The sequence below is a fragment of the Argiope bruennichi genome, chromosome X2, assembly GCF_947563725.1.
Source record: "Argiope bruennichi chromosome X2, qqArgBrue1.1, whole genome shotgun sequence".
Lineage (NCBI taxonomy): Eukaryota > Metazoa > Arthropoda > Arachnida > Araneae > Araneidae > Argiope > Argiope bruennichi.
This window is the reverse complement of record NC_079163.1, coordinates 58,036,498-58,159,673: the sequence shown is the minus strand read 5'-3', so window position 1 is coordinate 58,159,673 and position 123,176 is coordinate 58,036,498. Positions and strand designations below refer to the sequence as shown.

The following is a 123,176-nucleotide window of genomic DNA, read 5'->3' as shown; positions in this document are numbered from 1 at the left end:
GTAATCTACTTTTTTTTTAGTTACAGTTATTCTAGAGTACAATAAATTTAAATTGCATGTTTTTAAATACATAGTTGAATTATGTTACCGAATGATTTCAAACTTCAACGGCAATGAAATGAAAATCCTTCTTATAATAGCCACAATTATCTGTTACAGACACTTCTTTTGTACGTAAGTAGTTTATTTGAAGTTCTTTTGCTGCTGTTGTTGATGTTTCTTAGTTCGTTTGAGCACCACTCAAATCTTTTATAGACATATATATATATATATATATATATCTTTGTGATTATGTAGAACAGATATGATGTTAGTGTTTCACTTATTAAAGCTTTATTAATTTCTGTTCAAGAAATCCCATTCCAAATGTATCTAATGTATTTTGTGAGAACGAAATGTTCACTTTTATAATGAATCACTGTAATGCATGAAATCAGTACAGGCGATAACGAATATAACACTTTGGTTTTAATTTATTCCCTTGATTTTTAAATACTTCTAAACCACTTAAATGTACATGCATTGATGAGAATTTTCAAGAAAGAAAAAGAGTTCCCGATTGATTAGTCTAAATATACGAGTGTTTAGTAACCAAATAAATCTAAAAGTATGATACATTTCTTTAAATTAATCGGCCTGCAAACTTCATAAATTTTAAATGCGATCGGTTAAAAAATGGAAAGAATTTAGTTATACAACCTAATATATTCGTCTATTTTTCTACAAAACGATTTTCTACAGTGTACAGTTTTAAAATCAGCTTTCCACTGAAAACAATTTCCAGTAAATGAGTAAATCTTCGAACGAACATATGCGCTAGGCTTTTCACTGATTCAATTTTGAAAGATTAATCTTTAACAAATCAAAATTGACAACGTTTAAATGCTTATACGTGGATCAATGGACACAATGTTTAAAACATTAATGGTAATTCAGCATAATATGGGTAATAATATTACCATTAAAATCTTTTTATAATTAGTAATAGCAAAAAATACAAAATTGTACTTCTAGTTATTGGCTTTTTAGTAAATTTTCATTGCTCTAACAAGTAGGAATGTAAGCATTTTGATGCCCTTCGTTTAATAAATTAATCAGTTAAGTACAACATTTCAGTACAATTTCTTAACATAATCAAAATGATATTTATTTATTTTAAGTTAATTTTTATTTTAATACTTTATTAGAATACACCCGATTTTATTTATTTATTTATTATGACTCATGAGTTGCGTGGAGTTTATAAATGCAGTAATAAATAAATAAATGAATCGAATATAGCTAATAGGAGTTTGGCATATTATAGTTGACAAAGTGTTAATATTATTCGAATATTTTTTATTTCATATAATTTATATTTTTACCAATTTATTTGGCAAGTAGGCAAGTAATATCTTTTTAACGGACTAATTTGCAGTCCTTTTAGCCTAGATATCCTGGGCTGCCTGCTGTCCTCTTAGCCCAGCTGTCCTGGGCTACTTCACTGTCTATTTAGTCAAAACTTCCCCAGTGGTTCTAACAGACAGTTAATCAAGTTAGTGGAGCAAAATTACAGCTGGTTTTTTTACTATATAATTTAATACTTTATTAAGCTATCTCCAACAACTCTCTTTATTATTTAGCTATATAAGGAGAATTAATTACTGTCTTCCTAGTAATTCAAGCCACCGATGCGTTTCTGCGCATAGTTGAAAAACTTTTATCTACATAGAAAACGGGTGAGCTCACTACCTAAAATAAATTTGTATGCTGAAAATAGTTAAAAAAATAGATAGCAATATATTGAAATGAAAATATACGAAACGGAGAAACTGTTGGTTTTCAAACAATAGTAATAATAAAACATATCTGTAAGCTCTGTCTCCTACTGAGAGATTAGAACATTCCTGATTTTTTGCCATTTTAGGTTATTGAACTCATGTTTGGAGTGATCTAATATATTTCAAATTAACATTTTCACTAGGTTGTTTCTTTAGATATCGTAAGACTTCAGAATTTAATCATTTGGAATTTCACAGCATACGATAAAACCATGATTAATCCTCACCTTCTAATCACAAAAAATAATGCAGAAGACATAAATCATGTTCTGGTTTAGTACGGCAGAAAAAAACTCTCCCGGTCTTTTATAGTAAACATTATTTTTAAAAAGTTATCTAAATTGATGTACTTACCAAAATATAAAAAAATAATGTTTCCTCTAGGTATTTCTCTATGTTACAGACAGAACAGGCGTCTCATAGCCCCGTATCTGTAACAATTCTGGTCACTGAAAGATTTGATTCTCTTTATTACAAAATAAGTTTATTTACAATCACAGTGCTGACTTCCTGTCTGTTCAAATTTCCGTAATTGACAGTCATAATATATAAGTCATTGCCAAAATAATGATTACTATCTGAATCCATGATCTTAAACAAAGGTATGAACTTTAAATGCAAATGAGACGTCAGATTTATTTTTTGAAGGCGTAAAATACAGTTTTACTTTATTGAAACCCATTGTATGAAACCAATGTTTTCAGACTGTCTCTGGGAGCATATTTATAGAGCTTCGTCAGATTCATAAAAAGAGAAACGCATTCTTTCAAACGATTTTCCTTCCAATAGATATAAAAGCATTATCAATTTCTATATGTGTTCAGTTTTGTATTAATATTCAGAAATTTAATTAATTTATTTTTATTTTTGTAATCTTTGACATTTTATCAGTATCATTCATTCATTAAAGATTGGCGCGAGAATTTTTATATATTATTCCTTTTCAGGTGTTTTTATTTTAAAAATAATTCTTTAATTCTCACTTAACATTTCCCAATAGAGTCCCGATAGAGCTTCCAAGTTTCTGAAATCATTTGTGTTCACCTATTTAATATAACACTAAGAGTTTTATTCATTCAGATGAGGGACAACGATTAATTATATTCACTGAAGAGTATTATTTACTATACTTTCCACTAAAATCACGAAAACTTTATTTCTACAGTTATTTTTCCTCCTTATTATTTAACCATATGTCTTCCTTATTGTTTAACCACATGTTCTCCTTATTGTTCAACCATTGTAAAGTTTCACTGAAAATACATTTTCATTCGTGATATTTTTCCATCTTCAAATAAGGATATGCAGGTAGAAGTACTCTCATGTGTAAATTACGACGCAAAATCTCATAGACCAAAGAATGCGCTTATGTGAGTAATGATGGCAATTAAAATTAATTAAGCAAAATACACGAGAAATAAAAGTCAAATGAAATAATGTTTCTTCCTTTGATGCAAAGGCTCTTCATTATTTGAGCTCATTATGTACTTTGAATACATTTTAAATGGAACTTCGCTTTAAAATAATATAATCTCTCAATCTATCAATAGGTATACATATATTGATTTTAATCCAATTTGCAGTGTAATGCTTTTTGGTGGAATTGATAGAAATGGCGACAGATTTATATTCCACTTACACCGGTATAAAATATTCATATATTACATACATATACACAATGTCTTACTTTCATTTAATTTTCTATCCAACTAAAACCTATTAAAAGATATTCATAAGCATATATAAGAAAATTTTAAATTTGTTAAAAATTTTAAGTAATTTTCCTTTATTTTTTAAAAGAGTATATTTATTTTCAGGCTCAATTTTTTTAGCTTTGATTCTACTCGAATTCCTTCCGTGTTTGTACTTTAATCTTTCAAACAACATCTTATTCGTTTTAATTTCCTAAAAATTGGAGAAAAAAAAAACCCTGACCGATTGCGATTGTTAAAAATCTTACCCATGCATGGAACGATAGTTTTTTCTCAATTTGTTTTAACTATAAGTGTTGAGATCAAACGAGAATACTTCGTCAGATTAAGACGTTTCTTTGACGTTAAATTGTAATAATTTAAATAGTTTCTTAACTTATCTCTCTTAATATATTGTGTATTTAGTTTTATACATCTATATGTATAGGCTCACATTCCAAAATACCATTATGAAAAAACTCTAACCTACATTTGGAGACATTATTCTATACAATGGATATTTTTTAGGTTCAAAATCAAATAATTTTATAGAATTAATTAAAAGAAATTGCTGATTCATTTTTGAGATATGTAATTTATGTAAGGCGAGACCTGGCATTCGAGTTTTGCATAATTTAAACTCTTCTTACATTTTAAGAAAACGTTGAAGCATGGTAAAGATGCACTTTTAAGAGAATTAAGAATTATTAACGCGGAGAGATACACATTTATATAGAAAAATTCTAGAAATCTTATCAATCGCGTAGACTAACAACGCATAATTCAGAAATATAACCAGTATCGTATAGTACACGCAGTATAGTGTTACAAAATTTTAGTGCACCTATCTTTTGTTAGATTATTTCAGCACAATAATGATCTGGATCATATGTCGGAAAATTTCAAAAATTCGATCCAAACCCTTACGAAAAATATAAAAAGCATGGGAGAACTATATTTTTTCAAACAAAAAGAATTTAAATAATGTTATAAAAAGCGATAATATTGATTATAAAATTATATATTAGAAGTAATTTTAAAGAAATAAGTAATAACTTTGCTATCCTTGTTATAATAAGGAAGATTCACAAAAAATTGCTCGCTAGCTCAGAAAGAATGTGGCGCAGTATAGCCAAATCATCTATAGGAGATCATCTACAAAGAGGTTGAGGTTTATTAGCGCAAGAGCCAATAAACATCCACCAACCAAACATCATTATAAAGAATGAGCTTCGATTTTTGGAGCAAATTTTCTTTTTATCTGGTTTGTAAGAGTTTATTATTAATTTAAGGTTCTATTACAAATTGTCATCTGTCATTTGAGCTCTAAAATAATATTTAATGAAATTTGAATTGGGAAATACTTAGTAACATCAATATGTAAACCTACAGGTAATGAATACGAATACTTTGTCATTTTATAATGTAGCGATTAGGAATTGTTTCTGGCGCAAAACGCATTTCACTTGAAAAACAGAAGATTCCAATGGCACTTGCTAAAATGGAATGCACGAAAATAAATAATCACTTTTAATACTGATTTCAAAATTCATAAATGAAGCTGTAATAGTTTTATGATAAATTGTATTAAACTTTTTTCATGATTTTAAGATTACTAGGGAGCTAGAGTTTTGAATTTATGTACAATTGTGTGTTGTAGATGATCATGCATTATTTTTATATTTTCAGAACTTAATTATCAAATAATCGATTAACTTAATTAGATTTTTATTTACTAGCGTATTTGAAAAGAAATTTTAAGATTCCATGATATTGATAATAATGAATAGCAAATTAAAGAATAAAAAGTCAAGTATTAAAAGTATTCTACTTAAAGCACACTAATGAAACTATTTTTTTAAATACTGTTTTAATTTTCAGTTTGATTTCAGAATCCCTTGCGTGTTTCCAAAATGCCGCAGTTTGCCGGCCTTTGCTCTGAATGATCGGATTTATGTATTGTGATATTATAATGTATAAACCAATTGAAAAAAGACAATTTAAATTAAATTAAATTTATACTATCGCTTCGGATTCACATTGTTAGGACATTATTTATCAGACATTTACTCAGTTGAACAAAATTGAATACAAGGTGAATATTACTTTTATACTTTCAAATTTTCATACAAAATTCTAGTCAATATCAATGCTAATGAGAAAATTTTCATTTCCTCTTTTACTAATTCTTGTATTTTTCAGAAAATGACTAACACTAAAATTTATATGTTCTCAGAGGACATAATCAGAATCTAATCTTAATTAGAAAATTATTTACTATGAAGCCTGTAGTATAATTTATTCGCTATAATTATTTACATGCTATATTATCACAGTGTATTTATTTTTGCCTGTGCATTGCAGCTGGATATTGTGTATAAATTGTTGACTATGGCATATAGATGTACATGTCTAAATATTTATATTCCTTGTCTATGATTACATAGCTTATGATAATGTAACTGGTTTCTGCAATGTGTTAAAAAGTAAAATAAATTTTAAATTTCTAAAGTTGCCTTATGGTTTTGATTTCATTCACAAACATTCACCACAATTAATAAAAAAATACATAAAAATAACACCTTTACGATATTTTACGAGATGATCTGTATAAAGATACTCAAATCAGATATATACGATATTTAAAGGGAAGCATGAAAGAGAAAGCCGCAAATCATCTCATTTTGTTAATCCGCAGCTTCACAATGCTACGAAACTTTCCAACATTGTACGCTACATAGTTCGAGGAATCATATGACGGGACTTCAATTTACGAATTTCTAATGCCAAATTTCGATGTTCCGATGGTTATCGGTCTTTTGAATCCGAATCAAAGGAAATCTAAAACATTCATAGCATGACATTCGCTTGTGTGAGCGAAATACGAAACGGCCTGAATCCTTTTGCTGCCTTTAACCAAGTATTTAATCGTTTTTATGTCTCATTTTTTGAAGCAAGACAATATACTGCGGTAGCAACAGTTTCAATTTCTTCTTCTGTCATTAGTTGGCCCGCTCTAATCGTCAAACGTTAGTTCAGGTTTAAATGGATCGAATATTTACCACACCGTCGAGCAAAAACTTTTGTCTCTGCACGAATCATTTGATTCAAACATTGGATCAAGCGTCTGAGTATCTCGACGCATCGTGTAGTGACAACTTGAAGCATTGAATACCGGATTAGCGTCAAAGTTTCACATTTGATATCGGATGATTGTGACCCAGTGGAATCATATAGTACTTACGTGTAAGAGTAAAATGTATTGCACCCATCAACATTTATAATCCAATGCTCGGATTGCAAATGATTCTTGTAAAATTAGAAAAGAATTCATCCACAGCTTGAAATACTACCCCCGACCTTGCTTTATATTTATTGTTGTATACTTCCAATTCTTATATTAGAACTAAAATTTTTTAGTAACTATTATTAATTTTAAAACTTTTTATAAATTATTTAATATCGTTTTCTCTTTATATTAGCATCATTGGTGTTTATTCGTATTGCTGCATTTCGTTTAATTTAAATGCATTAATATTTTCTAATTTGTGCCACATTTTCCCCCTTGAATTATTTCTTTTCATGTAAATTAGCTGATAAATATATACACTTGTGGGTCAGGAAAACATTTTTGCCAAAAAGAACATAATTTACTGTATAGTTTCAGTTTAAAGAAATGTTTTTTATAGTCCAAGCTCTTTATAATTCCGTATTATGAAGCGTTAAATTTAAAAAAGCATTTCTATATAATTATCGTCTTTCACTTCAATTTATTTCTTCATAAATAGTTTCAAGTATTTACCAATTTATTATTTTTAATATATAAAGCAAAAAGAGTGAAGGGTGAAGCGAAAAGATTTTTTTTTTGTTACTATACCGCGGAAAAACTGCAAATTCGTGAGAAATTTAAGGAAGAAAAGAAATTAATAAAAGCAGATGATATGAGGTTTAAAAGGCGCAAAAAGTGATTGCTTTTCATAGTGCTTTTAATTTTAAAACTCTAAAGAAAACAAAATCTTAATATAAATGAACGCCATTATCGTTATAAAGGAATATATATATATATATATATATATATATATATATATATATATATATATAGTATGTATGTTCCACGTCTCCTCCTAAATAAGATAGATATGGGGATAAAAATGGATTAACATTATTCGCAGTCAGAATATTTCAAATGTTTATAACCTCAACCTTTTGATTGTTTTTCTCTTTGCGATTTACTTATTCCGCTTTAAAATTCGTCTTATTATCTAGTATCAAGATAAGTATCATATTTGAAGCATAGGCAAAACAAAACGTTTATTCGCTCACAGGGTCAGCAGTTTTAAGCAAGTTTTCAAAAGTGTAAGGATTTGTTTCAAAGGCTTTAAGGTTTGGGCTCTGTGATGTATTACTTGGTTTTAATATTTAACAACGGCGACATGGACGATTTCAAAGTTTATTTTTCATTTTAGTATCATTTGGGTACATTGTTTACTATTGACATTAATGCCAATAGCAAAATAAAATAAAATATGACAAGTATAAAATATGTGAAAACAATGTGATAGTTAAAAATAAATAGGATTAGGTCTGTAAAATCAGAGTTCTCTCCCAAATACCCATAAATAAAAATTCCAAATAACATTTGTAAGAAGAAAGAGTAAAATGCCACGCAAGAAAATTTAAAACTCTTAAACATGTTTTAATAGCTGGAGAATTTTCAATAATTTTGTAATTTGCTATATTCTTGCCATATGTCTTTTGTTAATAAATGATATTCTAGTTTCGAAGCTTAGTTTTGTTATCTTACCATAAACAAAAAATAAATAAATGAAATTAATATTTTTTAATGCTTAAATAATCTGTTGCTCTGCATATACATCGAATTATTGTTGTCCATTGGCAGTTCAATGAACCATATTATCGTTCAAAGTATTAGCAGACAATTATCGTATTAGCAGCAGGATCGGCTCTATAAATCTCTGAATAATAAGATCTATTACGATGTGTCTCAAACAGCTACCCCCCCCATTATCAGAAAAGGAGCCATTAATAAGAAGTTTAATATGTTGCACTAGAACTCATAGTATATGCCTACTTACTTTTTAGCTTTATACAGTATAAAGAACTTAACCAAACAATCTGTCTCTATAGAAGGTTGCACAGCTATTTAAAAAAATAATCAAGAATAATTGCATGTGCGTTAAGAATGATAATATAAACTAATATTCAATCATTTACATAAATACGTTCCATCTAAGCTTTCCCACAAAATACAAATATTAATTATCTTTTCATTTTGGGTCTTAATTTATTAATGAAGACATTTTCACTGCCCGTATTTAAATCTTTGATCGTTTATATTCCAATTGTTAAAACCAAATGAAATGTTTAACTTATGTATAGCATCTTGCAATTTCGTTAGTTTTAGTACATTCTTTGTATGATAGGAATTTCATTTTTTACCAACCACTATTCGTACAGCCGAAACCTCGTTGTCAGCTTAACACATTTAAACGCGTCTATTGACTATTCTCTGCGTTTAATACAGAGAATAATATTTCAAATTGTCCTAACAAAACAGTTGAGATAACAAGGCTATAGTAATGAATGCGCAAAAGAGGGTCAGTTTTCGTTATAACTAAGTTGACATAAATGTACCTAAATATATACACACACATATATATATAAGCGAAGTGAAATATTTGTAATGAATATATATAGAGATATTTTACTAATAGATAATATTTAAATTTTATGACAAATACTGAATAATGAGTGTGTATTTTGATGACGTTTTTCTTCTATAGAAATGGAGAAAAAAAAGTTATTTTGAAATTAAAACAATCTTAAGTTCCCCCTTTTTTTTACAAAATAATAATAACTAAGAGTATTAATAAGACAAATGAAAAATAACTACATTTAAAAAAAATTATTTGAAAACCAAGATATCTTTATTAAAAGCTTTTTATCACAGGATAACTCTTGATATCAGTAAAAGTGCAGCTGCATAGTCATTTACAATTTTTTAGTTTAATTACATAAACATGATAAGATTTACATGACACTTTCCCCACACATTCAGTAAATGTGAAAAATCATTGAATAAAGAGAAACCAAAGGAAATAATTTAATTAAATAATCTAAATCCAAATGTCAAAACCATTCATTCTGAAATAGAGCTAAAGTAAAATTACAATATAAATCTGAAATCTAAGTAAATAATTAATGCATTTTCACAAATTATGACAAAAATATCTAGAAACTTAAATATATGTCACATACAATTGATAATTTAATAAAGCCATTTCTGAAAATGTGGGGGAGGATTATAAATTAAAGAGAAAAGATTATGATATTATTCAATAAGTTTGATAATTCATACTCCATTTAGGAAGAATCAGACAAATGGATCAATCTGTAAGATGGCATTTATTTGAAGCTTCTTAGCTTTAATCAGTTTTACATTTTGAAGCAAACCAAACAAATTGAAAAACTGGAGAAATAAGCTGAACCACTGTAACTTCTCAGGATTCAATTTTCAATGCTTTCAAGTACACTTTGCAGAATGGGAGGGTTAAAGATAAACTTGCAGCATAATACTGAATGCTGTTTGTACTCCTTATTATATACAAATTACAGACTGTTCTTGAAATGTGCATTCAAATATCAAAATATGTTGATATACAATTGATTTATACAATACAATTATTTCAGTAAGCTACTGAAAAAATATACAGAAGTTAGGCTATTTCAAATTGTTGGAACCACAATAAAAATTTGATTTATCCAAAAATTCTAATTGTAGAAAATTGAGTCTAAAATGAATATAACAAAAATAAACTGACAATTTTTACATGACAAATGATAGCAAAGATTTATTTCTAATATTTAATAAATAATATGAACCAAAGATAAATTACTTTTAATAAACAAAAAGGCAACAATTATAAAAAGTTAGCTTTAAAAATAAGGTATCAAATGAATGCGACTATAAAAAATATGGACAATAAAAGATAAACAATACAAAGCAATTGGAATACAACAATGATACCATAAAACTTTTTAAAAAATTATAATAACTTACAAGTTGAAAAACCTTTCAAAAATTGAGGACATTTTTCTTGTTTTTTTAAATGAAAACATACTTAAAGAAACAGACTTCTTGAATACAAAGTACAGACAAATTCAACAAATAAAATTAATTATTAGATGAATATATCAAACTGATAAATTCTAATAAAAATTTTCAAATTAACATTCTACAGATAATGCAAATCAATTTCTATCTTGTTTTTGTTCCTCAATGTTTTTTTAATGAAATTTGAGAAGTATTAATTTATAATTATGATGAAATAAGTTTTAAACAAATTGACGATGGAAACTTAATTTTTTAATAAAAGAGAGTTAGAAAAGGAAAAACCGTAATTTATGTCCATACTTTCTTTTCAGTTTCCATAACACAGTTAGTTATGGAAATTGAAAAGTTTAGTAATAGTTAGTCAAGCGGTTAGTAATCCTGCTTCTAATTTTTAAAACAAAATAAAAATTTGAAGCTTAAATTTATATAAAGCAATTTATGTATATGAACAGTGTACATTCATAAATCAGATTTTCCAAAACTTCTCCGATTCATAAAATAAATCCAAAACTAAATCATTCAACAACTTTTACACAACAACAAAATTATCATGAAATATAAATGAAAATTAACGTGAATATAAACTATCGATAAAACGAACTTAGCACGTAGAAAACCAACAAAAAGCACAATAAGAAGTATTCTCACTTCACCATCTAGAAATTAAGCAATAAATCTTTGCAACAAATTCAAACACAGTACAATTATAAAGAAACTTGCTCGATACATGAATCCCTAGCGACATCTTAATTCAACCAATCGAAATGAAACACGAGATATAGTAATTTGAAGGCAAGTGCTCGACATTGTGATGAAAAATAGAAATGGAGCTAGCATGGTTACCGGGGGCAAAAAATAGAAACTGTAAAGAATACAACATCCACAACTACAGCATAATCAGGACCTTAAAAATCATAAACAGCAATGGAATATAGGACACATGCAAGAATTAGCATTTTCTTTCAGCACAGAGAAGAAAGACACCAATGCCCTTTGCCACATTCACAATACAGACAGGAAAAGCACTAATCATAAAACACCAACAGCAAATCATTGTTTGAGAAAAAGCATTAAAAAGCAAATTCGAAGATCGTTTTTTCAATTGAGTATTTACATGTACCTATGCAATTACCTTTACAGTGAAACAGTATGGTAAATTAATAACATTTTATTTCTTGAATGAGCAAAGTGCCACGATGCAGAGCGTGCTTTCATCGAAACCATCATATAAATGGAAGTGCCTGTTTCTTGCAAGATGTACATGACACAGAGAAAAAAAAATTGAAGAAAACTAGTTGCATATGTGATAAACTGCAATTCGGACATCCACCCATTCCTGTTGACGTATTCATGGAAATGCATTGCATGGCAACTGCGGATCAAAGAAGAGCGTTCCATATTTTTCATGTTCCCACTGGATTCCAGTGCGGTTGGATATTGTAACCAAGGACAAATAACAGTGTGTGACTTTTGTTCATTCATCATCAAAATGAAGATAACAGCTGACCTCTATAGAGGGTTTAAGCATATTTCACCTTAAATGGCAATATGAATTCCAAAAATGGAATGCTCTGGTTTGTCAAAAATCGGCATGGAATAGCACCAGTATTCTTACACGAAGTCAAAATGACTGTGAGGTATAGCATCATAAGAATATTCATTCTTGGCTCGCACTTCTTTGAAGAGGTGACTTCCATAGGTCAAAAAGCATACTTAATCATCTCCCGGCGACTCGCTCAACGCATTGCTTGTGTTGTTTCTTTGCTTATTTCGAAAGCATTTGTAAACCTTTTCTTTCTGATAATTCATGATCTTCCTGACTGCATATTTAAGCATTCGTTAGTTATATTCTTTAAACGCAAATTGACAAAAACAATTTCCGTCACTTCTGACAGCGTGTAGAAATTAAAAACCTTAACTGTAATGCCCCCAGCACGTAATAATCCGTATCTTTTGTCAGTGTGAATCGCGAAGTGCCTCTAACTAAAGGGAAATGCTCTCCTAAAGGCTAAAATGGTTTTCTTTATTCTTCTTTAATGAGATATTCACATAAAACTGTTTAACATAACAGGAAAAAATAAACAAATTAAAAATGTGTGTGTTTTGTAAATCGAAAATGAAAATAATAATTTGCATATGCTTGTGGAACTGTCTTAAGAATTGTTGATTTTAGACTTAAGATTGTTGATCTAATTTAAGTATATTGAAAAAAAATTCAAATGTTGTTTAATTAATTTTGTTAAATTACAAATAAATAATTGAATAAATTCTACGTCTTATACTCAATTTAAGAATTTTAGTTCAGCAAAAAATAAGCAATAAAAAGCAGTTTTTATTTTTTCATTAAAGAGAAGGTGCTATGTCTGAAGGTGTCTGAACATTTCATTGACTTTCTAAAATCTCCTTTTTTTAAAAAACTATCTGTGAACTTAAAAACGCTACAAAGCAGAAGGATGAAATTTAAAGATGGCCTTAAAACCAAAATTACTTTATTCTACACATTTTTCTTATTTCCTGATCCAAATTCCACTTTCCTTTAATTGATTATTGCTAATCTACACTCTAAAAAATTGCCGCGTCACGAAATCTCATGCTCTAAGCGAAGAGATAAAAATCCCTAACGCTTACGACATAACTTCAAAGATATCTAAGATTCCTTTTACTAAGTCGACAAGTGTCTAAGAAATCCCTATCTTTGTAAAATCATTGAATCGAAAAATTTCTCTCTCTTGCGTTCGCTTTTTCTGAGTACAAATTATGCTCCCCGTGGTAAAATAAATTGAAGTTCCTTCCACAAATTTTTTCCTGTCGGCCACTCATCTGCCAAAATTATGCTACACATTATATATATATATATATATATATATATATATATATATATATATATATATATATATATATATATATATATATATATATATATATATATATATATATATATATATATATAATTTTTGATTATACCAATCAATTGAATAACTATTCATATGCATGTGAGTATGATTAGCATGATACATAAATTTTGATATGTGTTCTTGACATCAAAACTGGAAACCGAAATTGTGGATCCCATTGAGATGGGAAGAGATCCGAAATGTATAATAAATTTGTTTCACCATATAAGGTTAAACACAAAACAAGTCATATCGTGTAAGTATTCGAGAAAGCCATTTTTCTTCATAATAACATATATAAGCAGAAAATTTGTCATATATTAATTACATCAATTGTTTAATAGTTTCGTAATTATGATATCGACAGTAGAAGGAAAATTTTCCGTTAATAAAAATGGAGAAATAGTAACTGGCAGGAAATTTGAAAATTTTAGAAAGGGCAAAAGCACCGTATAACCAAAGTTTTGCATTCTATGTTACAAAAACGAAATATTTTGATCACGATGGGTATCGGCATGTATATGCATGCTTTGAATATACATATTCACCTTTTGAACAATTAAGTCAATTTCACATGAATAAGAAATATAGATAGTTTTTTGAAGAATTTTCATTATAAAAAATAATAATAAAGGAGCGTTCAAAAATAATCCCATTAAAGCACACAATTTAAGTCTTATGGAGTTGAACAAATATGAAGAAAAATTAGTAATTTTAAGAAACTGGAAACTTCAGTGAATCTTCAGAATCAACTGACAATTAACGAAATTGAATTTTATACAATTATCCATTTTAAGCCACTTTTGAAAGTGGATATCATTGCACACATAATATAGCATTTTTTGTTTTATTCCAATTGTTTTAGATTCTGTGTTGTTGATTCTCAAATTTCCTGCAATATTACATGATACATGTTGAGATTCCTGGCGTAACCCTAATCCCATAATGCACGCTGGTGACGCCAGGAAAAAATTTCCCATGATCCCATAGAGTAACGAATGTAAGTTTAGATTTAAGCCTGGGCTTGATGAAGTATGTATGATGGAACCAAAGATGGTTTTGTGCTGTGTAAAGAATTCGTGCATGTAAAATGAAATATATGTAAATATTTTGTATATAATTATCTGTGCCTGTGTCCTCGTCCTACAAATAAAAAAGATGACAAAAATGAGAACTCTCGGATTAATGATTTCGATGTCTATGTGATCTAATTCACCTTGGAATACCTCAATTCTATATCATACAGAAGATCCCGGAATGACAAGGTAAGAAAGAAATTTTTCTTACATTTCGATAAAATTGAATCTGGGGCCTAGAAATCCCCAAAATACAAATACAATTTACATTTATGGAAAAAAAAAATACACCAAATGTAATTTTCTTATTTGTTAAAATGATTAGTTAATTTTTGGTACTAGAAAAAAAAATTATACTGAACAAATTTAATATACAAATTGCAAAAATCTACTTTGTAGCAGTTACATTACTCTTATTTTCTCTTTTGGATACTAGATGGCAATGCCTGATTAGGCCATCCTATAATGCATTGCGAGTGTAATTAGAAATGTGATGATGTACTGTTACGCTGCGCGCGTGAATGTCTTGTCTTGTCTTTGTGCTTGTTTAGTGTGTGAATGTGATTATTAAAAGAAATGTTCCTTAAAACATTCGTCCTGTGGCTTCCTGCACGGATCATAATAATCTACATTCCACCACAACTTTTCATAATTTTAACTAGTTCAAATTTTTCATTTAAGCTATCGAAGATTAATATAGCGTACTGAATTAATGTGGTTTCTCTTTCTAATGGTACTAAGATTATGTATAGAAAAATTGGACTTCTGTTATATTTAAGCACGAGCAGTTTTCAGATGCAAAAATTCTGAAACCTTGAATTTGAAGAGAATTCACAACGTTTATCTCTTTTAATATTAAAAGTGAATATAAAATATAGCAACAAGAGTACCAAATTTTACCCAATTATGTTCTGAAGTGCGCATTTCCGCACTTCAGAATGATTTTAAGATTTTTTTTTAATGAAATATGCAAAAGTAGGAGCTTTTTCAAAAAAAATTTGGAAAATATTACCACACAAAGGTTATTTTTAAAAATACAAAAATCTTTTCAATAACACAATATGAATAAACTGCTACTTCCTAAAAAATATTTTTATGCAAAATTTGCAACAATGTATTTAAATGAAGTAATGATTCAACCTGTTTTCTTTGTTTCTTCAAATACTTAACACCACATTTCATCTCCATTACCAAAAACTAAAATATGAAGACAATGCTTATTATTTATTTCATAATGTCATTGAAATTTCGAAGATTTTCTTAGTTTTAAAGTAATTACAGTTCAATTTAACTTCAGCACTAAAGAAAGAGAGCCTCTTTATATATAATTTTTCCATTTCTTACCACTGCTATTCCATATAACTTGGAAGTATCGTACAAGTTATAGCTCTATTAACTTAACTTTTTACTTGTAATGTAAAGTATTTTTATTGAACCTACAAAGACAACCAATCCAAGATACTAAGCCAATTATGAATTAAATATGGAGGCAAATTATTGACTAAATTTTTTTCTTATGCGATCCGAGGTCAAATTTTAAATGAGACTGCAAATTTCAATACAAGATGCATTGACAGAATAAACAAAATGAGCCGAAGACTTTAAAAAAACAAATTAAATTTGCCGAAGGAACCATTAAAACCACAATAAAAGTTTATAGATTGAATTTAATCGACATTACAGACAATTAATACTCTCGACGAAGAAGATAGTAGATAAAGACAAATAATTAGTCAAATAATACATAAAGCTGGCAAACTTAAAACCATTTATTTTTAAACAAAGCAATGAAACATTATCGCTTCTCTCTATAAATTTTGTGAATGGTACTGAGCATCTCTTATTTTAGATTATTGTAAGAAAATATAATTCATCCAAGCTTTTTAGAAAATTCAACTAAATCCATAATATGGTAATTGAGTTAAAACGAAGGCATTTCTTGTATAAGCCTCACTGTACAAATACTGTTTATTCACTGGTATAAAAAAATACACATTGTAAGAGATCTAATTACAATCAAAACAAAAGTTTTACCATTTCTTTGAGAAAAGCCATCAATACTAAGTAATTCGCCAATGCGTCATTCGCAATATCACTTAATCAAAAACTATAACTAGGAAAAAATAAAATTTTCAGTTTAAAATACTGGCAAAATCTAAAAATAATTCAATCTGTTAATAAATCAAACTTGTTATAGCAAAAAATAGAAAAAATACAAAATAGCACCTTTCACAAAAAAGTGAATTTTGAGGTTCAATAGACAAAAACAAGCTATTCAATATATTTGACCAATAATTTGAGCATTTATGAAATCTAAAGTAGTATTACAAAAAAAGTTATATATATATATATATTAGAAAAATTTTATATTCAGTTATATACAAAACGAGATAGGAAAAATATTTGATTCAACAAAATATATTTTCCAACTAACAAAAAAATATAACTATGAAGATAGATAAAGTTTTATATGTTACCTATTTAAGAAATTGCATTTTCTTAAAAAATTGTTAGTCAGATCAAATGTTGTAAAGCTGATACCAACTGCAATTGGACCTTTAATCCAATTTAAACTCAAGCCTTTGTACAACCCTCTGACAAATCCTTCTGTGATAACAACTTTATTGATAGTGCCTTTAATAGTATTATATTCACCACCAGTCAATGAAGCGGTTTGCATTCTCCTACGAACAATGTCTAAAGGATATGAAGAAGACTGACCAAGCATTCCCGCTATAGCGCCAAATATGAATCGCTCAGTAGGATGGACATCTCTGCCGCCGGTTCGTTCTGTAAAAATGAATTATGATAATACGCTGGGAAGGGGCAATAACTTTTCAGGAAAAAATACGTTGTGATAATCTTAACAATTTTATCTAAATGAATACAAAATACCAACAAAACTAAAGCAAAAATTTAATGCATGAAATTAAAACAACAGATTTACATGAATATACAGGAAATACTGTGTCCACAATGAAAACATACCGATATATGGTTTTTAAGAGATAAGATCACAAGAATTGTATTAGAATTTTTTAATGAAATTTTAGCATGGCTCCTCTCACTATAAAGCACACATAGAAATGTAGTCTAGACTAAATTGTCTAAAGTCGAAGTAAAATTTGCCACTCTAATTTAAAAAAAGCTTTTTTTTCTGTTTTTTACAATTAGCTTTCCACACTTAGCTTTTTTCAGTGATGGTTCAGTCATGCATGGCCGAAGTATGTCACATTTCTGTTTATAGTAGTAGGATCTACGACAGGGGTCATTCAAGTAAAGTTATGTAAGCGCCTATCACATTATCCTTGCCACATCATACACCACCATATCTGTAATGGCCCATTTCTAAGATTATCGTAGTATATGCAGTTCCGAAAGTGTGTCAGAAGTACTGGCACCTTGAATCGGACGGTAGATACAGTAAATAAAATCTGTTTTCATGTTGGAACACTAGATTCCCCCCCCCCCCACTGATCATGACATGTTCATGACACCACAAGTATATCGTGTTATATAGTTGGAAATATTCAACGGAATACATCTAAATGATTTTCGAGCAAATAAAAACCTGGGTAAATTTCGAAAAGATCATATGAGCACATGTGACGGTAATGTCCAACGCTAACGTTTTGTTAAAGAAATAATAAAAGATACCCCCTGATGAAGCGATCAAGGGCAAGTCGGTGAAGATGTACGAAATTTTTAAAACTATAGGCATTTCAAATGACAATGCATAATATTTTGCAAGAATATTTAAGTATCACAAAACTTTCGGCAAGATAGGTGCCGCAATTACTAAATTGAATCAAGTGTTAACGCGAGAAATATTAACAGAACAATTGGAAGCTGCTTCTAAATAAACCAGAAGAATTTTTGCGCCATTTTGAAATCATCACTATAATTAGTACGAGACAAAGAAGCAATGGGTTGTAAACGAAGATTCTACTCCAAAGAAAAAATGTAAAATGCAAATACACTTTGTGTAAAATACTAGCATACAATGATAAATTTGCGAAACGGCTAGCAAATATAGTACACGATAACTTTTTATCTTTAAAGGTAACAAGTCAAAAGCTCTAATATATAACTGAGGTTGAGAAATGTATTAGATAATACTTCTGAAGTACAAAACCAAGCACAGTATTCGCAATACTTACCATTATGCAATCTTTTGAGAGTTTCATAAGTGAAGAAACTAGTTCCTGAGTACATAATAACTCCAAGTAAGGTAGGTACATAACCTCGATACAAAGTAGCACAACCTTCTGTTTTCCAAGTTTTAACGAAGACTTGAAGCAAACTATTATACCTGAAACAAAACGTTTGTAAAAATCATAGAAAGGTTTCACCAAGAATTTATTTCCCATTTATATAGCAATACCATTTGTTAACAATATTTGCACAAGTACAGAATTTGTTACTTGTATTTCATGATTTTGAATCATGTGTAAAATTTATCAAAATGCATGTAAATAGATTTTTTAATTAAATAAAATTTTGGAAAGAAAAATTACTATATTTTATCTGAAAAACAAAAAATAGTCAGTAAAAAATAAAATTTAATTAATTTATTCTATTAATTGATCCACATTGAGATTTAATGACACAAACGCCAGATCTGGTAAAGTTGCAAAACGTATGTGCAATTTCTGATATGGATTATCAACAATTGTAAATTTTCTTTTTAAATTCACAATAAACTGTAATGGAAATTACCAAACAAATAAAAATTTATTTTTCAGTTTTTAAGTCAATGGTACATTTAGTTACTAACTAAATTTACAAGAGTAGAAACGAATTTGTAAACTTATATCGGTTTCCTTGTAAAGGTCTGAAATAAAATGTTACGAAATCGTGTTCATAGAAATAATGAAATAATACATGTTGCGTATTGAGAAAATGCTGTAAAAATTAAGCCCTTTTAAGCATCTTAGCCCCACCCTAAAAAAAAGTTTTTTTTTTTTTTTTTTTTTGTATATGATGTATATGTAAACCGCATATTTTCTAAGCATAAGATGATTTCTGTTTTAAAATAATGCATAGTTTTTATTGAAAAATTAGAAAAAATAATTAATTTTAAATTAGTATTCTTCAAACTTTAAGATTTGTTTCTGTATATTAAAATATTTATTTCTGAATACGAAAAACCTAGCTGTTGAGTTGAACACCCGTATACATAGCTGTGTTAAAGACTCCTTTAATATGTCTATCGATGAATAATTACATTCATTTACCCAGGGGACGATTTTGTCGAAAATTCGGTAGTATGTAACGGCGGTTTTAATATTTTTTTAATAAAGAAGAGACACATGCATTTCGGTGAGTGATCTTCAATTTTCTAGTCAGCACGCCAGAACTGTAACTGGGTTACATAGTGTTAAAGGTTTTCGATTATTTATTTATTTATGTTGCATTAAGTGAGATTGGTCGTATCGTCTTTGAAAAATCGCTAAACGACAATTTTTACTCAAAGGAATGCCATTAACATAGATAATGCTGAAAGTGGGGGAGAGAAAAATCCCCTGAACGCAGCCAAGAAGCATTGATTAAGGAGAGAAAATTGTATGCTGAGCTCGCACTTGGAAATTACGAGAAAATAAGCATAAGCATAAAATTTTGATTAGTTATGCCGAGTTTGCCGAATTTGAAGAGTAAGCCATCATGGCAACGTTTATCAAAGGCTTCGGCTATGTACAGAAAACGTGCACCTTTTACGACTTCATAAAGTTATCATGAATCAGTTCTGTAACACAAAGTAACACGCAATATGTCGACGGAATTTTGTTATATACGAATCGTTCAGATATAATGATATAACTGTCGCTGAAAAATTTATTCATGTGTTGCAGAAACATGTATTAGTACAGCTTGCTCAAGCAATTAAGTAGAGAGATAGGTTAATAATTTTGATGTCAAATCAGAATTTCATTTTGAAAAAAATGTAATTTTTATGAACAATAAATCCATGAGCATCTGATATTTTTTATTATTAATAAGCAAAGTAAAAAATATTGCCTTAATAGAAGCTACTCATGTGAGGAGTATATAATAAAACTAGATTTTCCAGCCTCTGCATTCAAAATGAAGCAAAAAAAAAAAAAAAGACTTTATAATGGACTTGTTATAAACATACTCATTAGGGCACATTTTCATTCCCTGAATTGTCCCATTTATCAGAAGAAAAAAAAAACTATTAGTGTTTTGAAACAGCTAATAGTTTATTTAGAATTTTTATAAACTAGATTGAATATGAATTGGGAATAAATTTTCTTACAAGTGCTAAGTGCAGAAATCATAATCAATAAAAACTTTGCTGTAATTAAAGGTGGTATAGACAGAATAACGAAATATTAATCGGATATTTTGACTGCTTCTCGAGAGTGGATTAATTTCGTGTCAAGTTCTAATTACAGAACAACAGAGAAAGAACCATACACAGTATTTTTTTGGCGGTAGAGGGCGTGGGTATTTCATTAATAAAAACTTAGAAATGTGCCTGAAAAGGAATTCGTTTCCAGAGATACAGCTCTGCACTACAAAATGGTTCAGTTTGATTAGTTCTTATAGTCTCAAAGATAAAATTGATTTAATATGTCATTTTATTGTTGCATAGTAGTTGGCACTAATTAATCATTAATTCCAATAACGATATTTTTAATGATTGTGACTGAATCACAAAGATTTCTGTAAAAACTAATCCCCTCAAAATCTTCAACACAATATTTGAAATAAATAGAATTCAAAATCAAGAAGCAGCTTAAATTTTATAAAGTGCGTTTCAAAAGTATATGGGCATGCGATTTTTTGAAGTAACCGTTGAAAGAATAAAGCAATGATCACGAAAAAAAATAATTAGCATATGGAATCATAAAATACGTATATTACAATACAGAAATATTATACTTGTATCACAGATTGTGTGTAAAAAAATAAAATTCAAAATATGATGTCCCAAAAATATATGTACAATGAAAAAAAAAATCGCTTTTACTTCTTCTGTGCCTTAAAATTTGCATATTCAGCGGTCTATACATCTAACGTAACAACTTCGGAGTATAAAATCGCAACTCGTTCTTCAATTCTCGAGTAGTTGAAAAATGTTTCGCACCGTTCAATTCTCTGCTGCTGATATAGCTAAAATTTGGCTTTCAAAAGCTCAAAATGTTAAAGTTTCTGATATTGCTAAACAAATAAAGATCTGGAATTTATGAAATTTTGTCGAAAGATGCAAATTCTATCGTAAAAAAAAAAAAAAAAAACGCTCAGGAAGATCAAGAAAAACATCCCAGCGACAAGACAGAGATTTTGCGCGCAGTTTCAACCCAGAAGTCTATTCGTGAAATCACGAGGACTTCAGCGTTTCCAATTTTAAGATCTACTGTTCATCGTCGCATACAGTCAAGCAAATTTCATAGATATCGCAGAATGCGTTGGACACCTATGCTGAAATTGCACCACAGAAAAGTATGCGTCCTTTGGGCTAAAAAGTACATGCATTGGAAGGATGAATAGTTAAATGTTTTCTTCAGTGACGAAAAAAAAAAAAAAAAAAAAAAAAAATTAATTTAGATGGCCCTGATGGCTGGGCATACTACTGGCATGATTTACGACGAGAACCTCGTGAGTTCTTTAGTCGACAATAAGGAAGGGGCTCTCTCATGGTGTGGGGCGCGTTCTGCTTCAACGGAACAACCGATATTGCTCTTCTTGATGGTCGACAGACCTCTGGAGATTATCAAAATGTCCTCAAAAGCAATCTATTTCCAAATGGAAATATCCTAGGAGTTAAAAATTGGAAATTCCAACAGGATAATGCGTCGATTCATACCTCGCACTCAACAACAGCTTGGTTTACTCAGAATCAAGTGACTGTTATAGACTGGCCAGCTATTAGCCCAAACCTGAATCCCATGGAAAACCTTTGGGGAGTACTTGCACGGGATGTGTATGCTCATGGTCGTCAGCTCTCGATTATTCAGGAATTAAAGCAACAAGTAGAGCAGAGTTGGTTCTCTTTAGAGCCGCACTTTCTTCAAAATTTAGTTCGAAGCATGCCTGATAAGATTTTCAATTTAATTAAAAGCAATGGATCCAAAATTTGAATATAAAATATTTGAAAAGTCCATATATTTTTGGGGCAGCCAATTTTTATTTTTATTTTTTTACACATATTCTATAAAAACTATACTGTATTTCTTTGTTGTAATAAACTTATATTATGATTATAGATGCTTATTATTTTTTTCATGATAATTGCTTCATTTTTTGAACTGTTACTTCAAAAAATCACCTGTCCATATACTTTTGAGACGCGCTTTATTTAAAGCCGCTAACTATAATTTAATAATTAAAATTTTATGTTAAATATTTTTTTAAAAAATATGCTTTTGAAATGGGATTTTACTTTCTGAAATTTTGTATTCTTCCAATTTTTTAAAAGCATAATTATCTTTTGCATTTTAATAAAAAAAATTCTACATTTTGGTTTATGAGAAATATTTTGTTCTTTAAATCTCAGTTTCTGGCATTAAATTTGATACTTTTCTATTTGTAAAATTCCTAAAAAGTATGCCGTGACATAAGAATTTGTTTTGAGAATGGCTTTTGGATTTTCATTTACAAAACACACATGAAGCATTGCTAAGCAAATGTCTTTTCCTGTGTTTAATATTGGATATGGAAAAAAAAATCCATATAGGTACAAAGAAAATTTCATAAACATGGGAAATGAAGAAACCATTGACACTATAAGCTACTGTATATAACATTTATGTAAATGTCCATAAACACAAACAGCGTATATAAACTTAAAACTACAGCTGGCTCACCCACCAAATTAATTAGTTTCAGTTTGTTTCAACCAATTTTAATTTAATTATTGAATTTTTATCTTTAGTATGTTGAAAACATTATCAAGTACAAAAAGCAATTAATCTGAAAGTAAGAGAAAATAAATAAATAAAAATAAAACAGGTAGAAAAATTCTATTACCATTCGAAGTAAATTTTATTGCATAAACAAAATGAAAATGTACAGAATGTTTTACAGTTAATGAAGACAATGATTTAGGCCATTACATTTAGTAATTAAAAACAATTAGACAGAATGGCCTTTTAAAAACATAACATTTTATTAGTTATCTATTGTTTTAGCCATGCATAAATTAAATTTAATTACTATAATGGTGAATTATTAAACTAATTATAAATTCTAAATTTAAGCGAATTATAAAACACAATTGAATTAAAAATTAATTGCTGCAGATGTTTTCACCCTGAGATTGAGATTAAGCAAAATTACTATTCTATGAGATATGCAGTTAAGTAAATCTGGGAAAGGAAGGGAAAAAAAGGTCAATACAAGCAGTTAATCATTCATTTATATATATAAAAAATACATTGTATGCTAATTATAATTCTCAAATATAAATTATCGTATATTTATAATTAACACACAAAAGACAAAACAAGTAACATTCATTAGCTGTAAAGCATTTAAAAAAAGATCTAAGCCTGAACGAATATAAAGATTTTTCAGACATTAAAATCATACATAGATATAATGACTAATACACTAATTGCATTTATTAGAAAATTGTAATCTATATATCTAATTTAGTTGTATCGCTTAATGAATAGTGTAAATCAACAGCTAAAGATAAACTAATAAAATGAGAAAAAATATTCTCTTATTTTGAAATGCATTGTTAAAAATATCTATAGCCTTAGAATTACATGTATACTTATGAAATTTCATTCGAAAAATCTAGTCAGAAATTAAAATTTCCCTATGCTTAAAATTATTGAAAGCGACGAAATGTTAATATTCACAGGCTATAAAATTACTTACCTTTTCATAGCTTAAAAGTAAAGTAAAATTCTTGATTAAATATTTTACATGAGATATAATGATCATTTTAAAAATACAAAAAACAAATGATTTAAAGATAGGATGCTTAAATGAAATAGGTTTGACTTGAATGTCATCAAAGAAAAGTACTGTTGCAAATCATACTCAGAAATATATTTAAAAATTTACTAAATGTAGGGAAAAAATTGCCAAATAACAGAATATATCGTTGAAAGGGCGAATTTTTAAAAAAAGTAAAATTTAATTTTGTCCAATAACATTTTCAGAATACATATTACAGTCACTGAAAATTCATTTCTTTTTGCTTAATTAAAACTCTTATCAAAAGCTTTGAAAAAATCTCTCTCGTAAGCATATTCCCACCCTCCAAATCATATTTATTCAAAGTCGGACAGTTTAGGCTGCAATATGTAAACGGACAGCACACACTAAAAGTGTGTCTCTACTGTCTTAAGTGTCAGTAGAGATAAGTGTACAATGCACGGACGTCTCTATAATTTAAATGGCAGTATAAGGACATTTAAAAAAATTCCATAAAATCGTTTCAAAAGTTTTTAATGAATTTTTGCTAAACTTGCTCAGGATATTTTTGATTCGTTAATACTTTAGCCATTTAAAAATAGCTTAAATAAGAAATATTAACAGTTGTTTCTGTGAAAAATTTGATAGCCAGGAAAATATAGGGCAAATATGCATTACCCTGATGTCATCACGGACATAAATTAAGAACTAAAATGACGATGTAAAAGCAGTCATGTACTATAGTAACCAAATGGATAGTGCTCCTAATATTCCCCATACGGATCAAACGTCAGTCATTGATATGCAAATTTTGAAGAGAAAAGTTTAACTATAAATGAGTCATTTATACGGTTTATTGGAGAAAGACTGGCAAAAATTCCATTGGAAAGATTAAGTGAGCTTGATTTAGATGTTGTAGAAGAATGAATTGTAGAGGACAGGCATACTGCAATGGTTGCAACATGAAAAGGAAATATAAAGGTGTACAAATTAGAATAATTGCTCTAAACTTTCATGCAATTTTCCTGCTTTGCCTATTGCATTCTTTTAATTTATTAATTTAAGATTCTACTTCCACTTTGATATTGCAAAGTTTATATTGCTTATTTTCTGCATCTACAAAAATATGGGAAATTTTACAAAAAAATTTAAATATTACTTTTAAAATATTATACGACACTCATTGGGAAGCCAAAATAGATTAAACTATTTCAAGCAAAAACAATTGTTCTTGCTTGATTTGATTTAATTTGGTCGATAAAATTAAAACTGAAATCCAAAATTCAACACAATTTCAGATGAAACAAAAGAGACAGCACACAATTTGAATATTTCAGAACATTTTCCTGAAAAGCGAATTCGAAAAAGAATATATATATATATATATTCCGAAACAGCTGAAGATGAAGTTAGAGAAAACCCGATAGAGGATAGATGTCATTTTTAGCACTGCAATTTATACTGCTATTGTACAGATAGAAAATAGATTTAAGAGTATTTCAAATAAATCACTGATTTAAAAAAAAAAAAAACTTTAGGAGAACAGGAATTAGAAATATGTTCCAAAAACTTTGTAAAGTTTTATAATAGCGATGTAAATGTAAACCTAATCCGAGAAATTGGTTTGCTATGGGTTTCGATTTCGAATAAAAGGGATATAACTGACAAACAAGACCTACTGCAGTACTAAATAATTATTAAATGAATACTAACAATTACTATAATGAATGATTTCTATATACATTAACTGTGTTAAAACTTTTCTTTACGTTTCCAGTTATTATGGCAAGTGCTGAGCACTCTTTCAGCAAATTAAAATTAATAAAGAATTTCCTTAGGTCATTCATGTGCGCATAACGCTTAAATGTACTTGCTATACTAAACACCGAAAAAGAAAATGCAAAAAAAAATTCTAATTCTTCTGAAGTAATTAATAGCAAAAATAAAATCATGCATTAAATAAACATGCAATAGTAATATACAGTCGCTACAAGCCGAACTCGTACACCACAGGAAAAAAACTTGCTCTGCCAGAATATTTGAGCTAAAATGAATGAGAAAAAAATGCGAAAAGGTTTTTTAACAGTGAATTTATTGTACAGCTAGAAATAAAACCAAATAGTGCCAATTCATAAATTATAATTAAAAATTTAGACATAAAAGTAAAATTTGTGCAAAAAGAGTCCGCAAGTCAAACTCGGACATCTCACAACTAAGCAACAAATAATGGCAATGCTGGGTAAAAATTATTACCACCTTTATGGTAAATGTTATAATTGTTCAGGGGAATTTCTCACTTGCGTTATTTTCATTTATTGTGGAAGTAAATATTAATTTAATTAAAATATCAAGGCAAAGGGGTTAAACGAACATCGAGTTAAGAAAATTGTTTATAAAGCAAAGAAGTTGGAAAGTCTTTGCAAGAAATATCAGAGATTGTCCACAGAAGTCATTCAACGGTTTATGACATCATAAAACGCCCAAAACCAATAATCAGGCAGGAAATACGCCTAAGACAACCCCCAATAAGATTTACAAACAAGCAGATGAGCAATATCTAATCAGAAAAGTAAAAGCAAATCCGCTCCTGAAGTGCACCAAAGTTATCTATTATTGCTGTAAAAGAATTAGGAAATAAAGTTAGGCCATCAACAATAAGAAATGTGCTCCATAAGGCAAATTTCAATGGAAGTAAAGCCAGACAAAAGCCTTTCATAAGTAATCGAAATCAGACTAAGACTTAAATACGCAAAATAAAGACTCAAATTTGCAAGGAAAGTGCAAACAAGGATTTTCCTTATTGGAAAAAATGTCTTATTTACTAGTGAGAGCAAATTCTACATTTTTGGTTCCGATAGCACGCCTTACGTCTGGAGAAAATCAAACGAAGAATATCGCACAAAAAATTTAAAAGCAACTGTGAAGCATGGTGGTGGATCAGTAATGGTCTGGAGCTCGTTTTCAGTTGCTGGCCCAGGAACCGTGCATTTTATTGAAGAAAGTATGGATCAGAATGTGTACTTCGACATTCTAAACAATGTGTGCTAAAACTTACTCTTGGCAACGTCCGTGATTTTACCAACATAATGATCCGAAATATAAAGCTTATGGAGTGCGTTCTGATTTCTATGTAACTGTCTTCATGTCACGGACGTTCCACCCCAAAATTCTATCGAAAATTTATTGGAATACCTTAAGAAGAAAGTCGGGGAACACGTATTTCCTGTAAAGATGGACTGAAAAGCGTATTGTTGTAGGAATGAGAAAATATTGAACCTAATTTTTGTGGAAAAATTGGTGCAATCTATGCTTAATTGTCTTAAAATGGTTATAAATAACAAGGACTTGCATACAAAATAATAATTCACTTGAAATATTAACTAGTTTTTAAAATCTTCTTATCCGTCCGAGTTCGGCCTGTGCATTATTTTCAATTTTGCTTTGTTTTTTGCCATAGTTTCTGGTTAAAATGACTTAATTCATAATTTTTGTTATTTGCTTTTATAATTGCAATAAATATACTATTGAAAATTCATTTAACTATGTTTCTTATCATTTTAAGTTTACAAATTTTGGCAGTATTAGTATCATTTCTTTGATGTCCGAGTGTGGCTTGGAGCGACTGTATATTCACAATTATATATATATTGCTTTATCAAAAATTTTGGGCCGAAAATGTTTTTTTTTTTTTTTTTTTTTTTTTTTTTGCACCCAGGCCTCGTTATAAAGAAGGCCGGATCTGGTCCTTGGCCCTGATTTAGGCAGATCTTTGAAATAATTTCATATAAATTACATTTTGATTTGTCAGACATAGCGTTTTAAAATATAATTTCAAATATTTTCTCACATTTTAGCAATATTTTTATTAATATTAATTGCCTGTATGGTTGTACATTATGCGTTCATCATACTTAGTTTCATTAATCTGCTTGAATAATTAAGATACATTTATAGATTCCTAGATATTATTAGTTCAAAAATGTTTCATACAGAATTATTTAAGTTGAATTTCTATTCCTGGCGGCATTAAGTTTCGAGAGGAGTGGATATGAAGACTGCAGTTTAAAAATAGAAGAGAGGGTGTTGTTTTAGCATTTGCCGAAACGCCATTTCATGTTAGTACTTCTGTATGTATGTAATAGGTTGATATGTAAATATCCTCTGTCTGTTTCTGCCTTTTCAGTTATCAAATGACACTTCATAAATCTTTGATACTAGTTATTTGCGAGAGTATTCTCTCTATTATCTGAACATTTACGGACTGTTTCGCTTTTACGCTGGGTATCAAGCGACCATGACAATCGGTTAGATGTAAGTCCCTCAGTCGCACAATGTTAAGGAAAAGGTTCAACATAATGATGAATTTCATTGTGTATTTGCAGAAAAAGTTTTCATTTTCTAACGGCTATTCATTATATATCGATTAGATCATTTCTAGCCAGTGCTACATGCACATTCGGAAATCACTTGGGCGAGGCTAGCGAAATATTAATGGAATTTCTTAGGCAAGTCTATCACAAACGGTTATCACTATCTAGAGCTTTCAATATATTTACAATCATCTGCGCTACGTCAGGTTCGGATTTGCAATTGCAGTGAAAAGATTTTAGCAATCTTTCTATCATTTTTAAATGGGGTTTATGTTGAATTGCACAATATAACAGGAACGTTGTCTGCTAACATCAGATGCATCTAGTGTGGAATAAACATCACTCTAAAGAACCTGGTTATCTTTCTATCCTGCAAAATGTGTTGTTTCACAAGTTCAGAACACTTATAAATTAATTCATTTTGATAATCGGTAGAGATATAAATCACTTGAATTCATCTAAGTCTCCTCTTCGAGTATCACTTTAACTTCTAACATGCATTCTTTTGAAACGGAACTTGGATGGAAATAACTTCATCAGTCTATAAAAAATAAATTCCATTCTTCTTGTTTCCCATGCATTATAAACAAGCATGCACAGTAAGCCCATACACATCAAGAAATAAAATGAAATAAATAGTTTATTTTATAACATTGCGTAAACGTAATTAAGGAAGTACCCTTTCAATACATGCCTCTATAAGGATTTCAATCGCCTTTACAGAAGGTAGGTAGGCATCTTTCTCATTCTTGCAAAGCTATATTACATTGTTTGTGAGTATTTCTGCTCTTATATTCTGGTATGCTGCTAAACATTTCTCGCCATTTTCAAATAAATGACCATCTCTCTGACTTGGATATTGCAACATAGATGATTCAAAATTATTTAGCAAGGAAAGTAATATAATGATTGTACTGTATTGCATAAAAAAGTATTATGAGGGCGACCTCGCTGCTGCAACTATGTAAATTATGTAATAATAATAATAAATTGACAACATATTGCGATATCTAATCCCATTTATGGAACATGTAATGTTTCCCATGGGCGTTTATTCCTTAAATAAATAAATATAGTCTTTTTTAAAAAATTATCGGTAAACCACATCACAATGTCACTTTTCCTGCATGCAATGGTGAACATCATTTAGATTCTCTTTCGCCTAAATCAGACAACTGTTTATGTTCTCTTGTTAGTTTTAATAACTATACGCTTCGTCACTCCACATAATTTACAGGAAAAGAGTCATCTATATTCATTAGTGTAATAAATTGTAATGCGAACGTTAGGCGAATTTCTAGATTCGCTGCCGCACTCTCCGAGTCTTGAATGGATAGTAGTGGAATATTTATGCATCTTTTTTCTCACCATGGTAAACGGCATGTCGAATTCATTTGCAATAACTAACAAATTTACATTCCCACAAGGCATCTGATTTGATAAATCTGCAAGGCCAGTAACAATATGTAGCATTAGAATTGTTCCACTTGTTTTCATTCACTGCCAGGTAATATACCGGTCTTTCTGCTACTTCAAATCTTTTAATCATTTTGTGAAAGCAGCGATCAGACATTAGTCCCTGATTAACATTTTTTTTGTCACCTGAATTCTCGAACATTTCCGACAGCGTTGTTATTTTGATAAAATAATTGTACTAAAAGAACTTTCACTTTTAAAGTTAACATTTTTAGCATAGCGCAGTATTGATGCTGTTCAGCAGCAATAAATATGTTCAGTATTAAACGAATCAGAAGTACGTTTACATGAAGCATACATAAGAGTTTCAAAGTTGTGACATCACTGCTGCTACATAGTTCGTTAAAGATTTGAATAAGGGAAATATTTTTTTCAGTATCTTTAGCGTAACTAAAAAACTAAAATGAACTAGATAATTTTGTTTCGGTAATGAAAGACAATTCGGAAAAATCGCCTTAGATATTGACACAGCGTCACTTATTTTCGAAAATATAACTCCTCTTTTTATCTGTTTTCATAAAGTTATCACTCATTTTACATGTTAGTGAAATTATGTTTCATTGGGAGCTACAAAAACGACTCTAGAGATTTCTAAATAGACAAACATTAATTATAAAAAACACTTGGTTTCGAAAACCTTTAATATCTCATATGAAGCTCATTTCGAAACATACTATAGGCATGTTAAATACTTACCTCAAAATTTAACAGCACATTCAACATTTCACTATGATATCCCCCCCCCCATCTTTTTTTTTATTAGTATTTATTTACACACGTGAAACACATTATTTTCAGCACAAGCTTAACTTAATGGCTCGTAATGTAAAATTTGTAATATAAGTATTTATAGATCTACGGTCGAGGTGTTTTAGCAGTTACTGGTTTCAAATATCAATATATTTTAATAAATCATTGTTCATTTTAATTCTAGATGCAAACAAAAACTATAAATTAGCGAAATTAGAATAAAATCTTACATTTCTTTATGAGTAACAGCCATACGAGCTCGAGCCAGATCCAAAGGATAAGTACAAGTTGTTGAAACTACACCAGCCAAAGAGCCAGCAATGAAAGACTTTCCAGGATTGGCTTTCCTATGAAAACAGAAATAATTAATAATACATGAGACAAATATTTTATAGCTGAAAAATGAGTACACAATAATCACATATATTCAGTCCTGGTTTGGAAAAACAAATAAATAAATAACTTATAAAGATTCCTACCGATTTTTTAAGAATCATTCTCTTTATATTCAAAAGAAAGTAATATGTTAATTTCACAGAATTAATGGAACTAAATCATATTTGATAGAAACATAACATTCTCAGGACTTCTGGATAATGAAGGTTCAATATAAAATATAATAAATGTTCATACAATAATAAATGGAAATGATAATAAAGAATCAGTAGTAAATAAAACATTTATATATTTATAAATCATTTTTAACTTGAAAATTTCAGACAATTAAAAAAATAATCCAGCCAGTCAGATAAAATACATGAGAAAATACATATAAAAAAATTTCAGTTCACAATAACATTTTGTAACAAATTAGTTAAAGAAACTGTAGGTAGTTTGATAAAACTAACAAAATATATATCAAGTGTGTATAACTGCATTGATTATTTATTATGACATTTGCAAAATTTCTACTTAAAATAAAATTAATATTATCCTCTAATTAAGTATGCACTCATTTCTGAGTAAATTTAACAAGGAACTAACTATACCTCTCTTCGAAAGTTTGAACATGCAAAACACGCTTCCACTCTTCATGAGCAGCAAACTGTATAGATGCATAAGGAATTATGCGAGCCATTGTAGCAGAATTTCCTCTCCATAAGCTTAATAAACCGGTTGTTCGATAACTGTGTACTACAAACTGAAGAGCCTTTTTCAAAGAATAACGCTTGTTTGAAACTATAAAAATTTGAAAAAGGGAGAGAGAGAGAGAAAAAAAAGAAAGAGTTACAGTGCAGTATATGAGTTTACAAAATATCATATTTAACATAAAACATACGCCATTAAAACGTAATCGAATAAATTACTTAGAATAAAAAAATTCACTTGATATCAAATTTTGATTGATATTTCACCTGCCTTCTTTCTCTAAAGTCACTGATAATCTCTAAAATTTCAATCATTAAGTATATCAATCAACCATTAAAACTAGATTTCTGAATTGATAAGTAGAAAAGATTATAAAAAAAGAGATCTTTTATTTAGAGGACATAGTTTAAATATTTCTAAATTACATTTTGCGTAAGGATGTTTAGATTAATCAATCAGACAAAAAAAATATTAACAAATTAAATATTCTAGAACACGACATTTTTCAACGAAATATTAGATGGTTAACAAAACCTTTTTCAGTTTTTTTTTTAAATCTTAAAACAATAAAAGATATTATGAACAATGTCAAAATGCAAAAATGGGTTAAGTTAATAAATCCAAATTATGAAATAAAGCCTCATGAAAACGCTAGTCATATAATAAAAAACGCTATCAATGGTTTTTTTTTAAAAAAATTATAAGCACAAGATAGATTCCATTGAATCAGCAACAAAGAGAATAATATATTTTAAAAAAATCATTAACAAGTAATCGATCCAAAGTTACGTCTTTTATCTTACTTCAAATTAAATCTAATAATATAAAAAAAAAAAATTGCTTAGAAAATAAACAAATGGTAATGAATTTTCAGAACAAATAGTTGAAATCTTGAAATTTAGAACATTCTTCAAATCAGGATAGAATAGTAATGTAGAAGTTGCGACGTCTAATTTAAAATAAAAAAGAATGATTAATTTAGCCATTTTTTTTCACTGCCTAAAAGAATTAGAAATAATTCACGAGTTTCTGATAGAAAACTTATAAAATATTAACATTAAACCAAATACGCAAAAGTAAATCACCCCCCCCCCCAAAAAAAAAAATTCTAAACTAATCTAACATAATTATAATTAATTATATAATATTCATTATGTGGCAAATACATAGTGTGCCATAAATTCATGCAAACTTCAAAAAAATCATAATTAAAAAAGTAAAGCTCGATAAAAATTGCGGTTTGCAGGAATATGTTCATAAAATTTTTAAATTTTCACTCCATTAAAAATGATTAAAAAAATAACGATAGATAGGCGCTCACACATCAAACTGAGACGGTTTATGCAAATCAGGAGAAATATAATGCAAACGGCTGCAAATGGATCTGTCATTCGATACCAGTGGCACGCTATCATTACCGAATCGAGCATTAGTGATTAACTTTTTTTATAAGAACAGTGAATCCGTGACTAAAGCATTAAAAAAGTTCCGCACAGTGAAAGGAACCAAGACGATTAAAAGCCCTATTTCAAGGAATGGGACACTAATTTAATACGCCGTTTTGAAGAAATGGGGAGTTAGAAGGATCATCCACGATTCCCACACATTCTGCACGGAATCTTGAAACTGCATCTGTACAAGATACAGGCACTTCACCAATTATTGCCAGCAAATTCCGATGAAAGACAAGCCTTTGCAAATGAGCGCAAGCACAAATGGAACGTGACCGACAGTAGTTGCTGAACATAATGTAGAGAGATGAAACCAATTTTTAATTGCATGTTGTTGTCAATATACAAAACAATCGCATCTGGGCGTCATCAAACCTTCGTGAGTACATGACCAAACCACTACATTCTCCGGGTATGACAGTTTGGTGTGGTTTCCCCACGGCCTTCATTCTGGGTCCTTTATTTTTTGAAGAGAGTTGTCCTGTATCAGGTTCGAAACCTATTCCGTCTCAGCTGAAAACTATCTTATGCTTTTGCGAGACAACATAGTGGCTGCTTTAGGGTAAAGACGTGTGTTACCTGCCATCACTTTCATGCAGGATAGTGCCTCGTATCACATTGCTCGTTCCATCAAGACTTTCCTCCTAGACACATTTTCTGAGGATCGAGTGATAAACAGAGGATTCAAAATTAAGTGGTCCCCATGTTCGCCAGACCTTACTCCAACAGACTTCTGGTTGTGAGAATAACTAAAGTGTTGTGTCTACCGGGGCTCTCCAGCCATTGTAGTGGAATTGAAAGATACCATTCAACGGGTCGTCGGTGGCATCAATGCCCACGTGATACACTCAACTGTAATAGGCATAGTTACGAAACTCACTTGCTTAATATCTTGTGGTCGGTCATATAGAATATCTTGTGCTTTAAAATAAAATGCGCTATGCTAGTTACTGTGCTCTGTTTTTCCGATTTGCATAAACCATTTCAATTTAACATATGAGAGCCATCCATCAGTCATTTTTTGAAATGACCGATAGATGGCGTCCCACGTTATTTTTTTAATGGGAAAAAAATCGAAAGGCTCTCTGAACATATTTCGCCAAGCTGCAATCTTTTTCGAGCATTACTTATTTTTAGTTTGATTTTTTTGAAGTTTGCATGAATTTATGGAGCTCTCTGTATCAAGTAGCAAGAAGAAGAAGGGGGGGAAAATCCATCCTTTTTTTTATTATTATTAATCTGCTATTGTTCTAAGTAGAAAATACCATTTTCAAAAACTATGAGTTTCTTTCAATAAAGCACATACACTTACATATATATGTGGGAAAAATTACATCTCTTAATAATACATGCAGCAAGTGATTGGATAATGAGCACTTCCATGAAATGTTTTATGCCCATATTACGAACAAATCAACATTAAGAAATGAATAATTTTGCTATTAAAAATCCTTCGAGAAAATGCGAGAATTTCTGAAAATCTCACTTGGAATAACACCCAAATCAGAATGATCTCAATCCTGGCAATATTTATAACGGTAGCATTATTAGTAACTTCCGATAAATTCTGAAGAGACAAAACTGTGTCTCACAAATAAGAGAGGGAGGGAGAGAAACCGTAACAAGTGGAAATGCAAGACTGCACAAGTATGAACCATTACATATAGATAAATGTAGTAGCTCAGTGAGAAATTAAGTAATAATTTATTTCGGTAGAGAGATATCTCCAAATAAATCCAATTCTCTTTAAATTCTATGGCATACGGTTGATGGGTGAGCAGTTAATTAAATTAAAATACATCTTAGAATGATTTATGTTTATAAGCTGATAAATCGCAGTAATTGTTGTTTTCACATCTATTCTTCATAAATTCCGATTATTCCATTATCATTGTTGAAAACAGCATGTCATTTTAAGCAACAAAGTTTTATCAATATAACAGTGATTTCATAATGCCTTATAAAAACCTGGTTTACGATTACAATAAAGCTGGCAGAAAAGTTCTTTCAAGCTTCTTTATATCTGGAGTGAAGTTTAAAGTAGATTCAAAATGTTCATGTGGATACGAAAGAAATTTCAATAACTCCATTTTCTTCTTATAAAACACAAATACATTTTAACATATATAAGCTTACAGAAAATATACATATCTACCATCAAATAAAGAAAAAAAGGCAATACAAAAATTAGTGCCTTTAAACTGTTTACATTTTATAGATGGGAATGATGAAAAAGAATTTTTCAATTCTCTGTAATTCTTATATATATATGCCTCGATTTATATATTGTGTCTATTTATATCTAGTGTCTATCACTAAAGAGATATCTGGGCATGGAAATACTTAAAAACAGTTTTGCAGTGGTTGGATTAGAGAACTGCAGAAACATTGTGAAATGAGTGACAAAAAGAATCTTATTTAAGAATTTTTATGTTTTACTAAACGCTAAGTATTTTAGACCAATAGCTTCGCCAACGTTTCTAAGGTAGGAAGAATTTTCTTGATATTTATCAAGTTGTTCAACCCGAATTTTTTAGAGAAAATCAAATTAGATTCATGACAAAGCAATTGATTCTGAACGGAAGTTACTACAGGTAGTGTCTTCAACATTTCCATATTAGTTATGTTTAGTTAACACATGATTTAAAGAGGAGTTTGAAAAAAAAATAAAAAATAAACAGCTTCAAAGGATTAACAGAATAGAGGATAATAAATCACCGTTCACTTTCTCTGAGTTTCTTGAAGTATGCACAGCATGTACTATATATTTAACGATGAAGCTACAGTCACAGGATACAGTTCTAAAAATCAAAATCATTACAAAATTACTGGCAAAGCAGTTTGGGATTGAAAAGGCACAGCAGTTCAGGTATGTTCTGAGATAAGACTAATCGAGTACATAAAATTAATCTTGATATAATAATTAACAAATTTGCATTCTTAACAATAAGAATACAGAGAATTTTATAATCCAAGATAAAGTATATTCAAATAATTTAATAGTAAACATTTTACTTTAATTACACTGCATATATCTCATGTTATACTCTGTATGACATCTAACAATTTCGGATATCATATTTTCTTTAACAGCACATTTTACAGCATTTTTTTTATTTGATTAAAGTGATAAGGAAACTTAAACTTGTAAGAAAATAATTAACCATAATTATAAAAATAGAGGTTAAAGTTGGGATGATTAATAAAGAGGGTGGGGGGAGATAATATTATATATTAGCCCAAGTGTTACCTTTATTTTGAATTTACCTGCATGTGAATTAGCATTTAATAGATAACCCGTATGATACTATGATACTGCATTGTTCAAAAATAAAGTAGAATTTCCAAAATTAATTCATTTACTGATATACTGAAAAGTTATCTTAAATCACGATAAATGCTTATAAACATCTATAAGAATAATACAAATAAAATCAAAGCAGCGTTGGAAAATACTATGATAGTCTTCTCAAAAACAGTTTATTACCTTTAATATTAAAATTCTGGAAGAAAAGTTCTCCATTCCAGAATTATTTTTTGGAGTGAAAATATAACTATTTTTGAATGATGACGATGTAAAAAAAAAAAAACCTTTATTGATATATTGAAAGAATCTGAGCAAATTCTAATAGCAAAAATTTCTATAACTAATGTTGATTTACTTTTTCTTCTTCTTTTGGTATGGTTCAATACAAACAGCATAGCAGTGTAAATTTAGAAAAAGCTTCAAAACTTTTTTTTATTTATTGAAAATGCTAAATCCAGTTCAATAAGCATATTTTATTATTTTCTTCTCATTACATAATCTCGCAATTTAATTTTTTTCTTAAATCTTTACATAATCTCATAATTCAATTTTTTCTTAACTCTTTACATAAACAATACTTTCTATTTTAATCCTTTTTTTTTAGCTGTATTAGGACTGACTGAAGTTCAATTTGTTTCCAGTTCCTAAAATTAGATTTAAATATTACCACAGTACTTCATTAAATGCAAAAATAAATAACATAATTGATGCCAGTTTACTAAAATACAGGGTGGTTATAATTAAATTTCCCCTATAAACAACATCCTACAACGCAAACGAGTGAACAGATTGCAACGAAATTCGGTATACAGACTAGACACGAGATGCACTCAAGGAATTTCAATAATAATAATAATTTAGTTCCAAAATTTCCCACCAGAGGGCGCCTTTTCCGGTGAAAAAATTAAATTTAACACAATAAACGACCAAAACGGAATACAGAAACAATATCAACATTTATTGACTAGTTTCGGATCACCTTGTCATTGAACCACATTAAGTAAAGGTAAGGAAAAAATAACAGTACACTGTTTGAGGGAAGAAAAAAAAAAAAAAAAAACAGTTCAGTTTGCAGAAACAAGAACAGAGAAGGACGAAATTGCGCAAGATAAGCAGTTGTTGCTCATGTCCAGGACGATGTAGGGAAAGGTGCTCCATGCGACCATCCTCATTCTCCTGCAAAATTTCAAGTCAATGGACAGTGTGTTCAACAGCTGATCGTAATTAATCAGTTGTGATATTTCGCACATGAAGCGTTATGGAGTTTCCAACTTTTCCCGGTTTTTCATTTAATTACTCGTAATGCTTGTTCTGGATTGTTAATATTGTTTCTGTATTCCGTTTTGGGTCGTTTATTGCGTTAAATTTAATGCTTTTTTCCGGAAAAAGCGCCCTCTGGTGAACATTCTTGTACTAATTTTTTTTTTCGAAATTCCGTGAGCGTATCTCATTATAGTTTATATACCAAATTTCGTTGCAATCCGTCCACTCGTTTGCGTTGTGGGAAGCTGTATATAAGGAAAGTTTAATTATAACCAACCTGTACTTCCTTTTTATATAAAAACAAAATAGAATGAATGCAACAGAGTAAAGGGAATATAATACAAATACAGAGAGTATTTACACATTTTTTCAATGATTTCGATAAACAATTTTAAAACAGCAAATATTTTCGAATAAAAATCTTCGGCAAAAACTTATTATCTGAAATGAGAAATATTGTCTACTTTTAAATTTATTTTTTCTTTCAAAATATCACACATAAACAAGTCTGTAGATTAAATTATATATTTTTGAGCTTTCTGAAGATAAATATACGAATTTCATAATTCAAAAACATTATGAAATGCATGGTTTTGAAATTTTTAAGTGCAAAATAAGCAACATTATTAAACAGAAAGGGAAAAACCGTCGATAATCACATCCACATGGAAAGAAGCCTCCAAACGAATATCAGACAAAGTTACTACAAAACATTTTGAAAATAAAATCGCTAGTAATACGAAATCCGTCGACGCTGAAATCAACTGCAAAGTCTTTAAATAGAATGGGGGAAAAAACTATAATCCATTCAGCGTACTACAGCAAGTTTTATGGCCGATCTTTATAGAAGAAATTCCGCTGCTTTATCCCAATAATTTTAAAGAGTAAAACTTCATCAAGACAAGCCACAAGTCAAACTTCGAATGTATCATTGCATTTCAGAAAAAAAAATAGGTATGCATATATACCTTTTCAACATTTTTCAGCGAAGTCCCCTGATGTTTCACCTGCGAACCATTGTGCCTTTGGTCTTTTAAAAAGAGCTCTAAGTGCAAACCCGCCACGACTGACAGATTCTGGAAAGTAGTGGAAGAGGAATAGAAATCAATATGGAAACTATATGAAAAAACCCTTCTATTGTAGAAAATACTATGCAAACTTAAGGCCCAGATATATCAAAAGCTATCAGATTTAACATTTAAAAAATAGGCTTTAGATTTTAAATAATAATTAAATGACCTCGAAATCATACTAAAAATGTGTAAATATCCTTTGTATTATTGAAATTTTTAATGGTCAATTAGAAAATTCAACAGTTGTTTTATAAATTTATTAACAAACCGTGCAATTTATTGTTACAGTTTGATAACCTATATAAATAAATCAGTCTTCACAAAACCACTACATGAATATAAAGCATATTAAAAAAATATTTCTTCTAGAATAATCCTTTAAACATGTCCCAACTCAATGAACTCAGCATTGATAATTAATCTAACTGAATTGTTTTAATAAAACATTTTACCGAAATGTCTTTGATTGTTATATAAAATTCCTGCAAGTAATTAAATATGTATAACTGCTTTAAATAAAAAAGATAACGGCTATAGTAAAATTCATGTGGAATTTGATGAAACAGCTTATTATTTTTTAATATTTACATATAAAGTGATAACTAATATTCGAGCATTAATTATTTTTGAAAGTGCCAATTTTTATTTGCAAATATGCATATATGAGACTGAAAAAATTTTAAATCAAAAATAGTTATTTCCCTCTTTTCAAACGCTATTTGAAATACTGTTATTTATAATGCCTATATTAAACAGAGTATAAAAAGATCTATTAATTTTCATTACTTTGAAAATTAATTTTAGTTCTGTCAAGAGGAGCAATAGTCGTTTTGGCTAAAGCACCGGCTGCTGCTCCAGCAATGAAAGATGAAAGTACAGCTTTGGCACGAATACTCTAAAAAGAAAAAAAAAGTGAATTACATTACTAAATATATTACTGTACATGTTCACATTTTTATCACGAAAACTTAATATTCTATTTCAAGCATTGGATATACAAGATGTTCGAAAAGGTCATGTACACCTTTTACTTATAGACCCACTAAGCCATAAACACTTTTTTGCATAAGCGACTGTTAAGGTATTGTTCGTGGTAGGATGGAGATCACAAAGTAAGACAATTTCAAATGAGGATTTTATAAAGAAAAAATGTATTCCCATTATAGTGTGTAACTATAATGGGAATAACAGACATGTCACAGGTTTGGAAGAAAAAAAAATGTTGAACTTCACAATACAATGAACTGTGCCACATAAACACATTTTTTTTTTTCCAAAGGCAAATAAAAGGATTCAAAATAAACATCATCCTTCAATATTTTAAAAAAAATTATCTAATTAGAGGACGCCTTCTGTTTCAATTTAATCTGTCTTATTGATTCATTTAAGAAATCATGGAATACTTAAGTGTTCGCAAATTAAGTAATTTTTTTATCCAATCATTAATTATTCGTAAAATTTACTTTCAGCTTATAATTTTGAGAAGCGATAGTTCGATATACATACGGGCAAGACTATTAAGAGGTAAAATATATTTTATTAAAAATATATTTATTTAAATATGCGATTTTTATTTTGCTATTCCATCAATCATACTACGAAAAAAATGCAACGTTCAACATTTTCCTTTTCAATCCCCAATATTGTCAGTGTAGTTAAGCGATTTTTATTCAGGTTTGATCAAGAATAATTTTTTAATTAATTTCAATTCACTGAAAGAGTACTCCGCATTTCCTGTGGCAATTGGAACGGTAAAAAAATAATTTAAATACTTTTATGACATTGGGTAAAGTTTATTATAATTATTATTTAACATGTATCGTAAACTATCATATGCGTTATTTTAATCTTTTATATCCTTTATCAGACCTCTTAACAAATCAATTTTTTGGATCAGATCTTCAATAGCCAATTCAACGAAATTCTTTGATAGGGTTCCCAGTGGATATTTTCCAATTATTTTCATATCGAAAATAAACATTTTAAAATCGTCCATTTGCACTATAACAATATCAATCGCAACATTAAAAAACTGACATTTAAATTCCTCTATTGGGTATTGTAGATCTTTTGCTAGTCTGGAATAGAACCCTTTTTTTTTTTTTTTTCATTGAAGTCTTCTGAAAATACAAGGATAGTCTTTTTTTTTCTTTTTTTTTTTTTTTTTGCAACATCTACAAATGCGTCAAATTTTGATATTTAGCTTTGAATTTTAGATTTCATTGTATTTATTAAACTAAAAGCCGAGTTAAGAGTGGACAATTTTGCTTGCAAGTTTGTTGGTCCTATTAATTTTTGTCAATACCGTAAAGCCTTCCAATAAACTTAAAATGAATGACACAATTCTCATAAGGAATCAGCAGGTATAGCAGGAATAAGGAACCAGCAGGTATATCGTCGGATATAGATGCATTATCGTTACTTCTACTAATAAATTTCCGAAAGGCATAATAAGTTTATTCTAAATACACATGAATTGTTTAGACAGTGTCTATTTATGCTTTGTATCGACTGCCATAAAATGGTTTAAGAATTATGTTTTGGCATATTTAGATTATATTCTACTGCTTCGTAGAAAATATAAAATAAGCACTTATCCTAATGGAAGTATCCCCAGTTATTATATATACCAAAGGAAGCAGCAACTAAATTATTAAAGTAGATAAATGATATAGGCAAGGCACACAAAATGACTTGAAGGTTTAAACTAATTATTCTAGATTTAAAGCCTTTCCGATTCACATTACGACCATTATTGTATTTTTAACTTCAGCAATTCATAACATCTAAGTCAAGACAACTTCACTGGTTCACTCAGTGACTTCAATAATTCCGCTTAAATGATTTTTTTTATAATTTTCCTTTTGAGCATAATATGTCTGTATGTAATAATTATTGAAATTTTTTTTCTTGTGAGAATTATTTGGAATGCAAGCTATTTGGATAGTGCAGTATGTCACTGTTTATATATGCTGCCTTGATTTTGTTGAAGATTTCATTACCTAAAGCTGAAATAAATTTCTCTTGAGCTAAATGATGTATTAGCTTCTTTTTTTAAACTTTAATTCAATCTACACGATCCGCTAATACAGGATCATATTCACTTAATAATTGTGTTAATACAGTTGAGAAATTTCTATTATCTGAAGCTCCAACTGTGTCATGGAACCCTCAAAATGACAAATAATTGCTCGATAAAAATTGAACATCCACAAGTCTTTCAAACAATAATTTTAAATGTTCCTTTTCTTTATTTATCTTGATATGAATTTTTTAAACAGTAGTTGAGCATAAATTAAACATTTTGAACAACACTTGTCAAGGAATGAAAGAATTTAAGTGACCAACAGAAAGCTCAAGATCCAGAATTGCAGATGGCAATTTTCTGCATTTTTTAAAACCATGTATAAATCTTGAATGGTCATTTTCTCTTTAGGAAAATGATGCACACAAAGGTATCTCAGAATTTAATGACCGACAGGAAGCTCAAGATCCAGAATTGCAGATAGTAATTTTCTGCATTTTTTAAAACCATGTATAAATCTTGAATTGTCATTTTCTCTTCAAAAAAAAATGATGTACACAAAGATATCTAAGATAAAATCCAAATATTAATTACACAAACATAAATTAACTTTTTCAATAAATATCTTAATAATTTCCATGTTATGAATAAAATCAATCAAATTCATCTTAAATTATGGAATCTAATGAAGTTAGATAGTCTTTCATTATAAATGATACTTGGTTTAATTTACATGCTGAATTCAGTACAATTTAGTAATTGACTCGATTGCGCATGCAGAAAACACTTGATTATATTTTGATCACTCGTTTCTAACCTGTCAAAAAATGGCGCAAAATAGAGTAACTGTGATAACATGTTTGGCTTTGAGCATACCGATTTCATTGCCTATCATCGAATGTTTAATTTTGGATGGTGAAAACAATCCTAAATCATTAACTTTTCAGTACATAAAACATCTGCAAAATTTTACTATTTATCATCCCCCCTCCCGAAAATAGTAGAAGGTCGGAAAAAATCTTTGTTCATTTTTAGGTAAGTGTCTTGGTGCTGTTTACGAAGAGTTTTTCCAGATAATACACTAAATTTATCAATTATAATATTTAGTCGTAATCCTTGCATTATTACTTTCTTTACATCATTATTTATTGAATCTAATAAATTTGCATTATCATTTTTCTGTAATGCCAACCCAGATTTGACCTCCTCTATGGAAAGCTGAATTTGATTGAGGTTTCCTTTTCCATTTGAAGGTGTAATCAAAATTTCTGATTTATCAATTTTGTCTGCAAATTTTTCTATGAATGAAAATATATCTCTAATGACCATTTGGAATTTCGAATCTCTCTCTTTTTTTCTTCTTTGTTGGATAGGAGTAAAATTATTAGCGATTTTTCGTTTTGTTAGAGGAATGATCGACAAAAAGATATTTCTGTGGCATAGACACTTTGGTTTTTTACATTACATCAATAAGAAATTTTTTACTGTTACAAAAATTATTGAAAAAAAAAAATTCAAACTAACAATTTAAAAAATAACTTAAAAATGTATTTTACAAAGATCTCAAACATAGCAAATAAGAAAAATAACGAATTGTCAGATTATGCAGAAAATAATACACTGGAATCTGCCTTCATGAGAATTCTCTGTTCTTGAGGGAAAAAAAAATGCAAGCCTTTGACTTTTTGGTTTACAACCTGGCCTCATGAGAATGAAATTGCCTTTACTCATGCGAACTGACACTGAGCTTTAGCAAACTCTTTTACCTGATGAGATCTATAAGAGAGAATATTTAGATCATAAACAATGAAATGCTTTTTTTTTTAATGATTTTTTTCTGCACAAATCTAATGCAGGTTTTCCTACTTCTACTCAGTATGCAGAGAAATTTTACTAAAAAATTGCAATTACTAATAATTTCAGTTAAGAAATTTTATTGCAACATATTTCTGTATACATAGTGAGTTTATACATATGTTTGCATATTGAGTTTGGATTATTCAAGGCTTTTAGATATCAGGTTTCATAAACTGCATTTCAGTATAAATTTAAATTGGAAAAATCTATGATAAAAAAATGACCTTCTAGTAAGAGACTTTAGATATTTATTTTCACAGTAATGATCACAGGCAGTAATGGAAATAAATATATAAAATTAAGTTATAATGTAAAAAAAATACATAAATTCATAACATCAAATTTGTACAAATTACATGATAATTTCTATTATATCATGGTTTAACTTGGACAATTTTAGTTGTATGTTTACATACAATTCCATTTGAAAGTTCCCATGCATTTAATTTAATGTCATTTATCCCATTTGAACAATTAGACCTTTAATCACTGGGTGAGATGTTTTATAGAAATATTCACATTTCACTAATGTTTTGTAAACTGTTTTCTCATAATCTTTCACTATTATGATTATCTATAACCTGCCTGTTAACATAATGGAGCCCTTATTGCAATTTATTAAATGTAATCGTTTTTGAACCTCAATCCATATTTAAGAACAAATAATACATATTACGTAATAACATAAAGAGAGAGAGAGAGAGAGAGAGAGAGAGAGAAAGAAATGTAAATAAAAACTCAAAATTTTATAATAAAATTTCAATGTTCAACATTATCAACAAGTCATTTTGTAGAAATTCTGCCTGCAATTATTTTATGCATAAAATCTAAGGACTTCACTGTTTCTTACCAACTCTCTGTTTGCCAAAAATAAAGTAATGTTCACAGCGTCATCCTTACAATTTTGAAACCCTATGCATAAATATGGAGTTGGAATAAAATAAACAAAAATACATAACATCTTCCATCGTTTAATCATGAAAAGAACAGATGTTAGCTTTTTCTCATCTGAATAGTAGTACCTGACATACCAACAATATTTACTAAAAAAAATACAAATTAATAGACCTTTATTTTCATTGCTTGGATTATAGAACATCTATCCATTACCTCACACAAATTTATATCCACATAATATTAAAAAGTTCTTCTTTATCTGTTTTTAAGCTTACAACTTTTTAACTACTTTTGAACTTAATAGTGACAGAATAGTTAATAAGTCTTGAGCTTTACTTTTAAGTAAAGAGATGCATTTCCTGTGATTTTTCTAAGGCATTTTAATGGAAATAAATTACACAAACAATCCCAGAAATTACTACTTAGATCAAGGGTTGATGATAAGAATGAGCCAGAATTTTCTTCTTTCATACTGTTATATCACAAAGTTTCGAACTGGTCAGAAATCTAACAGGAAAAAATTATTAAAATTGAATTATATCTTCCACTTCCATATCAGGCTTAAAAATAATGCTAGAATCATCTAATTAGAGAAAAAAGAAAAATACCATGAAAAAAAATTAAACTCACAGTTTAAGTTTTTAGATCAGAAAAATTGTGTATAAAAAAAATTATAAGGAGTTAATTTCTTAAAGATCTCAATTTTTTCTATTCTTGCCATATGCTTAGCTTTTACAATATGTTAACTTAAAAAAAAATACAGTTTTTTTCTTTAAGGGCTTAAACAATCTTTTGCTATGCATATCTATCAATTGCAGGATGATGCACAGTAAAGATGGAAAAGTTTAGGAATTAAATATTGCATTTTGAAGAATTTAATGTATCTTTTGTTTAATTTACAAAGAAGTGTAGATGAAAGTTACAAATAAATTTGATAAATTATTTATTAAATTAAATACTTAACACTTTATTTTATAATACACACAAAGAAAATTTTAAAATTAACAGTCAACAAGTAACAATTTAAACAGTCAACTTTTGTCAAGTTTTATGACTTTTAAGCCACATGCAAGTGCTGAAGATTTGAATCAATTTTAATAATTTTTTCTCCATATATTTCTCACCAATTCACACCGTTTCTGCAATGTAGGAAAATAAAAAAAAAATAATAAAAATAAAAACTGGGGGGAGGGGGGGGGTCACTCTAGTAGACAACTTTTCAAGCTTCATGGGTTACATTTAAATTCTTTACAGTATTTAACTTGTTACATCATATGAAAACACAGTAAAAAATTAAGATTTAATTTTACAACTAAGCATACAAAGTGTTTAACTTTAAAAAAAGCCAAAATATGTGTTTGTCAACACAATTTATAATTTTTTTTTTTTTTTTTTTTGCAATAAAAAGTATCGAAATTTTTCTTTAGAGTATTACATAAAGCAATTAAAGTAGAAGATGGTGGCCTTAAATGGCCTACCCTTGTCTTACAAGACCATCAGACAAAGAATGCAATTACCGATAGAAATCTCAACTTTAGAAGGGACAAGAATTTTTGTGGTATTTTCTGGACTATTTAATTGTGCAATTTCAATCGGCTTACAAAAGCGATGTATTTAAATTAAAATCAAGTACCATTTAATTTCAGAACACAATTCTTATGATTCTTTTCACACTTTCAAATTATCTCAAACATCAGTAGAGTCCATTTATTTTCAACTGGTTGACCAATTCCCCATAGTCAACAACCATGACAAGTTTGCATTAAAGTATTTAAAAAGTATAAAAATGCTTTGAGTTTTTTTTTTTTTAATCTTCGTTGCAGTTATATTTAATATGCAATATTTTCAAATCAACCATGCTGAAGGTCACCATAATTAATACTTTTGTTATTTCAATTCCTCATAATATTTGTTATTCAAAAATGGCTCTTATACAGATTAAAATAAATAAACATATCTGCCATTGGAAGTAGGGGAAGAAAAAGATGTTAAAATATAGGCTGAGACTTGTATTTACTATGAGATGCTAAAGGGCTTAATCCTGCAATGTTGCTTTAGACCTTTTAAAGTAGCTTAAAAGTTTAATCTTGAATAAGCTCAGCAGAAATATTAAAGCAAGCACATTATTAACAGAATAAAAATGGAATAAAAACATTGAAATTTCAAAATACTTATTTTTACTCACCCAAAAAACAGGTTCAATTAAAACTTGATCAAACTTGGCTTATTTTCCAGTTGCATGAAAAAGAAATGAGCAACATATGTATAGGACCCCCCCCCAAAAAAAAAAATATATATATATATATATATATATATATATTACTTTAAAAAAAGGAGAGCGGGATAAAAAAAAATCAAACATTTTTAATTTTCTAAATCAACCATTTTTAAATTCAATCTCAACCAATTCGGTTTTTTTCTTTATTTACAAATTGGGATAGACAGAGATAAGATTTCTTTTGCTTCTATTCACTGTAGTCAACTCACAGGTGCTAAAGACCTATTGAGATTTGACTATAAATTTTATTCCAAAGGATCATCCATAAAATACCATTTTTTTTTTAAATTCTGAATGATATCTATTGGACACAATCATTTTTGAAGTACAGGTAGTATATATCATCATAATTAGGAAAATTTAACAATTCCCTTACTTTTAGAGTTGTTAAAAACAGAGCACCAGTGAAAGAGATCTTTTAGATATGCTTTCATTTTTCTATATGACGTTCAAAAATTGTTTTGCATCTGCAGTAAGGTAATAATTCAACTGCACCATTCTCAAGTATGTGAAGGAAGTGTTGTAGAAGGCTGTTAATTTTCAACAAAATGAGTCACCAAGATTGACTATTAGGAACTTAATGTTTTTGTACATCCAAAACAATAACATTATCCTTTATCCAGTTTCATATTTTGACTTTAGAAAAGAGATAACTGTTTCTGGTGGTTGGTATATTTGCTTTCTTTAGAGAGGAGCTCCATACAATAAACTATTGTTTTAGGCATGCCAGAAAACTTTTGCTAGTGACACTATATCACACCCATGTTTTATAATTTTTCATTTTTAAAAGCATAAAAAAATGAACAAATAAAATAAAGTATGTTATTTAGGCCTTGATGATCTACCCCTCTCCTCCAAGTCCATGTGTATGACAACTATCATACAGCTTAGATGACCAGTCCTGTATATGCATAACTTCAATATGGCATCACATGCATCACCAATATCATTTTCCAACCTCATCTGGCCCCTCTTCAAATTTCTCAGGTATACATGCTATCTAAAGTATCAGATATCAACTTTATTGCCAGGACAATGACATATGTTAACATTTCTGCCAAAACTAAATAGGTCTGAGAATACATTGTTAAACATGCATTATGATAAACATGAAAATTTTTTGTAGTCTCAGAAATAGAACTATAAATCCTTCCTATTATGCCTCATTATATTTTGTGGATAAATAAAAAAATATAAAACATTTTTATTTTGCCTTATGTACTGCTCATTCTGTATAACACTAAACAATTGAGTGTTTTTAGTGCAAATTTCTATACAAAATTTCTTCCTTGTGGACTGGCTAATAAATGCACATTGTTTGTACGCAATCTGAAGCATCATGCATACAATAAGCTCTACAAAAATTAGAAGACTTACTATACTATATGCATAAAATTCCTTAGGTTCACAAACACTGCACTGGTCTTAAAACTGAAAGCATAATTTTCAAATAGTTTATGTAAAATAAAGAATGTATGAGTCCAAAGGTTTCTTAATTCAGAAAGCAATGAGAATTAAAACAAAAAGAAATAACATTCCACTGAAATTCTAAGCCATTTTAAATTCAGTACAGGAAATGAAGTTTTATAAAGCTTCATTTTTCATTTTAAGTTGATTCAATCACTTTTATCTGTGAGAAATAATGGATACTATAATGTTTTTTTTTAAAAATCTTAAAATCCTAATGAAATTTTAAGAAGAAATTAATTTTCTTTTCATGGATAACTTTTTAAGTTTAAATATATGCATTTCAAACCATTAGAAATACCTTTTGTGATGCTACTCATTTCAGAGTTGCTACATGATAGAAAAAACTGCTATAGGATTTAAAATTATTCAACAACTGAAACCAATACATTTATTCATCCTCATAATATTTCTGAAAATTCAGCTTAACAAGAAATTAAACAATCAAAAGGGCATCACATCATTAAAGGAGGAATGGGAAAAAAAAACCCTGCCTCATTACTAAATTGTTAAATTTTGTTCAAATAAAATTAAGTCAGTCAGAGTTGAAATCTTTTAAATGAAAACACTTAATGTTATTTAATACTTTAATTACAAGAATTCAAAAAATAATAATAATAAAGCAATTCAAATAGCTTGAATTTAATCACAATAACAAGATAATAATTACAAATTAAAATTCCAAAAACTCTTAAAAATTATGGAAAAAAAAAATCACAGAAACTAAACAGTATTGGTGGTTTATTAAAATAAATCATGATTATGTATGTCCTATAAGTAAAGTTCTACAAAACAATTGAAATTTCAATAAAATTACAATAAGTTGAAATTTGGCATCACTCCCAATTTATTTATGACAAATTTTTTAAACTTGAATAAATTAATTTAGAAATAATCATCACAAAGCAAAATTCATCAAATTTGAAATTATTTTTATGCTTAATTTAACAACTTTAGAACTAATAGAAACAGAATTTTATAATTGTAGAAAGTTCAGAATGTCTTTTAGATTTGAGATGCACATTTAAAAATGAATGCCATCATTTAACAAGATTTTTTTATGAATTTGAAGGACTTCAACAAAATATAAGGTAATAATGATCATGGATGAAATCCTTTTTACACTAATAATAAAACTGAACATCGCTAGTGATTAAGTAGAATAGTGCATATTTATTTAAAAAAGAGAAAAGAATCTACAAAGACAAAAGATGAGTGAAACACAAGTAAACAATTACGAATTTATTTAACAGTGTCAAGAGATACCTTTTCAGGTTTATAGTTTTTTTCTTTTACATCAAATGTATTGGATGATGTCCGTGAACTGGAAATGGTTGATTCACTGCTAGAAAAAAAAAATTATATTAATAAAAACTGAATTTCAAATTATAGACATTAAGATTTGTTAAAAAAATTATATATAAAAATTACTCTACAATGTTAAGTAGCAAGTGGCTTTTAAAGTTTCATCTTTATGCAAACTATTTTCTTGAATAAGAAATTTTATATGATCATTGAATGAACAGGCATACACCAAAATTTAGACATTTTTCACTTTAATTTTATTTAAAAATTTACAAGAAATTTGCAGTATTACAAAAAGATGCAATTGCAAGAGGCATTGAAAATCTCTAACTGAAGGAATCAAACTTTGTTTTTCTTATGTGAATATATATGACAAGAAAATTAAATAAAATTAATAATGCAAGAAAACCAAAATACAAAAAAATATATATATATCTTTTAAACATAAAAGAATATCTTGAAATAGTACCATCTTTTATTATAAATAACATAAAGGTAATCAAAAGACCATAATCAGAAAATAAATAATAATTCAAATGTAATAACTGATTATTTTTCTAAGCTCCTTCACTTATAAGATTTAAACTCACATCTTTCTACTTCGATAGCAAGAGAAGCAGCAATTTGTTGAAAAAAAAGATGAATATAAAATGGTGAAATACAACAAAATTCATCATAAATAATTACAAGAGGATGTATTAAAAACAAAATAAAAGTACTGATTATTGGAAAAAAAAAAAAGGTTCAAATTCAGTAAGTAATTTTTTCAATAATAACATAGGAAAATTTAATTAACTTTGAAACCACAACAGTTATAACAAAAGAAATTATATATATATATATATATACACAGGGTGTTGCCGAATTCGACCGACAAATTCAGAGGGGTAATAGTAGGCATGAAGAGGATAAAGAATCACCATACAACATGGGGTCCCAAACGACGTTTCGGGGGGTGAAAATCGCAAAAATATAGGGAGTCGGAAAAGTGTTGGAAACTGTAAAATATTAATAAAAAAATTACAAATGGTTTTTCAACTATAAATTTATTTTAAGTGAAAGAACATTCTTAAAGGCTATTTTTCATGTAAGTAAAATGCCGATTTGATAAACTAGGGGGTCGGTTATATAAAACCAGGGATAAAATGTCCAAGAGCTTTTTCCTCATTCCTTTTCTCTGTCGTTCTGTGTGCTCATCGCTTGTACATATGCTTGCTTCTTCAAAATGAAATAAAACGACGTCACGAAATCAAAAGTATCTTCACTGTCTTCAAACTGCATCATGCTTCACAACAAATAATGTTACATATATATATATATATATATATATACACACACAACTGTAGAACTGTTGAAAACTGTAAAATATCAATAAAAAAAAATTACAAATGGTATTTCAACTTTGAATTTATTTTAAATGAAAGCACATTCTTAAAGGCTGTTTTTCATGCAAGTAAAATGCCGATTTGATAAACTAGGGGGTCGCAAATTATTGAAAACGAAAGATTAGTTTAGAACCCTTATCTGCAAAAATATTAAAACTTTAAGAAAAATAAAAGCCTGAAAATACAAGGAATTTTATACTCTTTAATTTGATATAAGTCTGTAGTGTGAAAACTGAGGAGGTTTTAAGATATTCAAGAAAAACTAAAATGTTTGCTGGGAAATATCGCTGTAACATCGCACGGATGTTTACAGAAGGTATTGCAAAATTCTTGTGAAAATTTCCGAGGAATTATAGTAGGCATTTAGACGATAAGAATTTCCACAAAAATATAAAGTCGGAAACGGCGGTGAAAATTTATTTACTGGAATACACATATAACATGCATTTACAGAACAAAGATTTTAACATAAGAAAGGAGACAATGAGAAACTTTTATAAAAATTGCTCAATTTTGCGGCAGCGAAAGTCATTACACAACCGACACCGACGTTTAAAGGACCGCCGGATGCGCTCAAACACACCAAGTGTGCTTGCAATTTGCAGCGATGAAGCAGCCAGATTGCAGCGACGACGATCCGTGCTACGAGATCATCCACTATATCCAAAGGTGTCTGATAAACAAGAGATTGCATTTGGCCCCAGAAGAAGAAATCTAAGGGATTGTAGTCTGGGAAACGTGGACGTCAATCGACAGGTCCGCCGCGTCCAATCCACCTCCCAGGACATGTTTCGCACAGATTTCGAAAAATGCGCTGGTGCAACATCATGCATTATGCACATGTTCTGGTCTGCAATTTCCGGTATTCCCTGCAGTAAATCCGGAAGTACGTGCTGCACGAAAACAAGGTACTTTCTCCACTGAGGCGTTCGGACATAAGCTACGGTCCCAACAGATGATCTCCGAGAATTATTGCCCAGATGTTAATACTAAATTTGTGTCTTGGATATTGCTCTTGGTATATTCTTTGTGCTAGGCGTCCATTACCATCCGCTCGGCCGCAAATTAAATGCATATCAGCATATTCGTCATTCATGAAATCTGACATGTTGTTTGCGAATGAAACTTATCGACTATCAATTCCGCACTGCTCTGTAATGAATACAAGCTGCTTTTATACTCCTCGAACCATCCATTCTGCAATGGTCGCTGCTTTTATATTCCTCGAACGCATGGGAAATTTACATACGAGAAAACTTCTTAACTACCTCGTTCCAAATCCTCGCATTCATAGGGCCATTCTCTTTGCCAGGCTAATTGTCTTTCCGATGTCTTTTTTTGTTTTCACAGAATAAACGTCTCCTGAGACCCTATCTTCTATGATAATTTTTCATCTCCTTAATGCCTAATATTACTTCTCTAAATTTACCTTTCGAATTTTTCAATGCCTTCTGTAAACATCGGTGCTGATGTTGCAGCGATGTTTCCCAGCAAACATTTTACTTTTTCTTGAATATCTGAAAACCTCCTCAGTTTTCACACTACAGACTTATATCAAATTAAAGAGCATAAAATTCCTTGTATTTTCAGGCTTTTATTTTTCTTAAAGTTTTAATATTTTTGCAGATAAGGGTTCTAAACTAATCTTTCGTTTTCAATAATTTGCGACCCCCTAGTTTATCAAATCGGCATTTTACTTGCATGAAAAACAGCCTTTAAGAATGTGCTTTCATTTAAAATAAATTCAAAGTTGAAACATCATTTGTAATTTTTTTTATTGATATTTTACAGTTTCCAACAGTTCTACAGTTGTGTGTGTGTGTGTATATATATATGTTGTTATTGTTGTTGTTTCTTATAGCACTTGCCATGGACAAGCCCGCTGTTCGAAGACAGCCGATTTAAGCCTGAGGGGGGAGAGCCTCTTGTTTCTATAGTAGCGCCATCTAGGGCCAAGAGAACGACTTAGTTACACACACGTCACAACCCTTTTTACGGGGCGGACTTCATTCACGCATTTCCTTCACTCAACCACAGATCGTAATTTAGACCTGAATCAGAGAACGATCACCCCTGATCCAGTGCCCCCCAGTGGTATTACTCTAGACATGGAGGGCTTTGTGACCACGACAGACTTAACGCGCGTCAGCCACCAAGCACGCGGGGAATCTTCGGCCGGTGGGGTTTGAACTCGCCACCTAAGGGACGCGAATCCGACGCTCTACCAACCAGGCTATTCCGGCCTAAGTGTGTGTGTGTGTATATATATATATATATATATATATATATATATATATATATATATATATATATATATATATATATATATATATATATATATATATATATATATATATATATATATATATATATATATACGAAACACAGGGAGATTTTAATCAGCAGTTTAACAAAGCTTCTCTTGAATTAATTAAGTAGAGACAGTGGAATTGGATCACGAAATAAGAGAATATTTTAGAATGAAGTTACTATGGGCTAAATTAAGATAACATCTTGGAAATTAATTAAGTTGAAATTAAAGTTTAAAATATCATTACCTATATATACTCTTACCATATAATCTATGATCCATAAGTGCTCTTAATATTATTCCAAGCTTAAAATTATATGTTATAACTATTGATGCTTTATTAGGCTCCCAATTTTTAAATAGATATTTTTTAAATGCCATTTAAGAAGTAGAAATATCAATCAGATCTAATGACCTACTTTTTGCAGTCATTTATTTCTAATTAAAATTTGGAAACAGTGCCCAAACTTTAATGCTAATATTTTAGAGTTCTCAATATTTAAAATGAAAAGTAATGCTTGTTAATTTAAAGAAACAAACAACTTATGGTAAACTGCAATAGATTTGACAATACTTCCTCTTGTCGTCTTATAGTATTCATTTGTATTATTGAATTAGATGCAAGCTCTTTTTATCTTTAGTTAGAAAGAAGAGATGTTAACAGGTCTGGTTCTAGATGCCACTATTGTGCCATTTCATTTCAACCATCTTACAATATCTTAACTCAGTTTTTAAGATAGTGAAAAAAACTTGCCAAGTTCTTTAAAGACAAAAATTACAAAAATTCTCATAGGCAGAAGAAAACTTATCACCAATTAGTTAAGTATACAATTCCAAATATAAAGTGTGTGTTTATCTTAAGACTTACTTTTCTCAGGGGGAAAAAAAAAAAAAAAAAAAGAGTGAAATTGCAAATGATATAGAACTGCAAACTATATTACCAAAGAATATAGAAGGAAACACAGAATGCTGCAAAAACTTTTGATTTATGAGCTGCATACTTCAGCTGAAAAAATTCATGTACTGCACATAGCCGTTTTTCTTTCAAGTAAGTTCTAAAAAGCCAAGCTTATATTTTACTGAGGGAAGCCTAGGGGGGTCTTTATTTTCAATTGCCTTCAAGCCTGTACACTTTGCAAAACTGACAGAACTGGAATTGAATGTAAATAGAATAAAAAGTTGAATTTCTTCAATATAATTACATGTTTGCCATTTCAGGACTTTCAGTAAATAGAATTTAAATGCAAGAAATTTAACATGAAGTTGTAATGATATCATCTATTTTATGCAGTGATAGAACATATATCAATTTAATCAAGCTTTTCTTCCAAAATTGAAAATAAGCACAGCAAGCTATATTATGATTCAACATGCCACCTACTGAAATATCACTTGCGAAAATTCACATATGATACACAATAATTAGAATTAAAACTGTACCAATAAAAAAAATAAAAAAAGAATTTGAATAATAAAATAAATGCCACAATCTAAATCTAAATAGAATGTTTCATTCTGACAAAATATACAAAACTATTCTCATTAAAAAAAAATCTGAAAAAAAAAAAAAAAAAAACTTTCACGAAAGAAAAATCTAACATGAACACTACAAACATCTTTACACAAGAAAATTATATTTATGTTACGAAAATCAAAATCAATTATGTTGTAGCAGAATATTTAGATTGACTTACTTTTTGATACTTTCAGACATACTTTCTAATATCTAGGAACTTATCTGAAAATAAATAAATAACAATTTCAAATAGAAAATTCCTCAAATTACAATTTCCATTGTCATCTATGTAATTGATAATGTATCCAGTACATCATCTCCCTCTTTTAAAACTCAAAAAATATTTTTTGTTACATTAAAACATTACAAAATGGATCTAGCTAAAGAGCAGACTCTTACAGTAGTTGTCTCACAATTTTTATTTTTTCATATATGAAGAATAGAGAAACTACTGTAATTGTCAAAAAATTCGAATTTGAGACTGAGAAATCTCCAGGTTTTAGACTTCCCCAAGTTCAAAAAACACATTTCTGGCATTATATCTGTCTGTTGGTGACAAAGATAACTCAAAAATGCAATGTGCCAGATGGATGAAATTTTATATATTGTATTTACAACAAACTTGTAGATTTTATTCAAATTTTGAGCAAAATTCATTCAGAAATTGTTATGTTTGTCTGTCCGTTGAAATACACTAACACAATAATTACAAAATGAAGAGTTAAATGGATAACATTCGGTGCACAGATTTAACATCTACAGTACAAATACAAATCAAATTTTGAGCTAAATCCAACAATGGATTGTAGGATTTAATGTATTTGATCTATATGCTACTGGTATATACTTTCTGCCGGTTTATACTTTCAGAAGCATGTAAACATGATAGCGCAAAAACATAATAACTTAAATGCATCAAATTGCTAGTAGTAGGCGAATTCTAAAAAGTATCAAGGCAGAGGTAAAATTTTCAATGTTTGGGGATACTTTAATTAGTTTTTAAAAGAATGTTTTTCTCTCTTTTTATTTTAAAGCAATACAGAGTTTAAAATATTGCAAACAGTAAATGAATACTGCCAGAAAAGGTGTAAGAAATAACTCTTAAGTCAGAAGTGTAGAAAGCAGCCTTTTCTATCCAGACATTAGCAAAAATTTGAAGTATGCTGACATGGAATTAAATAACATGCCTTGGAATAATTAAATGTTATTCTAACTGATCCTACAGATGAATAATGAAGAATTTACCACTCAAGTTTGATATGTTTCAAATATCATCTGGCTAACAAATTTAATGCTGATGAGATGGGTCTCTTCTATTATTCAACAGCACAAAGACACCTGGCATTAAAAGGTGAGCAGAACAATCACTGGGGGGGGGGGTTCATGTTACTATTATGCACAAACACTGACGACACAGAAAAAAGAATGATACCTCCTCAGAATACGGTCCTCAGAAAAGGGAAAAAACATAGTTTTTTAAAAAGAATTAAATCCTAATCCTTATTTTATAAAGCAAATGTGACCCTGGATAACAACAGATATTTCATAACACTAGACAATGATATGTTGTTTTTTTATTACTGTCCAAAAGAAACTAAAAATCCTGCTTTTTTTTATAGATACATGCACAAAACATTCCTAAATTCTTATAAAACATAGGTATTTTAAAAAGCAGGGTTACTTGTTTCTTTTCTAGCAAACTACCTTTAGTGTGATATACATATTTTAACTTTGCTACAAGATATGTCTAACTTTGCTACAAGATATACAAGATTTGCTACAAGTCATTGAAATCAGAATCAACATAAAATTATTTATGGAAAACAGGAATTTTGCATGATGATTAGCTGAGTGATGATGAAACAATCATATTAGATAAAAATTTCAGCATTTCCTTGAAAAATTTATAACAAGAAAGAAAAACCAACAAAGGTAGTCTATTTTATAATTAATTTCTATTGTAATACATTCTTCTTAAAAACTAATATAACAAAAATGAAGTTATATCACATATTTTACAAAAAATTCATGGAAGAAGAAATATATATCAGTTATTCAAGAAGAGTATTTCAAATAAGAGAGCTGATATTAACTTGTTTTTTTATTACTATTTAAAAAATTAAATTTAAAAAACTAGGTAGTGGTCAGATAGACATGACAAAAAACATGAAATTTTAACACCCTGAACTGAAATGGCAAGTCTAGCTTGTCATGACTTTTCTTTTGAGCAAATTGATGATGATGAGCTGCACTCACTAGAAGTTATTGAGAGATGTTTTTTACAAAGCTTTATTTGTGAAAAAATATTTTATATGAACAAAAGGGGGAAAACATAAGTTTCTGTATCAATCCCTCCTCTTAAAACTAAAGAAATAAAATTGTCTGTATGAGTAGTGTTTACTGAAAATAAACTACAGTTCAAAGGGCCAATAAAAAGTATATGATCTCTATAAAAGGACCCAGATGCTCTAAAATATTTTTTCAAAGATAAAAAATAAAAGGACAAAAAATATTAAATAAATATGATGAAAAATGCATGCATTTAAAAAAGCTTATTTCAGGCTGGATGGCATCTGTAGGACATATAATTTTAAAGTACAGTATCTGTAGTGCATAGCATCATAATTGGGAAAAGTTTAACAAATTATTTTTTTAACCCATTAAGGATTACAAAGAAATCTGTAAGACGTACACCTGAGACCCATGTTTTGGTGCAAACTTCTAAAATCCTTATAACTTTGTTATTTACAAAGTAATAACAGAAGGCATGCACAACATGAGAAAACTCATGAGTGGTCCTAAATGTGTTAAGCTGTTCAACCTAGTATCTCAGTAAGAGAGAACCTATATTCAGGCATGCCACCAATTTTTTTAATATATGCTCCTCAAGGAATATTCCTTATGTTCACAATGGCATGACATTATAACATGTTGAAGTGAGTGAAAGAAGTTTGCCAATTATAATCAAAATAAATCTCCAAGGTCAGCAAGACTGACTGTATGTTAAGTTCCTCAGCAACTTTACAACTATGTGGTTTTTAAAATGTTAAAAAAAGAAAGAGGGCATTTAGTTCTTGATATCTATGAGATCATGAGGCCTGAGTGCAATGTACCAGCCTCTCTCCCAGACAGCTGGCCCTAAGTAGCCTATACTAACATCTATATGATTGAAGTAGATTTATCATATTAAACCAAGATTTAGTAGTCATCTTTTCATTAGTTTTTAGCATTAGAATGATTATAGAACACAATTTAGAGATTTTGCAGAATTGAAAAAATGAAGCAAAACAGGTGAAAGATATGTCAGAATGGGATATGAAGAAAGATACAATTAAAGTTGAAGATACAATTAAAGTTGAAAATTCAATTAAAGTATAATTCCTTTTTAAAAGTAAAATGTTATGGAAGTGCAAAAACTAAGATTCTGCAAATATTCACCTTCTTCATTATGAAAAGCTTACATTTTACAAATAAAATTTCTATCTTTGATTTGATTTAGTTGTGAAAACAGTTACATGGTTTTAAACAAGAAACCGGTCTCCTTAGAAGCCCAGAATTACCAGCAATCAGTTTGGATCAGTTTTGAAGGTCATTACTGCAAATTTTTCCAGAAATTAGATAATATGAAAAAAAAAAAAAATCTCTAAAATATCAGGAAAAAAGTACTCATTTTATAAATGTAATTATTTTAATATAAATAAAGGTCACTGCTTGTGTGTGTATGTATCCATTACTCTTCCTCAACAACCAGGCCAAGCGGAACCTTTGCAGAAATAATGTTTTCAACACTCCAAAATACAAATGTTAAATAAATATTTAATAAACAAGAAAACAAGCCAGATTTTGCCTATTTTCACAGTAATTTGAGAACAAATTATCCTATCAGAAATACATTTATACCATCTAAAAATTCAAAAATATATCTTTTTAATCATACCAAATTTTATTTAAAGCAATATGTCAATAATATATTTAAAGCAAAAATGTCAGCTTTATCTCAATTTTCTACAAATTAATAAATTAGTATAATTAGGTTTAATTTAGAAATAATCAAAATAAAAGAAAACACATGACACAAATATCATTTCCAAATAATTTTCATATTTAAAATGAATTATTTATACACAATATATAAAAATATTTTCCATAGTTGAAGAATAAGAAAAATTATGATAAACTATTAGGAAAATATTAACAGAGTTCTGGAAGAAAATTAAAAGAAAAGCAAACAATTAACAATTTATATCAGACACAAAAATTAATTTGGTTCACTTCATGTTCTTTGGTAATGAAAAATTATTTAATCAATTACCTCAAAATATTCATTAAAACACTTCAGTAATCAGATCAGTATTTTTGTTATTTATTACTTTTATTTTTCTTACGTAATAACTTCATGAAATGGTGTAAAATTGTAATATAAAATTGTACAATGACAACAATTGTACAGTTTTCTTTTATTTCAGCAAAATAAATCTATGCTTGGATTTTAATACTGAAGAAATAACTGACACAATTAAAAAAAATACAACAGAAAAATTATAATTACACATACCCAATGATATGCTTCCTATCATTGTGCTATAATTGGGCACTCCTTTTTTCCTACTAAATGATGCACAATGGATATCAAAATAAAACTGGCAAGATGTTATCTTGAATCAAGTATACTGATTTCAAGTTGATAATCAGATAGCTTTCATTCAAACTAAATTATCTGTTTAATAACGGTAAAGCATAATTGTAAACAGAGAGGAAAAAAAAACTAGTAATTAGCCTGCAACTGGATAATTTTAAAATGTATATTACCAAATTAGAATTCATAGCAAACAGTTTTTAACCAAATTTTATTTTACAATAAGAACGGATAGGTAATAGTTCATTTCGATATTTTAACATAAGAATACTATTATTGCATTATTCATTTTCTTTTTTACTAATGTCCCCAAAAGTAAAATTTACATATTGACTCATCGGAATTTTCAGTCGCAGAATGCTGTTTAGTACAACATACATGTTTGAAAGGATATAGGAAATCATGAAATTATGCATATAATAAACAAAAAGCAAAGCATGTGTAGTTTTAAAAACCATGAAAAGAATAAATATATCATACACAAATGAAAAACCAAATTCTTAATTTTATGTTCCGAAAAGAAAAAAGAAAGAAAGAAAACTGCAGTCTATTTCAATTAAATTTCAATTTGTTCATAAATAAATTAAATTAGTGGATGCATTTATAGTTTAAATACATTAATAATAGTACCGAAAAAAAATTAGTCAGAAAAGCCGTACTTTAAATAAATCTTGACATTCATCAGAAATCATGCGTCCTCTTGCTTTGATGCGTTTATCAATTAAACACTAACAGAACTGAGAATATAAAATTCAGGCACTTTTATTATTTGCTTTAACTAATGTCGTTGTTCACTTGAATATTTTAAAGATGATTTAAGAAAACTGAAATGTCTTGTCAAACAATTTCTTTAAACGGAAATCTCATTTTTAATTTATTTAATTTGTAACACGATAGAATCTGCACGGCACATTACATTAGCAAATCAGAAGTGATGCGAATGTTAATACTTGTTTCGCAATCACTTTAAATCAGATGGTGCGTTTCTTCCAATCACATCTCAAGATGCGTCTATTTACAAAGCAAGGTATCATGAGGTCACAACTAAAAGATAGGAAAATCATTTTTAAGTTCTTAATGATGAACGAACAAAGGACATTACATATTATGTGTTAATTATTACGTCTGATTTCTAAAATTCACTTCTTTCCTTTTCTTAAAGACTGTCCTACAAACACCATATATACGTGATTGTTTACCTGCCGGTATTTTACAGAAAAACTAAGTTTAATAATTGCCGCTTAAGCAGAATGGAAAGAAAAACACATACCTTCTTCCGAATTATGCTTATAACTATCATCTATAATTAAGGAATAGTTCAGAAAAAAATTGATATTTATTTTGAAATCTCTTTGAAGATTAAGAGTAATGATGGTAAAAACATATTTCAAACAATCTTGAACTTCATTAACTTCTATTTTTTGAGGATGTAGACTTAATTCATGAGTTTCGTGCAAAGCTGCAATTTTAATTAAAATAATTTCTCAGAAATGAAGATTTATCACATATTCAAATCAGCATGAGGCAATGCAATAAGGATATTTTTTCATTTGTTGTCGAAATGAAAAATCAGAATCTTTTATAACTTCAGTGCGACATTAATTCAAACGTCATAACCAGTGAAGTGAACGGAAATAAATAATTGAACTGTGAAGTGAAAGTGCTGGTTTGAAAAGAAAACAAACATTTGGCGCCTGTTTTGTAAGTTGTTTTAAAAATGTTTTTGTCATTGCGTTGCTCAGACTTGTTAAATTGAAATAATTAAAATTTTAATTTTATAGTTATGCTATGTTTTAAGTGGTGAAAACAACTTTCTTTTATCAAAATAAAGTAATTTGGTGTCAGTATGCTTTAAATTTTTTTCTTTGTATTTTTTCGACTTTTTTTTTTTTCATTGTCAGGAATTTTATGATATAGTAAGACATATACTTGTTCACACACTATTTTCAATTCTGACAGTAATGATTTTTCCGAAATTATATTTTACTGTTTATTACAACGTAATTGCAAGATAATCAATTTCCAGTATCTTCAAATTTTTTTATAAATTTTATGCTATTTTCTGTCTTTATTATTTTTGTATTGTAATAATTTTGTTTGAAATGAATAGTAGGAATACTTGACTTATATGTTTTTGGAATGGGTTAAATAACTGGAAGTTCATCGGAAAACATTTATAAATTGAATCATATCAGTGCAAAGTTTCAAAGATTTGTTGCAGAATTTGTGTTTCAGCGCTGATGTGTTTTGTGATAAACTTTTAACTGTTTGGTACAGTAGCATAACAAAGTTAACAGTTGTCTGCGACATAACATATATTTTTTGTCCAAGTCCTCATCAGTAGTTTTGTAAATTCTGATAACATTCATCCAAAGCATTTCATATTTTCATCCTTTCATGATATTTTATTATAAGAAAATAATACAAACATTTTGTCTTGAGGGTTCCCCTTAGGATTTGTGTATTAGTACATGGCTGAGTTGCATTTTGGTTTTCTTTACATATAATTATAAAATAAACTAATTCATGTTTATTCTGCCAATTTTCCAAATATTTCAATATTAAATCTTTTATGGATTGTTAACGTAACATATGAAATATTGTTCACAATAAAAGCACAATTTATACTCTTCAAAATTAATTGAACAAACTGAAAATTTTTCAACTTAGATTAATTTAATATTTTAATGGTTAATCATTTACTTTACAAGGGATCTTGTTGGCAGAATCTCAACTTCATGATCTAGAGATTCATGGGATAAATAGGCAATTCAACCGGCCATTTGTCCTCTAGCTGAGCTGTGGACCTAGTATTTGTTAAACTTATTGTGAGCCAAATATCCTTCTATGGTTTGAAAGTGTGATACTGGTACTAGTCATTTTATTATATTTTACCATTGCAATGACTTCTTATTTCCTCCTTTGTGTTTCATCACAATTATATGATCTAATATAGATTTTTTTAAAAAGTGGATTGAATTTCCAAATGGGATTGTACAGGAAAAGTTCCAAGATGGAGAGATTTCCCAACTTTTTTCTTTTAGTACCTTTAATGTTTGCAAACAAGTATGGTTAAGAAAACTGCTTTTCTTAAAATAATTATAATAATTTTCTAAATTATTTTTACTTAAATATCTTTTTAGTTATCATTAATTAATGCTTAATTTTTAATTTCTATATTTGTGAAAGGACTATTTTAGAGTCTTTTTTTTTTTTTCATTCTAAAAATTTTAAGTGATAAAATTTTTTAAATATTCTAATCTAATAATTGACTAATTTGACTGTGCAATCCATCTTAATACGAGATTGAAATTATGATGCTGTTGCAAGTAATGAAGGTATAAACTACTTGTACAATCTTTTAAGAGTTTTTTCACAAAAATTATAAATACCAGATTGAAAATAAATATAACAACAGTATGAGAAAGCTTAAAAACTAAATATAATTAAATATATTCTTTGTTGATAAATTAAAAATTTTGATAACAGTTTTATAATTTGTAATGGATGATCAATTAATTAATGCTTTGACAGAAAATATTTATAGTCAGACTACATGCACATGCTTAAATAACAAACAGATCTTAATATCATCTATTGGCAATTCTGAGAGAGGATGTATTTGCACACTGTTTCATTTATGTTTTGAAGCATGTTGTTTCATGTTAATGATGACCTTAAAAACTTTTTGGAAATAAAACATTGATTAGTAGGAGCTGTAAAGCTAATTCAAAAAATATAATATTATATTACTTAAAGAGAATTCAATTCTTATAATTGAGAATTGAATTCTCTTTATATATATATAACTTAAGAATGAAGAAGACTTGGAAATTCAAGTTTCAATTTCGTATCTTTTGAAAAAGTTGAGAGACTGTTCAAAATATGGTCATAGAATTGCAGCCAAGCTATAATGATGTCATTAAGTTTGAGGGAATTTACAATGATGCCATTATTAATCATTTCTTTAAAATATTAGGGAGAGGGAAAAAACAGATCTTTTAATGACCTACAAAAAGAAAACGAAGAAAATAAATAACCTTTACCTCTAAAAATACAAAATTAATTAGATACTGTTGATTTTGCTTTAACACATGAATGTAATGAGAAATTTATTTTTCAGAAGAATTAAAAGGCAGTATTATTGGTGTTAAATCAATGAATATTGTTTTAGAGTGGATAATTTCCTTTTGCTAAGCATCCACTATATATGTTTTGTAAGGAATGGAATATTACTTCTTATGTTTTAAGCTTTTAATCTGAACACTAAGCATTCAAACTGGTTTTTTTGTATATATTTTAAACTAATATAAAATATAAAAAAATAACTGTTAGTGGCACATATTATTTAGTAAATGAATAAAAATTTAAGATTGTTTTAGCAAATTCAGCCCAATCAGTAGGTGATCTCTTTTGCAAAAATAATAATAACAAAAACACTAATTTTTAATGCAAATGATAAAGTTAAGGATTATTGGATTACCAAAAGCATAAATATTTTACTTGAATAATCTGAGCACTTATCTACTATTTAACCTGATTAATATACCAAATTGAATTTTAGCTTAAAATTTGTCTGAAGTAATTGGTTTAGATGTGCATTTTATTTGTTGAAATAAGTGGAATTCCCCATGCATCAAAGATTAAATAATATCTTACTTCTAAGAAATATTTCTTGGAAGTAATATTTCTAATAAGATTAATTCTAAAAATTATGCAATAAATCATGAGACATAAACCATTTAAATAATGCTGATGCTTATGTTGGAATCGGAAAATTAAATTGAAGAAATAACGCCACAAAATTGTATGGATACCAAAAAATTGAGTTTTCAATTTGTTAATTTTATACCTAAAAACATTGTTTGAAACTTTTTCTTTGATAAGCACTTTTCGAGCCACAGTAAATAATTTAAGGAATGCATATTTTTTTTTTCTGTTTAAATGCACTGTTATTATTCCATGATTAAAAAAGAGAAAAAAAAGTCAAAGAATAGTGAATGATAGTTATGCTCAGCATATGTGTTTTATTTATAATGTTTTTTCATGTTTTGAAGCATCACATAGTTTTTTTAATTTCTTTGTGACAGATTGGATAAAAAATGATTCGTAAAGAATCAAGCAATGACTCTTATCCTAAAGTTTCTTCAAGCCATTTGTTTTCTGAAGGATTAAGTGAAAAATCACTTTTAGAAGAGTTTGAGTTACCTAACAGTCTTGAAGAACTTAAGTCAATTGTGCTAAAGTAAATATGTTTTATTTTCCTCTTAATATTTTTGTTGGTTATTCAGATAATCACCTTATACATTTGTATACAAATTAAATAATTCATATTATTTTGCATATTTCAAAATGTGCTGTCTGGACTGCAACAGAATTGTTGAGAAATTTTATCCTTTTTCTTGAAAAATGATTGATGCTTTTTCATTTGTTGAAAGTTAAATGACAATATTATAAGCTGTAATTTTACCCCAGTACATCTGAGGCAACTAAATACTATTAAATGTTAATCTGGGACAACTAAATTAAATTAGATATTTCTAATAAAAAATATATATGTATTTTTAATTTTTAGTGGAGAATATTTTGAGTTTAATCTATTTTTTGATAGCTTTTTGTGTTTGAGAATGGAATTATTTACTAAAATTAAATTGATCTTATCTGGGTTTATTTGAATCTAATTTATTTCTTCATTTAAAGGTTAAACAAAGAAAATCCTTCTACGTATACCTTATTTAAGGTATGTATACTGTTTTCTTGTTATCTAAATTTTGCTTTGTAATTGTTATTTCCCATATTTTAATATAGTTATAAATGTGAGTATTTTTAAAAATTATTTTTTATTAGTGTGTTACAAAACAGTTTACAGAATTTTTTTCAGGAGTCAGATTGTTTTCAAATGTACTGTTCAGTTTTTGTATTAAAGAATTTTTAAAACAAAATATTAGGCTATCAGAAATATGAACTTTTAAACCTAAGGTTTTGAAGGAAATGCTTTTAAATTTGTAAGAGTTTCACAATAATAATTATTCTTTATTTTATGTATATATGTATTTTCTACTTTCTTAATAGAATCAGCTATTGAATTTACTTTCATATACTGATTTTGATAGATTTATTTTCCTTATATTTAGTGGATGTATAATTTAAATGTAAATTTTTTCCCTCTTACTTGTCAGTTAGAAATATTAATTGAAAGAATTTATTTTTAAAATCATACGTATAAAGAACAGAGAAGCTCATTGATTCCGAATTTCCTTCCAATGAATAATAATCTCTAGTGTGTAATCTCATTTATAACTTAAGATTTTTGCTCTTATCCAGATGATTTATATTAAATTTTATTGTTTAAATTTCACCCTGTATATATTGGATTCTAGTTTAAGGCATGGAATTTCGGTTCGCATTTCTTTCATCATAGTTAAAAATTACAGTGACTATCCTTAATCCTTCTTTATGCATAATTTCAAAAGGTAACCATCAGTTTTATATCATGAAATTAAAGGACCTAATTTAATATTTACAGGATATTGTATCAGGTATAATTCTTGCAACCTATCTTTTCTATAGGGTTCCCACAGACCTTGAGAACTTATTGAATTTTATTTTGCTGTATTCAAGGCCTCAGAAAAATAATTTTCATTGGATCGATAAAAAATAAGCAAAATATAAATCTTTTATTTTTTGGGAGAAAAGAGAAAACCAATTTGTAACTTATTTTGTATTGAGAATTCTACCAAAAGAGAAAAAGTGTTGATATGGCGCTGACAATCTTTCCTATAGTTTAGTTTCATAGTTAGTGCAGTTGGAAGAATGGCGGAACAAACAGGATTACCTTCACAACTGCAAAGGAATCTTCAACAGACCCAGCAATTAGAGATAACACTAGTACACCATCCATTTGTGTTCACAATGTTTAGATGCAGAATTGAAATGGTCGTCTGCCAATGGTGAATAGAAAATTGTATAAGGAGTTATTATTCATGTAGTTCCTTCAAGAAAATTTCAAACATTATGAAAAATGTTCCTAGATAGCAACATTGCTGAAAAGTTCGCCTGTGAGCCAACAGAATGCTGTTACTGAATTTTATTTATTTTTATTCTCTGAATTAAGGATGTTTTATTTAAATGTTTGACTGATCTTAATGTGCATACTATAAGAAGATATACTCTCTTTGTATACTCTATCTATACAAAGCATTCAGTATATGTTTGAAAAAAAAAAATAGATTTACATATTCGGTTTTAGAATTGTAAAATCAAAGAACTGGAAACCAGATATGTGGCTTTAACTTTTATGGGCTGTTCCACAGCCAAAGCTATTTTACAAAAGTTTACAAAAAGAAGGGGGGGGGGAATTAGCGTGAGCGAAAGAGTGAGAGGGTGGTTTTCTAAAAGATTTATCTATCTTGATTAATAGTATATCAATTAGTTGGAAGGTTTTAACTTATTAAATTATGAAATACATAAATAACTTTCAACATTGCTAAATAATGTGTTGTCCACAATTCATTCAAACATGGCGAAATAGTATCCACATGGGATATTTATCTGTTTTTTATCTAGTGTGCATTATTTATTCGAAGATTCACTAATGAGAAGGGAAAACTATCTGGAATTTTCAGGGAATGAGAAACAACCCCCAAAACTTTTGCAGAACCAGATGATTAGAGAATGCTGGTGTTGGAGAATAAATAATTGAAATGTGAGAAAACTTAGTTTGTTCATATTGTTATAAACTTCATAAAGGATGCTTTGATAGTATTGAAAAATGCAAGTTTCCTACATTAAAATTTAATTCATTTAAATTTATTTGTAAAATGTAGCAAGTATCTGACATTAGCTGTCAAACTGAGTTTCTTCTTGTCATTGACCCAAATTATCAAAGTATTTTTAATATTCTACCAAAGGAAATATCCATTTTTGCCAAAGAATGTAAAGAAGATGGTCATTGGTTATCGTAAAAGTTATGTCCTTAAAGGCTTATGTCCTAATGACTGAAAACTGCTTTTGCAAGTTTGATTTTTCACTCAAAGATTGATATACAACATCAGTACAATTAGTAATTCGTGTGAACAGAATGCTAAACAGATTTATTAATCAGAAAAAGAAAAAACAACCAGAATAGCAACTTAGAGATTTGAAACATGAATGTTAGAACTTTATATAGACCTTCATTTGTAGAGCTTTGTATAAATCTCCCCCTCAACAATTTGCTTGACACTGAGAAGAATGCCTTTTCTCGTTATGATAAGATGAAAGTCATTTATTCTGTTTTTGGAAATTGCAAGAGAAATAATGTAACTCTATTTTAATAGAATGCAACTGCTTTTTGAATGAAGGTACTTACAATTCATTTGAATTTGAGGAGTTTGAAATATCTAAGAATTTAATTGATAATTTTTATCAAAATATGTAGAAGATCAACAGTCTTATCAGAAATTGTGTGTGATAATTAAGGTTCTAATGATAGTATCTCATGGGCAGGTGAAAGTTGAAAAGGGATTTTGCTTTAAAAAAAAAAATGGAAATTTAAGAGAAGAAAAATACGTTGCAAATGTTTGATTTCAGAATAAATTGAAAAAATATTTTGGAATAGAGAATATGCAAATAACAAAAGAACTTGGATTATATGCAAAAAATGCCCACTCTAATTATTTCAAAATATGGATGTACAAAGAGGATTTAAAAATTATGAAAAGAATAAGAAAAGGAAATGCATTACATATAAACAAAATAATTTCAAATCTAAGAGAGTGAAAATTGAAGGAACAGTTTTTATTCTGCAGAAGTCTGCAAACAAATTAGTTGAAAAAACAGAAAAGAATAAAAAATTTCAATGCATAGTGGAATCAAATATTCTTGTAACTGAGACTCTAGCAGAGCAACTTAAATTATAAACTATTTTACTGCCACTCTGTTCGCATTTATTTAAATGTAAACAAAGGTTTATTGATTTTAATCTGTCACTTGCATTTTTCTCTTCATCCTGCCAAGTACTGGTAAAAGTAAGATTAGAGACTCTTGGAATGAGGGTTATTATGTTTTTAATGAAATTTCAGCTAAATGTTATTGAAGTTTGTGAAAAAATAGGACCAAATAGTAACCATGCAGTGACTAACAGTAAGGACATTGTCATTGTGTTCTCAAAACTCGGTTGAACTTGAGTTTCAGTGTACAACAAACATAAAAGATGTCCTTAGTATCCATTATTTAAGCATCTGAATGGAGTAGCAAGAAAGTAATGACACATTTAAATGTTATGGTAAAAATATTTTATTGTAATTCATCATCTGCATTTTTTTTTTTTTTTTTTTTTTTTTTTTTTTTTTTTTGTGTGTGAAACATGCAATTCTATTATCCTTGCAAGTTTAATTTTTTTCCCTCTTGAATGAGAATTTGATCTATAATCTAAGCAGACAATTAAAAAAATATTTGTAAATAAATATTCGATGATAAACGAGTTATTTTTAAAAATATTTTTATTGATGTACCTGTGTGCTTTCTTACTTCTAGTTATATAATTTTATTTAATGTTTTTTTTTTTTTAATTTTAGGGAAAGTATCAAGTATTGATGCTTAATTCCTTATTTAAATGGCATAAACCTTTTGGAGAGCTACTTGAACAAGCATTAGTAATTTGTGGGGCCAAGGTAAGTGTTAAATAAATTTTTTGAGTATTTTTCCTTGATAATAAAGAAAGTTTATTTTTGCTTTGCCTTGCATAATTTTTTTACAGCCAAGATTATGTGTATTCCGACTCAGCTTGTCTATAAAAATGCATCTGAAACTTCTTAACTCAGTTTCTAGAAATTTATGATAATTAGCATTTTATGATTGTTTCGCACTAACGGAATACGTTAGAGTAGTAACTTATTGTTTTTCTTTACTTTTCTCACCAAGTGGACTATATTTTATTTTAATGTTAATAAATCATTTTAAAGAAAAACCTGTTCTCGTATTTCAGCCACCTTTACGGCAGTTCATTGTGAACTAAACTCTACTAAAAGTTGCTTTGGACTACACTCACTCTGGGATTATAGTATTCATCTATAGCGGATTTCTGATCAGACGGATTAAGCAACTGCATAGAGTTGCAAGCAACTCATTTAAAAAAATTGTTATTACAGGTTATCGACTGAGAAAAGGCGGGGAATTTTATCAGTCTGAAAAAATTCGAAAAATTCGTAAAATCTAAGAATCAGGGAAAATCGCTGGCAAGAACATTTCGTGCAAAACATCTGCTGAATCTGCGATTTTGCGCTATCCTTTCTCTGTATCCGATCATACCAACAACCCCTGACAGTTTTCTTTCAAGAATTTAACAACTTTTGGAATTTCATTACAATAAGTGCAGCAATAAGCTGATGAATATGGCTAACAGCAACCCTAATGAAACTTTTGGAAAGATTAGTTTTCACTAACTTTTCAGTCGATTCTTATTCTTCACTTTTCATTCATATCTTAACAATGTTTATTATTTTCAGAAGTCATGACTAACTATTTTACAATGTGTGCTGTCTTTGCTGTCATTTGAGGTTAATAAATATCTTTTAAAAGAAAATATTTCTAAGGCAGCGATTTTATGGTGCCTTCAGGGAATTGCTATACACCAGTGGTTCTTAACCTTTTTAAGCCGCGACCCAAATTTGAGAAATATATATAAAAAAATCTTCAATCCTACGATCCTACAATAATGATTTTTTTTAACTTACAATTTTTTTAATTTTTTTTTAATAATAAAGATAAACTAAAGTACTTTTCGATCCAAGGAAAATTTAATCAATAATCAAGTGTTTTAAATAATTTTTATTGACCAAATTAAAATATATTTATAACTTTTTGAAAATAATTGACATTTTAACTTATTCCAAAAAAAAAAGAAATACCAATACATATGTTAAGTCTTTTAAATTTTAAATGCAAGTCATACAGTTTTAATGAGAACCTTGTGCTTGAATACATTTTGAAAGATCTTCAAACCTCGGTTGAATGCTTGTCAAGGAGCACCTTATATCTCTTTCAGAATTTAACTTGTTCCGGTAATTGTTTTTAATTACACACAGAGCCAAAAAACCAGCCTCACACATATGTTGTTGCAAAGGGCAATAATACTTTTAGGGCTTTTTTTAACAATTATTGGTTTTTCGGTTTTTAATTTTAACCAGAAAGCACATAAAGATTCAGTGTTTTTGTAGAAATTGTATCAAAGTGCTTGGTCACTTTGTATTTCTATTAATTGTTCTTGAAATTGATTAATATTAACAAATTCTTCATGCAAATCACTTACATCAAAATTAAATGGCATTCGAACCCAATTATATTTGAAAACATCGTCTTTGGGAAATATCGATCAAAGTCTGCTATTAGTTTTTCTAAATGATTAATAATAATTTTCTGTGTTTCAAAATCTGTGATATCAATATTATTGTCTTCAACAAGTAAATTAAAAGTCGGGAATGAAGCAAGTTTCTTTACTTCAACCTTATTTCTCCATCATTTGAGTTTATTTTTAAAACATGTCATCTTTTCAGTTAATTCAATAATATTATGATTACGTCCTTGCATAGACGTATTTAGATTATTTATTTCAAATAAAATATCTGACAAATAAACAACTTCAGTAATCCAATTCAACTCAGAGAATTCAGATGCTAATGGGTGTTTCTTCTCTGTCTGAATGAAAAATGTTTGAAACTTTTTTGGTTTGACTCAGTGCGACCCAAGAAATATACTTCGCAACCCAATTTTGGGTCGCGACCCATAGGTTAAGAACCGCTGCTATACACCAATCAATCAAATCGGTTGAAAACGACGCGAAACAATTTTTTATTTTTATTTTCAAATGTTCAGGAATAGCGAAGTCACAAAAGTTATTCAGTTGGGAAAGGATAAAATTTAATATTTCTTAATAAATGGGAAAGCCTGTTTCTTTAAAGAACATTTTATGAAAGAATCGATTTTATGTGAGCACTTTGTGGTTGGATTTGAGGATTTCATCAATAAAATTTCTCAAAGGGAACATGTAAACTTGAATGTCAGATTTTGGTGTTTGTCTACTGAGGAAGTTAAAGCAAGATACCTGAATTTCGCTTTTTTTTTTTTTTTTTTTTTTTTTGTCATAGTTTCTCTGATGATTTACTTGTGGTATTTTAAGAAACAACTAAACCTTCGAGCTTGAAAAAGCTTTGCCAGGTATCAATGGTTGGTCTCAATGCTAATTTCAAATTCTTTAAAGAACTGACATCATATATTAAGGAATGTCCCGGAAATCCAGAAATCCTCAACATGGGCTCTTGTGGATTGCATTTTGTGAATCTGACTTTCAAAACAGGGGGAAATGTGCTATCTGGAAATCTTAGATTTCATGACAGCTCTCTATATGTTATACACTAACTCAAAAGGATTTAAAAAAAAAAAAAAATGCGCCAAGAGATAGTTGGAAAATTCGTAGGTGGCTGAACAATGTTTGAGCACTTCACTTATATAAAAGTTTAAATTAAACAGGTTGAGAAAACTGCTCCTACCAATCGGATTATGCCATTATTAAAAAACTCATCAATGACCCCCTTTTCTGCCAGCAAAATTGGCATTTTTTTCACTGCATTGCAAATGAATCTGAAAGTTTCTTATTTGAATACCAAACTGATGTGCACTTCATCCCATTTCTTTTTGAATATCTAACTAATCTACTATTGCTACTCTTGAAAATATTTGTGGCAAAAGATGCATTAAGCGAGGAGTGTTTTGAATGTGGTCTTTGAAAATGTAGCAAGTTTTCTGCCATCCAATTTAAAATTCTTGAGGTAGCTAAGAAAGAGACTTTATGAGAAAAGGAAGATTTTGTTTTGAAGACTGATAATGTTTGGGGCTTCTTTCTTTTACAAGCCCCAAATGTTTGCAAAACAACTTTAATTATTTTTTTTTCAGTTCACTTAAAGCAGGATTGATTCTTTTAAACCAAATGTTTTTACTAGTATTTCAATGATTGGTATTTTAATTTTGAAATTAATAGTAATTAATATTTTTTTCCTTGAGTTATTATCTATAAATTTGTATCTTATGCCTAGCATTATTTGTAATAGTAAATTATATATATATATATATATATATATATATATATATATATATATATATATATATATAATATGCATAAGGGTTTGATCAAGCATTTATTTTTATGAAGAATTTGCTAAAGAAGAAAGATTTGAAGTAATATTTGGTAGTTTCTCTTGTTTATATCTTTGAAACAAATATATATTATTAGGACCATAATCTGTTTTTATATTTAAGCTGCAATGTAGTGTTGAAGCTTTTGATCCAATACAATAAAAGAGTTTAAAAGTTGAGGAAGAAATTGCAGACGTTAAACTTTTGCAAAAGAAGCTTTAAACCTTTTTAGTTTACTTAAAGCTAACTGATTGTTTTCGACTGCTTTTTTTTTTGTTAGTATTTTAATAATTGATATTTCAATTTTGAAATTAATAATTATCATTTACACACACACATACATTTTATGTGCAACAAGCAAATAATAGTTATTTGTTACTGGAGTTATTATATGAGCTTTTGATAAGAGCAATTAAATTTTTATGATTTGTTAAAGGAAAAAGATTTGAAGAAATATTTTAGCAATTTCTCTTGTTTTAATCTTTTCTAAAATATATATGATTTGGTACACATAAATATGCTATTTTTATATTTATGCTGCAACATTTATCCTGTTAAGTTTTAAATTTTGTGTAAGAAAAACTTAAGTTCTGTTAAGTTTTAGGTTTTAAAGTTTGAGCAAAGATAATAATCTTTATTGTTAGCATAATTTAACTTATGTTGCAAAGAGTAATTTGAATGTTTCTTTGAATTTTTATCCAGTTTTAGAAGCAAAGCGTTTTGCTAAAGTTACTAGTATTTTTTACAAATAAGAAATGTAATATACTTTTTTAATAATTTTTTTCAGGGTGTTCACTCCATTTTAAAATAAAAAAAAATTCATAAAATTAAATATATATATATATTTCATATTAAATAACTGGTAAAAGTGTTTATAATGTTGTACATGATGCAATAATTCTGAGTACGGAAAAAGCCAGGAAACTAATATAATTAATAGTTCAGGGAAATACTGTAAGTTTAGGCGGGGAAATTTTTTGTAGTTTCTGTGGCCATCCTGTGTTGTCAAGTTGCTAAATAAACTTGAGAAAAACCTATAAATTCTATGAATTATAAAATATTAGTATAATAATGTTTTGTTCAGATGTAATTGTTCATTTCCTATCTATTTCATTACATTAATTTAATTATTGTGGCATATGTAAACATTGAGCATCGTAAATAAAATTGTGCATCTTTTAAATAATTGTGTGCTTATATGCATCTTGGAATTTTTCTTATCTATGCATATTATTTGATGATTTCACCATCATTAAAGATTATTTGTTTCCTGATTTGTATCCTGAATGTAAAGTGATTCATGACTCTTTCTGAAATGAATCATGATTAAGTGAATTATAGAAGTTTTTGGTTTTAACTATTTTGCAGTAAACCGAAATTTTTATCTTTAACAATTTAAACTGTAGGACATTATAGTGAAAGTGCAATATCATTTGAAAATATCCTTGTTAGCAAAGGAACATAGTGGATAAAATTAATTGAATTCATTACTGACTAATACTGAATTGATTCTTTGGGGCTAATTTTTCTTTATCAAGAATTGGTAATCAATGACTACTAAATTAGATAAACTATGTTCATCCATTTGAGGTATTTTAAGAATCTGGCATGCTGTGGCAGTCAAATATCTGGCATACTGAAATATTTATATATAGAATGATTTGTCCTAGTTTTTCATATCTGAATTTTATTGATCATATATGAGACAGATTGATAAATATTTAAGACTATCCATATTTCACATAGAAAATGGCCTTATTACATAGGAATACCAAAAGATATTCATGTACCTATCACTGAATGTTGAAATAAGACTGCCTATGACATTCACAGCTATTATAATGCTAGTGGAGAACATCCATAAGTGGCTGGAGAAGATTTTGATAATCGTATGAATAGAAGCTATTACTTTCCATATCATGAACCTTATCTTATCGTTGTTCTCAACAACTAACGAACACAGGGAAAGAAGGAAACAAACCCAAAAGGCTAAGTGTCTAAGCCCTTAGAAGCCAACATTCATTCTTTTGGGTAAAATTCTTCAGACAGTAACTTTAGTCTGCATTTGCCATTTTCCTTGTTGGGCAAATTTTCATCTACCAATTAATTATTCAAATTTTATTAAAAAAATATTTCAGTAATTATAATTTGTTTCCGTTGTTTTCTAGGCATTCATTGTCATCTGCTCAGCCTGAAGTTAAATGCATATTCGTCATTTCTAAAATCTGACAACTACCATCAATTCTGTAATGCTCATTAATGCTCGCTGCTTTTATTTTCCTCGAACGTATGGAAAATTTACAAACGAAAAGGCTTCTTCTAAACTACTTTGTTCCTAATCCTCGCATTCATAGGGATTTTCTCTTCTCTGAGCTGATTCTCTTCTCCACGTCTGTTTTTGCGTTTTTCATGGAATAAACATACCTTGCGATCCTATGCTGCATGGTAATTTTTCATCTCTTTAATGCCTATCACCTCTCTGAATTTATCTTTCGAATTTGGGCAACACCCTCTGCAAACATCGATACCGATGTTGCCGCAATGTTTTCTCCTGCCCATTTTGGTTTTTCTGGCATATCTTGAAACATCTCCAGTTTTTACGCTATAAATTAATGAGTATGTAATTCTCTACAAATAATTACTCATTTCTTTCTGGTGAACACCATTTTTTTTTCGGACACGTTTTTTGTGCCACTTCATGTAGACTATTACAGATTAGGACACCTCTCACAATCGGGTGCCACGTCTAGGTGCTAGCATCGTTCTTACACACTCTACGTTCTAATACAAAAAGGAATTAACAGAACTTTGTACTCGACAGATACGCCATCTATCGGCGTGAAGCTGTAACATACTCCCCACCTTGAAACCCCATGGTTTCAAGAGATTACAATGCTGAATAACATAAACAATATTACAACTTTTACACAAATCTAGTAAAAAATACACAATATACATAATAATCAACATCTTTAAGAAATAAGAATCAAAACTTACAAATTTCAACATCAAATATTACAAATTAATTATGTTCCATAGGCAATACACAAATTTTAGAAATGGCTCTTTTACAAGTACTAGACTGTGTTTTAATCTTAACAACACGAATTTTCTTATCATCACCATAATAAATTTTAATTATCCTACCCATAGCCCATTCATAACAAGGCAAATTATCTTCAATTAATACCACTAAATCTCCTAATTTTACATAATTTTTGTCATACATCCATTGAGATCTCTGTTGTAATTGACTTAAATAATTACGATGCCAAAATTTCCACATATATTGTACAAGTCTAGTTACCTTTTGCCATTTCTTGAGATGACTTTCTTTTAAATTTGTCAAATCAGGCTCATTCAAAGAGGTTAAAGACCTATTTATTAAAAAATGTACATGAGTAAGAACCTCAAAATCGTCCTCGTTAGCTGACAAGGGGCAAAATGGTCGAGAATTCAAAATTCCCTCAATTTGCACAATTACCGTTAAGAACTCTTCAACATTCAGTGGACCTGTTTTCTTCACTGTTCCCTTTAGGTTCTTGACAAACCTGAAAACATAACTCAAAACACGAACAATTTTACTATAACTATTACTTATATCTAATATACACTGTAAAAAACTAGGATTATTACAAATGGAAAGATTAATCATAAGATCATTATTCAGTTCAGAGTTCTTCGCAGTTCTTTTCACCTCAAGAAGATATTCATCATCTGAGACACCAGGATCGTCATTGAAGTTTGGACAGCTACTAGATGAAAGAAAAGACGGTCCATTCCACCAAATGTCCAACTGTTGGATCTTTGAGGGGAAAACTCCTCGTGATATCAAGTCCGCAGGATTCTCAGCAGTATTTACATAATGCCATTGGAAGTTCTCAGTATACTCTTGAATCCTAGTGACTCGATTAGCAACAAAAGTTTTCAACGATGTAGGTGGAGTTTTGATCCAAGCAAGCACCACAGTGGAGTCCGAGTACAAATGTACTCCATGAATGTCTAGTTGCAAGGATGACAGAACCTTAACGGTAAGCTAGGAAAGCAGATCCGCTGCACACAGCTCCAAACGTGGGATACTAATTTCTTTGATGGGAGCCACTCGAGATTTGCTGCATAAGAGTGACACCTTTATCTCACCAGACTTTGACAAAGACCGGGTGTAGATGGCACAACCGTATGCATTTTTCGAAGCATCTCCGAAGCCTATCAGGTCTACTTTCAGAACAACACATGACGATCTATGCTTACATTTTTCAATTGACTCAGTTCAGAACTAAATTTTTCCCACTCTCTATTTAAATGTAAGGGAACTTCATCGTCCCAATCAATTCTCAAAATCCACAACTTCTGCAAGAACATCTTCGCTGTGATTATCAAAGGTCCTAAGAGGCCTAAAGGATCAAACAATCTGGATATGTCCGATAGCATTGTTCTTTTTGTTGCAGGACTCGCAATTTTTTGAACACTAAAACTAAATGTATCCTTTTCAGGATTGAATTGTAATCCCAAAGTTTTTAAAGTTGCTGAGTTAGGGTTATCGAAATTGTATTCTCGGTCCGACGTTGGAACTTTTTTAACAAAACAGGATTATTTGAGCTCCATTTGTGAAGCTCCATGCCAGCTGATTTTAACAAATGTATTAACTGGTCTTGTAGTTCAATGGCAGAAGATAAATCCTCGGTACCACTGAGTATATCGTCGACGTAAAAATCTTTGCCAGCAGCAGCGGCTAAAGGATAGTTGTTCCGCTCATCACAGCATATTTGTTTTAGTACTCTGGTCGCCAAGTAAGGAGCGCATTTGGTTCCGTAGGTAACAGTGAGCAACTTAAATACACGTAATTTCTCTTCCTCTAAATCCTTCAATAAAATACATTGTAAATCACACTGATCTGGATGTATCCAAATTTGACGATACATCTTTTTTATATCAGCGGTGAAAACTATAGAATGTTTTAGAAACCTCAACAAAATAGCAAACAAATCATCTTGGACAACAGATCCTGAATACAAATTATCATTAAGCGATTGTCCAGATGACGTTGCCTCTGATGCGTTAAAAACAACGCGTAATTTTGTAGTACTACTTTCTGGCCTAAAAACGCCATGATGAGGCATAATGTACCTTGGAGTTTCGCAAGTTGCCTGCATATGCCCCAAATTCTCATACTCAGTTAAAAATTCGCTGTATAGTTGCCTATACTCTGGTTCTCTCTTCAAACGTTGCCAAAGTGAATTAAATCTTTTAGTAGCAATGCTTTTTGACTCGCCTAAACATGGGGGGTCTATTTTAAACGGCATTTTAACAACATAGCTTCCATCGTCATTTCTGAAATGTGTTTTCATGAAATGATCTTCACATATTAAACTCTTATCATTTTGTAATTTATCTCCCTCAACATCTTCAATTTCCCAAAATTTCCTTAAATTTGCATCCGAATCTTCTATTACCAACCCACAATGAACAGTAGTTTCGTTTTCTATTGGAACACTTCCGGTAGCAACAAACCCAAACACAGTATTTTGAAAAACAATGCCTGTTCCCGGAAACCTAATTTGACCCGATCTTAAAAGTTCATAGAATATTTGGGCACCTAATAAAATATCCACATCTCCAGGTTCATTGAAACTCACATCCGCTAAATTGAAACTATCTAATTCTAGCGTATCAATGTCAAATTGTTTGGAGGGGATACTATCTGTTATATGCGGCACTACCAATAGCTCAATTCCCTTTTCAAAGCTTCTGCTTACGTTCGAAATTTTCGTTTTTACGATCGAGTTAATAACAGATGATGATTGATTTAGTCCAGAAACCAAAATGTTTCGTCTTTCTTTTTTCAAATTCAGTTTATCGGCTAACCTTTTTGAAATGAAATGACTCATACTACCAACATTCAGCAACGCACGTGCACTCATAAACATTCCTACATTAATTTCAATCATCACATTTGCAGTACTTAATAAAACCAATTTGTTTACATTTAAGTTGGTAGCAGTGAATGAATGCGTACTGTTCGCAGGTGACTCATTCATCAGTTGCAAAGAATTATGACTGGGATTTTCAATTCGCGGAACGAATACATTTGACCTTGGATTTAATCCCGCGTTAGCATTTTGCGAACGAGTTTCAGTTTCGCTTTGAGTATTTCCCAAGTGCAAAAGAGTGTTATGTCGTTTTTTGCAAATGGAGCAACTGGATTTTGAATAACAGTTAGCAATTTTATGGTGATTTAAACAATTAAAACATAATTGCTTATTTTTAACGACCTCAATTCTCTCATTAACAAGCATATTTTTGAAAACAGGACATACATTCAGGGAATGATTTTCATTAGATTTACAAATTACACATTTCGGAGTTTTAACTTCCGCTACGAATGCTTTTTGTGGAATGTATTCTTTACGATATTTTTGAGAATGGTTTACAACTTGCGGTCATGAAAACAAATTACTATCGTTTTTGAATTTTGACGATACATAAATATCGCAATGCCTGGCCAAATCTGGTGGCACATACCAAGATTCTCCTTGTTTCACGCCAATATGAATTTGTAGTTCACGATCTAATGAATCAAATATTTTTTCCGAAACCATGAGTTCACAAACTCCCTTAAAATCATTTACCTTTCTTAATTGACAATAATAATCAAAGGCTGCACTAAGTCGCGATGCAAACTGGATATAGCTTTCGTTTGGACGTTTTTTCGCTTTACGGAAATTATTTAAAACTTCTTGTGGGGTGGACTGAAATTCTTTTAATTTGTCATACATACACAATTCATCTTCATTTAAATATATCATTAAATTGGTAACTTTTTCGCCTAAAATATTTAATAGGATCTCTGATTTGAATTGTTCTGGGACATTTTTGGTTTTGAAAGCTCTTTCAAGCGATTGGAAAAATAAATTATACGACTCTGCTCGTGTAGGAACAGGAATAGTTAAAGTTTTTACACTTTTTATCAAACTTTCTAAGCTAAAATTAGAATCAGAATCGCTATTTGTTACATTAACCTTTTGTGTTGCATCTTTTTGTAAATTCGCAAGCTCAAGTTGTTTTTCTATTTGCGCGAGTTTAAGTTTTTCCAATTCTAGTGTCTGTGCTTCATTTTTCTCGTAATCTTTTTTCCTATCAATTATTGACTCAACTACAGTTTTTGCGAATTCATAATTATCTTTATAGATCTCGCTCTTTTCAATTAAATCTCTAATAGTAATTACTTTGGCACCTGCAGGAATATTAATTTCTAGTTCCTCGGCAACTTCAATTAATTCACTCTTTTTAAGTTTTGAAAGCATTTTGAAAAGAGAACTCTGAATATATGCAACTCATAAAAACGAAACTAATACACAAGTTTAGAAAACAAAAGTATACTCACAGTTACCCTGAAACCAAAACGGATACATTAATGCAATCATCGGATAGTCCAATCATAGGAATTTACACATTATATCCATTGGAGATCACTCTAACGATTCAAAAATCACTGAGAACAATATCAAGTAAGCACATGCGGCAAAACAGAAACACTTGCCGACTTCTCAAAACTCTCGATGGTTCAATACTGCGTAGTCGACGGACCACTTAATGTAATTCTCTACAAATAATTATTCATTTCTTTCTGGTGAACACCATTTTATTTTCGGACACGTTTTTTGTGCCACTTCATGTAAACTATTACAGATTAGGACACCGCTCACAATCGGGTGCCACGTCTAGGTGCTAGCATCGTTCTTACACACTCTACGTTCTGATACAAAAAGGAATTAACAGAACTTTGTACTCGACAGATACGCCATCTATCGGCGTGAAACTGTAATAGAGTATAATCAAATTAATAAGTATTGTATCAAATTAATGAGTATAAAATTCATTACATTTTCATGTTTTTATTTTTCTTCGAGTTTTAATATTTTTGCAATTGAGGGTCCTAAACTACTTTTTCGTTTTCAGTTATTTATTACCCCCTGAATCATCAAATCGGCATGTTACCTAAATGAAAAATAACTTTTAAGAATGCTCTTTCACTTGAAAAAATTCATAGTTGTTACTTTTGTCATTTGTTACTTGTTGTCATTTGTTACTTTTTTTTATCAATTTTTTTAATTTCCAACAATTTTCGAACTTTCTATATTTTTATAGTTGAATAAGATTTTCACCTACTAAACGTTGTTTTGGACCCTGTGCAGTATGTTGATTTTTTATCTTCTTGATGCCTACTATCACCTCTCTGAATTTGTCGGTCGAATGCGGCAGCACCTTGTATACAATTAAGTTTAGTTTGATTGGAAAAGCTATTTTGGAACCTGTAATTTTAAACCATGGTCTGATGGCGAATACAGTACCTAAGCTGGTTCTCTTCTATTTAAACTTCCATGCCACACAAGCAGAAGGATGTTTGAAGTGTTATTTACCGAATTAACTTAATTTGCAACCATAAGGATAGAGCAAAGCCTTTTTATTTCCCATTGACTTTACTTTTGTTTCTACTTTATCTTCAATCCATTGACATTGCAAAATACATCAATAATGGATCATTAATTCAACATTGCAGTTAGGCTATTATTTTAATATGGTATATATTTGTTGAGCTATGCAGAGTATTCCTCAACAGTGAAAGAGGGTGATATGATTGAATATTGAAAAACTATCAAATGGAAATATAGGAAGAGAAAAAAAAAAAAATTACATGTAACTTTACACAATCATTAAGACAAAACATGCAATTGTAATAATGTTAATAGCCAGTATGAGCTCAAGTGATGTCTTCATTATATAATCATGGTTTAAAATTATGAGTTGCGTCACAAAATAGTCCTTAGGGTTGATTCAAAACGAGACATTTATGTAACTAAACTAAAGGTACAAAGTGCTTCAACAATTTGAATATAATTCACTATTGTAAACTTTTTAAAAAATATTTTTAATTTATCTGAAATTTTTTATTTCAATTTGGAAAGGTTAAATATCTTCTCCTTTCACTGAAGCATCTGGGAAAAATAAATGAATAAATTAAAAACTGTGTATTCAGTTTATTATGAATGCATCTACTTAAATTCTATTTCTTTGTGATAGTGTTAAAATATTCAAGTTGAGATTAACTCTTTTGTACATTAAATTACTTTTTTATATTATCTGGTGCAATTTTAGATTTCTGGAAATTTAGAATCTAGCATTTGAATCATGTAGAATTTTATTTTCTAGCCAAAGAAAATTTCAGAAACTGAAAGTAATCGTGATGAGGTGTTTTCAGAAGATGCTGGGTCACCTTTGGCATTACAGTTTGATTCTCTTTTGCAATTGAATTTGAGAGAGATTGCTATCATCACTTTGAAGGAGCTAACAGAAAATCATTTCCTTTATCCATTGTCTGAAAATATAGGAAGGTGAGTTTTTAATGCTCATTTGGTAAAATGGGTGTAGAATAAATATTCATAATAAACCAATTTATGATTTTGTTGTAAATTTTTATGTTTTAAGATTTGTAAACCTCTGCAGTAAATCATTTAAAAAGATGCTTTTATGGCTTTGATTTTATATTTTAAATTATAATTTACTGTGCCATCTTTTTTATTGTTGATAAAAATGACCTTGAAAGGAAAATTTGTATCAGTTGCATAAATAGGAGGATTATGTTTTAGACTATATATTTCTACTATATTTAAGATTTATATCGATTTAGTTTTTAGATGTAAGAAAATAGTCGAATTATTATGAATGAAGTGTTAAAGTTTTTACTCATTTTAAAGTCATTTTTATTCATTTATTAAATAAGTTTTAAAGAATAAATTTAATTTCAAAATGTGATCTTACCCTTAAACTGTCAGGAAATGCTTTTATGGTTGCTAAAAAACGATTTCAGTTTTGCAATTGGGTTAATCATAAGTGATAAAATTATGCATTAAAGCCTATGAATATATATACATACTGGATGTATCATAAATTTGTAAATACTTTAAAAATTCATAAAAATTGAAGGAATGAGTATATTTTAATGCGGTTTGCGAAACGTCTTCTCATGAAGGGGGATTTTTTTTTCATACAAAAAAAGTTCAAAAATTTGTCGATAGAGGGCGCTAAACACAAGCAAAACAAATAATTCTACGGGAAAAATACTTTTATTTGCATGCAAGCAATTGTTTACATGCGTATCACACCAGTACTACAGTACTTGTTTTATGTGTCCGCCATCACCACAAATAACAGTTTGGAAGCGGGAGACAACACTGGTAACTGCATCATACAGCATATCCGGATGAATGCATGAGATTTCGTAGCGAATGGCTTCCTTTAGCTGCACTAACGAAGTTGGCCTATGGCGGTACACCCGAGACTTAAGGTAACCCCATAGCCAAAAATCAAGGGGTGTTAAATCTGGTGAGCGTGGGGGTCATTCATGTGTAAAGTGACGGCTGATTATCCGTTCTTCAGTAATAGTTCTTCTCAAAAATGCCTTCACTTCGGTGTCGATGTGAGGAGGTGCCCCGTCTTGCATGAATGTCACTGTGTCAAGGACATCGTGTTCCAATAAGGACGGTATCACTTCCTTCTGTAACATTTCCAAGTAACTTGTTCCATTAACTGAACATGTCTTCCATCCTGCTTTTTTACATAGCTTTTCAAAGAAAAAAAGGGCCTACAATAATGGATGCAGTGAAACAACACCAAACAGTAACCCGTGGTGAATGCAGGGGCTTCTCAGTGTAAGCATGTGGATTCTCATGTGCCCATATTCTACAGTTATGTGTATTAACTGTTCCATGCAAAGCAAAATGAGCCTCATCTGTCCACAATATTTTCAGCAGCCATCGCGGATCATCTTCAATTTTCGCCGAAGTCCAATTTGAGAATTCCAATCTCTTAGCTGTATCATTTGGTAAGAGCTGATGTAGCGATTGCAATTTGTATGGGTACAATTGCAATACACCATAAAGGATACGGTATACCAGTTATTCGTGCCACTTCTCGTGCGCTACTGACTGCACTTGTAGACTGTTCCCTTAGCGTGTCCATTTGCGAAGAGACATCGGGGCTACGGACTGTTGTTAAATAAGGTGCACAATTGCGTGGCCGATGACACAAACTTCTAGTTTCTTCGAAACGGTGTACTAGGGAAACAAGTCCAGCAGGAGTGATCTGACCTGAACCTTTCTTCAATCTTTTCTGGGTCCTAAACTTTCGTAAGGCTTCAGCCGCCGATTCGTTGCTGACATAAAACCACTTTACCAATAGTGCTTTATCCACCAGTGTCAACATCTTAATACAAACCTTATGCAAACCTTTAGAAATGATGTGTCAATCGCTCACTCTGCCTTTCATAAGACTTTAATTTGCATATTTCCACTGATTTGCTTGTATGCAGCGGCCTCTATTGACAAATTTTTGAATTATTTTTTATGTATAAAAAAAAAACCCTTCATGAGAATAATAGTTTCGCAAACCGCATTCAAATATACCCAGTCCTTCAATTTTTATGAATTTTTAAAGTATTTACAAATTTATGGGACACCCGGTATATATATATATATATATATATATATATATATATATATATATATATATATATATATATATATATATATATATATATATATTAAATTCAATTTATCCATATTCTTCAAATAATTTTTCCCTTGCTTAGATTCAAATTTTCCTTTAAATCTCTGATATACCAGGTTCTGGCTACTCATGCTTCTCAGTCTGATTTCTGTGACTTTAACTGTCCAGCATTAACTTACAGTATTGCATGAAAAGCACACATGAATTTAATGCTTGTTCAACTGTAATTTGATAAAATATTGTTTTGAAGCTATATAAGCTCTAAATGTATCTTCACACCTTTTTTTTCTTTTTCTGATTTCTGTCTTCTTGTGATAGGAGCATCCCTGGTCATGGATTTAGCAAAGAAAATTTTAAAAACTTAAAAAATTGAATTTTTTCCCTAAGATTGAAGAAGTTAATTCTGTAACTGTTTCAAAGAGAGCTTTTTTTTTGGACCACTTATTGGAAGTTACATGCATGTAATAATTTCAAACTAGCAGTGTTCTAAAAAGCAATTAGCAATTCCCTAATCATGTAAACTGGCTTTACTGTAACATCAGAGTTGTGTGGGCTGTTAAATTTCCCCATGGAATCAAAATCCTGAGTTCACAGATTCCTTTCTAAAACTATATAAGTTGAGAATAATTTTTTTAATGGCCGCTTTCTTCTGCGTTCTCACTTCCTGTTTGGTTCACTATGCTACTCGCCATGACTTGGACTGAAAAATTTGGGTGGAACCTAAATATTTGATTATTTCTTTGAAGTTATAAAGAATAAAAATCATTAAAAAAATTTTAAAAAATTTAAAAAATTTGTTTTACATGTGTATGTGTGTGTGTGCTTGGTTTAAATCCTAATTAATCTCCTAATTTTATCTTAATTTAGCCCATATTAACTTCATTCGAAAGGGTTATCGTATTTCCTAATCCAATTTTCTTTTTTTATTTAATTAATTCAATATGTACTCTGAATTCAGCAGGTCTCATGCTCTGAGTGAAGATATAAAAATCTCTAATTCTTACAACATTCTTTTAACGATACCTAAATTTCCCTTCCCTAATACTACCCATGTCAAAGAAATCCCTATCAAAATCTCATTGTAAAACCATCGAAGGGAAAAATTTTGGTCTCTTTTGCTTTTCTGCTTTTGTGTCACAATGTAGATTGATATTTCTCGTACCGTTTTTTATCTATAAAAGTTATGCCTCCCATGATGAAGTAAATTGAACCTTAAGCTTTCGCAAAAGAAGCTTTAAACTTTTTAAATTTATTTAAAGCAGGACTGATTGTTTTCAACTATATTTTTTGTTAGTATTTCAGTAATTGATATTTCAATTTCGTAATTAATAATTATTTGTAATTTTTTGCATTTTAATTGTAATAAACAAACAATAGTTATTTGTTACTGGAATTAATATGTAAGTATAGCATTATGTGTAATAATAAATATAATTAAAAAAACTTTTATAAGGCATAAGTTTTTGATTAGAACAACTGATTTTTTTATGTCTTAATCTTTTTCAAAATATATATTATTAAGTATGTTTAATTATACTATTTTTATGTTTATGCTGCCGCATTTTATTCTGATGCTTATGCAAAGAGCATTAATTAGTTATTGAATTATTTTAAAGTTTTGCGCAAAGATCATAATAACCTTTATTTGTAATGTAATTTAACCTATGTTGCAAAGAGTAGTTTTAATGTTTCTTAGAATTCTCATGCAGCTTTATAAGCAAAGTTGCCAAATGAAGGCTATAACTTTTAAATGTATTCGATGAAGCTAATAATAGAGAAATTATATTTTAACTTAAAAGGTATAAATTGGGGAGCAGTTAAAATAATAATAATAAGAAGAAGAAGAAAACTTCACAGAAAATTATGAAGAATAATTACTATCCCCCCCCCCCAATTCTGGCAAAAGAAGGCATTTTTGAGGCTCAGTAATATACCTTGTTCGCTTGGATGAGCCTGCTGCAATTTGCAAGTGTTTCAACATCTCTATAATATGCAATTCTCTATTTACATTTCAAACCCTTTAATTAATTTAATTACTCATTAATTTTAGTTCAAAGATCGAAATGTCGATATTGTATGTAGTAAGATTATCTGTTGAGTGCTTGTTTGGTTTTTGACTAATTTTGTTTTGTTGCCTATTTTATCCCTTATAAATTGATTTATAATAGTGTTTTTGTAAATTTTGTTGGAGATATTAGAATTTTTGTATGTGTGTGTATGCATATATATATAAAGAAATAATCAAAAATATAAGCATTATAAAAATCCAAATTAAAATCTATTTCTGAAACAACCTAACATTAAAATTATTTCTGAATAAAACTAAAAAAGCACTAATGTATTTAGAGAGCGCTAATGCAACTACTACTAAAACACATAAACGTAACCTAATTAGTAATAAATACTAAGTTAATACAAGTAAAAAGGAAAATAAAAATAATAAAAATAGAATCAATATTTAACCAAAATAAGAAGTTAATCAGAATAAAAAAAGAATCCGGCTTGAAGACTTTCTCAATGGTCACCCTCAGGCAGGGTTTTAAAAAAAATTTCTGTGAGGGGTTTGACTTCTACTCCAACCATATTGTCCTCTCGTAACCCCTTGAATTTCTGTAAAATATGGTGTATTTCTTAGACCTTAATTTAAGAAGATTTTCGGGTCACGAGGAGTCAATATATAAAGTCAGACCCCTCACAGAAAAAATCCCCTTTTTTTAAAAATCCCTGCCTGAGGGTGACCTTTGAGAAAGTCTTCCTTTTTTTTTTTTATTCTGGTTTCATTTTTTATTTTGGTTTGATTTCTTTTCCTTTTTGCTTGTATTAACTTGATATTTTTTACTAATTAGGTTATATATATATATATATATATATATATATATATTGTTACGAAATTTCCGGGATTCGTTTGGATAGTTAATGGTGTGAAGAACGCTCAATCACCAGGCGGCAGTAGAAAATAAAACAACGACGTTTATTTACACGAAGACACACAGGGCAGCACAAAGACGACAACTATATACAGCACAGCAGACGATTATCTTCAGCCGAGACGTGCAAACAGTAGAACACAGCTTAGTTCAGCGCTGGCTTCACTCCGTCGCTGCTCCGCTTATCTCTGGAAGGCCAGTTCTTCACTGTCGTTTCCGACCACTCTTCGACTCCACTGGTCCACGACTCGACTCACCATTCGCTTCCGACAACTCTTCGACTGCTCCCAGGTTCACCACTTCTGGGTCGCGACTCGTCCACACTGCCCGGCAACTGCGGGTGCTTCCGTTTATAGGTCTCAGGAGGCGGGGCTAGAAGCCTCTCAACCAATCAGGAACGTTCGAGGCGTATCTCTGTTCCTGCTGGACGAATCGGGAAAATTCTCGATGTTTCGGATATAATCTATTTTGGCGCCAAAGTCGCCAAATTCGTCGCCAGATGGTCGCCAAGCTCTGGGACCTCCTATGGAACCCACTATGCTGGGAAGCCGCACCGCAGGTTCGTAACAATATATATATATATATATATATATATAATATACAGGGTGTCCCACAAAGTATGCAGCGTCTAACATTTACAGATTCGGATAGAACAAGTCATGACGAGTATTTTGAAATATAACATGTTTGGTCCCCGAACATAGCGTCATATTCTAATTAAGGTGTGAAGCTAGTGTCATGAAAGCTTCAAGAAATGAGAGAAAAAACAAACAGAAAACAAGGGAAAATCAATGTTTATTGAGAACTTTCGATACAACAGATTTTTGAAATGTCGACCTGTTCGAACAAATGACATTATTTATTATTATTATTCGAATTTCAAATAATTTGAATTTTATTTGAATTATTATTATTGAATATTTATTTGAATTATTATTATTGAATATTTATTTGAATTATTATTATTGAATATTTATTTGAATTTTCAAAATAAGATTCAGTTACTCTTACAATAGATTTAGTTAAATTTCCTAGAAATTCATGATAGTAAATTTTTTTAGTGACACATTTTGAAGTAATGATGTAAAACGTACAATAAAAAGAAAGACTATGGCTATCAGTGCCATTATTTATTTATTTATTTTGACATAGTGAGTTGAATTTTCTAATGCTGGAATAAAAATATAAATACTTAGAATGTTGAAAATTGAATTTTAATTTCTTGTGATTCTGGAGAGAAGCTGAAATTACAAGTTACGTTAAAGCTGTTAACTAAAACTTTTTTTTTAATCGTTTGAAGGCCATGATGACCTGATAGCAACGTATTTGCTTTGGAGTCAAACGGTCCCAGGATCCAAGTTCGATGTTAAAATAGTTATACTGAATTTTACTAAGGTTAAATTATGCATTATACTTCAGCATGTTTATAAATTAAGGACGAATTGAAATTACATTAAATTTTATTATTTATAGTGGCATTCAATACAAGTTCTTGTATTAGTTTTCTATATACCTGGTTTCGAAATTATGAAAGAAGAAATGTTATGTTTTCGCACTTGCGAAGTGAAAAATTTGCTGCAAATCCCCATACTTCCCACTATATTTAAAGCATTTATTTCAAATTTTAATATATTGTAAATAGTCAATTTATGTATTTTGTAAATTTTATATCATTTGGTGGAAACTTCTGTAAGTTATAAGCAAAAGGAAGAAATTTTTTTTTTTTCTTTAAGAAACTTTTACAAGTGAGCTCCAATTTTTTTACCATAAACTTCTGGTCCGAACCCTATTTGCTATAATGATGAAAAGTTCTCTGTATTACAAGCATCTCTTTATATAGTGAAAATTTAAGGGCAGTTCATCGGGTCTTTCTGGAAAGCTTGGGAAAAAATGTATAAATCCGAAAGTATTGAGTTACTTTTATGGAAGATTTTATGCCACCCTACTTTTGTAATTCATTCAGTGGTTGCTAGTGAAAACTTCAGGTAAACAAAACGTAGCAACAATAAATATTTTTAATAGGAGCACTTGTCCAAAATTTTTTAAAAGCTCAACTCTCTAACAAAATAAGCATGTGCAGTTATCTGATGATATACAGTTTATTGTCTAGGCAGCTGCTCGTGGATTAGAGGGACGTACACATACGGTCAGCATACGGTCATAGAAAAGTTATATATATTTCTTTTCAGAAAGCTTTTATCATTGTTCAATTCCATTGAAGAAGAAAGTGTGAAACGACTACCAATTCTTGTTGTTTGTCACGATGGGCATTCCAAACCTTCGTCCTTTTTTGGATCATGGAAGGAAAACAAAAATGCAAGATTCCACATGTTCAATAAAGGTATTAATTTCTTTTATTTTTCTCTAAAGTTCTTATATTTAGTGTCGGTTATTTTATGGAAACAGTAAAGCAACATTTTATAAAATATGATATTTTTAAAGTTTAAATAACTCCCTAGTGAATGTCCATAATCAATAGTAGATTTTAAACTGTTGGTCATTCGAGCGAATTGACCAACAGTTGGGTGCAAGTAGAGGGCTCTTTGCTTGTAGGCATGACTGGGTAGGGGAATATATTGAAAAACTCTTCCAGAAAGCAGGGCGTCTTATTATATACAATTAAGAATAACCCTGCTACAAGCTCAAAATGGTGTGAGTGTGGCTCCTGTAACCGTTTGAATGATTGCTGATGAGCCGTATGAAGGATTGCTATCATATCATATGAAGAAAGTGCATTGAAATCTGATGGTGACCTCCGTATTTTAATTTTATCCGCTGATACCCATATGACATGATCATCACTTTAAAAAAAAATTCTTATTGCTGAAGAAATCACCTTTCCATGGGTCGCATTTATTGATGAAACGAGTTATAAACGAATGTGTATGTTTAACTTTGATTATTTTCATCTATTGAATGAATTTTCTATGTGAAATAATAACTTTTTTTTTATTTAAATTTTTGATTTGCTTGTTGACTACTTTAAATTACTTCTAGGTTCAATTACTAAGCAAGAACAATTACCAAAACTATCTGTGTTAAAAGACATTCATCTGAAAGGATTTCCACCTTCATTCTCGAATGTATGTCGTTAAAATACTATTTTGTACATTGTAAATAAACTGCAATTAGTTGTTATTATTGAAATAAAATTTAAAAATAAATTTATTAAGTTGGTTTTTTTAAATTAGTATATTACAATATTTAATCATAGATTTAAAATATTTCAAGTAAACTAATTAAAAGAATCTGTAATCTTAAAAAATGATCACAACTTATCGATTTTAAGAATTGTATTGATGCTTATTGCAAATGTATTTTCATATTTATGCATATTGTTTTGTTTTCATTTTCTACTTCGTTATCCGTTTTAATTAATTAGTATTTACGCTTTAGTAGTGGGTAGTACAAGAACTGAATATAATTTTAAAACTAATTATGACTTTGTCCTCTTTCTTTTCTATTTTAATATATAATGTCTCTTACGGAAAGATGGGACAACAATGCAAATCATTATAAATTAAAGATCAGACTGTTATATTTGTTTTTCATATAAAATTTGAAATGAAGTTATAATCTAGTACAGGGAATCATTTCATTGTGACATTTTTTTCATTATTTATTTTGATGATGTTGTAACTTTATATTGAAATAAAACCACCTTGAAAGAAAATCGTTTGATCTACCTTATTAAAGTAAATATTTTTTACTGTTATGCATAATGAAAAATGAGAAAATTTACCTCTATCTCATTTATATTCAGTATGTGAAAAAATCAATGCTGGATCGCGAATGTTTCCTGCATTTAAATTTAATCATGCATGTAGTGATAAGCAAATGTAAATAAATTGAAAGTTCAGTCTTAAACCGAAAAAGTCCTTAACATTTTAATGGAGATAAAAAAATCTTAACTTTTAGAAAAGGGTCTTTTTGTAATATCTCATTTGTGTTTATATTTCATTTATTAATGCAAATTAAAATTCAATTAAAATTCAAGTAACTTCCGAAATATTGAATGAATAGAAATGAATTAGAAATTTATCAGAATGAATAGAAAGTTTAGATCCATAGAATGAGCTAATAAAATGAAATTCAATATTTTGAACAATTTTTGGACAAGATCCCTCAAGTTTTTTGAACAGAAATAAATCCCATCTTTAACTTAAATATGACTGCAAGTTTGTGGATGAATTATTTATGAAAACTAATTTTTTATTTTTATGTTACAGATAGAAATATCGGTATATGCTCGCTATGATTTTATTGAATATGAGTGTGAAGAAAATGCTGCATTGAAACCTGTTGAAGATGTAAATTTATTTGTGGAATGTTCATGGCTTAATTCCAGATCAATTCTTGAACCTCTTACTGACGAATGTCAGTGTTTTGCAGTTAGTATGTTATTGTGTATTTTAATTTGAGCTACATTGCAAAGCATAGGAGACCTTTTCCTTTCTTATTTTACTAACATACTAGTGGTTATATTTTTATAATTATTTTAGGAAAAATATGAAAGTCAGAATGATTACAACCTTTTTAAACAACAGTTTTATGGCATTCTATAAATTAGGCATCTTTAATCGCTCAAATGTTGCAGTAAAAAAAAAATGTTGACTACTAATACATCAATTTGATTTGATATGACTATCAAATTTTTATATCATATATAATTATAAATAATTTATCATATATAACTAGTGTCGATTGTTCTCTTTTTACTTTTCTAAGTTATTTTCTGTAGCATTTATATTTATATTAGTATTTTAGTGTTTTTGTTTCTTGAATGAATGTTTCTTTGTAGAATTTTTAATTTCTAATTTTCTTGTTAAATCTTACCATTTATTAATTTTTTTTTTAATTCTACAGAGGCTAAAGGCTATCAGTGGAAATTTCGACTCAGGGGCTTTCTCTTTATTTAAAGAAATCAAGCTTGTTGAGGTTAGTGTAATATGAATTTCTGAATGTCAGATTTTATAAATTTTATTTTACTGTTTGTTCAAGGAAAAAAAATTCTTTCCATATCTTTGCATTATTTTAAGTAATTACCAATTTTTTATTGAATTATAATTTAGTCTGCATTCGTGATTAAAAAGGGTTCTTTTAAAAACTGTAATAGTCTAAAGTTCGATGAATTAATTTGATGCTCATTTGTTATAACAGTGAGATATGCTAAAACTATTCTGAAAATTCAACGTAAATTGTATGTGATCTTTAAAATTATCCTTATGTAAGAAACAATTGTAATTGTAACAATTATAAATAATCGTATCTGGAAATAATATTGTAATTAATTGAGAATTTTCGGTTTCAGAATCAAATTATTAATGTTTGAATCTGGAAATTTTTTAATAACTCCAAAAATAGGAATTAATTACACTTGTGAGATTTGGACGATTTTGTTGATAGCATTCATAATTAGAGCAAACCTTATCAAATACCTTTCATTTAATATGGTTTGTTTTAATTTTGAATATTCATTCTGCTTTTCCTTTTAAGATATTCAACAATGAATCCAATGCCAATACAATTATTGATAAATAATAAGGAATTCATTACCAATACTATATGCCAATGATGGTATTAGCAAAGAATACATTGTAACATTTTTTTTAAAAATAAAATCTTATTATATAAAATTGCAGCTGTTTTTTTGTTGCCTTGATAAATATCGATGTCAAGAACAGCTTATTCATGCTTCATTTTATTCTATTATTATTATTGTTATTGTTATTTTAAACAAAAATGTGATGTTCTTGTGGCATTTTGCTTTACATTCTGTGAATGAGGAGTTCCAAAACTGGTTCTGACAAAAATTCCTCTTGTATAAGGTTCCATGTAATTTAAATTCATCATTGCCGTTTGCCCCCCCTTTTTTTTTCTTGTGATATGAAAGTGTAGTGATAAAATTAATTCCTTGTTCTTCAGTTATTGTCCTTATCATCAATACTAGTTTAAAATCTGTGTTTTGTTAGTTCTTATGCAACTTAAAAATCAAAGCGTTAATTTCATCAGCGTATCATTAACTGCCATGTAAAATACAGATAGGTGAGAAAATAATAAGAACACCATTAAATAAGTGGAAAACTTTATTTATTTTTTATTAGAGGGTTGGATCACTCTTTGACTTAATTACAGATTGTATGCGACATGGGATGGATGCATAAAGGCCAGGAATAACATTTAATGTAGAGTTGCCAGGCCACTGGGAAAGCAGGAAAAACATAGGAAATTTAAAAATCGTCATAAAAAACCTTTGGCTTTTTGGCAGGGAAATTTGAAATTTTTCATAAAAACTGAGGAAATTCAGGGAATTTTTAATTCCTTAGGGTTTTTTTTTTTTTTTTTTTTCCATCTGAAAAATGCTGATTTCTAAAGATTGCAAGAATATAAGATCGTAATTATAGTTTCTAAAAATGAAACTATTACTCGCGAATGTGTAATGCAGAAACATACCCCCTTTCTCTCTTCCCTTTTCTTCTGAATAGATCATTCTAGTTCTGAGGCAATTGTTCTTTTTCAATGAGATTCCTGAATTTCAGCTAATGAGCATGCGCAAGAGAATACAATATATTTCTCTGGCAGGATTAGCAACATTCAACCTGCGGAAGCAAAGCCATGGTATTTAGTCTACCATACTTGAATTTATTGAATGCTTTGTTTATTATTTGAGAAACTGTGAACTTATTCAAAGTAGATTAGAGAATTTTTTTAAACAATGAGCTGCTCAAAATACGTATTTAATACGAATTGGATGGAAATATAAAATAATCAATCCTGATTTTGCTAAATGGGCTCTAGAAGTTCGCAAAATCTATTTGTTGGGTACTGCTCACTTTGTAAGAAGATAATAAGCCTAAATAATATGAGAAAACAGGCATTTAATAGCCATGTCAAAAAAGGAAAACTTACAAGACTACATGCTAGTCCAAAAGAGTAATCATTGATGTTGGATTTAGTACAGGAAGGAATACATGAAAAGATGACATATCAGACCCGAAAACATCATATTTAATGTCCGAAAATAAACCGATTTGAATCTTTAGTTCAAGAACAATTATTTAAAGCGGAATTTTTATGGGCACAGTGGTTGCGTCACATTCGACCTTTCCTGCATTCAATGATATATCTGAAATATTTTCGCATATGTCTGCTGAAAGTGAAACAGCTAAAAAATGTTCGTTAGGCGGTGCAAAATTATCGTACATTATTTGATTATGTCTATTATATACATGAAAGTAATGGCGAAAAAACTATCGAAGTGTAGAAATTGATGCCCAAATACACTCATGTCCAAAATTAAGGTCACAAACATAAAATCTGAGAAAAATGAAAAGCTATTCACTGTGTTGCCACGAAATTTGTTACAGAGGTACACTACAATGGAAGAAAGAACATAGACACATAACAACATGGAAAAGATTTTAATTGGAAATTAAAAAATATGGTATATCAAAAAGTGTTACATTATGAATCAGAGATAAAGCATTTATCTCGAGAAAAACCTGTCTAATATGGAGTGTGACCACCGTGCTCTGCTATACAGGCTTCACAACGAGCTTTCATACTGTTTATGAGGATGTCAATAACAAAGCCCATTCTTCCAAAGGCGCGACTTTTAACTTTTGGGGGGTATTAGGAGGGGGATTACCCTGTGCAATGGCTCTTCCGAGAGCATCCCAAACATGTTCAATAGGATTGTGATCCGGAGACCTCGAGGGCCAGTCCATACGTCGAATATCCTCTTCCTCAGAAAAATCATCAACGATCTGGGCTCTGTGTGGACGCGCGTTATCGTACATAAATATGAAGTCTGGATCAAACGCCCCTCGGAACAACCTCACATAGGAACAACCTTCAAGGATCTCATCTCTATAGAGATGTGCATTGACAGTACCCGCGTCGAAGACGTGCAGTGGTGTACTACTGCCCAACATTATGCCACCCCAGACAAGGATTCCTCTGTCATCAAATCTGTCGATTTCTTTTACTTAGGAGGGATGATAGCGAGCTCCTCGCTCTCCCCAGATGAAGATTCGACGAGTGTCACTCTGTGTGGTAAATCTTGACTCATCACTGAAAAGAATAGCCCCCATTCTTGCTGTGCCCAAGACTGCTGTGTTAGGCACCACAAGAACCGGGCTTTTCTGTTGGATTCAGTCAAAGGGGCGCACTCAACTGGTTCCCGGGCATAAAGGGTCCTCTCTGCTAGACGTCTGTATACTGTTTGTCGGGAAATTCTTATTCCAGATGCAGCAGCAAAGTCAAGAGCAAGTTGAAGAGCCGTTGTCAGCCTATGCCGTCGTGCGCTTAATGCCAAATAGCGATCCTGTGCAGGCGTCTGTGTTCTGTGACGGCCTTTGCCGGCCTTCCTGGTTATAGTACCACTTGTTTGGAATTGATTCCACAACCTGGATACCACTTTCAGTGCCACTTGTAATCATCGAGCCACCTCCGCTTGAGACTGCCCAGCTTCAAGCCTGCCAACGGCTCTACATCTCAATGAATCGTCTAAACGATTATGGGAACTCATTCTCACTGGAAACATGATAAATCTTTTGTTTTAATTCAATATTCACAAAATTGCAGACAAAAATCCCAGATGCCTAATAGGTATAATTTCAGTAGTTCCTCAAAAACTAATGCTAAACAACATTTTTTCCCACAACAAAGGTTAATATCGTGTTGCCAGTCTTTCACATTATATAAAATATAATTTGTTTAAATTTTACTGGTAGCCATTTAGAATTACTTTGAAAAGCATTTTTGTGACCTTAATTTTGTACATGAGTGTACTTGAATTGGCAAAATTGAATGAATAAAAAAATAATCTTGCTTTGTAATATTTTTTTTTAAGTAATCATTTAATGATTTGTAACATTATAGCAAAAATGTTTTTGTTTCATTTCACCCGAGTCCTTAATTTTGTATGACTTACAATTAAACAGCATGAGAGGTAATATGCCCCTCCTCCTTAATATATAAATTTTGTCGTGCAAAATTCTAGATAATGAATAAAAAGAAATAGTTTATTTTTCTGCATGTAAGTATAAACTTTCTTTTAATATGCTATTGTTTTGAAAAATATTGAATTGTTATTTCCTTTTCTTGCTTTTCAAATCCTTAAAACCATATTCCATTATAACTAGCACATTAGTGCTATTCTCGCATTTCTTCGTATCTTGAGTATACGTACAATGAAAAAACAGTGAATTTTTTTTCCATATTTGGGTGGTAACCCTGTTAATAGATTATGAAGCCATTCTTCCTGGAGAGCAGTCTTTAATTCCGAAAGCGTAGATGTTGGAGGAAATCGAGCTCAGAGTCCAATTATCCCCACAAATGTGCGGTAATGTTCAAGTCAGGAGATGAGGGGACAAGCAAAAAGTCCCTTCGTATTTTCTTCAAATTTTTTGGACGATTTTAGTAGTGTAGATAAGAGCGTTGTCGTCATGATAAAGTGGACATTCTCGGAGAAATAAAGTGTGGAGAAAAGGATGAACCTGATGCCCCAAAATATCGACATTGTGACAGTTGTTACTTTCCCTTACAAAGTAAACAGCAGTTCAGGTCAGTCATTATTGAGTTTTTCCAAAGAGTAGTGTAGATGCCTGCAACACCTATGACTGATGTAGAGCGACTGATACCTTACTTTTCATAATCACTGGCTGCTAAGTGACCTTCACGTTCTACTTCTTTTGAAAGGGTCGTGCCTTTTTTATAGGTGTTCATATTATTTATCATCTGTATGTCTTTGTATGCATTTCTGTTTAAATGTTACATATGTCATTTTATGCATTAAAAAATTAATGTTATTTTTAGTGGTCGGCAGATTTGTGACAAATGCATGTGACTACAGATGACTGTATCTGTATTTTAAAAGGTTTGTGAAAGTAAAGGCAGTTTTGTTTTCCACCCCGTTTGCTAGGTTTTCTTAAAACTAGTGCAAATACTCATAGTTTAAAGTTTTTTTTCATTAATTTTGAAATTTGATGTGATATGTTAAATGTTGTGTTGGGTTCCATATTGTCCTTGTTTTGGAATCCTGGTAAAGCTTAAAAAATTCAAATCTGACAAACAAAAAAACAATAGTGGCACTGGAATTTGTTTTAATGAAATTAATATTTTTATAGGTTTTCATGGATTGCTTGAAATTTAGCTATCCTACAAATTTAAATAACACATGTTTAGCACCAAAAAAATGTATACTGAAAGACAAATGCATTAAAAGGGTTCAAAAATTGGTTATTATCTATATTGCCTTTTTGGCACTTTAATACCTTATAAAAATATCCAGTTCATTATTTCATGATATTTAACATTAATATTATATCATAGCATTTCAGTTCATAACATTCATTCAATATTTCATAGCTATTTAACAGAGTTTAAATAGAATACTTTTGCTGTTATGCAAGTTGTGGTAACTTATAAATTCCTCACTTCACAGTGTCAAGAATACTAGATGTAAGGCATGTAACACTGTCTCTTGCAAGAGACAAATATTATATCTGTCTATGTCTATGGAATGCTTGAAACCAGTATTTCTGAGCAAAAGTTTCTGTACAAACTGATGACCACATATAATGAGAACCATTACCCTATTCTGAAGACACTTATATTTATATACAGACTTTTATGACTAAGACTTCTTTACTGGAACTTACTACATTTTTTTTATTTGTATATTTTTGCTATTTTGAGGTCAAATTTGCAATATTTTATCTCCATTTCCAAATAAGATCTAGTTTTAAAGAATTTTTAATTTTTCATATATATTTTATATTTATTTTATTTGCTCTTTATTTATAATTTATTTATTTATTCTTTTATTTATAAATAAAAGAAGAGCAGTAAAAATATTTTTTGTGGTATGCATCTATTTAACTTAGATTATTATTCTAAATTTTTTGCAAGCATTTAATATTTTGTAAATTTTGATATGATATACTCAATGTAAAATGATTGATTTTTAAATGCTTGATTTTATTAAATAAATAATCATTATAATAATTTCTCCCAGGCTTTACATCAAAGTCTTGAAAATGGAATGATGGCTTGGCCTGCTCCTGAAAGAAACAGGAATATACTTCAGGAAATCGAGGAATTCATTAAAAGTTTGTATTTTTATACATTACTAATATTTTCCAATGTATCAAATGCATCTCACCAATTTTAATTTTAAAAGTTTAATTTTTTCAGGAATATTAAAAATGGAATCTGACATGCAATAACATTTATATTTTATTGCATGTCAGATTCCATTTTTAATATTCCTGAAAAAATTAAAGTTACTTCTTTTCCTTTGGTGAGTGTGTATAAGTGTCTGTACTTTCTCAACGTCAATTTGGGTATATTTGTATAGTTTATTTTCTGCTCTAAATATGATAGACATGGCAAGTTTCAAGTTCACTGAAATTTTTGTCACTGTGTCAACAGTCAACTATATTTACATATTAGACGTATGGTTCTATCAAGCTCATATATTATAAATTCATATTGGGTCCTAAATGCATTAAGTATTGAAATAATAAATTCCTATTACATTTGTATATTTAAATCACTATTTAACTTGATAGTTATATACAATTCAACATTCAGCATCATATAATATTATCAACAGAAGATTTTTTATCATCTTTGATTGAATCATGTTGCTTCCCTTTTATTTTGTAAGTATTTTTAAAATTTCACTTTTGAAAATTATTGGTTACTATTTCCTTGAAGATGTGAAAATTCAATTTTAGCTGAGTATTGAAGTTCAGATGCATTAGCTTATATAATTATGAATGTACATTACAAGAAAAATTTTTATAGTACATTTCTTGGTTCTGACGAGATTTCCTAATAGTGAATGTTTTATGTGGTGGAATGGTTTTCTCTTTCTTCCAACCTGCTGGATCTGGCCTCCATATTTATAAACTCCCTGGATGCAGGGCTTCTCTCTACGTCTCGGTCATTACATGCATGAGCTACATTGGAACAGTTATTTCAAACGTAATCCAGGCCTCACACAGTTGAGGAAATCGTCCTTGATAAAGGCCTGAAGTCACATGGAATATGTCCATTGAGATTTTAACAATAGACACAGAATAGAAGTCAATAAATAGATCAAGATAAAATTAACGCTTCAAGAAAGTCTGAACCCTCTCTAGTTGTCGAACCTTTTTTTGACAATGATCTGACTACTGAATTAATTCAGTGTCAGTTATTATGCTGTACACTGATTTGGCTGTAAGATGGGTCACAAAATTGGAACATACTGCTGAAAATTGAGTAGCACATAACGCAAATAGTACATAAGTTTGTATAGTTTGCTCTGTAATTTGTATTCTATATTATGCCTCACTCTGTGGAGAAAATCAACTACCATTTTGGATATTCATGTGCTGTTAGCACTTTGCTGGGTACGAATTCCAACTGAAATGTTTATTTAGTGTCAAGTAAACTTAAAGGTATATTTTAGAATTCTTACTTTGTTCTTTTACGTGTTTAAAAGTTCTGACATGTTCCATATTTTTTAATGGCCTTATACTGTAATGCCTAAAAATAGCAAACTTATCTTATTAAAATGAATGCTAGAAAAAAAAAATCAATTCTATTTCGTATTGAAAATGAAGTGGAAAAGCAGATAAAAACTTATAAATTGTCACTCGAGATTGAAAATTCCGATGTTTGAAATAGTTCAAGAAATGCATTGAACACATGTATAATACACAGGTCAAGTGTTAATATATGCAAAACATGTATTCTCTTTACATATATATGTGTGTGTGTTTATTCATTTGTAAATAAAAAGGCTTTATTGTTAAATATTTATCTTAGGTAAATGAATAGTCTGGAACTTTGTTAAATGTGTTCATACAAATCTCGTTTTTAAATAAATACATTTTTTCTTAAATAATTTTAGACTTATTAAATTCTAGAAAAATACACTAATTATTAATTTAAATCACTTTTAAATGTGTGGCTGTCTCTCCCTGTAGGTAGCCCAATTTTTATGTCATTATCTATTTTGAGTCTTAGTGAAAAGTTTCTTTCCCCCAAATCCTTATTTAATGAATGGAAGTTATAATGCTCTAATAGCTATAATGTTTTCATAGGTATTCCTAAATTATCTTCTCATGACATTAAAAAGGTTTAAAGCTTTTAATTCCTTATTCTAAGAAATAGTCGGTTTGAATTCCCAAACTTTTCTTTAAACACTCTTTTTTAAATTTACATTTTAATTTTGGAGTTTGTTCTGAAAGCAATATACATTTCGAACTAAGAATATTATTCAAAACGTTTTAATATAAAATGTGTGGTTTAATTTAATAATATATAATTAGACATTCGCATTGCTCTTTTTGAGAAACACTTGTACTAAAATGTGTTTGAAATGTTTTATAGGTGAAAAATTGATTCTAATGAAGAATAATAAACCTGCACCTGTGCCTGTTGCTGAAATGAAAGATCCCGACTTAGGTTTAATACTTGAACAGGCTTTGATAAAAGGACGGACAGAGTTAGATTTCACAGAAAAGCTTTGGAACATTTTGAAAGGTGGTATCAATGATTTAGTGAGAAAAAATTACTGTAGTATCAATGCTGAAACAAAAATATACTTGTATGGTGTTAGAAGAAAATTTAAACGAAGTCAAATAGCATTAATTTTATTTAGATTTTCATGATAATTTTTAGCATAATATTCAGATTTTAAGTATCTGCATGTATGTCTATTTTAAGCAGTAAATTATATATTAAATTTTATCCTTTTTAAAAAGCGGTGAAATAATGATTATCTGAGTTTACACTTTTAATGTGTGGGGTAATTTTTGATTTCCATTCTTGTGGAGAACTAATTTTTGTCTATCAGTTCCAATTTTCAAGAAATAACTAAGCAAAGTCGGATGGTGAACATCTTAGTTCGGGTAGGGAATGGGTATGTTAGGCAGTAAAAATGTAGACTCTTTTGATAAATATTACAGAATTAAAAAGCAAATATTTTTATGGTGTCTAATTTACAATGATGTTGGCTACTATGACATATTATATCATTTTTGATTGACTTTGTTTTTAATTGAAAATTGGGTTTCCTACAAAATGTATTGTTGCATCATTTGATCAAAGAGTGTAGAAAATAATGTGAGAGTAATGATAAGAAAAGCTTAAGAAGTATTCTGTAAAATTAATAATACAGAAATAAACGAATTCCCATATGATAATAACATAAATATTTTGTCAATGTACTGTTTATTTTTATGTAATAAATATATTTTATGAAAATTTTGATATATAGCTTTATTGTAAGGAACTTTGATTGAGCCCATTTGTTTACGACATTATGAATGTAAAATTTATGTTCATGTGTCTTTTATATAAAAGAACAATATTAATTAATTCAAACATTCCTCACATATTGTTCATTCGAACGAGATTGAAAAACAACTTCAGTGTATTAAACTATATTTTCCAAGATTTTTAAGATAAAGATGATGTTAGAATGATACAGAATTTTGAAAGTTGAAGGTGGAACAGTTTGTATTTAAAATGCTACTTTTGATATATCTACAAGAAGTAAACGTTTTTCACTGAATTTAGAAGCATTGCAATTTCAACATGTAAATATAAGTATTTATTTGAAGAAAGATTCTACATCGATTTTACTAATTCGATGTAGAATCGTATAATTGAATAATTATGGAATAATTATTTCTCTTTGTTGGAAATGGCATTATAAAATTAAGCAATTTGAACACTGTAGATTTTTTTAAAAATTTGTTCGAATTCTAGTAAGTATTCTAATTATTCAATTATTATTTTGATGGTATTAAAATATACGTTATACCATGAAATTATATTTATATATGTGTTTTATCTAAAGCATTAAATTTGCAGAAATAATAAAATTTTTACCAGAGAATCATAACACACAATGGCTTCATAGTGTTTGAAAAAGTTTGCAAAAGTTTCTTAAGGATAAGAAAATTTAATGTAAAGAAATATATATATATATATATATACACATTTATTGAATTTTTGTTCTCACTAATCGCTTTTATAATGTTATGTGATCTTTTGAGTGAAATAAAGAATTTAAAAAGTATCCTTTTACAATAACTGAAATCTCAATAAACACATATATTTAAATAAAAGTGATTCAAAACTGAAAACAATTTTACAATAACAATTTAAGTTAATAATAAAACAATTCAGAAATAAATACACATTTATACATTGAATTAGCCAAAATGAACTCGAATGATTAACATTATTTGAATAGGAAATTCAAAGGATCAAAGACAAAAATTCGAGTAGCCGACGAATTTCATTTACAAATTTTTTGCTTGGCGAAGTATCACCTTAAATAGAATCTTTAGAATAATTTATAGGAGCTGCAAAATACTTGAGAAATTTTGAAGAGACAGTAGGAGGTAGTATCGATGAAATATTTTTTTGATACTGAAAACTTTGAAAAAGCATTTCCCATGAATACGCCTTCGAAGGCTGTTGCCCACAAAATGAGAAACTCCTTTAGCAGAATGTGAGAGTTAGTTAGAGGTTGTTCAGGCTGTTTGTTACAGTTTCTCTGTGTCCGTGAATTGTATTGAATCTGTGTAACTTGATTATTTCTGTTATTTTCGAAGTAACCTTAAATTTAACATAGTTATTTATTTTGGTGCATATAAAATTCGAACTATTAAAGTGTAAAGACATTAAAAATGACATATACTTACTAAAAATTACGTACGATATATATATATATATATATATTGATTTTTTTTTTTTTTCGATTGGCATTTGTTTCTTCGTTAAGATTACGTATTTTTATGTAAATGTTTTGTCTTTTCATCCTCCTCCTCTGCCGGTTAATCACTTATTATTCGATTTCATATTTCATTTATAGACATTTAAATAGTAATGGAAACCATTTGCCCATGTTTTAGGAAAAAAAAAGCGTATTTTTTAAATTTACTATTAAAGAACTGATTTTGTCAAAAATAAGAATTGCATCCCCATCTAGCAGATTCTGCCCATCTAACATAATTTGGTGCTACGAAGGGACATTGTGTTTTTCATTAAACTAACTAAATAATTTCAATCAAATTTCTGCACATATTTCTCAAAAATATCGCTTGAAAAGTTTTTTGCACTGTAATCATATTTATTCATCTGTCATTGATGTGCATAATAAAATATTGTTTTATTGTCTCTTTATATATTACCGAATGATGACCAAAATATGACAAGTTAGAATTAAAAAAAAAAAAAAAAAAGATTGTGGTGTCAGACTTCCCCCATTCCTTCGCCCGTCCCTGTCAAGACTCAGCATCGAATAACGGAATGTTGTCAGCATTCCATTGTGAATAATAAACACGGGATGTTATTGTTGATGGATTTCAGTCAGATGCGACAAATACGTATACTAAAGGAAACCATTATCAAAAGGTGTGCATGGAGTTTTTTAAAAAGATCATTTTTTTTAAAATTCTTGGAATGCTGTTTCCCTTTATAACTCTCAAGACAGACTTCTGTTCAGCAGATTGTGGATTATCCTCATATATTAGTATGTAATTCTGAATCAAAAATATATCCGTGGTTATGCGAACTCCTGGTAATTATAAGACACAAAAGTATAAGTATATATTTTGTATAACTGAATCAACATCATTCTTTTAAAAAAATACAGCAAGGTTAAACCTGTATTTGAATGTCCTGAAACTTTTCTTTCGATTGATGAGAAGTCTTTATTATTTTTATGGATTAAGGTGTGAAAATGTTCAAGGAAATTTCTTATTTCAAATATATTTTGCATCGTTATATGTTGTCTAAAAGAAACTAATATTATCATATTTAGTTGTATTAATCTAAGCGCTTTCAAATTGTGATATCAAAATTATACTAATTTTCAGTTCTTCTATGCATATGAACGCCTGAAAAATAGCAAGGGAAATGAAATAATATATTTGTCCTTATTTCATCATAAAATTTCTACTCTTCTGCCAGATACAGATGAGAAACGATCTGCACTTAATATTTATAAAATTGGTGTGTGTTTCGCCATTCTCGGATTTGTTTTGTATGTTGTGCAAATATCCTCTAATCTTAGATGCATAGAAATATTAATAATCTCTTTATCGTTGTTGATCATATGATTAATAAAAAATTGCTTTATCTTTGTGTGCAGTTATGTGTCTATGTGTGTGAATTTGCTTTGTTTGATTTATTTTTTAATTCTTAAATGAAATAACGATTCCTTTATGAAAGAAACTGTTATTGATAAATTTTGATGTTATGCAATTATAGCTGGGTCTTTTATTTTTTATTAGACTGCTCATCAACTGAAGAATTGACAGATGCTTTTAGTATTTTTTATAATGAATTGGGGAATTTCTTTGTCCGTCCATTTGTAAGTTAACACTATTGATTTTTTAGTTAATCCTGTTTGATTTGTACTGTTTTAACTAATTAATGTTACATTAAAAAACTGCTTCTTAATTTCACTGGTTCACATCCTTATCACTCCTATGAGCAATAAATTCTGGCAGTTTTTAAATTTAGGAAAACTGAATAGTTTCCAAATTGAATTATTTTTAATGCTTCTTAGAATCATATTATTATAAGGTTGTTTCAATTTTATACTGCTGAAAGAAACATGAGGCGCTGGACATTCATTGCACGTATGTGAAAATTAAATTAATAGCATGAACCTAATTAATGTAGAAGGTATCTTTATACAAAATGAGTTATTTGAAATCGTGTGAGGCGGGCCTGAAACATTGTCTTATCCTATCGCGTATTGTAGCAGTTTCACTTTTTGAAAGTGGCAACATGTAAAAAATCAGATTCAAAATAAAGGAATAAAACTAAGTTGTTCTCAATTTAGATGTCTGATCATTTTACTTTTTAAAAGTTTTATTAGGATAAAGGGAAGCAGTTTGTTTCTGCAAATCTTAACAACCATCACGAAATTGATTTCTTAGTGTGAAATTAATCTTTAATTTTCACTAATATTGGATAAGCATTTTGTGAATTACCGGATGACTTGTTTAATGAGTTTTTTAAAAGGTTAACAAATTTCATTTTTTTTTTTTTAAATCTTGTGCTTCTCAAAGTTTCAATTGTAGAGTAATCAGTTTTTCATCTGTCTTTTAAATTAGAATAATTACCAAAATATCTTACCATAAATGTATTGAAAATTACATCATTCCAAAATTTAACATTAATCCATCAAAACCTGATTTGTTATGTAATGCAACTAAACTTGCATACATGCAACAAATGTAATTTTATTTAATTAAGCTGGAATGATAGCTTTTAGTGTTGCAACATAATTTCAATTTCATGGAATGAATTTGCATTTATAATAATTTTTTTAACACTTTTCATGAGGATTTTGTAAATTTATTGTTTTAGGTACATCACAAAAATAACTCTACTGTTGCCCAGTTAATAAAAACAATGATGGAGAAGGCAGTTGTGTGCCCAAATTTGGAATCTCAGTTGGTTTTAAAATTATTGCTAGAAATAGGAGTTGAAAAATTGAGAAGGGATTATGTTGCTATTTTTTTCAGTAAGTAGATCAATTGTTAAGACTTTTCTGTGTCTGTTAATTTATATTGCACGTTTAAACTTTTCAAAATTTAAAATCTCTTATGTTTAAACATATTTTCTTATATCACTTCATTAATAAAAAAACGAGTTAATGTTAATAAAATCTAGACTTTTCAGCAACTTTTGCATTTTTTATGTTGATTTTTATCAGATATTTTATGAAATAATTCTCAATAATATTTTTATGTTGTAAAAGCCATATTGCTTACCTTTAAATTACAGGTTTAGAATTAATTCCACTTGAATGTCTCAGTTATTATCTACAACCATCACTCCTTTCTTTGGAAGCCATTACCTGCTTAAGGAAACTGCATTCTGTTGTGGAATCAACGATTGTGTGCGTCAAAATTTTAAATCTTTCAAAACGACTTTTAAGCACGTTTGTGAGGTAATTTTTTTCACCATATTGTTACAAATTTGACTGATGTACATGGTTTGCTTTCTATTTTTGATGTAATTCTCTTATTTTGTAGAAATTCTCTGAAATATTATGCTACAGTTCCTGATATCGATCTTCAACATGTGTTTAATTTTCAAATTCCCACTGATAAAGCTCGGCAGTTACTTAATCCGTAAGTTATAAGCCTGTTATTTTATTTTAAAAAAACTTTCGAATACAATATGTACTTCGTATTATTATTGTTTGTTATATTATCAGCTACCTTCTTCCATTATATAAAATAAAATGTGCAATTCTTTGGAGGATAAAAATAAGGTTTATATATATATATATTTCTAGGATGCGACCTACTATCTGGGAACTTTCTCTTACAAGTTCTCTGAATGGATTTCTGAAGCAAAGCATACATCGTTATCAAACAACACCTGTGCATGATCATATATATGCTCCTAAAAACATCAGTAATGTATACTTTTAATTCATGATTTGTTATTAATGTTTTTCCCATTTTAAAGGGAAAATTATTAATTAAATTCCACAAGTGACATTTATTGTACCATTTATTCATATTTTTGCCCAATTTAAACTAATGTGGCATCCACCAGCCTTATTAAATAATCAGATTATCATTTTTTTTTTTTTTTTTTTTTTTTTTTGCCATTGCATATCTATTTGTAAAATTTTTAAATGTCTTGATATATAAGTTTTTATGCAGTTTTTACATAATTTTCAAAGGCATTAATAACTGTACCGTTAAATCAGAATGAAATGTTATTGCTTAAAGTAATAATTTATTTTAATGCTTAATTCAGAAATGATTATGTTTTTTTAGATTACTACCATTGTAGTAGGTACCATTCTAATCAAATCATTAACACGTTGAACTACACTTTTAATTTGATGATCGTGCTCAGAAACACATTTTTTAATTGTTTATAACTGTTATATAAAATTGAGCGTCAGCCGCAAGTTTGGAAATGAAAATTAACACATTTTGTCACAATTTCCTTATGAAATCTCTCGACGGCTCTAACCGTCGTTTGCTCATCTCGGCATTTTTTTCTCTTCCCACAGCAAATGATGGCTATAGCCGTTATTTGTCTACATGTTGACAAGAATCAAACGGCTATGGCCTTTATTTGCCTACATATCGAAAAAAAAATTAGACGGCTATAGCCGTCATTTGCGGCGATGGGTTAAACATATTTTCTTGTGCATAATGATTTTGTAATAGGATTTTAAATAGTAACTGTTATATGCTTGTGTTTACAACATTTATTTTAAATTAATTTATTCAATCATTTGTGTGTTCTGTACAAATGCTAAATGTATTTCTATTTGCTAAGATATAATAAGCATATCATTTTATTCATATATCTACTTTTTATGCAAACTGTTTCAATGCTTCTCTCTTTTTTTATAGGTCCAAATATAATGTTAAAAAATGCTTCCTATACATATCTGACATCTGTTTTTGTCCAAGACGATTTGCTGTGATCCAGATAATGAAGGAAAAAGATGAGAACTTCATTTACTGATCAATAAAAAAAAACGTCTGATGGGGGAATCAGTCTTTCCAAAGCTGCGCTGGGACCAGCCTATATTTAACCATAGAAAAATCACTACGCATTCTTATCTTCTCCTTTTCTATCTACATATATTTCTCTTAACTTTATTCATTTCGGATTCATATTTAACTGAAGAAAGTACTTTTAGTTTAACATATGGTATACTGAAAATTTTGTTTGTTTGTTTAAAAGTTGTTTTGCATAACAGAAGATAATAAACCTGTTTTTAAGGATTTATTTATTTATTTATTCCGTCAATGTATTCGCTTAAATACGTTTTTTTTTTTTTTTTTTTTTATTCGACTTGATTAAAAAAAACATTTAATATTGCTTATTTGAGTGTCTAAAATACAAATAATAATAATTCAACATATACTGAATTTAAGAAATTTTGCTTAAAATATACGGCAGGTTTTATTTTCTGTTTTACGAAGAAAAAGTGTTGCAGTTGCAAAAGCATTCAATCTAGAGATTTCGCAAATTTTCACGTTTCATTGACCTTCCAAGTATCTTTTATTGGATTTGTGTGTTTGTCTTTGAACAATGTAATTTAGCAACACGCTGAGGTAGGCGGACTAAATTTTGTGTACAGTCCAAAATTGTAGATTTCCGGAAAATTTTTATTGTATTCGTTAAAAGGAAGTTTGCCTACGTGTATGTGAGAAAAATAACTGAAAACGTAGCATGATAAGATAGATGAATTTCGGTATATTTTTTTAAAGCGAGAATACTATTTTTTATTAGATTTTGGACCAAAACCGTCAACGGATAGAATGTCATGAATTCATGTACCTACTAACTTTTCTTCAAACTGAAAATAACCGTATGAACGTATAAGTTTCGATTAGCACTGAGATCTAAAAATTTTCGGAGTCAATGTTTTACCTCAGTGCTATGATAATTGTCTTCCCTTTCAGGCTCCGTGGTTGAGGATGCCATCGTGCCCGATATTCAAGTCATATAGTATAGTATCGCTGGAATCTCTCTTTAGTGAGCATCATAAGGAATTTAAAATTGTCTTTATTGTGCTCTCTTTGATTCGTTTTGATTTTGATTAACCGAGTATCGGAAACTAAACTAACTTAACTTTTCACGATTTACCAATTCTAGTGCAAAAGGTGATGGTGATATTTTTGTGATCCTCAAAATGCAATCTGGGAACTTTGTGATAAAAGAAAATACTAGAAATCAGGCGCAGCAATTCATGTAATTAAAACCTTTAGTTGCAATAACCATTACTCTTGGCTTTCATTCGTTACTAAATTATTTTAACGGAGTTATTACCTATAGGGAATTGTTCAATGTTCCTCTTGCAGAAATATCTCATGATTTAAAAGGATAAGAACTGGTGCATGTACTCCGCATTATAATACAGCCGGAAGGACAGCTCCTTGATACCAAACATCTCAACTTAATATTCGAATCATCTTAATTGCCTGAATTTATCTATTTTAAGATCGTGCATTTGAAATTCTTGGAGATATTTTCAGTTTCAACATTTCAGGCACTCAAGCTAATTACTGCGGCTCTCTAACATGTGCGTAGTGTGCTGAAATGAACCATGCCAGCACAAGAAAAGAGCTTGGGAGAAAAAAAAATGCGATCATGACATATCCTTTTCCCATTCATGTAAATAATGGACACCTTCAAAGCAAACAATTATTAAAACAAAAGAAAATATTTCATGCCCATTAGTCACACGTTAAGTTATATCACTGACACTAAACTCTAGAATCTGTTATTTTTATCTTCAAAAGATATTTGAAAATGCTGAGGCTGGAAGAATCCTGAAACTGCTAACACACTACCGAAAATCACTGAGAGCAATAAAGGGCAAGTAGCTCTTCGTATATGATCTTGAGTGCAAGAGACACCGATGCCTATATTCAGTCTGACAACCCCTTAACGAGAAGCTCGCTACGATATTTTTTTATTGTCTTTTAGGCGATATTTCATTGATCGGGGTTCTTTTTTGTTTTGTTTTTCCCTTTCTTTCTTTCAGCATTTGTATTTTCGTTCCTTTTTTATTTGTACTTCTGGAGTTAATTTGAACATTTTGCTGTCCCATTTGTAATTAAATCTTCCATCCTTCAGTAACTTTTAAATGTTTTAGTTTTTTTGTGCGATTTTAACTAGTTTTAAATTGAAACATATTGTAATTTAGATGATGAAAAAGCAGTGTAATGTAATCAGCAATTAAATTTTCTTGCTTGCATGAAAAAATATTATGAAATGTATTAATTAAAACTTGATTTTGTTATTTTTGTAGTCAGTCAATAATTTACTAAACACAAAACAATTTTCTAAAATTTAACTGAATTGCAGATCAAGATATGTCTTCTTTTTATTTCCAGTTTTATAAACTAAATGATGATGAAGAATGTGATAAATTCTTATACAAAGAAGAAAAATGTTTTATTTGCGGCTAATGTTTGGCTTATAGAAAAATAATTATTATGAAACAATGCAGAATATATAGTTCTGTTTGTTAAAGGACTTTTTTTTAGTGCATTTTAATTCATTGAAATCTCTTAATGTTATATTTCATTCTACGCCATTATTTGTTTTCAAAGTAAATTTTTTTACGCATTATTTGTTTTCTGTATGCAGGGCTGTATTATTAAATACTAGATAAAGTAAGTAATTACCTAGAGGCCTCAATTTCTTTTTTTAAAAGTAATTTAATTTGTTGTTTTCGTTTAAGTTACACAGGTCGTGTGCTAGAACTTATTCAAGTATCGTTTAATCAATATCGTGTCAATTAAAACGATTAATTAATTATTATTTAAATTTCGGAAAACTGTTCGATCCATATTCCTAATTAATGAATTTTTGCAAGTTTTATATTGTTTTTTATTATGCTTTAAAATATTGTTTTATAATGAAATAATCTTTAGATTGAATAAAAAATGTTAGCATGTTTTATAATGTCGTTTAATAATACTTAAAAAATTATATTTGAATTACTTTGTATGCTAGATATTGAAATCAATTCTCCAGAAAGTGGCTCACAATTGGAAGTTTTGTTATTTCAGTATTTCAAAACTTGCTATATAAAATTACTTAAATCAAGATTAAATTAAAACTAATAAAAAAACATCTGGTTTTGAAAGTTAGGGAGGGGGAAAGGCGGCTCTCAAATCTTATGTTGCCTAAAACCCCTAGAAAGCTTAATCCATCCCTGGCCATCTGATTTTTAAATTGTACTTACTTGAGAAGAAATTAATTGTGAAACATACAGTAATTTACTTTTCTTCATCAGTTTTCGATCGCATAGTGTTTCAAAGAGGATATTTTCTCACTTTTTTGACGTATAGAATTATATAATGAGAATTATAAATTTTATTTTTCATGCTCTTAAATGCCCCCCCCTCCTTGAAATACTTCCATGTAGTTTGTAAAATTATACAAAGCTGTTGAAATTTTTCACTATGCCATATTTTTCTTTTTGTTACTTGAATAACCTATTTTTCAAATTTAAAATTGTTTTCAATTCTTCTTTATGTAAGCTAAGAATTTATACAACTAAAATAAAATATTTATCTTTTTTTTAAACGAATGCTTTTAAATCTCAATTTAAAAATGTGTAAAAGAGAGGGTAATTAAAATCTAGAAATTTATTAACTATATGAATTAACATAAATAAATATTACAAATTTTATCACATAAAATCACATGTGAGATAAAATTCAGATAAATTATATTGCTATTTAATTTCGAATATTTTTTTACATATAAACCAAACAGGCCTATGAATTTGTATGTTATATAATATAGTTTGGCGCTCATTGTAGCAAGAGGGTGATTTCCGATTTTCGACTGAGGTTCATCTCTGAGGAGCAAATATTTCGATGGGCATATTCTGATTTGTGTGAAAATGCCCTTCTTCCATTTCAACAGTCAGAACTTGTTTTCGACGGTCAAAACTAGAACTTGCCTTTGATACCTCTCAGTAATTTCCATGGTATGCTAGTAGCTTTCGATACCTGAGGTGTCTAAACCACAAAGAAATATTTAAAATTTGTTTCTCAAAAATCACAAAAAGCTAAAATTTGATAAATGTGATCTTTCTTAAATATCCTCATCAAAATTTTAAAAAATCGACTTTCTGAAACTTCTGCCCCTTTTGAACATGGAATTGGGAAACTCAACGTCCATATTTGGTCGTGTCCTTATTTCAGGATTCAAGAAGAATAAAAGTCCCGATTTCAAGCTCCATTCATCCTATCAGGAGGAAAAATTCGAAACGAGTTGGGTTATGTCGCTAACTAACATTCCAAATACTTCTCAAGTGACAGATTTTTCATAATGGACACCTTCCTCTCTTAGCATGCAGTCCAAATTGCAAGGCATCACGATTAATTAATAAATTTCATCCTGTTCTTCTTGTTATTAAAAATTTATTTAAAAAAATCATTTAAAATTATGTGGCATAATGTTGCTCGCAGAGATACTAACAATGGGACAAATCATTTACGAAGTGCCTCTTTTTAACTTCTAATTTAAACCCAAGCACACCTCTTACTCTGCGCATTTATTTTAAAGTTGTGGCTGTATAAATTCTTGCATGAGCCTCAGCGCAGTCCGTAGTTTATTTGTTGCCTTATATGTCATTTGTCAACTAGATCTTGATAACTTAATCGACCAGTTTCCTTTGCTTGGCGACTTTAGAGAACATAATACTTTCTAGGTTTGTATATTTCAAATTCTTGTGGGCAACAAATAGAACAATTTATTTCCAGTAACTGTCTCTGGCTGGTTCTTCCATGAACTCTCTCTCGTACCCTCAAAGACGTGCTTCCATGAACTCGCATATACTTTCAACTACCTTAATCTGAATTCCTACAGTCGCCGAATATTACAGTTGGAGGTACTATCTATAATAATGTTGGTGATCACAGTTAGGGATTGCAATACCGGGATACCGAATACCGGTATTTTGAGCCATTTGTACAATTTTGTAATACCGGTATTCACAAGTTTAAATACGGGTTTTTCGGTATTTACTAGAAATTATTAAAATTTCTCCACTATATGTTCCAGGTATCGCGAACATAGCAAAATAGTATGCGTTTTTGTTTTTATGTCTCCATAACGGGCGAAATTAAATAGCTAATTAATTGCTTAAATCTAAATTAGCGAAACATGGATTATCCCCGAAAGAAAATATTGTATCCATAACGACTGATGGAGCAACAATTATGAAAAAAGTTGGAAAGTTGATTGGTGCAAATCAGTAGTTGTGCTATGCATATGGAATTCAATTAAGAGTAATAGATGTATTATACCAAAAAAATAAAGAACAGAAGAATCCAAATACTGTGGATATAGAAATTTCGGATTCCAACTTTGAAAAGAGTAAGAGTGAGAGTGATATTGACAATGAAGATATTGACAATGTAATTGTTGAAGAAGATATTGCTAATGAGGATGAAATATTAACCTATCAAGAATTGCTTCCTATAATTTATGAAGTTCGAAAAATTGTTAAGATATTTAAATGTTCCCTTATAAAAAGGATATTTTACTAAAATATTTACTAACTGAAAATAAAACAGAATATATGTTAATATTAGATTCTAAAACACGTTGGAATAGTTTACTCCTAATGATGGAAAGATTTTTGAAATTGAGAAGTCCAATCCAAAAAGCAATAATCGACTTAAACCTGTAAATTAATTTTTCAGATAGCGAATTCGACTTAATATCCAGAACTATATCAGCTCTACTTCCAATAAAACTGACTATTGTGGCATTGTATCGGAGAGATTCTAATTTATTAACAGCTAATGCAATAATAAATTTCATGTTGCAGTCACTGAAAGAACAGCACACATCACTATCTGAAGAATTATATATTACATTGAAAAATCGCACTGAAGAAAGGCATACCGAAATAGAAAATGTCTTATGGTAATAATTATAATGATTTTCAAAATGAAAATAAAAAAGAAGAAAAGAAAATATCCAATTCAAATCTGATTAAGTTTAGAGTAAATTTTCTTAAAATTTTTTACCCACAACCCTATCTACATTTAGAAGAATTCGGTTCAATTATCGAAGATTATGATGTCACTACTGTCGATAGTGAAAAAGAATTGTCTCTTGAACAAAAATTAGAATTAGCGATAAATAAAAAAAATTTCAACGAACCAAAATACAATACAGAAATCAGCTATATCCAAAACCATCCGACGAGAAATCGATTTATTTGAAGATGAGGGATTTAGAGGTAAATACTTGGAAAAAATATATTGCGCATTGCTAACAGTACCACCAACTAGCGTAGATGCCGAAAGAGCGTTTTCGACAGCTGGTCATTTTTACACAAAATTACTTTTCAGGCTTAATGACAGTACAATTGATGCATTATGTTTTTTAAGATCACATTTCAAAAAGTTGTAATAGTACCCCAAACTGAATAGTGATATTTACACTTTTTTTGTGATTTAAATAAATAAGATGTTCCTTTACTCTTTTGTTATTATATACTGTTATAATTTATAAGTTACAAATAATTTTTTGTGATATTTACACTCTCTAACAAAACTGGCAAATAAAACAAAGAAAGACCTGTGTTTTCTTTCTTTTTCTAAAATTTCTAATGCCGGTATTAAAACCTGTATTAAGATTTAAAATATACCGAATACCGGTATTGAACTTTTGGTCCGGTATTGCAATCCCTAATCACAGTATTATAGATAAAATTTTGTGGTCACTTTCCCATAACAGTATTATATGTTACAGTTGGCGATAATTTTTGTTTAATTGTATTATATATTACGTTTGGCAATCACTTTCCCTTAACAGTATTATATATTACAGTTGGAGATTAACTTAATTGCAAACTTAAATTGCATTCTCGCAACTTAAAAACTCCATCACAAAGAATTTAATAGTCTAAGAAAATTTTATGGTCCGTGGTGGAATGAAGCCTGTCACAAGGATCAAAAAAGACTTTGGAACAAATTTTGAAGGCACCTACAACAGAAAATTTTGTCTTTTTTTAAATAAGCATATGCCCGTCGCATTTATCCTTGTAATTAAAGGGAATTTTGGATTAATTTCACTCTATCCATCACATTCTCTTCCTCTAGTAAATATTTCTTGAACAAGGTTAGAACAAATAATAGGATTTGTCGTTAAATTTCATTTCCTGTTTTAAACAAAGGAACACTCCGCTCTGTTCTGTCCATTATTCTTGGGAATACACTTGCACATCAGTAATTGAATTTTATAAACCTGATTTCATGCAGTTAAAGTCCACTCGGAAAACATGTCTTTGTTTTTGACTGCCTTCAGTATATTTTCATACAGTTCTGAGTTTCGGATGTTTGAACTGCATTGTTTCAAGTGCATGATACTACTTCTGATTTAAGTGGAGTCATATATACTTCGCCATTTGAATTAACTTCCATTTCCAGTCTGTTGTTTAACAGAATTTGTACTGAGCAGAAGTTCTCTTCTCAATGGAAAAAGCTATCGTGATTCCAATATTCTGAACTACAGGTTAATTGTTCTATCGAGCTGTATCTGCAAGATTGGCCACTGCTTGTCTTATTTTCGAATTGTAAAAGCACTCCTCATCTGCCAGTTATTAAGTTAAGGAAGATCCACTTCGTCTCCTTTCATTATAGGAAAAGCACACGACAGTGCATGTCGCTGTGGCATATTTTCGATTCATTTTAATTTTAAAAGACACTTGTCTATTTTTAACAAGCTTTTTGTTGTGTTGAATATTTCGAGTTCGTGTCGGAAATTTTTACTCTAGTCATTTTTTACAAGCAAGGAAATGCACGCTTTCAATCGTACATCTCTATCAAATTCTTAATAATTTTCCTTTATTTGTCCATGGAAATCTCTACTTTGATGATCTGCAGGCCTCATGTAAATGTTGTAACGCGATCGACAGTTACAAAAGAGCACCAAACTCTCAAAGATGATGCGATAACAACCGTCATACTATTTCTCTAGAAAAGAACTGGTGTTTCCATTTATTCAGGAAACGACTAAATCCGAATATTCATATTCGAAAATACTTTTATTCCTGTGATGATGTAATACGATTTTGGAAATTACTGTTCGTTTCACAATCCCAGGATTACCACTTTTCGACGATTTTAAATCGCTACGGGGCGAGCTGCGGAAGGATGAGCACATTTCCGGAATTCATTCTTTGATTTCCGTCCTATTATATACTTTTTTTTTTTCCTTTTTGTATGCAAGTGTCTTATCGTTTCTGATCATACTATTCAAAATTGCGAATTGATTGATTATTTGGCTAATTCAAGTGGCAAAAAAGCTTTCAAGAGTAGCGAGAAGAATATTTTTTACACTCATGATAATTTAGAGTCACGCTGAAATCGAATTCTAAAATACATATATCACACGTAAAATGACTTCTTCTAAAATCTTCAAATATAATATGCAAATTGTAGGAAGCCACCAGATGACACCGACAGTACGTCACAATGTCGACGGTGTAAGAGATATATAAGAAATACAGGCAACGAAGGAAAATTGTTCGCAAGCGCTTTATAAGCCTTTCAGTGTAATAACCGCATAGTTATGACACAAAGGACGCATTTGGATGATTTTTTTTACGTGGTAGAATTATCAGCCGTCTGGAATGTGGTCGTACCCAGTTGGAAATATCCGAGAAACTTGGAATCGCCCAGAGTGTCATCTCCAGGCTTTGGCAACGATTCCAGGATGATGGTAATGTGAGTAGACGTTGCAGTACAGGTCGTCCTCGAGTTACTACGCAGAATGAGGACGGGTATTCGGCAGTTACTGCCAAAAGGAACAGACGGAGCACAGCATCAGACCTGTCTCTTCAGCCACTGGTACGACAGCTTCCAGGCAGACCGTGTACAGACACTTAGAGCAGATTGGTCTATATGATCATAGGCCTGTCAGATGTGTTCCACTTACTGCAACTCACTGTCGCCTGCGGTTAGCCTGGAGTAGAAAGCATGCACTGTGGACACCACAACAGTGGACTAGTGTGATATTTTCCGACAAGTCCAGGTTTAGCTTGCTGTCTGATTCTCGCCGGACTTTCATATGGAGAGCGCCAGGTACCCGTTACCACCAAGAGAATATCATTGAACGACACCGGTACGCTGGAGCAGGAGGATTGCTCGTTTGAGGAGGAATTATTCTGGGTTCCAGAACTGACCTGCATGTTCAAATTGGAACCATGACACGCCAAATCTATCGGGACGTCATTCTGGAACAACATACACGTTTGTTTCGGGACGCCATGGACGCAGAATTCGTGTTTATGGATGACAACTCCCGTCCTCACCGTGCAAACATCGTAAACGAATGCCTTCGATCTGAGGATATCACCCGTATGGACTGGCCAGCATTCTTACCGGACTTGAATCCAGTAGAGCATGTGTAGGACATGCTTGGCCGACGAGTTGCAGCCTGTCAACCACCTCCTACATGTCTACCGGAACTTCGGAGAGTATTGCTTGATAAATGGTGTAATATTCCCCAAGATCAAATCGATAATTTGATACTCAGCATGCCTAGGCGTTGTACGGACCGTATTGCGACGTCTGGGAGGCCATACTCCATGTAATATTGATTTTTATAAATAGTTTTTTTTTCTTCTGTTGTTACCCTTAATTTATGGACATGAGTGTATATAACATCATTAAATGTGATCAAGGTTATCTACTTTCGTTGATCTTAAAATGTTATTAAAAAAATTCAATAACAAATAAATGTTTTAGAATGAAAAATATTATTATTTTGTAAAAAAGTGAATTACCAGAAATCTTAATTTATTCCTTTGTTCACTATAATTTATATTTAAGCCCTTCACAGTAAACAAAAATAGCTTTAAAGTATTTTATTCTGAATTAGTATCTTTTACCGACAATGTTACGAATCATCCGCAGTTTTTATGCCTCCCAATCGGAGTGTAATACGATTTCATCTTATTGTTAAAGGCAAACATTATATCCTTTCTCTCACTATCATTTTGACTAAATAAACGCATCCTAACACATGCGTAAAATCGCGGAGTGTTTTATAAGGGGAGGGCACGGGTTGAGATTTTGTATGATGGTAGTACGCTTTTAAGATATTCTTTCGGTAAAATTTTAAAGCACAATAGCCAGCCAGTTCCGTGAAAATTACCCTCAAACTGTGATCATAGCATATATACTTGTAATTTGCAACCGTCGCTGGAAGTCCTGACGGCGCAATCGTTAGAGCACTCGCTCTGCGTCAGTGAGACTAAGATCCAATCCTGCAGTTGTTTTTTTCATTACTTACCAAAAATATTTCATAGTTTGCAAATAATTTTAATTAATATGCTTTTAATTTTTAATGAATATAAAATGCTCATGCTAAAAATTCTTGAATTATAATTTAATAATTATAAATTTATATGTGTTTTTTTGAATAGAAAAAGTATTTAAATTGTATTAACAATTTACACATTGTTGAATTCAATATATTATTAATTTTAATAATATTTATGTTAATTTAATGTTTTCAATTTTTTATGCAGAAACAAACGTTTATTCTTCTAATTCTTGGATTATAATACAATTTTTAAATGAAAAAATAATTATAAATTTAAATGTGTTTTTTTTAAAAAAATTCTTAAAATTGTTTAAATGATCACTTTATTGATATTTTTAATTAATACGTTATTTACTTTTGTATATAAAAATTGTTTTTCTCTTAATATTCGAATTATAGTTTAATTCTTAAAGGGAAAATAATTATAAATATAGATCCAAGTTTTTAATTATAATAAAAAAATGCTCAAAGTAATTTAACAACTTACAGATAATTTCAGTTATTTTGTTACTCTTTTTTTAAATTAAAAATATATGTTCATTCATCTGCTTGAATTGTAATTCAATTTTTAAGCCAAAAAATAATTACAAATATAACTTGAATGGTGATAAATATTAATTATAATTACTGGCATCATAAAAAAATTTTACTCAATATTTCTAGAAATGTATTCTACATTCATTAATTTTCAGTGGCATGAAAGAACCAGAATGGTAATAATCGTAAAATCATGTGAAGCAAAATACATTTTAACATCTCGTACAATTGATAATTAATAATTGTTCACAAGAGCAACATTAAATAGATCTATAGAAAAACAAATTTCTTTTACATTCAAAAATATTTGTCTTCCGTCAGAAAGTTAGGCAATGTACCGAGGCATTCCATATTATATTGTTAAAAATTTTGGATCATCTGCCTATGCATTCAATAACATAACACCTGCTTTCTCTTTCTTTTCTATTTTAATACTGGGAACATTTGTTGCTATATTTAATAAATTATCAGTTGCTTATTTTATTATTTATTAAAAATACGGTTTCGTTGAGTTAGAACAAACAGTTTGACTTCATTAAAATAATAAATAAAATTAAAAAATTTCATATTTTAAGATTACAATAATTATTTAAATTATTTATCGTCTTTAAAGTTATATTTTAACGTTTGAAAATTTAATTAAAATTAAAGTACCATCTGTATGAACATAATTTTGTATAAAAAATTAGTAACATACCAAACTGAAAATTACTGACTTATTAAATTAAAAGAAATAATATATCAATTAAAAGAAATAATATTGAAATTTGTAATATATTAAACTAAAATATCTGTAAGTTATTAATTCGATTTAAATATTTGTTTTATTTGAAATAAAGCACATCTAAATTTATTTATTTTTTAAAGTTGAATTTTAATTCAAGAATTAAGAGAATGGGCATTTTATATGCATTAAAAATTAAAAGTATATTAGTTAAAATAATTTGAAATTGTGAAATATTTTTGGAAGAAAATGAAAAAAATAAAAAAAGGAGGATCAAATTCTGGCCTCGTTGACGCGGAGCGAATGCTCTAACAATTGCACCGTCAGTACTTCCAGCGACAGTCGCAAATTACAATTATATAAACTATGATCAAAGTTTGAGAGTAATTTTGCCAGAAATGGCTGGAAATTGCGCTTTAAACATTTATTATATGAATATACTAAAAATCTTACAAAATGCAAGACCATCATACAAAATGCCATCCCGAACTCAATTTTTAAGCCCGTGCCATCCCCTTGTTAGAATCTGAAAATGAAGAGTAATCTTTGATCTTAAACTCCCGCTTTCTTTCCGCATATTTTATGCTTACGAAAGAAGTGTGGGAAATCTTTAAGCATTTTAAAAGTGTGGGAAATCTTAAGCACATTCCTAAACATTTGATCGAATCTGCTTACATCATGTTAATCTAGAAGTTACTCTTTCCCGCATCGATTACGGACGAATTGGGTTAAGATTCTGACCGCGCTTCTGTTTTGCAGATATCATCCACATTCTGCTTTAAAAATGATCTTGGGTGCATTTCGCACTTCTCCAGTAGAGAGCCAGCATATTATCTGCTACCAATTACCCTGTCATTTAAGGCGTGAGAAATCACTCTCCTAATAATATTTCCGAACAAAATCTGTCCTAAAAGCGTCCCATATTTCTGAAGACTATGATAAACATCCTTCTCACACATTTTTTTTTTTTTTTTTTTTTGCATGATTCGGATCTTAATAACGGCACCTTCAAGTCTTGATTTGTTGTGATACTCGTATACTCCTCAATTTTCTTTTTATGAATCCATTTTCGGAATTCGATAAAGCTACAACTATTCCGATTATTTACCAGAACCGATTTTTTTTTTATTACCACCGCTTTCAATATTATTCTTTATTCCAGTTTTCACAGTTGGCTCGAAATCTCTTTTGAAAATTTCACTTTCTCATCAGCGTAATTTTATTATTTATACAAATAGCTTGAGTGCTTTGAAAAAACTTTCACACAACCACAAACGGATATAATCGATTAATTCAGAAATTGTATTCACTTTATGTCTCCTGCTAAATGTTGCTTTTTTTTTCTGGGTGTCTGAGAATTTCTGGTAATGAATTAGTGGATTAGGCTGTCAAATATGCATTGTCTTTTCTGATTCAACGATTTTCATATTCCGAGTTAAGAGATCTTTTATGAGTGATATTTTTTTCTGTTTAGAAAGAAATTTGGGATAAGTAGATCCAGGGCAAATTACAGTCTGTCAAACCTACCACTGGTTTGTTGCCTTTTCTTCCTATACTCTATCTGTCTGTCTATATATGTACCACCACTAACATCAATACAAGCCTGATATCGTCTAGGAAGTGACTAGCGTATTTTTTTGAAGATGCCTGGGTTTTCATGAACAGTTGTAACAACAACTGGAAGTTTCCCAATGAAGTCCTTATCAAAGTCATTTGGAGTCTCGTAGGTACTTATTTATACTTTGTTACGCCTACACTTTTCATTTCCAACGTCATATTGCTTATACAAAAAAAAAAAAAAAAATGCTTCTTTGTATGTATTTTACCCATTTTTAGAGTGGTCCGTGAATTTAAGGATACTGTATATTTACCCTTTTATTTTTATCTATTTGACAAGAAATACAGGATAAGTAGATTCAGAGCAAATCTCATTTTTAGAGACAGGACACCTATGTGTTCCACAAGCTATACTGATTTTGCTGCATTTTAATCGATTGTTTTTCTTTTAAATCGTATTATGATCATTTATTCACCATCATGAACTTTCCAACACTTGCTGAGCAAGAAGCACTTCCCATATCTTTTTAATATTATAAAGGCTATTCACTTTTTTGCGTGGTTTTAGCATTTTTAATTTAGTGCTTAAGTTTTGATATTTTTTATATTAAAAATTTTTGTCTTTTATTTCCATCTCTTTTACCACGTCTTCCGTTTAACAGCGATTGTTTTTAAATAAAATACATCTTTCTCTAATACCTCTGGGTTTGAATTTAATCAAATGTGTGACACAGTTTAAGCAGCAATAGTTTTTTTGCCAAATAAATAATCGAAACCAAATCAAAGTCTTAACTGAACTAAATGTTGAAACAAACTATTTGTGAATGAAATTTGACTTTTAGGCACTGCCTTTAGCAAAAAGCTCACTTTTCTTCTTCATGTAAAGTTCTTGTGGCAAAAGGTGTGAGAAGTCTTTAACAGTTTTAGAGACTACAGTTTGAGAAAGTAATAAAAATTCTATGTTTAAAATGTACTACTTAAACCGAATTATGGTTGTACAATTAAATGATCTGCTAGGAAGATGGTTTTACAAAAACTTGACCTTACTCATCACACAACTCTCCTACTCTTTCTAGAGCTGACAAATGTTATCTTTCTTGGGTTTTTTTTAAAACACATATAGCATTTTCAAGACTTTATTCCATTCTTTTCAGATAGATCAAAACCAGTTGTTTGTGCGTCTTTTGCCGTTATTTTCTCAATAAGTTTTTTTTCTTTCAGATTTATTTTTTCCTATTCAGTTTTCATTGCAGAGATAATTGTTGCCTTAGAAAGTTAGAAGAAATTTTTGTCAGCCTGAAAAGAAAGTTTATTATTTACACTAATTCTCTATGTATTTTACAGTCCTTAAAATCATTCCATGTTCATCCTTTAGTTTTATATCTTTTAGATATTTTTCATGAACTCATTTCTTGTGGTTTCACTATTATACTCTTTTGGGTATCATCTGATGTTGGAATTGTTGGTAGCGAGAAATGGGATGAAATTGCCAAAATGGCGATATTTCAATCAATTTTACAGTCTATTTGTTATATTCGCTCGTATGCTTCGATCGTGCCGTGAAATGGACGTTTGATTTTTTTCCATGCCGTCAGTTCTCAGTGGAGTGATGTCAGCGAATGAATTGTATAAAAGGCCAAATTAATTTTTTGTAAATAGTGTGACTTTTTGCATCTTCCGTTCTATCGCAGTTTTATTATTCTTTTGTATTGATATACCACTAAATTTTGTTTTGTTCCGTATAGTCAAGTTCATGGCTCTTGCATTGTAAACTCACACAAACCTTACCGAAACCGTGTAAGATCCAGAAGAGCCAACAAACTGTTGACCCATAACACTGAC

The 123,176-nt window shown here is 29.6% G+C and overlaps 2 protein-coding genes across 9 annotated transcripts; one reads left to right on the top strand and one right to left on the bottom strand.

Annotated features, from left to right (window-relative positions):
• Positions 1-16,569: 16,569 nt before the first annotated feature.
• LOC129960724 (mitochondrial coenzyme A transporter SLC25A42-like) lies at positions 16,570-61,138 on the bottom strand. Of its 6 annotated transcripts, none has more exons than XM_056074320.1 (8): positions 60,626-61,138; positions 55,509-55,552; positions 50,080-50,155; positions 40,076-40,184; positions 32,096-32,285; positions 31,337-31,453; positions 18,777-18,928; positions 16,570-17,406 (listed from the first exon to the last, which is right to left on the bottom strand). In XM_056074320.1, the coding sequence occupies exons 2-8, from the start codon at positions 55,526-55,528 to the stop codon at positions 17,090-17,092; spliced, it is 981 nt and encodes a 326-aa protein (XP_055930295.1). In that variant the 5' UTR covers positions 55,529-55,552; positions 60,626-61,138; the 3' UTR covers positions 16,570-17,089. The 6 variants fall into 6 exon arrangements, with proteins under 6 accessions (XP_055930295.1, XP_055930293.1, XP_055930294.1 ...); XM_056074318.1 differs by having other exon boundaries at positions 50,080-50,158; positions 60,626-61,134; XM_056074319.1 differs by lacking the exon at positions 60,626-61,138 and adding an exon at positions 59,886-60,405 and having other exon boundaries at positions 50,080-50,158.
• A 424-nt stretch (positions 61,139-61,562) lies between these two features.
• LOC129960723 (protein zwilch homolog) lies at positions 61,563-108,425 on the top strand. 3 transcript variants are annotated; one of them, XM_056074313.1, is made up of 17 exons: positions 61,563-61,667; positions 65,057-65,211; positions 65,667-65,706; positions 69,524-69,619; positions 82,347-82,528; positions 89,818-89,969; positions 90,626-90,711; positions 91,858-92,019; positions 92,495-92,566; positions 98,649-98,742; positions 101,018-101,170; positions 104,938-105,017; positions 106,025-106,181; positions 106,445-106,610; positions 106,696-106,794; positions 106,962-107,083; positions 108,046-108,425. In XM_056074313.1, exons 2-17 carry the CDS (start codon positions 65,069-65,071, stop codon positions 108,117-108,119), a joined length of 1,878 nt encoding a protein of 625 aa, XP_055930288.1. In that variant the 5' UTR covers positions 61,563-61,667; positions 65,057-65,068; the 3' UTR covers positions 108,120-108,425. The 3 variants fall into 3 exon arrangements, with proteins under 3 accessions (XP_055930288.1, XP_055930289.1, XP_055930291.1); XM_056074314.1 differs by lacking the exon at positions 61,563-61,667 and adding an exon at positions 61,717-61,806; XM_056074316.1 differs by lacking the exon at positions 61,563-61,667 and adding an exon at positions 62,817-62,835.
• The last annotated feature ends 14,751 nt before the right edge of the window (positions 108,426-123,176 follow it).

Excerpts from the sequence above, each read along its gene's own strand:
- LOC129960724 (XM_056074317.1), bottom strand. The coding sequence starts at position 60,648 with ATGAATGTCAAGATTTATTTAAA. Across the intron at positions 50,159-60,625 it reads AATGTCAAGATTTATTTAAA|CAGTGAATCAACCATTTCCA; the intron begins GTACGGCTTTTC and ends TTTTTTTTCTAG. Across the intron at positions 17,407-18,776 it reads TCTCAAAAGATTGCATAATG|AACGAACCGGCGGCAGAGAT; the intron begins GTAAGTATTGCG and ends TCATTTTTACAG.
- LOC129960723 (XM_056074313.1), top strand. The coding sequence starts at position 65,069 with ATGATTCGTAAAGAATCAAGCAATGACTCTTATCCTAAAGTTTCTTCA. Across the intron at positions 82,529-89,817 it reads TTGTCTGAAAATATAGGAAG|AAAGCTTTTATCATTGTTCA; the intron begins GTGAGTTTTTAA and ends ATTTCTTTTCAG. Across the intron at positions 106,611-106,695 it reads CTTTTAAGCACGTTTGTGAG|AAATTCTCTGAAATATTATG; the intron begins GTAATTTTTTTC and ends CTTATTTTGTAG.